The sequence below is a fragment of the Antechinus flavipes genome, chromosome 2, assembly GCF_016432865.1.
Source record: "Antechinus flavipes isolate AdamAnt ecotype Samford, QLD, Australia chromosome 2, AdamAnt_v2, whole genome shotgun sequence".
Lineage (NCBI taxonomy): Eukaryota > Metazoa > Chordata > Mammalia > Dasyuromorphia > Dasyuridae > Antechinus > Antechinus flavipes.
Genome location: NC_067399.1, coordinates 440680033 through 440804394, shown reverse-complemented (window position 1 = coordinate 440804394; position 124362 = coordinate 440680033). Strand labels below are relative to the sequence as shown.

General features: G+C 42.3%; 1 protein-coding gene across 16 annotated transcripts; it reads right to left on the bottom strand.

Annotated features, from left to right (window-relative positions):
* Positions 1-7870: 7870 nt before the first annotated feature.
* EPB41L1 (erythrocyte membrane protein band 4.1 like 1) lies at positions 7871-114958 on the bottom strand. Of its 16 annotated transcripts, none has more exons than XM_051979226.1 (25): positions 114840-114957; positions 68024-68232; positions 65775-65939; positions 64952-65056; positions 62836-62878; positions 58334-58409; positions 55272-55490; positions 51704-51791; positions 50461-50613; positions 49793-49890; positions 48795-48970; positions 46779-46930; positions 45418-45453; positions 43224-43427; positions 39973-40065; positions 33496-35535; positions 32872-32976; positions 31318-31728; positions 28419-28523; positions 28128-28205; positions 26679-26762; positions 25821-25904; positions 19149-19229; positions 17730-17846; positions 7871-11116 (listed from the first exon to the last, which is right to left on the bottom strand). In XM_051979226.1, exons 2-25 carry the CDS (start codon positions 68216-68218, stop codon positions 11108-11110), a joined length of 4917 nt encoding a protein of 1638 aa, XP_051835186.1. In that variant the 5' UTR covers positions 68219-68232; positions 114840-114957; the 3' UTR covers positions 7871-11107. The 16 variants fall into 16 exon arrangements, with proteins under 16 accessions (XP_051835186.1, XP_051835183.1, XP_051835188.1 ...); XM_051979223.1 differs by lacking the exon at positions 114840-114957 and adding an exon at positions 114446-114581; XM_051979228.1 differs by lacking the exon at positions 114840-114957 and adding an exon at positions 114446-114581 and having other exon boundaries at positions 46779-46927.
* Between the last annotated feature and the right edge of the window lie 9404 nt (positions 114959-124362).

Below are 124362 nucleotides of genomic sequence, written 5' to 3'. Positions count from 1 at the left end.
AAGAGGGTTAGATGGAGATGGCTAGTCCCTGTCCCTTTAAACCACACAAGGACAGTCCCCTTGATGGGGTGCAGCTTCTAAGGGAAATGTAGCAATAGCCCTAAGACCATCTGGCTTTGGGAGTGATGTAGTTAAAAATGATATATTTCTTCCCCTAGCTTTTAGGGTAGATGTAGTGATAACCCCGAAGTCCCCTGGCCTTGGGAGTGCTGTAGTTCCACAACTTTGTTAGATAACAATCTGTTGGTCAGTGATAACGAAGTTTCAGAGATAATAATAAGGTGCATACCAGCCCACTCCTTAATCCAGCTGCAAGCCATAAAATGAACATATCAATGATATGAAGCACCTGGTCTCTCAACTTTTTCCTGTACATTTATCTTCTTGCTCCTGGTTCTTTGCTAAATTCTTTTGGAACTTATCCCACTTTAACTGGCGTTACAATTATAATAAACTTTGTTCCTTGACTTGGAGATGGGTCCAAGCCTGCAGATTCTTTTGAGACACCTCATGACACTGGAACCCAACCTTTCTGGGTTTTCCTTTGAATCCCATCACCCTGCTACTGGCAGAAGTGGTGGTGGACAGCCCCTTGCCACAGTGAGCACTTGGCTTTGTGTGGGTTCGCTCTACCTCTGAGACCTCCTTATTACATATGTATTAAATTATACATGTTCACCTATATGTATGTGTATCTATTTGTATGAATATATATAAATGTATATGTGTGTTCAGCAAACATAACATTGGATTTAGAGTGAGGAAGACCTGAGTTTAAATACTGCCTCAAATGCTCATTAGTTGTATAAACCTGTTGTATAAACATCTCAGTCTCAGTTTTCTCCAATGGAAATTGGGGATAATATGAGAAACAAATAAGATAATACATTTTGTTGTTGTTTGTCTTTTGTTTTGGAAGAGGATCAATGTCATCATGATGTTGGGCCAGGGAACAGTTGACTGTGGCTGATCAGTCCAATACGAATTTGGAAGGCTCTACTTACCATAGGTCAGACATGAGTAATCTATTAGAGAGCACTTGGGATGGAAGTGTCTCTGGATTTGCATACCTCACATTTCTTTTGTGCTACTTCAAGTCTGCTTTGCTCATAGAGTACCTTGTTTAATGTAGACATGCCATGCTGAGTCATCCTGTGCCAATGTCTCCCATGAAATTTCTTCAGAGAGACCTCAAGAGTGTCCTTGTACTGCTTCTTCTGACCATCATGGGAGTGCTTGCCTTGTTCGAACTTTCCATTTAAAAAAAGGCAAATTTACCTTTGTCATTTAGAGTATGTGGCTAGTCCTTTGGAGTTATACTCTTTGCAGTAAAGTTCGAATGCTTGACAGTTCAGCTCAAGAAAGGACCTGAGTGTCTGGTACCTTAAGTTGCTAGGGGATCTTTGGAATCTCCCCAAGACAATTTATATGGAAGCGGTTCAGTTTCCTGGTATGGTGGTGGTAGACTGTTCCAATTTCACAAGCATGCAACAATGAGATCAGCACAATGGCCCTGTAGACCTTTAGTTTGAAAGTCACTCTAAGACCTCCTCTTTCCACACTTTTCCTTCAGAGCCTCAAACAGGGCTAGCTCTGGCAATGTTTGAATCAACCTCATTATCAATTCGTCTGTATACTGCCAAGGTAAGTGAACTTATCCACAGCATTCAAAACTTCTCCATTTGCTATAATTGAAGATACCATATATGGATGATGTCTTGCTAGCTGGTGAGGGACCTCTTAGTAAATTGCTTTGCAAACCTCAAAGTGCTAGATGAATGTGGGCTCTCTTTTGTTTTCACACCACTTATATTTCCCCATGTATCTTTCCCCATTTATCTCTAAGAGAGCCATCCCTTATGACAGAAAGGGGTGTGGTTGAATAAAAAGTCCAGCCAAATGAACCAATCACATCTAGTGTTCCACCCCAGAATACCTCACCAATTCTAAGAAGTTGGGGAGATACCTTCTTGTTGGGGTTCAAAGGAGACCCCAAAAGTTTGGGGTCACAGACCGGTATTATGAGGTATCTCAAAAGAATTTGCAGGCTTGAACCCATCTCCAAGTCCAGAGACAAAGTTTATTGTTATCATAATGCCAATTGAAGCAGGCTCAGTTCCAAAAGGATTTAGCAAAGAACCAGGAGAAAAAAGATAACTTTATAGAACAAAGTTAGAGAGACCAAAGCTTCATGTTACTTATTTGCTAATTTTGTGGCTTACAGGACTTTGAGATGTTGTCTATTCAGTATTCTCAGGAATACTGAGCCATCACTGACCAACAGATTATTGATCTCTCAGCACTGTTTGTAGGGCTGTCCTAAGGCCAGAAGACTAAAATCATTGACAGATTGTTAGAACAATAACACGAGGGAACCTCAGGATCCCTGCTATATTTCCCCTAAAAGCTGTATCCCATAATTCTCATCCCATCTTTGAGGCCCTGCTTGATCCCTATAACTTCACAATATTCATTTTGATTGTTTTGTTCATGTTGTTCTTTGCCTTCACATTATTATCACTGTGTGCTTTCTACACTTGTCTGTTTTCATATTTATCATGTCTTACAAAGCGATGGTAATATTCCATTATATTTATGAACCATAACTTGCTTGGCAGCTCCCTAGTCTCTGAGCATTTGTTTCTAGTTCTTTGCTCGTATGAAAAGTGCTGCCATGAATATTTTGGTGGATATAGAACTTTTCTTTTTTATAATTTACTCTTTGGAGCACTTGCCTAACTGTGGAATATCCAGGGCAAAAGAAATGGATGTTTAATCTCTTTCTAAGCATAATTCTGAATCTTTTTTTTTTCAGAGTAGGTGAAACACAACTCCACCAATAATGTATAAGTGTCTCCATTTTTCCAAAACCCTTCCAAAATTGATTATGACTTTATCCACATTTTACATATGAGGAAACCAAGGTTCAGAGCAGGTGAAGTGATTTGCTAAGGGTTGTATACAGCTGATGAGTGTTAAAGATGGTGGGGTGGACCCAGGTCTTTTGATTTCAAGTCCTATATTCTTTGCATTAGAAAGAACATTTGTTACCCCCTTCTGCCCCACCCCTCTCCAACTTCTTTTTTCTTACATTTATTGTTTATGGATTCTCTGAGTTACTTAGATTTAGAACTTCCAAGTGATTTTTGACTTCAGTCTTCCTCATCCTCTTAAGTCAGGAAGAAGCCCAAATGAGTGTTATCAGATATAACCAATTCCCAAATTAACTTGTTCCTATGGAATAATGTGAAGTTAAGAGTCTATTGTTCAGTCCATGCTGTCTCCAATCTAGTTAGCATCTTTAAAGTCAGTCATAACAACCTTTAAGACAACCTACATGGGAATTTAGCTTTCTCAGACTGTTTTATTACCATAAATTTAGACAGTCATAATGTAAACTCGATCAACCATAATTGCATACAAAAAAGAAGTGAGCTTTCCCAGGTTATCTTGATTGGCATATTTTAGACAGGTCTCGGACCTGGTCTGCTAGGTGAATCCCATCTGGCTCTTTGACCCTTCCAGTTGAGATTTTGCCTTTACATCTGAGAAATCCCAAAAGCTATATTTCCCTGATAAAATATCTGAATATGATGATGAAGATCTTTGCTGAGTTCTTTTCAGGACTAAACCCACTAAGAGGTTTCTCTCTCTCTCCTCCTCCTCCTCCTCATAATGTCTTCCCTCTAATGGCACTTACCTTTCTGGTTAGTCTGTTAAGGCAAAAGACACCCCAACAAGATTAGGATCCTCTGGTCAGTGTTGCAGGTTTGGTGAAAGAATCACATACTCAGTCTCCAAGTTAAGGGGTAACAATTTATTATAATTGTAATGTCAAGTGAAGGGGGCTAAAGTTCTAAGGAAATCTAGCAAAGAGCAGAAAGTAAGAAGATAACTTTATAGGGAAGAGAAACAGATTAGGTTAATCTGCTAATTTTATGGTTTAGAGGTACAGTTGAAGAGTGGTAGGGGTGAGATAATTCCCATCATTGGATTCTATGGCTTACTGACCAATAGATTGTTCTCGTCCAGCCAGTATTGTTTATGATACTCCCAAAGCCCCATAGCCTTAGAGTTTCTCAGAAATCACTACATTCTCATACCTCATCATAACTATATGCTCTCCCAATTCTATTTCATATTTGCCACTGCTGGTGTCTATTGTATCCCTTCATTTTGTCTATAACTATTCTCCTAAATAAATCTGTCTTTTGCTAAAGAGAATGGCCATTGTGAATTTGTCATATGTTTATTTAGAACTAGGAATTGCACCCCAATCCCATCATTCTAATATCTAGTCGGGGGTGAAGTCTCATGGATTCTTCATCTCTAAGTGCCAAAAACATTGGAGTCATGTACTCTTTGTTATTCCCACTTCTTCTATCATTTCTCTCTTTTTTCAATTTCATTAAAAAAAAATCGGAACTGAACACACATCAAAGTTAACATTTCCATATACACAAGAACAGATAAACAGGATTATATCTGAAACCCCCAGATCTGTATTGTATACAGTTTGCTTTTCCTTTATGGAAGCATATTAAAAGCATCATTTTTAGTTTCTCTGTAAAGATTTCTCTAGTCTAAAAACCCTTTTCAGATTTCAGATCTCTATTGGAAAATGTGTAGAAGAACAATAGCCTTTTTTTAGGGATATGGATTAACTGTGGCAAGACAGGCTTTAAACAAAGTACTTCTAGTCTTCTTAAAATCATTGCCTTCCGGTCTCTCCCACCCACCATCCACCCCAAAGGAAAGTCTCTTTTTTCTCATTCAGAATGAATATTACTATATTGATTGCAAGGAAAGAGATCCTTTCAATATTTGAGGGGAATTCAGTCAAGAAAGGAACTTAGTGATTATTAAGTTAGTCCTTTTTGAGGCTTGAAATAGAATGTTAACACAAATTGTATTTTAACATATTATGACATTTTCTTTGACCAAGATTCTTATAAATGCTACCTCAAATTGTCTTGGGGCATAGAGATATATGAAGGCATAATGGGACTATGCCATTTTGAATATTTCTCTCTCTGAGATGGAATGTGCTTAGCTTTAGAATAATGTTAAATTCTTTAAAAAACTGTTTCTGAAGCCTGGGAAAATTTACATAAACTGATGCTGAGTGAAGTGAGTAGAACCAGGAGAACATTGTACACAATAACAAGAAGATTATGTGATGATCAATTATGATAGCATTAGCTCTTCTCAGAAATACTGTGTTCTAAAACAATTCCAATAGATGAGTTAGAAAATGGCATTTGCATCCAGAAAGAGAACTATGGAGACTGAATGCAGATTGAAGCATACTAGTTTCACCTTTTTTTTTTCATGGTTTTTCCCTTTTGTTATGATTTTTCTTTAACTACATGACTAATATGGAAATGTCTTAAATGTATAACCTGTAATAATCAGATTGCTTGATGTCTTGGGAAAGGGGGAAAGAAAGGAGGAAGGGGAAAAAAATTGTGTGAGAAATGGATGGGTATTTGATGAGGTCTTCAAAGTTCGGTGTAATTAGCAGAGGAATTGATAAAAATTAATCCCTGAGGCAAGCAGGATGAAGGAATTGAGAGTTTAGCTCCATGGTCCTACCTTCTAGGGATGTGGTCCAGAATGAAATCCAAGTTATGGCAAACCCCTGAAAATGAAGAATGTGAGCTTCTTGGGAGCAGGGACTAGGTATGTGATAAGGAGGGGGAATTTCCCTCTTGGACCAGGAAGGATTGGGTGAGTGTAGACATGAACAACAGTATGAACTCAAAGTGCTATTATCAAAGGACTACATGAAGCTCAGAAGGATTGGGAAATCGGGAAATCGGAAGAGCTGCCACTGCCCACTGCTTCCTCAGTTGCAAGGTGGTCCAAGAATAGTGTTATAACCAATGCTCTTTATTGTGAGAGAAAAAAATCCTTAATTCTGTGATTTTCTTAAATAAAAGAATGGGGAGAAAGGGGGGAGAGTGAAGGGAGGGTGTACCCACAGATGAGACACATAGTATTTAGAGGGAGCAAACTTTACCCCTCCCTTTAAGGTTTAGATTGGTCAGATTTACAAGCCAGTTGGATACAATTGATCCGATTTACTATCCAAATAGTAGTTAGATTGTATACAATCAAAGTTGCAATTGGTCGGATTTACCACCTAAATAACAATTAGGTTGGATTACAACCCCCTCAAAAAGTCTTATGTTTTGGCACTGAACATAATTGGTTTGCCTCAGTTTAACCCTAAATTCCCTTTGTTAGGAATTTAGTTATCTAACCAGTTCCTCAACTCACAAGTGATTGGTGATATCCCAAAAGATATTTCACCTCTCTCTCCCCTTACCTGCTTCTGACAATATTTGTGTAAACCCAACTTCTTATCCTTCTTTCAGAGCCAAAGAATTGCTCTGGTCACATTTTGCTCAAAATATATATATACTATATAAGTAAGAATGGTAACTTGGAAAGAATCCTGACCAATCAGGAGAAGTAGGGCTAATTAAACTCCATAACCAAAGCTTGACCTGGCTTCTGTAGGTGTATTCTCATTCTTTGGAATTATCCATTCTTGCAAGAATGTAAAATAAGTTTTTCCCGAATTCATCGGTGAGTCAGTAGAGTTCTTGGTAAAATATTTTGTTTCTTACATTTGCAACTCAAAATCTTACAAAAATGAATATTAAAAACTGAGCTGGATTCTACCCTCTAAGAACTGCCACAGCATAAGATTTCAGGGGCCCAGGATCCTTTCTTTGCCAGGAAGAAGCATAATAATATTTTAGATTTAGAGTTAGAAGGGATCTTCAAGGTCATTTAGTACTTAACGGATGAGAGGTTACATGACTTGCTTAGACTCATATGAGTAATGTGATTTAGCCATAATTTAAACACAGATCTTTTGCCTCTAAATTCAGAACGCTTCCCCCTATGCTATACTACTTTGAAAGGCCTATTTGGACACCAAAATATTTTCTTGTTTTTGCCATTTTTGATAAAAATCTTTTTAAGATGCATCACATGACCTGCCATCCAGGGGGTGGGATTGGGGGGAAGGAGGGAAAAATTTGGAACAGAAAGTCTTGCAAGGGTCAATATTGAAAAATTACCCATGCATGTTTTGTAAATCAAAAGCTTTAATTAAAAAAAAAAGAGAGACAATCGTGACAGGTAACTGACACAGTAAAAAAAGTATATAAGATATAGGAAGAACTAAGAGAACTTCTTAGTTGAGATTGAATAAAGTTTGATCTTTAAAAGAAAAAAAAATGCATCACATGCCTTTTTGTACAGAGGACCACAATCACAATTCAGGCTTTTGCTTTTTGATTCGGGTTCATCATGATCTATGACTGGAGCTGTTTGCACGCATATTTATTGGTATCAAATGTGGGGCTCAGAGTGGGATTTTTGTTTCCCTTGCAGAGTTTTTGCTCCTCTCTTGGTAGCAGCTCACCTCTCACTTCTGGCAGTGCCTAAGTGAAAAATTAGGCTTTATAGAATCACGTGAAAATAAGAATAGGGATCAAGGGAGGTGGATGTGTCTGTTCATTCCCTCCCTTCTCCCAACTCAAATGCCTCCACTGAGAATAAGCCTTACTTAGTTCATGGATTTTAGGACATAGAGCTGGAAAGTTTAGGGGCCTTTCCCCTCCTGCTCCAATGTTCTGAATAGGGAAAGGTGCCTCCAGAGAAGTGAGCCCGTCCTTTAAATCCTGCCGATAATCTCACACTGGCTGCCAGTGTGTTTGGGGAGTTAGTTAAACCTCACCACAAAGGGTTTCTGATCTCCTGCCAGGCTGCTGGAAATACAACTGCTTGCTAATTTAGATGCCTGCTCTGCTCGCATCCTTGGAGTCACAGACAGAGGCGGTGGGGTCACATCTGGTTCAGAATCAAACACATTTATTTCACTTTTATTGAGTACAAGAACAGAGAGCACACACGCATACAGCACGGAGCACTGGGGGAAGGGGGTAGGGAGGGGCACAAGGGAGTGGGGGTTAGTGAGGGAACAAGAAGGAGGCTGTCGCAGTTGGTTGGTCAAAGGTGCTTCTGAAAAAATAATTTATTTATAGTGTCGTTGTTCATGCAATTGCAGGCCAGTCTTGGAATGTGCTTGCAGGATTCGGTATTTTTAACAGGCACTGACACTTCCCGCACCCTCAACCTGAAGGGATCCAGAGAAATAAAAGAGAAGGCTTCACAGAATCTTAGAACTGGAGGCGTCTAGGGGATTACCAGATCTATCCCCCTGCCAATTTTCGTGGCTCAAAGAGGAAGAAGTCTTTTGCCCAGTGTGACAGAGTGATGGACAAGACTGGGATCTTATTCTCTTCCCCGGCTTCTGAGATTAGAGGAGCAAAAAAAAAAAAAACGTGGATGGAAGAGGGAGGAAATAGAGGTGAAGTCTGTGCCTAACATTTCCATGGGAGTCATGGGGGGCTAAGAGCCGATGGCTTTATTTTGCAGCTTCACTGCCTCAAAAAGTCCTGATCCCTTGGTTCCCACCTCTTTGGGGAAGAAAAAGGTGGGACTGTCTGGATTTTGCCAATGAATGGACTCACCCAGTGATCACATGTACCCAGAGCCCTCCAGAAAGGTAATCACAGAACATGGGGGTATAGAGCGGGTAGCAATCATTAGCACATGAGATAGGTAGCTTGGGCAGGGGTAGTTTCTTGGGAAGGAAGCCCAGACAAAGGGCTCTTTCACACCTCCTCTCTGTGGGATCCAAAGGATCCCTGTAGCACTCTGACCTCTTGCCATACCTAGAGCGTTGGGGATAGGGTACTGAAGTCAAGACCTGATTATCTAAAGTGAGCTAAGAAAGGAAGCACATCTATCCCTCCTGGCTAGTATTGGGATTGGAGGGAATCTACTCACACCTGGATAATCCTACAGCGAAGTTGCCATGGCACCACCCTATGTATCACACCACTCCTGTTTGTCAGGGATGATGAAGGGATTCCTGTTCAGATAAGGATTACAACTGGATCGCCTGAGATTTTGTCCAGCTCGGAGATTCTGTGAAGGTGGATCAGTAGAACTTAAATATGTTTGGGGAGTGGAGTGAGAGATGTTTAAAGTGCAGTGGGGGCATTTCTCCCCTAATGCCCTACCCTGTGGCAGCCCACTTGGAGGGGGTCCCATAACCCTAGCCATGACTCCACTGAGCCCTAGCCAGCAGCCAATGGAAAACCTTGACACCAGATGTGGTGATGGCTCCGGCCCAGGAAGAACCTCCACTGTTCTTGGGCTTGGGAGTTCAGATGCAGAGAGAAGAGGATAGGGGAACCAGAATTTTTTCCAGGAAACCAATGATCTAGGTCTCTTGATTTTCAGCTTAGATTTAGAGGTTGGAGGGTAGTTAAAGATTTAGTCCAACTGCCTCATTTTACAGATCAGAAAACCGAGAGAAAGATTAAATAAATTGTCCAAGGTCACCGGTCATACTTGGGGTTTGGGAACAAGAATCTGAGATTGAGCTTTAAAGTCCTCTGTGATCCATGATAATTCTTGTCCTGGGTCTGGGCCCCCCCAGACCTTGCTGCCACTCTGGCTCATCCTTTGGCACATGAAGAGAGGGGAGACTGTGAATTTTAGGAAGACTTGGAGGTAGGGTCAGAGCAAGCCCTACTGAGCTCTTAGAATCAGGGCCAATGGCCTGCCACAAATATGGCCAGGAAGGAAAAGGCAGGTGGCCATCAAAAGGGGTTCCAGATCCCAAACTATACCCTAGGGAAGGAGTCTGAGGTCCCAGGGTAGGCGAGTTAGCCCCACGTCCACTTCCTTCATTCTCAAAGCAAAAAACAGGCCTCTCTAGAATTCAGCTATGCCAGGAGTGAGGGTGGGGTGGGGATGGGGACACAGAATAGTGAGGCCCCTTTGACTGGCACATTCTGGACAATGGCTCTGCTGCCTTCTTGCCAAACCCCTGCCCTCCACCCCAGGATCTGCCCCTCACTACCCCCCAACCCACCAAAGACAAACACCACACATTGTTTCACGACACCGATCCCTTCAGCCACCAAGACAGAACCTGCACACAGACTCTAGGCCTCTTGGGGAGGGGGATTTCAGTGTGATCTAAGAACCTCAGAATACATCAACCAAAGAATTATAATTTAAAAACTTCGGCATCATACTTACCAGCACTGTTTATTTTAATATTTTTCCCTGTTATATATAATATACATAACTTAAAAGAACATCCGTATGAATCCCCCCGATGGGCTGCACCATTGTAGTGAGAAGCCACAGACACGCAGCATCCACTTTTCCTCTCTTCGGGTTCATCTCTCCAGTATTCTTTTATTTCCAATGATGAGTCACCCGCAATTCCCTGGGCAGCCCTGGGTGGAACACAGGAGGTGAGGGGGCGACAAGGAGAAGAGAGAGGAAACTTGTGGAGCGATGGTAGTGAGAGAGTACGTCAAGACTAGCATGAGTTTGGAGGAGAGCGGAGAGAGGGGTCTGGATACTAGCCACGGAGCCCAGGGTCGGGCCCAGAAAGAAAGAACTCCTTCCTTTGGTCAGTGGGGAACTTCTTTCCTTCTTTCAGACATTTTTCTTGCGGGAGCTTCTTTGTTGCAAAGCATTTCCCCTCATACACGTGGGTGACAAATGTTGGAAAAGAAGGAGTGGATCACACATGAGTCCTCGCGAGATAGAATATGCAGAGCCTGTGGCTTGCTGTGCAGCTGCGATGTCACGAGGGGTCTGGCTTTTATTTCTGTTAATCGTGGTAGCATTTTTTCCCCTTTTTTTATTTTTTTTTTCTTAAAAATCCCATCAATTTTTTTTGTCTGCAAAGGCGAACGTAGGAGGTTGGTTGGTTTGCTTTAGCCGTTGGTTTGATTTCTTTCCCCCCAACTTCTGTAGCAGTGCAAGGCTGTGTTCTGTTTGCTGTGTGTGTGTGTGTATGTGTGTGTGTATATATATATATATATGCCTATATATATCTATACATATATATGCTCTTCCTTTGTAGTCTCTCAGCAGGGACGGAACATTGCAGCTGGGTTGTCTGTGTCTAGTCGCGGAATCCAGTGTGAAGGCCCTCTCCTCAACTGCTCTCCAAGTTGGTCTGAATAGAGATGCCAACTTCTTTGCACAGGGGTCAAGATTCCTGATAGTTCAGTGTGAGGGGAAAGAGAAGACAGAGATCAGAAGGAAAAGAAGTTTAAAAAAAAATGAAAGGAACAAAAAGACAAAGTTAGTTAACCATTTCTGGTTATTTTCTTGCCACCTTCCCAACTGAGGCCTTCTATTTCTTGGTTGAGTAACAAGGTTCAGGTGGCTCACGTTCCCCCAGGATCTATGTGACTTCATACAAATCACTTCATCCCTCTTGACCTCTGTATGCTGACCTGTAAAATGGGGGTCTTGGACTCTGATGTCTCTCTTCTTCCAAATCTTCTGGTCAAGAACCTAAGCCACCATAAAATCACTCATATCCTTTGACTTAACAACTCCACAACTAGGCATGAATCCCAAAAGAGATTTTTGAAAAAGGAAAAGGTCTTCTATGTACAAAAATAGTTATAGAACTCTTTTTTCAGGGCAAAGATTGAAAATTGAGGGAATGTCCATCAATTGTGGAATGGCTGGATTAATTGTGGGATGTGATTATGATGGAACACTATTGTTCTATGAATGAGTGAAATAAATTTCTAGGAGAAGATATTTTGAAAGAACTTCAGGAAAGGTCCGTCTCAATTGGTCAGTGGGGGAGATGGCCCAGTACAGCCCAGGGATCCAGGGCAGAGAAGCCGCCACATGACAGTGTAATCTACTGGGAGGCTCTCAGCCAAAATAAAAGCAGTATTGGCTACTCTGCCCTGATTCAGAAACCAGTGTATCAGGAGGCTAGCTGTGAGACCACCAACATAAGTACAGCTGAACCCCAGCATAATAACCAAGACCTGGACATGCCACACCCAGCATGGGAAGGAAGATGGAAGTACCAGCTTCAAGGCAGTGTGAAGCCATGTCACCTGTGAAGAAGCTTGGAACAATATCCCCTTTGCCCTAAGAGCAGACCTCAACCTTTAAAAAATGAGCAAAAAACCAAAAAGAGCTCTGGCCATAAATAGCTTTTATGGAAACAGGGAAGAACAGACTTCAAACCTTGAGAATACTAAAGGACCTCCAGATGAATCCTCAAAGGGTGAGATAAGTTGGTCTTCATCTCTTGGATTCTCTTACAAGAATTCAAAAAGAATTTTAAAAGAGAATTAGAAGAAAAATGGGGAAAGGCAATGAGAACTCTGGAAAAGGAAACACAGAAACTGTCTGAAGAATATCACTCCTTAAAGGACAGTTTTGGTGAAATGGAAAAAGAAAACAACTTGAAAAACAAAATTTCTGAAAAAATCCAATGAACGAAACAACTTATTTAAAAGTTCAACTGGCCAAATACAAAAGGAGATAAAAAAAGCTAACTGAGGAAAATAATTCATTAAAAATTAGAATTGAACAAATGAAGTAAATAACTCAAAGAGGCATCAACTACCAGTCAAACAAAACCCCCCAAAAAAGAAAATAAAGAAAGAAAAAAATACAAGAAAATGTAAAATACCTCAACAGAATTACAACTGATCTAGAAAACAAATCCAGGAGAAACTCTTTTATTGGACAACCTGAAAACCATGATAAAAAAACAGACTAAACAGCATCTTTCAAGAAATCATCAATGAAAACTGCCCTGGTGTCCTACAACCAAAGAGCAAAATAGCCATTGAAAGAATTCACTGATCACCTCCTGAAAGAGACCCCAAAATGAAAAGGTAAATTCCAGAATTATCAAATCAAGGAGAAAACACTGCAAGCAGGCAGAAAGAAACAATTAGAATATTGAGGAGCTATAATCAGGATTATCCAGGATCTAGCAGCTTCCAGTTTAAAGGATTGAAGGGCCCGGAATGTTATTTTGAAGGATAAGGAGCTTGGATTGTAGCCAAGAATCAATTATCCAGTAAAATTAAGTATTATCTTGTAGGGGAAAAGATGGCCATTCAATGAAATTGGGGAACTTCATTTATTTTTGATGAAAACCAGAGCTGAATAGAAAACCTGATCTTCAAATACAAAATTTGATTTGGCTCAAAGAGAGAATATCAGACAATTTAGTTTGATAGAGAAACTTTTCTCATCTTATAGAGAAGGAGAAAAGGAAAAGGGAGAGGGAGAAGAGAAGTAGAAGGGGAAAGGATAAGAAAGGGAGAAGAGGCTATAAAAGGGGAGCGCTGATTGAGGGAGGTAGGAAAGAAAAAAGGAAAGAGAAAAGTATATTTGGGAAAAATAAGATGGCGGGAAATACAGAATTAGTAATTTTCACTGTGAATGTGAATGGGATAAACTCTCCAATAAAACAGAAGCAGATAGCTGACTTGATTAAAAGCCAGAATCCTACAATATGTTGTTTATAAGCAACACATTTAAAGCAGAGAGATACAGTAAAGGTAAAAGGCTGGAGGAGAATCTATTATACTTCAGCTAAAGTAAAAAAAGCAGAGGTAGAATCATGATCTCAGATCAAGCAAAAACAAATGTAAAAAATCATTTTACATGTAACTGGGGAAAATATTAAAACATAAAGAACTCAAGCCACTTTGTGCTCCTGCACAAATCATTTTACTTGAGATGCTTCAGAAAGAGCCTCATTTGTAAAACTGGAATAATTATACTTTTGCTACCTCCATAAAGGATTATAGATCCTATGGAAAAGACCTAGAAGGGAATTACAGAGCAGCCTCCTCACTCCACACATTAGGAAACTGATTAAGTGACTTGCCAAGAACTCATGAGCAGTGGGCAGGATTTGAAGTTAGGTTCTCAAACTACAGAGGAAATGCTCTTGAGGAAGATGATTTGCTAACCTTCAGGCATCATAGAGATGTGAATTGTATTATTAATATAAATCATGTCATCATTATTATCATCAATGTCATAATCCCAAAAATGTCAGCACCAGTAGAGATTTCAAAGATCAATTATAATCAATTAGCCATAGGATTTGGAGCCTGATCCTTCCTTCTCACAGTAGACACCTGAGGCCCCCATCATGTCAACTTTGCCTAAGTTCACACACAAAGTGTATGGGCAGAGGTGAGACTTTAAAAAAAAAAAGGTGACTTCTAGTTCAAATCTTTCTCCATTGCCTCACCCTCCTCCTAATGTCTAGTTTCTCATTGTGGAAAGGTTCACCTCTTGTAGAATGTTCAGGAGAACATGGTATTCTGATTCTAGATAATCTGATCACTGCCCCTGGCTTGTTGCTAACTAGGTGTGTCCATAGTAACAGATACCTCCAATGGAAGAGGTGTCTGGCAACCATTCCCTCTACCTTAATATGCCCAAAGAAAAAAGGAGTAGAAACATCAGGAGTACTTTTGAAAGACTTCAAAACCTGAGTTTGGAAGAAACAGGAACTATTTGTAGGAACCTTAATCCCAATTCTGCCAGTGGTGTTTGGAGTAGGGTAGAATCTGAATGCTCATTCAAAGACACGATGACCTCCAAAGTCAATAAAGAAATAAAAGGGGGTAGAAAAAAAAGGGGTGGGGTGGGATGGGAGTATGGGGAAGCAAAGGAGGAGGGAAGAAGACAAGGGAGGGATCCTTGGAGGGGGGGGATTAATTAATAACTAGGCAAGTTATAGAGTAGAATTTAAAGACAGCAGGAATAGTTAAGATGTGTGTGTGCGTGCACGTGTGAGCGCATGCACGCATGTGTGTGAGTGTATGTGAGAGAGAGTGTGTGTATATATGTATATATCTACATATGTATACATAGATATATCTTTTCTTAACTGTAGCTTGCTTGGGGAGGGAGGTGGGGATGAAAGGGAAAAAAAGAATAAAATAATAAGGTCCAAAGCAGAGAACCAAAGAACAATTTACAAGAAAGTAAAGAAAAAATAGACATTCATGAATTTCCTCTATTAATATATGTACTTTCTTGATCTGGTAATTCATTGTCATATGTTTTGAATCATCCCTGATATTCTGTTGGGCACATGACAATGTTCTCTTTTGTTTTGTATTTCTTTTGCTTTTTTTTTTTTTTTTTTATTTGTTTGTTTCTTAGTCTGTTTTTTCAAATAAAATAAACTAAAAAAAAGTTGGGAGGAGAAGAGAAAGCCACACTTTCTCCCAGCATTAACAGAACCAATTAGGACAATGCATAGGATTTAGAGCTAAGAAGGCTGTTCTTAGAGATCTTCTTAAAGATCATAGATTTAAAGATGGAAGGGAAAAGTAGAAGTCATTTAGTTGAATCCCATCATTTGACAGGTGAGAAACAAGAGGGATCAATTGGCCCTTCCAGAGTCATACATCAAATAAATTCCAGAGGCAGGATTTGAAGGCAGATGTTCCTTCCTCCAAGTCCAAGGCTATATCTAATCTACCAGAGGCATCAAATCCATATTCCTGATTTCCCATTTAATTTCCACATTCCCATCTAATGAAATAAATAAAAAATATATATCATAATGTTAACTTATGGCTTCTACGTTAATTTGCAGCTCAATCGAATCTATTTCTATTTGTTTAATACTACTAGGTATCATTTGTTAGATGACCAGTAGGTCATCCGATTCACATTCTTCCCCCATTTTATAGAGGAGAAAAATGAAATCACACAGGTATTAAGTAGTGAGTCCCAGCTTTTCTGATGACGACTGACCCAATGTTCTTTCTACTATTCTTTGATCTTTCTCTAATGATGACTTATGAGAGGTCATAAAAAAGAGAAAAGGACCCACATGTGCAAAACTATTTGTAGCAGTCCTTTTTGTAGGCAAGGAACTGGAAACTGAATGGTTGCTCATCAGCTAGACAATGGCTAAATAAGTTATGACTATATAAATGCTATGAAATATCATTATTCTATAAGAAATGATCAGCAGGATGATTTTAGAAAGGCCTGGAGAGATTTGCATGAATTGATGCTAAGTGAAGTGAGTATAACCAAGAAAATAATGTACACAGCAACAACAAGATTATGTGATGATCAATTCTGATGGACGTGACTCTTCTCTCATCTCTCATCATTGTCTCATCAATCTTTGAGATGATTAAGGCCAATTCTAATAGACTTTCAATGGAGAAAGCCATCTACCTCCAGAAAGAGAACTGTACGGACTAAATGTGTATCACAACATAGTTTTTGCACTTTTTTTGTTATTGTTTGCTTACTTTTTCTTTTCTTTCTCATTTTTTTCCTTTTTGATCTGACTTTTCTTGCATAACATGATAATTGTAGAAATATATATTTAAAAACTGCAATATTTAACATATATTGGATTGCATGCTGTCTAGGGTAGGGGAAAGAGGAGAAAAAATTTGGAACATAAGATTTTGCAAGGGTGAATGTTGAAAAATATCTTTGCATATATTTTGAAAATAAAAAGTTATTATTAAAAAAAAAAATTCTCAAAAAAAAAAACAAAAAGAAGAAAATTAACTCATGATTCTGACCTTCCCCAACTTGTTTTGTCCAGTCATGGAGTGCTATGAACAAAAAACAACAACCACCCCTCTTTAGGCTGGGAAATGATTCTTGGGAGGTGGAGAGAGAAGTGTCAGAGGCTGGAATAAGGAGTAAAGGGAAGAAAGCTACTCCTAAAGGGCAACACTGCTAGAAAATGAGATCTAAAAGAGAAAGGTGGCACTGCGTGGGCAGACAGCATAAAAGAATTAAAGAAGGTAGATGACACAGCCTAAGGAGGAGGGAAAGAAGACAGGTTTGGATGCCAAAGAAGGAACAGAGGCAGCTAGAAGTAAAATCAATTTGTCACAAATCTACAGGTGGGAGCAGCATCAGTGGGAGGATGCCAGAATGGGAAGTCTTGTTGGAAAGAACTTGTACACGTGTTTGTTGGGAGAGGGGGGCAATAAATGGGAGATGGGTGGAATCTAAGACATGCTGTGAATGGAACAGAAAAAAGAAAGCAACAACAGTGGGGGGATGTTAGATGAAGAAGAGCAAAAAATATATTTCATAGAGGTGATAGAATAATCTCAGTATCAGGATTTAAAACTGAAAGGGATCTTTGAGGCTATCAAGATCAGTTCTTTCATTTTACAGATGAAGAAACTGAGGCACAGAACTTGTCTAGATGAGTTAGTAGCAGAAGTAGGAGTAGAACCAAGGAGACTACTTCTAGCCTTTCCTTTCCTTTTCTTACTCTGTTTTATTTTTTCTTCTTCCCTTTCCCTTTCCTTTTTGTGTCTGAAAATATATCTTTAATTCTATTCCTATAAAAACTACAAAACCATGTAGACATCCCATATGTTGCTCCCCAGTTCAGGAAGCCTATCTAAGGGGAAGAAACCTCGAGTGAGGTTGTAAAGATTGAAAGGATTAACAGAAGGCAATTCTCCTAGGGCTGAGATCATCCATGCATACCTGGATATAGGATACCTGTGATTTTCTCTGAATTGAGGAATACTACCTGTACATGGGGCAGCCAAGTGATACAATAGACTATAGGGCCAGAAAACAGGAAAACTCATCTTCTGGCCTCAGACACTTGGACCAGTCACTTTGCCTCAACTTCCTCATCTACAAAATGAGATGGAGAAGGAAATGGCAAACCACTCTACTTTCTCTGCCAAGAAAATCCCAAAATGGGGTTACAGAGAGTGAGATGCCTAACAACAACAAAGCTGAACATGAGTGATCAGGAGTCAAAGGAAGAGCCTCTTCTAGGGCCTCTAGAGGGTATTCATTACCTGTGGCTTCTTGTCCCTTTCTTCAGGAGATGGGTCTGTTTCTCTGTATACAACGGCTTTGGTTACCAGCATGTCGGGGTGTTGCAGTTTGGCCTCCTTGATGGCCAAAGCCAATGCCTGTAACACAAGGATAGGACAGCTCCTAATCTGAACACAGAGACCCAGACTTCAGGATGCACCAGGAAAGGGGGAGGAGAGAAGAAGGAAATGAATCCCATCACTGAAGCTAGGGCTAAGATTTAGGAATTGGGGCTCATGTCTCTGAGGTAGAAACCAGATCATCAACCAAACCCAAAGACTTCAGAGCCCCCAGAAACCTTTCTATGTTAATCAGATTGGGACCACCACATCCTCTTCCCACAATCAAGCCAAAGCTCAACACAGGACTGTGCCCTGTAAGTACTATCAAATGACAGTTCTGTATCTTACTAAATGAATGTCTTTTTTCCCCGGGGGATCAAAGAACTTTGGGAGAAAAAAGAGAGATGCTGGAGCCACCTTGAACTGGCTTAAATTTTCAGTGTGTTAACACATCAGAAATTGACAAATGCTATAAAAAAAAAAAGAAGTGATGTATTATTTTGCTGATTGTCTAGATGTCAAAAAGAGGTGGAAAAAAATGTTAATAATGCAGATTAAACTTTAAAAGCATATTGTGAATATTTTCTTTCTTCCCTACAAGAACTGGTTGTTAAACATTTACCAGCACACCTTTAGAAAAGGCCAAGGATTGGTAATACTTTTTAGTTTTGCCTAAAGGACTTCGACCCATTTCTAATCATCTAATGAATTCCATATACAAAGACTGAATGAATGAAGTGGAAACTGCTTGGTGAGTTTTCTCTTCATGATCTGAGATTTGCTTTAAAGGAAGTTTAGAGTACCTTGTCAGTTCTTTTAATGAGGAAAATAGCTTAGTGTTTTTGTTCACATTCCAGATAAGTTACTTCCTGAGACTGGAAGGGGATCTTAGGAACCTCAAATTTAGAACTTGAAAGGACAAAAGACCCCTCTTTTTACAGAGGAAGGAAATTAGCTCAGAGAGGGAAAATAATTTATTTTAGGTCACATATAAAGTCAGGATAAAAGCTAAGTTCTGAATCCAGTTTGCTGACCTCTTAGGTCAGTTTCTGGTCATTGCTTTTGAGGGCCAGGTCAGTGCATAAAGGGCAGGCATGAGGGATGAGCAGGGTAGAAAATGAGTGATGAATTCCACTAATACTATTAGTCACAGTGGTAACAATCCATGGCAGGTGAAAGGCAGACCTCAACTATGTACTGACATTCACCATTCTGACTTCCTACTCCCAAATCAGAGCTTAGAACAGTAGAAAAGGGGTTCATTCACCAGCCCACAACCAGTATGGCCATATGTCCTGTGATCAAGGGGCAGGGTTCTAGTCAAAACAGACAACATACCTGGTCTTGATCTACATCTTCATCTCCTGTGATGATGATGCGTTTCTCTATCCTAGTCTCAGAAAATCCTCCTTTCACAGTCTGAAGGAAGACACAGAAAAAGTTAGAAATAGTCTTGTCCAATTAATATCTTCATTCACAGGTCAGAACAGTAAGCCCCACACTGGTTAAAGTATTTAGCTAAAATAACAAAAAGAACAAGTGGAAAAGATGAGATTTGACTCCAGAGATATTTCTAAATTTTAATTTACTAATATCACCATGGGAAGCCTGTCCATAACTACCTCAAAACTATCTATGGCCCCAAACGCTCTCCCCTTCCATGCCCGTGGCAGGCAGAGGTATATTCTCCTAACTAGAAAACACATTTGAGTCTTCTTTTTTCTCATTCATTAAATCTGATCAGATACTGAATCCTGACAATTCTTTCTTCCCTTGTTCATCCCCTGGCAAAATGCTCTGCTATGTCTAATATCCTTTAATATACCAATCAGACTAGTCCTTCTCTTTGTTCAGTCATTTAAATCCTGCCTATTTGTGACCCCATTTGGGGTTTTCTTGGCAAAGATGCTAGAGTACCCATTTCCTTAGCTTTTCCTTCTCATGGCAAAGAAGCTGGAGTATCCATTTCCTTCGCATTTCCTCCTCATGGCAAAGATGCTGGAATATCCATTTCCTTAGCATTTCCTCCTCATGGCAAAGAAGCTGGAGTACCTATTTCCTTAGCTTTTCCTTCTCATGGCAAAGAAGCTGGAGTATCCATTTCCTTCGCATTTCCTCCTCATGGCAAAGATGCTGGAGTATCCATTTCCTTAGCATTTCCTCCTCGTGGAAAAGATGCTGGAGTACCCATTTCCTTAGCATTTCTTCCTCATGGCAAAGATGCTGGAGTATCTATTTCCTTAGCTTTTCCTCCTCATGGCAAAGAAGCTGGAGTACCCATTTCCTTAGCATTTCCTTCTCATGGTAAAGAAGCTGGAGTACCCATTTCCTTAGCATTTCCTTCTCACGGCAAAGATGCTGGAGTACCCATTTCCTTAGCATTTCCTCCTCATGGCAAAGATGCTGGAGTATCCATTTCCTTAGCATTTCCTCCTCATGGCAAAGATGCTAGAGTACCCATTTCCTTAGCATTTCCTCCTCGTGGAAAAGATGCTGGAGTACCCATTTCCTTAGCATTTCTTCCTCATGGCAAAGATGCTGGAGTATCCATTTCCTTAGCATTTCCTCCTCATGGCAAAGAGGCTTGAGTATCCATTTCCTTAGCATTTCCTTCTCACGACAAAGATGCTAGAATACTTATTTCCTTAGCTTTTCTTCTCATGGCAAAGATGCTGGAGTACCCATTTCCTTAGCATTTCTTCCTCATGGCAAAGATGCTGGAGTATCTATTTCCTTAGCTTTTCCTCCTCATGGCAAAGAAGCTGGAGTACCCATTTCCTTAGCATTTCCTTCTCATGGTAAAGAAGCTGGAGTACCCATTTCCTTAGCATTTCCTTCTCACGGCAAAGATGCTGAAGTACCCATTTCCTTAGCATTTCCTCCTCATGGCAAAGATGCTGGAGTACCCATTTCCTTAGCATTTCCTCCTCATGGCAAAGATGCTAGAGTACCCATTTCCTTAGCATTTCCTCCTCGTGGAAAAGATGCTGGAGTACCCATTTCCTTAGCATTTCTTCCTCATGGCAAAGATGCTGGAGTATCCATTTCCTTAGCATTTCCTCCTCATGGCAAAGAGGCTTGAGTATCCATTTCCTTAGCATTTCCTTCTCACGACAAAGATGCTAGAATACTTATTTCCTTAGCTTCTTCTTCCCATGGTAAAGATGCTAGAGTACCCATTTCCTTAGCATTTCTTCCTCATGGCAAAGATGCTGGAGTATCTATTTCCTTAGCTTTTCCTCCTCATGGCAAAGAAGCTGGAGTACCCATTTCCTTAGCATTTCCTTCTCATGGTAAAGAAGCTGGAGTACCCATTTCCTTAGCATTTCCTTCTCACGGCAAAGATGCTGGAGTACCCATTTCCTTAGCATTTCCTCCTCATGGCAAAGATGCTGGAGTACCCATTTCCTTAGCATTTCCTCCTCATGGCAAAGATGCTAGAGTACCCATTTCCTTAGCCTTTCCTCCTCGTGGAAAAGATGCTGGAGTATCCCTTTCCTTAGCTTTTCCTCCTCATGGCAAAGAAACTGGAGTACCCATTTCCTTAGCTTTCCTCCTCATGGCAAAGATGCTGGAGTACCCATTTCCTTAGCTTTTCTTTCTCGTGGCAAAGAGGCTGGAGTATCCATTTCCTTAGCATTTCCTCCTCATGGCAAAGAGGCTTGAGTATCCATTTCCTTAGCATTTCCTTCTCACGACAAAGATGCTAGAATACTTATTTCCTTAGCTTCTTCTTCTCATGGTAAAGATGCTAAAGTACCCATTCCTTAGCATTTCCTCCTCATGGCAAAGACTCTAGAGTACCAATTATTTAGCATTTCCTCCTCATGGCAAAGATGCTGTAATATCCATTTCCTTAGCATTTCCTTCTCACGACAAAGACGCTAGAGTACCTATTTCCTTAGCTTTTCCTTCTCATGGCAAAGATACTAGAGTACCCATTTCTTAGCATTTCCTCCTCACAGCAAAAATGCTAGAGTACCCATTTCTTAGCATTTCCTCCTCACGGCAAAGATGCTAGAGTACCCATTTCTTAGCATTTCCTCCTCACGGCAAAGATGCTAGAGTACCCATTTCTTAGCATTTCCTCCTCATGGCAAAGATGCTAGAGTACCATTATTTAGCATTTCCTCTCATGGCAAAGACACTGGAGTACCCATTTCCTTAGCTTTTCCTTCTCGTGGCAAAGAGGCTGGAGTATCCATTTCCTTAGCATTTCCTCCTCATGGCAAAGAGGCTTGAGTATCCATTTCCTTAGCATTTCCTTCTCACGACAAAGATGCTAGAATACTTATTTCCTTAGCTTCTTCTTCTCATGGTAAAGATGCTAGAGTACCCATTCCTTAGCATTTCCTCCTCATGGCAAAGACTCTACAGTACCAATTATTTAGCATTTCCTCCTCATGGCAAAGATGCTGTAATATCCATTTCCTTAGCATTTCCTTCTCACGACAAAGACGCTAGAGTACCTATTTCCTTAGCTTTTCCTTCTCATGGCAAAGATACTAGAGTACCCATTTCTTAGCATTTCCTCCTCACAGCAAAAATGCTAGAGTACCCATTTCTTAGCATTTCCTCCTCACGGCAAAGATGCTAGAGTACCCATTTCTTAGCATTTCCTCCTCACGGCAAAGATGCTAGAGTACCCATTTCTTAGCATTTCCTCCTCATGGCAAAGATGCTGGAGTACCCATTTCCTTAGCTTTTCCTTCTCGTGGCAAAGAGGCTGGAGTATCCATTTCCTTAGCATTTCCTCCTCATGGCAAAGAGGCTTGAGTATCCATTTCCTTAACATTTCCTTCTCACGACAAAGAGGCTAGAATACTTATTTCCTTAGCTTCTTCTTCTCATGGTAAAGATGCTAAAGTACCCATTCCTTAGCATTTCCTCCTCATGGCAAAGACTCTAGAGTACCAATTATTTAGCATTTCCTCCTCATGGCAAAGATGCTGTAATATCCATTTCCTTAGCATTTCCTTCTCACGACAAAGACGCTAGAGTACCTATTTCCTTAGCTTTTCCTTCTCATGGCAAAGATACTAGAGTACCCATTTCTTAGCATTTCCTCCTCACAGCAAAGATGCTAGAGTACCCATTTCTTAGCATTTCCTCCTCACGGCAAAGATGCTAGAGTACCCATTTCTTAGCATTTCCTCCTCACGGCAAAGATGCTAGAGTACCCATTTCTTAGCATTTCCTCCTCATGGCAAAGATGCTGGAGTACCCATTTCCTTAGCTTTTCCTTCTCGTGGCAAAGAGGCTGGAGTATCCATTTCCTTAGCATTTCCTCCTCATGGCAAAGAGGCTTGAGTATCCATTTCCTTAGCATTTCCTTCTCACGACAAAGATGCTAGAATACTTATTTCCTTAGCTTCTTCTTCTCATGGTAAAGATGCTAGAGTACCCATTTCTTAGCATTTCCTCCTCATGGCAAAGAGGCTGGAGTACCCATTCCTTAGCATTTCCTCCTCATGGCAAAGACTCTACAGTACCCATTATTTAGCATTTCCTCCTCATGGCAAAGAGGCTTGAGTATCCATTTCCTTAGCATTTCCTTCTCACGACAAAGATGCTAGAGTACCCATTCCTTAGCATTTCCTCCTCATGGCAAAGATTCTAGAGTACCCATTTCTTAGCATTTCCTCCTCACGGCAAAGATGCTAGAGTACCCATTTCTTAGCATTTCCTCCTCACGGCAAAGATGCTAGAGTACCCATTTCTTAGCATTTCCTCCTCACGGCAAAGATGCTAGAGTACCCATTTCTTAGCATTTCTTTCTCAACCTCATTTTACAGATAAAGGAAAACAAGGGTAAGTGATTTGCTCAGCTCACACAGCTAAAAAGCACCTGAGGCTACATTTGAACTCAAGTCTTCTTAATGCCAGGCTCATAGCCTGCTCATGGTGCTTCTATCATGAAACTCATAACGAGATGAGGCCCTCTCATCTGGCCTTAGCCTTCCTAGCCAACCTTCTTTCCCAAAGCACCCCAGCATAACCCTTTTGTTCTAGTCTGGCTGGGGCCTTTGTTACTCTACACTATGTACATTTGTTCCTGCTTCTATAACCTGACTCAACTCAAGCTGGTTCTCCTCTCCGCCTCCCAGAATGTTTTCCCAGTCCTATGCCTACCATCTATGTAAATACTACTCATATTTCAAGACCAGTTGAAGTCCAACCTCCTGCTCAAAACCTCCCACTGATCTCCTTGTCTTCTAAACTCCCAGCAAAGGGAACAAGAGCAAACACATCCACAGCAATTAGAGTTTGTAGCTTTCCTCCCAGACCTAATGAATAGATTAAGTGCACAAGGATCATTACCAAAGAATTTGCAGCCAGAAAAGATCACCCTGCCTTTTTATTTGGGGGCTTGATAGTTGTGGCCTTCTATGGTGAAAAAATTAATATAGGGAACAGGATTTGAATTCAGGTTTCCTGACTCTTAGTTACCTCTTTCCATTATCCCAAACTGCCTCTCACCAAATCTTTCTAGCCCTCAGAGTCAGTATTCAATTATACCTCTACATACACAAAATTTTGCAGTTTGTTCTCATTTCAGATGATTCTTAACCTTCTTTGCTAAAATGTGAATACTTTAGAAAGGACCATGCATATTACAATTCTTTTTATCTTATTTTTCGAACTGTTTCCTTCCTTCTGTCCCTACCCCACCCCAAATGAGAGAAGGTTCCCACTTGATATAAACACACAAAATACTGCAAAATTAAATTAAAAAATAAAGAAATAAGACATGCATGGTCCTTATTTCTAAGATATTTACTATATATATATGACCATACTATACAGTCTTCTATTTATTAATCCTTTCTCTGGAGATAAATAGTATCTTCCTTCCTAAGTCCTTTGTAGTTGATCTGAGTATCTTTAATACTCAGAGTAACTTAGTCATTCACAGTTATTCTTCAAACAATATTGCTGCTTGTCTTTATTTCTTTAGTCTTCCCTAACACAGTTAGCATAAAGCTGAGCTCATAGCAGGAGCTCAAAAAATATTTCTTTTTGATTGGTAATAATCCTGAGAAAAAGGCAAGTCTAGGATTATTTTCTCTACTGTAGAGTTGAAGAAACTGAACAAAGTCCACATCCTCCCACATGGCCCTCTTGTTCCCTCTAGCTCAATCTAGTCTAGAACCTCTCATTTGGCCTCTTGTGCCCTTCAGCTCAATCTGGTCTAGAACCTCCCATTTCTTTTTTTTTTTAATTGAAGCTTTTTAATTTTCAAAACATATGTAAGGATAATTTTTCACCACTGACCCTTGAAAAACCTTGTGTTCCAATTTTTCCCTCCCTTAACCCTACCTCCTCCCCTAAATGGCAAGTTATCCAATATATGTTAAATATGGTTAAAAACATATGTTAAATCCAACACAGGCATACATATTTATACAATTATCTTGCTGCACAAGAAAAATCTCATCAAAAAGGAAGAAAACTGAGAAAGAAAATAAAATTCAAGTGAACAACAGTTCCCACAGTTCTCTCTCTGGGTGTAGATGGCTTTCTTCATCCCAAGATCATTGGAACTTGTCTGAATCATCTCATTGTTGCAAGGAGCCACGTCCATCAGAATTGATCATCGTATAATCTTGCTCTTGCCATGTACAATGATCTCCTGGTAGAACCTCCCATTTTTAATTGTGCCCAATTTGTCACTGAGTAGAAGGAATTCTCCTAGTTCATAAGGAGAGCTTGGAGCAAATCTTGGATTAAGTTGAGCTCTTTTGTGGCTTTTCCCCAGGATGACAAATCTGGAGCTGGGAGCTTTCTTAGAGAAAGTCTAGATTAATGTCCTCATTTTGTAAATGAGGAAAATGAGACTGAGGAGATGAAGCAACTACTTAAGTTTACACAGGTAGTAAGTAGCAGAGCCAGGATTCAAACATAGGTCTCCAGTTTCTAACCAAGCACTCTCTCCACTGCACCACACTGCCTCAAGACCTGTAGAGAGCCTCTGCATGCCATGGACCCCAGCTCCCAAATAATACTCACTTTGGTAACATGGGTAGTAGTGGAAGTGGACAGGGTTTCTGCAGTGGCCCCATAGGCCCCGGCAAGGACATCTTTCCCGATGATCTGCAGGAGACACAAGCCCCACCCCATCCCCTGGTATCAAGGAGAGGAGACATGGCCTCCCAAAAGGTTGTTGGGAAAGAATATGGGGGTCAAGGCTGGGGGACATCCTCTGGGGCAAGTGATCTTTGCAAGTCGAGGTTGGTACTATGGCACTTGCTTTGAGAGCCATTGGATGTCTCTCTCCTTCCCCCAAACCCAAGCAGGGGTAAGGACAAAGAGAGAAGAATGAAGTAGATGATGGCTTCTTTCCGTTGGAGTTGGCCACCGGTCTGCTCGTAGGAACAGGCCCTGGACACTACCCTAGAGCCACGAAGGCAGCGGCAGCCCTGATCTGGACGGCTGGGCTTAGAGCTGGGGCCCAGTGTCAGGAAGGATCCTGTCGACAGGAGGACAGCTGGAATAGTCAAAGTATCTGAGACTATGCCATCAGGTGAATGGTTGGAGGCACTGGGAATGTTTAGCTTGGAACAGGGAAGAACAGGGGTGGGAATGGGGAACAGAGAGTGAGAAGAACCATTGTCTTCAAGTATGTGAAAGCCAACTGGAGGAGAAATTGAATTGATTCACTTGGTCTCAGAGGCCAGAACTAGGAGCAATGGAAGGAAACTATACAGAGGTAGAAATGTCTCCTTAATATAAAGAAAAAACTCCTAATGAAGGATGCATAGGGAACTTGGAATACTCCCAACTCTAGGAATGCATCTGGAATCACCAGGTCTATCCCATTCCCCAGGCCTGGGGCTTTTGGAACTTGATGGAAGATGGATCACTCACCGGAGAAAGGGAACGGATCTCTGTCCCCATTGTCTGTGGGCCTGGAATCATGGCTGCACCCTTCCCAGACTTCAGACTGTTCTCCTGGAAAAACAACACTTGGCTCTCAAGGGCTTGCAAGGCCCAAGGGGAGAGTGGGCAGGCACCCAAGCACTCCCCCATGGGCACCAGTGTACTTTAGTGTAGAAACACTCCCACAGCCACATTTCTTATTAATTTCTAACTAACCAACAATTAATGAGTGGTAGTGATAGTACAGAATCTTGTTATCCAAAAAGCATTTATTAATCACTGATGATGTGCCAGGCACTGTGCGAAATGCTGGGGATAAAAGGAGAAACATTTAAAAGGATGGAGAATACCCAGTACGTTCTACTGGAGGAACTAAATGGAAAATAATTCAGAATAGGGCTCCGAGTTTTAAGATCCTGACTATGTTACTAACTCGTGAAGTGAGCCTATCTAGCAGATTACTTCTCCCTTCTGGATCCTCCCAGTCTATTAAAAGAAAGGACTAGGAAGCAGCTAGGTGGCACAGTAGCTAGAGCACCAGCCCTGAAGTCAGGAGGACCCGAGTTCAAATCTGGCCTCAGACACTTAACACTTCTTGGCTGTGTGACCCTGGGCAACTCACTTAACCCCAATTGCCTCAGCAAAAAAAAAAAAGTGAAAAAGTTAAGATTAAATAAGAAATCCTCTGTTTGGCATTTAAAGTCCTTTATATCCTGGCCCTCCTCTGACCTTTCCAGTCTCTTTATATCTTACACCTTCCTACCTAGTCCTGCTACATATTTTGCAAACTGGTGACACTGGCCTCCTCTATTTCTTAAACAAAACATCCCAATTCCCAGCTCCAGGAATTTTCAACGATTGTTCCCCAAACCTGGAATTCTCACCTTCTTCAGTTCTGCTTTCTATTTCCTTTCAAATCCCAGCTAAAAACCCCACATGAAGCTTTTTCTAATATCCTTTAATTCTAACGCCTTCCCTTTAGCCTGTAATCTAGTTTGTTTGTCCATAGTGGCTTGCATGTATCTCCCCCATTAGTTCGAGGGTTTCTTCTGTGGATCCCCAGGATTTAGCACAAAGCCTAGGACATAGTAGGCTGTTTACTGACTGCCTGACTGTGTACAGGATGAGACTCCAACAGGTGTTGCAGATTAAGCTTTAGTTGCACAGAAAAATCGCTCTGTCAGAAGTGCCCAATCTCCGGGCAGCTTGGCTCAGAGTCCACCTCCTCCCTGCACTCAAGGACACAGGCTCTTGGGATACCTGAGACCCAGAGTCATACATCTGCTAAAGTTCAACCCACTTCAGAGCTCAAGGGCTGAATAATGTCCGTACTTAGTGCTGTGAGAGGGAAGCGGAGGAGAGGGGACTGAGAGGCCCGCGTCCCTCGCTGCTGGTCCCCTCCCTCCCCGACCGGGGGCAGTGGGAGGCGGGGCTTACCACGGTAGTGCAGGTGGTTTCCGTGGTGACAGAGTGCGAAGCTGTTATCTCTTTCCCCCCAGCTGCAGCCCCATCCACCTGTTGCAAGAGGAAAGTTTAGGGACTAGCGTGAGCTGACTAGTCACAAACTCGTGATGAAATCACCCAAGCTCAGGAGCTGGAAGGGACTCCCCCGCTCCCTGGATGTTACTGGCAGTGGGGCTGGCCAGTTTTACTAGCATTACTCGAGACTCCCCTTGAGAGACTTCCCAAGAGCAGGCCCAGGACGGGGAGCAGGGGAAGGGCAGTCACCTGGGCGGTGTCCATCGTACTGATCCTAGCCTGCAAGGCGGCCTCAGGCTCAATCTTCTTCCTGATGGCCATGCTGCTCACCGTCACAGTCTCGGTCTTCACAGTCTAGGGGAAGAAGGGCATGCTTTAGCAGCCGGCCCAGCGTGGGGAGCCCCAGCCAGTCGGCGGCTCTGGGACACGGGCCGAGCTGCGCTGGCTTCCGGGACGGGACCACAGCTCGGGTGCGGTCTGGAACGCCAGTCTGGAGACAACCTGCTGCTCCTTCCTCACCCGGAGAGGGCATGAATCTGGGCAGGAGGGCACCATCCAGGGCGTGCTTGGGTGCATGGAGTCATGCTTGTCATAACACTGGGAATCAGAATGGGTCACACACAAAGGGGGGAAAGGAGGCTGGCATGGCAGGAACAGCAAATAAAAACATCGCATTCACATCCTGGCATTCCGTCATGCACGGGAATGCACACGAAAGGGCGCGGAGTGAACTAGAAAACGATGCATACAATGACATAAATGGAAAGCACACAACAATACGATCAAAACAGAATGCTACGAAATCATCAAGACCCAGCCTGGCTCTGCAGAGGACAATGTGCCTCCCACCCTTCTTTGCAGGGGTGGGGGGCTAACTTGGTTCATGTGCTGATTAGTTTTCAGGTAATCCTTACACCCTTAAAAAAGGGGGAGAGAAGACTCAAGGAGGGACACAGTAGTAGGTAATAAAAATAAGAGATAGCAATTAAGTTTGTTGGGGTTTTTTAAAGTTTGTTTACTAGGTGTTTCCTTTACAACAACTCCATGAATGAAGGGTAGGCATTGTTTCAAGTTAATAGATGCACAAACTGAGGTTCAAAAAAGTTATCTCAGTCCCATTGCTCAGGTCAGAACTTGAAACCAAATCTCCTAACCTCACACTGTTTCCCAAAGAGGTTGGTGGGAAACAATAAAACCAGGGCTCAGAGACAAAGCTGTCCTGGAACGTAGACTGTGGATCGGAAAGTCTCAGTCTCGGAGCTGAGGGTTCGGAGAAGCCCTTTGGCCCAGGGGTGTCATTCCCACGGAGGCCCACGGCAGTCAGGGCAGCTTGGAATCTTGTGGAAAACACAAGGGCGTCAAAGGTCTTAGACCCGACCCTCAGCTCTGCTACCTACTATTTGTGTGATCCTCTCTGGATTCTCCATAAAATGAAGAGTTTGGACTAGATTTCCTCCTCTACAATCTACGATGCTGCCCAAGGGAACCAATGGCAAAGCCAGGGCTGGAAGCCAAACCCTCTCGACTCTTCATCTGGGGCTCTGTCTGTACTGTATAATCTACTTTTTGTCTAAGATCAGTTGTAAACTACTGGGACTCAGAAGGAGCTTGAGATCAATTATTCCAGCTCTCCCTTTTGGACAGATCATGAGAGCACAGACTTAATGTTGCAAGAGACCTTAGATAATAATGACCATAATAATCTTAATAATATTGACACGTCCCATTTATAGAATGCCCCGAGTTTTTCAAAGTGTTTTGCAAATATTGCCTCATTTTATTTCACAATAGCCCTGGGAGGTAGGTACTGTTTTATTCCCATTTTATAGATGAAACTGAGACAGAGGTTAAGTGCCCAGGATCATACAGTTAGTAAGTATCAAAGCAAGACTTGAAATCAAATCTGGACTTCAGGTTTAATGCTCTATCCATTGTAGGCCAACTTGTCTAATCAAGTTATCCATTTTATGATGGGGAAAACCAAGACCCCCTGGAAGGAAAAGGATTTGTCCACTATCTCCCCGGCCAGTGCTTTCCCCCGTTTCACTCCCACCTCTTCCAGGAAGCCTACCCTGACTAATTCTGCCTCCACAAGCCCATTCCTATACTTCCTATGCTTCATTTGTATCAAGTCAAATCATTTTCAGTGACCTTGAAACCCCTCCAAGCTGTTTGCTGGCTTATCTCCGTGTTCTCCCCTCTATTGCCCTTCAGGACCCAGGTCAATAATGAGCCCAAGGTGCTACCCACCTGCACTAGCGGCAGAGAAACAATTACAGACAGTGCAACCCAGGAGAGAAATCAAAGGCCGGCCCGCTCAGATCCTTCCCAGCACCTTTCCCCACCCCCAGCCCCTCACCTACTCGCCTCCTCTTGTCTAAAAATAATGGCATCTAACCCCTTGGCTCTGGGCTTGACGGTCACAAAGCACCTTTGTCCCGGAACCCTCAGAGGCCAGACCTCCGATCCACACGTAGAGAATCGTCCCCAAGGGCACGGCCAGCAGCTCTTGGACGGACACTCTCAGAGGCAGCCTGGGGCAGCTCGTGGCTCTCCCACGGCCTCACAGCCACCGTGCTGGGGGGGCTCTGATCCGAGTCTTCTCGACCACCCAGCGGGCCTTCTCCCCGCGATGCCGGCTCCCTCCCATTTACAGAGAAGCGCTAAGTGATCCGCCCAACGTCACATTGCTTCCGAGGGCCAGGACGGAGCTGGCCGGACCCAGACCCCCGACTGCCCGCCGGGGCTTTTCTCACTACTCTGCGCCTCCCGTCCCTTCCCCAGGCGGTTATCCTGAGCTGGAAACCAAGTCCGTTCCCCAGCAGCCGCCCCGAGGCCCGCTCTCTCAGCCGGGAGCACAGGCCTCCCGGACACCGGCTAGGAAGTGGCCCCCAGGCCCGGCACCGAGCGCAGTCCCGGAGGGAAATCTCTACCCCCCCTCCCCAGCCATGCTGTGGGGCCAGGACGGAAGCAACAGGGTGGCACAGTCAGGAGTTAGTGCGGCATTCTCGACAAGTCTGACGCAACACACATGCTAAGACAGACCCAGGCAGCGGAGGTGCCCAGGGAACATGCAATACCAGACAGGGGTCACGCGGAGACAACGGAGACTCGGGAGGGACACGGGCGCTCGCGGCTCCCACCATACCTCAAAGTGGGGCATGTCAGGGGCGGGACAGGTCCCTCGTTCTGGGCCTTCACTTGCCGCCTTGGACTCCTCCTCCCGGCCGGGGGCCGCCTTGTCGAGGTCCCGAGGGAACACCGGCCCCTCGGCCTCCGAGTCGCTCCGATCTCGGTCAAGCTCGGGCAGACTGCGGGAGAAGTCCTCAAAAGCAGTGCCGTGATAGTCCCCGATCACGGTGAAATCCACCTCTGCCTCCAGGCTGGACGTGGAGCTGACCGTGATGCTGGAGCACTTGCGCTCGATGGCCAGGTGGTTGTCCTTCAGGAAGACCGAGTCCCGCTCCTGGTCCTGGTCCTCGTCTCCCGGGTCGCTCTCCGGGGCCCTGGGACGGGGGGGTTTGACCTTCTCTTCCGAGCCCTCCCTCAGCCCCGCTCTCTAAACACCAATGAAAGTCAAGGAACACAGAGGAGAGAGACAAAAATCAAGAGGGTGAATGTCAGGCACAGGTCACTGTCCAAGAGAGGGAGGTCGGCAGTAGGGAGCGAGCCCCCCCAGAGCGTCACCAAAACCACAATGCAAGGCCAGAAACCCAAACCTTCCCGAGGGCTCCGGGGGCTGCAGCGTCCCGCTCAGGCACCGAAGGCAGAAGCGAATAAAAAGCACACAGCCCGGCCTGGCGCCCACCCCGGACGCGAGGCGCCCACCCCGGGCACGAGCCCCCTCCCCCCCGGGCGCGAGGCCCCCAGGGTGTGGCTCTTGGAGCTCGTCAGAAGCAGCTTTGTGCAAGGGGCACGGGTGCAGCTCAGACGCCCGGCCCTGAAATGAAGTGAGTCCGGCGTTGCGAAACGGCAAAGGAGTCCGCGGGAGGGAGGAGGCAAGGAGGCTGGAGCCAGCTCTGAATTACGGAGAGGAAGCGGGTTCGGCTTGTCAATTCCACCGGGCCCGGTGGGGAGCAGGGGTGCCGGCACCCCCAGGCCCCAGGACACAACTTCTTTAACCTCCTCCTCCTCCCCGGGGCAGGGACCCTTGTTTTCTACTCTAGGCATGAAGCAAAATGAAGCTGGGCCCCTTTGTTGGGAGCCCCGAGGAGGATGGAGGGCATGGCCAGGCTGGACCCTCAGCCCCCGGGGGGCCGGAGGCCAGGGGCCATCAGTGTGATTGACAAGCACAGGGGGCTGTAGGCCCCTCCTGCCTATCATACATACCTCTCAACTGGCCCCCCCACCAGAGGCTAACGCCCACAGACAGAGCTCCCTGCTTGGTTTGTTCCTTCCATTCCAAGCATGCTTTTAGAGAATAAATATTAGCCACAAAGCTTTTCTGGTTGATTTGGTCTCGGACATTTGGAAGTTTCAAATTCAACTCAAAGAAACCGTCTCTGCAGAGGTTAAGGTTGTCAAGCCCACCCTGTAAGTGGGGCTGCGAGGAGCCCCCGAGCCCCCGTCTATGAAGCTTCTGTGAGGTTGAGAGGTATGGGGGACCTGCTTCCAAGCCGGAGACAGGCAGCAGGAGTGGAAGAGCCTAGGCTAAAGCATGTACGGTCGTGGCCCCGAAAAGGGGCGGGTGAATGGCAGAGACCTGGGCAGCTCGGAGCCCAGCCGCTCGACTCTCCTCCTCCAGAGCACCCTTAGCTGCTGAGCCTGACAAGGCCTTCTCTTCCCGAGCGGGCTCCTGAGTCTTACTCTGGATCAGAGAGAAGGATTAGTCTTAGGGAGGTAGAAAGGGAAGCTGACGCTGAGCTGGAGCAGCAACTGAACGGGTAGAGGCTGCAGGACAGAAAGATTGTCCCAGTGGGGAGCAGGAGAGGAGAGGGGACAATCTTTAAAGAAGCCAGGCGGGACGGGGGGACATGATAAGGCAATGGGCCCCGGGAGGACAGTGCGTCATGGCTGGCGGCGAGACCACCCTGCTTCTGCTTCAGATCGTGCCACGTCAATCGCTGGTGGTATTTCTGACCCAACCAAGGGAGAATGTCACTGGGGCAACTGTCTGGAGTCAGGTATAAGCTCAGGTTACTTATGAAAAACCAAGAAACGAAAAAAAAAAAACGGAGATGGCCAAGCCCCCTCTGCTCTTGGTGATGGAGGTGAAGCTGTAGGAACATGCTCCAGGAAGAAGCACAAAAACATGCAGTCAGTTCCAAAGGGAGGGAGGGAGGAGAGCAGGGAGTTGGAGGAGAGAGGGATTCATGTGGCTGGTTACCCTGGCTTCTGCCAAGATGGCCTTGGAGCCAGAATCCACGGATGCAGGTTTCAGCACTTCATCCCTCTCCTGGGGCAATTCGGGGGCAATGAACACAGTTCTGAAAGGATCTGCGGCTGTTCCGGGCTTAGTTATGAAGTGACCAGTATCTGGTGCTGACCCAGGAGGCTCTGTGGCTTTGGGGCTAGAGATATGGCTGGGGGGGTGAAGCTGGACCAAACCCAGCTCCAAGAGTTTGTTACGCTGCTGCTCCACCTGCCCCGGGAAGGGTTCGGATGCTTGCTCACCTGGCTGGGCCTTGGAATCACCTACATTTGCCCAGAAGTTATCTGCACCATGAGTGTCACCTCGCTCAAATATCTTGATTTTATTGGCCACCGAGGTCTTGCTAATGTCTTCCTGGGAGCCCTCGTGACCACTAGCTTGGAAAGCTATCCCCTGCTTGGGTTCCCTTTCCAAGGCAGTGAGCACTAGGCCTCCTGCTTTGGTCTGCTTGGCTCCATCTTTTGGTTGCCCGTTGGTAGTAGGCAAATCCTTTGTCTTAGCTACATCAGGGACTACCGCGTCGTGGGTCCCCAGACTTTCCTTTGGAAAACGGACAGTCTTTGGAAAGACAGTGGGATGGTGGGTGTGAGAGAGCCCATTGCTGGGCTGCTGCTCTCCTGGAGGGGGGGGCTCTGTACAGCCTTCCCAAGCTGCCAGGGCCTCAGAATTTCCTGGGGAAGCCAGGGCAGAGTCTTTCATCATAATTCCTTCCATCTGAAGAAATATTGTAGAGGCTTTATTTTCATTCAGCTCAGTGTCTCCTTCTAGAGAATGAAATGACCTCTCTTGGAATAGAAAATGGTTCTCCCTAAGTCTGTCCGGTCCTTCCACGTCTCTTTGTGGAACCCTTGGATGGTTAGCAGCACCTCGATCTGCATCAGTGTTTGGGGACCCACTTTCTTCTTGGCTTGGTAAGTGGTTCTCAAGTCCATCTGGGAGGTTCTTCTGAGCCTTTTCTATGGAACTTCCTGTCTTGAGCATTTCTTCCTCTGTGAATTTGCCACCTGTTTGGTCAAGAAACTCTCCTTCTTTTCTCTCACAAGGGCTCTTCTCGTTGCCAGTTGGTTTATAACTTAGAGATGTTTTTTTACTCAGTTGTTCTAAAAGCACTTTGAGTTCATCTAATCCTACATCTATGGCGGGGGGCTCATCTCCTTCTGAGGATACACCCATATTACTGCCAAGACTTGAGACCACTTGGTCTCTGGAATTAAGCTCAGGAGCCACTGTCGGCCCACCTTCCAATGCTACTTGGCCTTTCTGGTCTTCCTGGATGGTGCCCATTTTTGCTACCTTCTCATCTTCAGGGACAAAGGATGCCAGTTCCTCTTGTTCTTTGTCTGCAAAACTTAAGTAGAAGCTCCTTTCTGCTGGGGAGGACTCTGTCTCGTCACTGGAATCTGCTCTGGTTGACTCCTCTGGAGACGCTTTCATATCTTCCTTCTCCAAAGCAGGATTTTCAGAGCAGGAGTCCCAACGTTTCATCCCACGTACTTCCTGTTGAGCCCCGGATCCTGTTGCTGAAGGCTGTCTGCAGGCACGGAACTGTTCAAGCTCCCTTTTGAGCTCCATTTGCCCCTCAAATTGGTTAGCTCTGCTTTCCCCAAGGCCTGCCTCCCTGCTGTTAATTCTGGGCTGGGAGATATCTGGAACTTTCTCCACTAATGCCTGACTAGCCAAGAGTGAAGTCCTTTCTGGGCCTTCCTGAGTCCACACATTATCTTCCCACACAGATTCAAAGTCCTCGGGACTTGCAATCATCTTTCCTCTTTGGCAGGTCTCTCCTTGCCCCTTCGTTCTGACTAATTCTTCAGTGGCCACCTCCACTCTGAACTTATCCACACAAACATCCACCTTGGAGATCCCCGGGCTGGAGAGACCGTCTGGTGGGACTGTGGCTGGGGGCTCCTCTGGTTGTGGGGCGCTCAGGTTTCTGAGAACAAGTTCTTCAGGCTGAGAGCACTCTCTTTCTATAAACACCCAGTGCTCCGAACCCTGCATTTCAATTGGAGCAAGAAAAGTTAGCATGAGGCTGAAATCAGAAGGCTGTTTCTTCCATCAGTGAAAGAAAAGATGTAAATGACCAAAGGGTAGATATCATGGCACTGCCCTCATGATACCAAGAGGAGGGGCATTGGAAAGGAAGAAAAATACCAGTGGCCTTCTTATGTCTTCTACTGAGGGCTTTCTTTTATTACTACCCCACCCCCCAATTCTATGAAATGGGACAGGGTATTAGTATAAAAACTATAAATTGTTTTTATAAGTAGGGAAACCAAATAGATTGTTGGAAAGGATTTTAGTTCAACTCCTTGATTTTAGAAGATGAAAAAAATACCATGACTCAGAAAGGACAAGTAATTTTCTTAAAGTGATATAGTTTTTTAGGACTAGAATCCCTTATTTCCTGATTCTTGGGCTTAAGGGGTTCTTCAATAATAACAGTAATAATAGCTAACATTTACATAACACCTAATTGCTTCCAGGCATGATGCTTTACAAATAAAATCTCATTTTCTGCTCACCATAACCCTGGAAAGTAGATGCTATTATTATTCCAATTTTACAAATGAGGAAACTGAGGAAAAGTGATTTGCCCAAGCAAAGTCCCACAGATATTAAGTACTAGATTTGAAGCCAGGTCTTTATGACTCCAGGACCACTCCTTTCCTCACCTCCTCATCTGGCTGCCCCTGTCTTTATTACTCTGAGAAGTATTGAGATGTCCAGGTCCCAAAGAAAGTCAGCATAAGAATTATGAGAAATAGTTCTAATTGTTACCAGAATACACCTTTGTGGACTGATATAACTAGTTGTCCAGACACAACTAGATTTTGAGGAAAACTAGCTCAAGGACAGCAGCTTTTTGATGAATCAGATTGTTCTCCTCCTTAATCTAAAACCTTAACTCTCACTTCGTTTTGGTCTTGGTTTACCTTCTCTCTTTACTTTTTTCCTTGGGATAACTTGGCTCGTTCTTGCCTATAATCTCCTACCTGTCCCAAAGCACCTAAACCACAACTGCTCTATTAAGAGGAAAGAGACCTAATGGATCCTGTGTGTGTGAAGCAGAGGGAAGGATGTGCTAGAGCCTTCAATGTGTTCTCTCTAACAGGAGGGAGAATAGTCATGCCCTCCTACAGCAGATCAAAATGCCTTTCTTCACACCTGGTGGCTCTTGGTTTGAATCTTCAAGCTGTCAAGGATAGAGTACAGATGCGTCTGAAGAGGAAATAGTATTTTTAAAACAATATCATCCTTATTGAAAAGCTTGATTTTCAAAAGAGCTTAAACATAGTCCTGCAGAAAGGGTAAAAAAAATTGAAATTAAGTTTTAGATTATATGTACTCCTTACTCCCTGAGATGATACTACCCAGCCTGAATAGCCCATATGCTCTAAGTTGTCAGAATCCAAGATCCTAGGATCAAAGGAGAGCATTTATCTAGAGGAATGCCAGTATCTTCTGAAGCCATAAAAGAAGTCTTTTTTCCCACAAAGTCATTGGCTGGGTCCCTCTTCAGCCTTGTCAGCTGATATCACTGATGAGGCCCAACGGGCCCACCAGCTAATTGTACCTTTGACGAAAGCTACCTACAAACAGCATGAAAATGTCAGAGCTAATGACAAGGTCATACCCCAAGACAAGTAATTACCTAGCCACAGACAAACAAGAAGCCCTAACCTAGTGGAGAATGGTCTCCATGCTCCAAGGAGAATTGATCCCCTTTGGTTTGGAGGGCTTTTCCCTTGGGCCACACAGCATGGAAAGGACAAAGACAGGAACAAGAAGGGGTGAATTTAATAAGGACTTGGATTCCTTATCAAGACACTTATCCTGGTAAGAGAAACCCTAGGGAAAAATGGTAGAATAAATTAGTGAAGTAGCTGGATGATCAGCTTTAAAGTTAAAAGTCAAGTTGGGAGAAAGGAATCCTAGGCCTGTTGTTAAATGATTTTTTAGTCACGTCCAACTCTGTGTGACCCATTTAGAGTTTTCTTGGCAGAGATTCTGGAGTGGTTCGCCATTTCCTTCTCCAGCTCATTTTACAGGTGAGGAAACTGAGGCAAACAAGATTGTGTGACTTGCCCAGGATCACACAGCTAGCAGGTGTCTGAGGTCAGACTTGAACGCAAGATGAGTCATTCTGACTCTCGGCCTGGTACTCTATCTCTGTACCACCTAGCTGCCCTGCATCCTACTCTATAATCAGTCATTTTCATAAGACCCCTTGAACAAGGGGATTAGAAAGTTCCCCCAAGGGACACAACTGGAAACCATGATGAACTGAGCAATTTTGTTTTGGACAAGGTGCTACTGGGCTCCCCATCCTTGGGGAGAAACAGTGCAGACTCACAGATCTACTCCGGTAAAGAAGAAAGAAAGGGTCCTGCTGTGGGGGGCAAGGTGTATCCAGGAGAATTTAGCCAGAAATGCTTACATCTCAGTCAGCTTCATGGGGGCCCAAGAGATGGCCCCATTCTCCAACCCCTTCTCACTCTGGTGTAAGTCTGCCCTTGTCCATAGCATCAAAACTGTGACGGTGGCTAGGGACCGGGTTTTAAGAGCATATCCTATAGGGGAGGAATGCCGATGAGAGAAGGGAACTGCACTGGGGATAGATGAGCCTCAGTCAGTACCCAAGCATCAGGAGTCAGCAGAGACATGTGGAACATGCTGTCCTTTACCATGGAAGAATCTATGGTTTGGATCCAAGGACTGGTTTATAGGAATCATCCAATCAAAATAAGTTGAGCCTCTAAGCTCATCCATGTTCTGCTAAGGAAATAACCCCCTTTAAACAGAAGATTCGCTAAGGCCCTCCTGGACTCTTCCCAGTGCAGACATGATTGGAAACAGACTCAGAGAAAAGATGGAGATGTTTGATCCAGAGGTCAATGGAAGCAAATGCAAAAGAGGAAGAGTCAAGAAAATCTGAGTTCAAGTCCTGACTCATGTCCTTATTAGCTGTATGGATGAGCCATTTAATTTCTCATTTACCTTGTTTCAATTGTTGGACTTGATGGATTCCAAGGTTCCTTCTAGCTCAAAAATGTCTAGTCTAACCCTTATCTAAGCAGGAATACTCCCCGTAAAATTCTCAAAAGTGGTCTTCCTACTTGTACACAAAGACCTCTACTGAAAGAGAATTCACTACTTCCCCATTTTAACTACTGACACCATCAGTTTTTTTGTTTGTTTGTTTGTTTGTTTGGTGGTGGGGGAGAGATCAGGGTTAAGTTGACCTGCTCAGGGTCACACACCTACTTAAGTGTCTGGGGTCAAATTTGAACTCAGTCCTCCTGATTCCAGGTCCAGTGCTCTATGCACCGCAACACTGAGCTGCCCCAAACATTGATTTTTACTGTTAGAAGCATTTTTCTTAAATTGAGCTTAAAAGCACAACTCTTATCCATTACTCCTAATTCTTCCTGCAGGGCCAAGTAAAACAAAAGTCTAATTCCTTCTCCCCATGACACACAGCCTTTCAGCACTTGAAGGAAGGAACTTATCTCCCCTCAGTCATCTCTTCTCTACACTAAATAGACCAGTCAAGAGGAAGAATGAAACTAACTAGAAAATGGATAAGGATCAAGCAAAATGCTGAAGGCAACAAAGGGAAGACACCCCAAGAGGTCCCTGGGACACAAGGAAGAACGGATATCTATGCCAGAGTAGTCTGTGCCTGACTCCCTGCTTCTCGAGGATTTCTTTGGGGAAGAGCCCCTCCTTTTGTCTGCTAGGAGTGGGGGAGGAGGGCATTGCTTGCCTGTTCCTGACAATGGCCAGGGCTCTCAAAGCTGGCCCCCCATCTCTCCCTGGTGCAGGATTTGGACACTAGGCTGCTTACAAATCCTGTAAGGAAGCAGCTTGCTGCTCTTCATTCCGTAGGGAGAAGGTTATCCTCTGGGGAGCCCTGTAGCCCAGCCCAGGGATGAGTCTTTAGACAGCAAAGGAGGAGGAAAGGGCAGTCAGGCCTTCTGGTCATCCTAGCCCTCAGATACAGAGCCCAACAGGTTCCCTATCTGACTAGGTAGGAGGATGCTGGGGAGAGCTCGGTTCTAGCAGGGAATCTGACAGGCCCTAAAGGAACCAGAGGAGGAAGGAGGGGGCTACACGAGGAGCTTCCTGGAACCATTTAAAGACAAGTCTCTGAGGAGACCCTGATGCCCTCAGTCAACATAGAATTCAGCTTTGAGCAAATTCTGTCTGTTTGACCAGACACTGGGAAAGAAAGACTATTTCCTCAGCCCTTCCCCAGGAGACAATCTGCTCTCTAAGGAGGGGGACATTTAGGCTGCCCTTTCTGGAGGCTGGAAGGCCTGGACTATGGCTAAGGAACCCCCCCACACCCATCACGCCTGAGAAGGGGACGGATGAATCCCCAGGGGAAATGGAAAGTTCCCCAGGTGACAGAGGATGGACAGTAACCTCAGGAGACGACGCAAGACTTTTCTGGATGAATGACTCCAGGGCTAAGGCAATTCCCGGCTCCAGCTGGGAGGCGTCCTCTGTTCTCTGGCTCTGCAGGGGAGGAAGGTCCAGGGCCCAGGCAGAGGGAGAGCAGGGGCATAGGGAAAGGGAAGGGGGAAGGAGAGATGAGAGGGAGAGATAGAGAGAAAGAAAGACGGACATACGTTCCATGAACACTCAGCCCTTCCTCACAAGACCCTGGTTCAAACCCAGCAGTATAAAGCATCTGGTTTGGAAGTACCAGGGAAGCATATTCATAGCTAACATTTATACAACACTTTAAGGTTCACAACAAAATATTTTAAATCTTTATCTCATTTAACACCTTGTGAAGTAGGAACCATGTAGGTATGATTATATTCATTTTACAAATGAAGAAACTTAGGTTCAGAGAGGTAGAATAATATCTATATATACATACACACATAATACATATACATATATAATACATATCTACACACACTCACACATATAAGGCTTTAGGTTTACAAACATGCTATCCATATATTATAGTTTATTCTCACATCATTCCTGGGAGGTAGATACTACTATTATACCCATTTTATAGATAAGGAACTGGAGTTAAATGATTTGTTCACTGTCACAACAGCTAGTGTTGAAGGCAGATTCACTGAACCCAAATCTTTGCTGACTCCAAGTCCAGCATTCTATCATACTATTCTCTATCATTCTTTGTCATACAACTGCTTTAGATGTAGCAGGAAAAGACTCTGAGCAGTATGGAGCTTTGGAGGGAGGAAGTCAGAGCTCCTAGTTTATTTCTAGAAGTGATCCATAGGATTAGGTTAGTTGGAATGGAAACCCTGTGTCTGATAGCTATTAGGTTCAAATGTGTTATATGAATATTCCAGCCAGCTTTATTCTTAAGTATTAGAAAAAGGATAGATTTAGGCCTCTTTCAAATAGCTTTCCTTGGTGGGAACAAAACTGGATTCATGGCATAGTTCAGTGAAAATGCCATTATCTGAGTTCAGGGAATAAAGCTCAGCTTTTTGATTTGCTATCCTTCCTTCATGGATCACAAGAGTTGGGAAGCATAAGATCATAATTGTGGGTAGGATTCAGGCTCCTAAAAATCCTAGGACACACTCTTTCTAAACTCACCCTCTGAATTCTTCAATTCAAATGCTAGCAGTGCCCCTGGGTCCACTCTAGCAGTGCCCCTGCGTCCACTCTGCAGGCTCTGCCCACTGCCATCTGAGATGCTTCCTCCCTGTGACTCAGCTATAGTACCTTTCCTTCCCCCAAACATCACGTTTAGCAACTTACGCACCTCTCAGGTACTCCCCTGCACCCCTCAGTGAGGGTAAGGAAGCAGATTTCCTCCCTTTTTCTCAAAGGATATTTGGCTCTCAGGGGATGGCCAAGGCTGAGGTCATCCTTCACTCCTTGCTCCAGGATTATCATACATATCCAAGCTGCTCCGGGAGTCTGGCTGGTACTATCACAGCCTCAGCCCCACTCTCACAATCCCTGAAGGGACAGGGCTGCTGACAGGCTATCTCAAGGGTGGAGCCAGAACCAAGCCCTGCTCCAGCACCAAGAACCAGCATCACAGCTGACTGAAACAACTGTCACTGAAAGCAGGGTAAACACAGATGTGACAACCAGTCCAGCTGCCAGTTTGCCATTCACACCTTTAGGAACAGACTTCTATTCATATTAATCATGAGCGCTTTCACAGAATTAACTCCCATACCATCTCCCAGTCAGTCCCTTTGTCCAAAAAGCCTGTCTCTGACAGAGATGGCTTAGAAGGGCTCGGTGCTACCTACCTCTGGCAATGCTGGATCGAAACATTAGGTTTTACCTCTAGGGTTGGGGATACCTAAGGACATTTCAAGTAAATTAAATAGAGTTTTGAAATTACCTTCAGCTTATATTACTCCTTGTGGAAGAAATCTTACTTCCTGATGTTCAAATAAAGACAGTAAACTCTGTAATCTGATATATTAATATTAACTCACATTTCTCTAGTTCTTTACAGTTTTAAAAATTTTTTCACAACCACCCTGTAAAGTAGGTTGTCCAAATTGCTACTATATTACAAATGGGGAAATCAAGTCCCAGAGAGAGGAAGAGTCTTTCCCAAGGTCAGATTGATAATAAGTATTAGAGGTGGAACTCAATTTCAGGTATTGTAATTTCTAGTCCAGTATTCTTTAAGGATGGGGAATGCTGAATTAATTAAAAATTCTGATTAACATAGAAATACCATATATCCCATATGGAGATCAATAATCTTTAAGGAATTAAAACATATATTAACTTCATACTATATCTAGATACAGCATAATTTAGTCTTCTTTTAGTTATTTAGAAATCTTCATGTGTAAGAGAAATTCATGAGCTTTGAAATATCACAAAGGAATTTAAAATATCATGTCCTTTGGACATGGAATTGGAAAACTAAGATTCAAGGCTACAAGACTTATCAGTTGACGATGGGCAAGTCCCTTCATCTGAGCCTCAATTTTAAAATGAGTATAAAAATATTTGTACTATCTACTTCCAAGAACTGTTGTGACGATGGCTAGAAAGAGCTGTGCAAATGTAGGTTATTATTTATGATTACTGAATGTCAACAATAGTTAAACAATGGTACTTAATAATCCTGCCAGATTTTAGGGAGAAAATGTCTTTTGCACAACAAATATAGGTAAATATTTTTTTACAATTTATTATAGAAAGTACTTAGAACAGTACCTTAGAATTATAAGAATGGAATATAAAATTCTATCTTTTTCACCTTTTCGATAGAGAAATTTATACCTGTGCTCTGAAGAATTAGGATATAAAGATAACATCGCACCTCATAGACATGTAATACATTCTTACTGGCGATTTTTGTCATTAATTAAAAAAAAAAACAATAAACATTAGAATTTATTGGCTATGTTAGTTAATAAGAGTTTCCCTATCAGTAGAATGCTGAATAGTAGAGAATATATTCTTCTTTTTCTTGGCTCTAAAATTCCTTTTTTCAGGCTTCAACAATTCTCCCTCACCCCAATTCCAACATCTCATGTTCCAACATCGAGTAAATGAATCTATGATACCTGGCTCCACCCTTTTCTCCCACCAAAAATGGCTATTATGGGGCTGCAGATAAACACAATAAAACCTAAGTAAAATTCCAATTCCCACAGCCCATCTTTCTTTGTAGAGCCCAAGGCCACAGGACCCACCTCATTAGCTTTTTCAGGAGTCCCTTTAGGGGTTCCTTCTTCATGTTTGGGAGAGGATGAGGCTGGTGAGGAAGGAAGCCTCCGTTCACGTTCCCAGTCACGATCCCTATGGATCAATTTGCTATTGGGCTCCTTCAATGTCCTCTTGAGTTCATTGATGCTGGCCTGATGTTTCAATAGTACGTCCTCTGGTTTATCTAAGAACTTGGGATGGAGAAAGCAAGTGAGTTAAAAAAGGAAAGCATCTCTGAACTACAATAGTTTTTTCATTCCAAAAGCAAGGACTGAAGGACTAGAAAAGTCAGAAGCTGCAAGTTTCTATTCCTATCCCCTTAGGTATGCATGCTCTCTGGGTATGAGTGGGGAGGAGACTGGGAAGGATTCATATAAACTGTCCCCCATGCTTGGAATATTATCTATTTCCATCCCTACATAGTGAATTAATCTTCCTTTCCATTAAGTCTCAGCTCAGATGCTATTTCCTCTATGAACCAAAAGGGAATTTTCTGTAATTATGATTTCCCTTGATCACATTTTACTTTATAACAGAGACTTGTATAGTCATCTTATTCCCTCAACTAGACTGTAAGCTCCTTGAAGAAATGCTCGATGCCATTTTTCAAATATGCATCCTCTGTGCTTTGTCCATAACAAGTGCTTTTAAGGGTCTTTTAAACTGAGATGTCAGAAGTAGGGGACATTAATTCTAGCATTGTGGCATGAGACCATTAGTTAGGGGAACAAAATGCCAAGGCTTCTCACCACAAGCTGACTTCAATGAGGCTAGGAGTCACCTGTCTGCTATCGAGTGGAACATGGGGAAGAGCAGCAATTTACATTTATTTTCCATATCCTCAGGAGGTCTCATCTATGAGGCTATTTAAAAATGCTCAGTTCATCACAATCCCATTCCACTTATCCAAAAAAGAAAAAAGAAAAGTCAGCAGATTCCTTTGAGAAGCAATCACAAGATCACAGACCTAGGGAGCTGGCCTGAAAATACAACTAGAAGCCTCTAGAGTTACTCTCTGGAGGCATGGAAATATCCTACCAAGAATGATAACAGTAATTAGTCTACATTTAGGTGGCACTTCATAATTTTTTTAAAAGTGCTTTATATAGGTTACTGAATTTTATCCAAAAAACAATCTTGTGAGAGTAGTTATTACTATTATTATCATCATTTCCAATTTACAGATGAAAGAACAGAATCGAAAAGTAAAATGACTTGACCAGTCACATAGTTAGTTAAGTGATAGAAATGAAAGTCAAACATAGATATTCTGACTCCAAGTTCAGACCATAATCTGTTAACACTGATTCTTCAAGTACTAGAAGGGGAAAAGTGGGCTCCCCAAAAGTAAATATGACCTGCCTCATTGCTTCTGTCTTTTTGTGGTGAGCCTACTGCCTCAATCCCAGAGTTAGCATACCCCCATGATGATAAATGTTTGGGAAGACTTGGAAAATCAAATGCTTTGTTCATACTTATCTAAATATCTCCTATCTCCTCCCTCTACCATGGGACAGGAATCCCAAAGCAGGCAGGGTAATGTCCACTAGGGTTATGGTAACTAACTGAACCCATGGGGCTTTAGAGTATCTGAGGCCTCTGCAGGAGAGTGAGGATTATATTCCTTCCCCAACTAGTATCCTCAAATTTAACCTTTTCCAAGATAGCCAAAAAACAAACCTATTTTGGCAATGAACATATTATGAAGGGACTGGATTTGGATGACAAACAAGAAAGGAGCTAGTTTTGGTTGGAGAAAAACAATCAATAGAAAAAGGAAGAAGAGGAGAAAATGAAGGAAGAAAAAAGGAAGAAAATAAAAAAGAAAAAGGAAGATGAAAAGAGAAGACAAAAATAAGAGAAATGAAGAGGAAAAAAGGAAAGAAGGAAGAGGAAGAAATGGATAAGAAAAAGGAAAAAGAAAGAAGAGGGGGATAATTTTATGAGTAATAAACTTATGAGGGCAGAAAGCAGGCGGGCAGCACAACAATGGGCCCATTTCCCAGGAATATGAATGACTTCCCCAACTTAAGGACAAAGAAGATGAAGACCAGCGATGGCATAGGAGATGTCCTGAAATGAGAGGGCATGGACCTGAGATGAAGGCAGAATGGCACATGACAGATGATAGATGGCAAATAATGGACCAGAAGGAGCAGGGGAAAATGATGCAGTCAGTACCTCCTGCTTGTGCCTCGGCGTGGTTTCCTGCTCCGGCTAGCAGTACATGGTGAGGGAGGAACCAGCAGGGTCAGTAGTGGGATTACATTAGACACATTAAGATTCGGGTCAGGGAGGGCGGTGAGGTAAGGAGGGGAGGGAACTCGATCGAGAAAGAACATTAATTGGAGCTACCAACATCTAATTGGGTGGAGGGAATGGGAAGCTGTTAGCTTACTTATGAATGCTATGTCTATATAGACATGCAGGAGGGCTTGAAGGGTAGGTCGTTTCACATGTGAGTACATAATGTGGACACACTGTTCTAAAACAGGTATACGTGTATGCTGGTGAAGTCTCCCTATAAAGTCACAGACTGGCTTTGGGCACTCACAAGCCTCTCCCTGAGTCAGCCACAGAGAGCCCGCATCCTTAAGCCACCGAGGAAGGGCTTGCTTATAAGTAACAGAAGAATGCAGCTCTCCTGCCCGGACAGTCTGGCTTCATGGCGCCCCAAAAGGGGCCTTCTTCTTAGCGACCAGCTAAGCTTGTGGGGCTTTGGGAAAGTGCCCTTATTGGAAAAAACAGATCTTTCCTGAAAGGCTGTGCCCATGTGGGGTAGAAAAGTCTCTCTCAGTGCCAGGCAAAGCCTCCTCAGGAATGAGAAACTCATGTGTATGGCCTCCTTTTCCAACTATGAGCATCAGGCAATAGTGATATAATCTGCGAAGGCAGCTCAGGGTTGCATGATAAGCTGCCATTATTAATTTAATCTTTATATCTGAAATATGTAAATCGTGCTAATTACATGGGTTTATTTCAAGTTTTAGTTCCTATTAGTATATTTTTATTAAATCTGAAATTAAAGTTCAGAACAAAAAATAGCAACTTTTTCAAAACATATCACAGGTATGAGTTCTTGTAAGCACATACATATAATAGTTTAGCCAATAGCGTTTTCTTGGCAGAAATGTCAATGTGTTAGGGCCATGGATGTTAATATCTGCAAGTGCAGACATACACAGAATATGCCCAGGAAAATGAGGACTTATGGGTTTCATGAGCTTCCCAGCCCTTCTCCCATCTCAGGGGCTTAGCCTTGAGCAGGTACAATCACATACAGAACTCACCCACAGGCAGAGATGTACTTTGGGGGAGGAGAGGGAATCAGTTCATTTGCTTTTCATGAGAAAATAGAAAGGACAGGGCTAGGGGTGCATATATATCACATCCCAGATATGCAGCTAAGACTCAGCCTCCACAAACCAAAGCTGAGCCATCCAGACACCTGGTCTGTATTTCAGGTACTTGTATCTATAGGGACAGGGAAGCCCAAGGTTCTATTGCACTCAGGGGTAGAAAAAGGCTCGAAAGCCTCATACCTTTAACTCTTTAATCTTGGTTGGGGTCCGGAGCTCTCCTTCCTCTGTCTCCGACTTTCTCCTTCCACCATAGTCTCTGTCTTCTTCAGATTTCTCAGCTTCTGACCCCACATCATGATTCTCACTGACAGAGGCTGGTCGAGAAAATTCTGCTGGAAGATGATGGCAGGGAGATAAAGAAGGAAGTGCAAAAGGGCAAAAGGTAAGTATTCTTAAAGCTCCTACACAAGGGAACTAAACACATCTAAAAGAGACCCTCCCCACTGCCCACCCAATTAATCCACTCAATTCTGGAACTCAACCTTGCTCTTGTTTTGAACTGGAGAGTAAAAACCTTACCCCAGGCAGAATAGATATGTTGTCAATTGCTCTGCCATCCCTTCCTGCCTCGTTCTCAAGGAATAGTAATCAATTCAACCTTAGCACTGCTTTTGGGAAGGACATAACTAATTGCCTCATGACCCCATTCAGAATGCACATGATTTTGAGTTGTAGACTTTCTAGACTCAGCAATCTTTACTTGAGATCCATGAATTTTCTGAAGATTTTTTTAAATTTATAATTATATTTCAATAAAATCAGTTTCCTCTGAAATCCCATTTTTTTCCATATTTTTTATTCCATATATTTTAAACATTATTTTAAGAAGGGGTCCAAGCATGGTAGCATACATCTTTAATCTCTGCCACTGGGTAAATGGGCTGAGGCCGGACTTAGTTAAGCTCAGGAGGCCTAATTGAACTAGAGCTAAATTCATTTGGGTGCTCTCCTCTGAGCACCAGTACAGTGAGCCCCCAGCATGAAGGTGCCTGGGGAGGGGACCAACTCCCTGAGGAGGGATGAACCAGCCCAGTTTAGAAAAGGAGCAGGTCAAAGCTTCCAGGCCAATCAGCAGTAGGAACAGGCCTGTGAATAGCTGCTGAATTTCCAGGTAGACAAAATAGTAACAAGTAACAAGAAAGAAAGAGAGGGGCAGGGAGGGAGGGAGGAAGAAAGGAAGGTAGAGAAGGAGGGAAGGAGAGAAGGGTGGGTGGAAGGAAGGAAGGAAGGAAGGAAGGAAGGAAGGAAGGAAGGAAGGAAAGAAAGAAGGAAGGAAGGAAAGGAAAGAGGGAAGGAAAGAAGGAAGGAAAAGAAAAAGAAAAGAGAAAAGAAAAGAAAAGAAAAAGGGAGGGGGTCATAGGTTTCACCAGATTGCCATGACCCATGACCCAAGGTGACTCAAGAACCCCTTTGTTATTATTGCTGTAGTTGCTCATTTGCTTCAGTCCCATCCAACACTTTGTGACCCCATTTGGGATTTTCTTGGTAAAGACACTGGACTGGTTTGCCATTTCCTTTTCCAGCGCATTTTACAGATGAGGAAACAATTTGCCCAGAGTCACACAACTGGTAAGTGCTTGAGGCTGAGTCAGAACTCAGGTTCTCCGACTCCAGAGCTATCCACTGTATCATCTAGCTGCCCCAAGAACCCCTAGCCTATATCAAAGTTCCTTTCTTTGGTCACTACACCCATCTCCCTCAAATCCACCCACATCATTCCTGTCCAACTCTACCCTCCCTATTGTGCCAGCCTATATCTTTTCAAGTTGGTCATATTTGCTCCCTGTGACACACTTTATGTTCCAGCCAAATTAGCCTATTTGTTATAAAAAAGATTTCCATCTTCTACCTTCATGCTTCTGTTCAGGCTGTCCCCCATACCAGAAACACACTCTTTTCTTACTTTTGCCTCTTAGAACCACTAGATCCCTTCAAAAATCAGTATCAGACCTTTGATGGGCCCTGACCTTAGGTGTCAATCATGTGATAACCTATACCAGGGACATTTACTTTTTAACAAAGGCCCCCAAATGTCCAAAGAACTCTCCATCCCTAAAAGGCAATATGATTTAAGCAAGAGAAGGTTTCATGCAAAAATGAGGCTCAATGGGATCATTCTTGGGCTAGACTGGTACCACTGACTAACCACCCATCCCTCATTCAGATGCCCAAGTGCCTACCAAATTTGGGGCATACCTCCATCGAGGCTTCGGGACATGGTGTACCGTTTGCTGGAGGAACGCTCAAAGAAGGGTGCAGGCCTGTCAATGAGGGCACTGGCCTGCCGGGTCTGTGCTTGTGTCCTCCCACTGTAGCGGAACTTGGAGCCCATCACCAGGAAGCCCTTGGGTGGGGGCTCAGGAGACACTAGCCTGCATTTGGGGCATGGGTTAAGGTTGGGAGGGTACAAGGGTCACAAAAAGAGCCCAGAGTTACAAGGAGGCAAAGTATTTGTTATCTTTTTATAGTCTAGTTATCTATAAGATCCCAAAAAAAACCTGAGGAAAAGAAGGCTCATATCTTATCTAAATTTTGCCTTCCATGCACCCAACAGACATTAATTCTAAGTCACTGAAGGAAACTTTAGCGGAATTCTTTAGCTCAGCTTTTCCTAAACCCATTTAAGGAAAATGGTGCTCCCACAAAATGATTTTAATGCTAACAACAATTTCCTCTGTCGAATGTTAAACATGAAATTATGTGAATACCCAAAAATATAACTTGAAAAAATGAAACTAGGTCAAATTTTTTGTTTTAGCCCAGAATTTTTCTGATTCTTCCAACTCTTCCATAAGGGCTTCCTTAGCCCCTATGAACCAACTTGTAAAGGTATATGAATATACATCTTTATTCAGTGTTCTACAGACAAATGAGTCTGTTAAACATGGATCCAATCTTGCCTTTTAATTTAGAAGAAAGGAAATTGAAGATCCAAATAGGGAAAAGGAATGAACCCAAGGTCAATGGAAATGAACCAGATCTCCCAATTCCCAGGTTCAGCTGGCTGTGTTAAGGGACACTTGCATTTGGCTTGTAGATTCTTCCTCAAGGTAAAAAGAAGGACTTTTAAGCATTCTAGGTGAACAGGGATGTCTGGGCAACAAAAGACTCTTTTCTGGACCCATCAAAATCCTGGTTTCATCTGTCCTCATTTTGACCCTGCCCCTACCCCTACCCAGTTATGTCCTGCTCACCTGAAAAATGTGTGATGCTCAATGCAGACCTTCCAAAGTCTCTTAGCTGACCGGTGATTGGGGAGCTTAAAGCCGATGGTACTCTCAAACTGCTCATACTAAAACACCGGGGAAGGGAGGATGAGTGACATGGCCCTGACTCACTCTCCCCACCCTTTTCTCCCCTTCTCAGACCTTCCTTCTCCCAAGTCTCCTCTCTCCACTTAGCCAAATTCTGGCCCCATGCTTCTAAACCTACTTTCTCTAGGGAATCTACTCTATTATTTCTTTCAGGGAAAAGAACTGGGGAAGTTTACCTGGAGAAGAAAAGGGGAGATTGGGAACCCAATCATTATCTTCAAGTGTCTGAAGGGCCATTTTGGCAAGGTGGGGTTATACTTCTGCTTGGTCCCAAAGGGAAAAATTCAGCACAAAATGCACAAGTTGCAGAAAGGGAGATTTCAGGTGGACTTAAGCAAAAACTCTAACAATTAGAGGGGGGTCAAAAGTGAAAAGGGCTTAGGAATAGTGAGTTTCCTAGCAACAGAGATCTTCAAGAGGAGGCCAGGTGGCCACTTAGTTAAATGTGAGGCTGTGGAAGAGGTTCTAGCTCAGATAAGAAATATCTGCCTTTTGAGGCCCCTCCCAAGTCATATTTCATGAAGTATAGTCAAGGGTAAAGGGCTCACCTCCCCTGGACGTATCTTAATGTAGAAATTACTCCTTTTATAGGAAATCTTAAGGATCTTGGGCCATGCAAATCGGTTGATCCGAAGACGGTCTCTGTAGATCAGCAGGCCATTAGCACAGACTCCGAGCATGATGTCAATACCTTCTGAGTCCTAGAAGAGAAGAGAAGAGAAGAGAAGAAAGGGAAAGGGAGAAGAAAAGGGGAGGGGAAGGGAGGGGAAGAAAGGGGAGAAGAAGGGAGGGGAGGGAAAAGAGAAGACAAATAAGGGAGGCAAGAGAGGTACCACCCATCCATCATCTCCAGAGATAGTGACAGTGGAGCCAGCTTGCTGGGGACTCTCTTAGCCTAAATCCTATTGGGGGAGGCCCAAGGTACAATTAGAAGGTGCCTCTGGCTCTAAAGGAAGAAGGCCAAAGTTCACAGGTCACTTCATGTGGCAGGAATATGGTCTATAAGGAGTGCCTGAAAAGGTGTTTCTCTGCAGAGGAACCACTGTACTTCAGAATATGAAGGTTTATCATCCACTCAGGGTATAAAGGTCAAGCAAGAAGAAACCGTAAGCCAATTCCAGCAGAAGATGGCTGAGAACAGCTCTCTAAGAGGTCTAGTCTAACCTCCCTGGGTCAAGTAGCTAAATCCTGTTTCCTTCTCATCTAATCTATCATACCAACCTCCTCAACGGTCTTCCTGATTCTGGCCGCTTACCCATCCTGCTCATGCCGTCTAAGGGAGCTTTCTGAAGCTCTTGTCACATCATCCCTTGCTCAAAATCTTTCAATTGTTTCCAACTGCTTACAGAATCAAGTCTAAATTCCTTGGCTTGGCATTCTAGCTGCAATCTAGAGTTTCAGTCACATCTCCCACTAACTTCCTTTCATGGTTCCCGAATTCCAGGTGGGTTCCCTCTGAAGCAAATTCTCCATGTTTCAGCCTCAGTGCCTTTGCTCAAGCTATTTTCCTCATCCTCTCCCTCTATGCTTATCTAAATCCTACTCATATATTCAGGCTCAACTCAAAGGGCATCCCTTCTAGGAAACCTCCTCTGGTCCCATGAAGCTCTTTGGTCTTCCTGAAATTCTGCAGCCTTGACTGTCTGAACCACTCCCATGTATCACAGAGTTTTCTGTCTGTGAATAGCACCCATCACAGGGCAAGGAGTAACTCCTTTCTGATATCTGGATTGGTCAAGTGAGTTCTGGGGGGCCACTTCCCAAGCCCAAGTGCCAGCCTTCAGTGAGTACCTTAGCATGATGAAGGTCCACGCCATACATGGACAACTTCTTAGCATTCTCAAGGAAGTGGATCTCAGCTTCTCCAGGAGTCATGCCCCTGTGGGGGAAGAGGGCGTTCAGTGAGCAGGAAAGGTCCAGAGCCTGAAAGGAGTGACAATCTGCCATGTCAGTCCACGGCTGGACTGTCGTGCTCAGCTCTGGGGCCACAGTTCTCCGAGTATACTGACAATCCGAAGCATTTCCAGGAGAAGGTAACCAAGAAGAGCAGTAGCCTGGAGCCCATGTCAGATGAGGAATGGTTGAAGGAACTAAAGGAAGTTTATTTTGGAAAAGAAAAATCCTCAGGGACCTCAGAGAGCTGTCTTCAAGTATTTGAAGGGCTATCATACATAAGAAGCATCACATTTGTACTTCCTGGCCACAGGGGACAGGACTAAGAACAAGGTGTATACCTTAAAAGGAGTACAATTCACCCAAATGGATGGAATTAAGCCTATAACAATTAGAACTGCTTATACAACCACTGCAATAATCTAAGTGGAAAGGATGATAACAACAACAACAACAAAAACCCAAGCTGAATGATGTGTAATTATGACAATCAGGCTGAGCCCTAAAGAAGAGGAATATGTTGGGAAATAAGAGTGATAGGAAAACAAAAGATATTGATAATTATTTTTCTTTATAAAAAAATTTTCAATGGTATTTTATTTTTCGAATACATGTAAAGATAGTTCCTTTTCTATAAGACTTTGAGTTCCTCTCTCTCCCTTACTTACCTCCCCCTCCCCAAGACAGCAAGTAATCTGATATAGCTTAAATATTCTTTTAAATATATTTCCATGTTCTGCACATATATATTGTATCTAGGATATATTGCGACATATTTAACATATATAGGACTGTTTGCCATCTGGGGGAGGGGGTGGAGGGAGGGAGGGGAAAAATTGGAACAGAAGCAAGTGCAAGGGATAATGTTGTAAAAAATTACCCTGGCATGGGTTCTGTCAATAAAAAGTTATAAAAATATATATATATATATATAAATAATAATTTTTTTCAAAGAAAAAAGCGATATGCTGCCTATTTTTCTTTCATTATTTTTGTTATCACAAATAACATTACTACGAATGTCTTGGTATATATAGGTCTTTTCTTGTTATCATTAATCTTGTTATTTTAATAATAAAGTCCTAGAAATGGAGGCTCTGGGTGAGAGGGTAAGAACAATTTATTAATGTTCTCAAATCATTCCAAACTGTTTTTTAGAACTAATTTACAGATGCTTCAGCATCTGCATACCTGCATATTTGCATTCCCATATCTTCTTCAAAAATGAATTTTCATATTTGTTTTTAGCATAATTATAAGCTTGGTAATTATGAGGGGACATTTTAGGATTTCATTTTCAAGTTTATTTGGAATTTTGAAAAAAAATTTTGAGAGGGTAACTGATAGTTTCTTTTAAAATCTGCTCCTATCCTTGGAATATTTGTCTACTGAGGAATGTTGTTTTTGAATTTAGGTATCAGATTTTCATCAATTATGATTTCTTTTAATGAATCTAATGAATGAATAAGTGAAAGATTTCTTTTAATCAATCTGTTTCTCCTCCTCTGCCTGTGACCATAGACAATTTGTTTAAATTTTTGTGGCTTTTTATTTTTTAGAATCTCTTCTATTCCATATGTAGTTACTAATTTTGCTCCTATCCACAACTGTGAAAGATTTATCTTTCCATTCTCCCCTAATTTTTGAATGGTTTGACTTTTTATATTTACTTTTATCCATTTGAATTCTTGGTGGTACAGATATAAGATGCTGATCAAAATGGTGTAAGGTTTTTTGTTTGTTTTGGTTTGGTTTTTTTTAACCAGGCTGCTTTCTCTTTTTTCCAGAAGTTGGTACCTTCACCAATGTTTATCAGATATTACACTACTTATTACAGGCATTTGCTTCTAGATCTTGCTATTTCAATCTGCTCCATCTATTAAATTTTCTGCTTTTGAAATCTAGCATGAGAGAGCTATTATAATTACTGGTTTCTCATAAGAACTAATAGCACTAAACTTCCCTTACTCATTCCTTTTTGTAAATCTATGGTTAGAGACCTAGGACTTCATTGGTATAGGAAACTCCCAGATTAGGAAGTTTCTTTGCAATTTACATACTTAAGAGTTAGTTGCCTAGAGCACTTAGTCAATTTGACTGCTATAAATATACAAATTAAAAATAAAGGACAAATGAAGAAGGACACTATCATCCAGATAAAGTATGTATATACTAACTTTACATAGATATGCCTCTTTGTATCTAATGATAGGCATCTCTAGGGCTGGGAAGAGGGAAAGAAAAAAAAGGAAAAAAAGAAATTTACATGATCCCTTATTATACACTTAAAAGGGAATAGCAAGTTGTACATAATAGATTTATTTTTTAGCTTCATGAGCATTTATCATTTTTATTATACTAAGTAATAGAAATTTTATTTTATTTCATTAATTAAAAATAAAATAAAAACTTTTTTTTTTAAACAGGGGGGGAAAACAGTTCAATGACCTGCCCAATATCACATAATCAATGTGTCAAAGATAAGTCTTGAATCCAAGTCATCCTGTTTTTTAAAATTATTTCTCTGTCCACTAACATCGCAAAGCCTCTCTTCTCTTGTCATTATATTCCTTGAAATTCTTGACCTTATATTCAGCCAAACGAATTTTAGTATTTTATTTCCATCAAGTATCTTTTTTTGTATTTTGTTTGGAATAGCACTAAACATTTAATTTGAGACATCTCATTACTTTTACTGTATTGGTAATCAACATACAGATCTAGAATCATTCCCTAATTATTTTGGTCTCTTTTACTTATGTAAAAATTGCCCTATAATTTCATACATATAAGTTTTTATGCATGCCCAGTGATTGAAGAAAGACTGAATAAATTATGATATATGAATGTAATGGAATATTCTATACCATAAGAAGTGATGAGTATAAAGAATTCAGTGAAAGAGGCAAGAAAAGAAGACATGTTTGAAACATTTCCTTTTTTTGATCTGATTTTTCTTGTGCAGCAAGAGAGTAGTATATGTTTATTTATATTGGAATTAACATATATTTTAACATGTTATCATATATTGGATTGTTTGCCATCTCGGGGAGGGGATGGGGGAAGGAGGGGAAAATCTGAAACACAAGGGTCAATGTTGTCAAATTATTCATGCATATGTTTTGAAAATAAAAAGCTTAAAAAAAAAAGAAATTAGATTGGCACAGGCTCAGAGTATGATGTCAGTATCTTCCTAGTCCTATGAGAAGAAAGGAAAAATGGGAAAGGAAATAAGGGAAATAAAGGAGGTAAGTAATTAGCTAGAACTAATTAGAGAAAAGCAGCATAACAAAGTACAGAGAGCATTGAACTTGGGAGGGCTTGATTTGAATACCAGGGGCCTGTCTTTTGCCCTCCCCAGGTCTCACTGCTGAGACAAGACTTGCTAGGTCACAGAGAAGGTAAGTAATGGGGTAAGAGCAGAGAGCCTGGCTCCCCGGGCTCCCGACTGGGAGCAGGTACTTACCTGTAAGTCTTGTGCAGTTCCATGATTCTCTCCTCCAGCTCTTTGGTCTGGTTGGGGGCAAAGCGGAGCTCACTGACATAGTTCCCCACGTGCTCCTCAGCATCAAAGTCTCCCAGCTCAGCCTGAACCGCATAGGAGCCCAGCAGCGCATGTGTGACAAAGGAGCAGGGCAGCCGGCCGGTGATGATGTCGGCCCTCAGCTGTAGGCACAGGTAGTATCTGTGGGCAGCAGGGAGAACAAGCTGTAGGGGGGACGGCGTCCTTGCGCAGAGATTCACAACAGGGAGAGCTCTAAGGACCAGGTCCATGGCCAGGGGTTTTCTGGGGTGAGAGGAACCTTCTGGGTGCCTCCCAGGATAATCCTGGGCACGGCCAGATGGACCATCAGGGCCAAGGAAGGTCAAGTCTATTTAAGTGCAGCCAGAAGGACATGGCTTCCCTTACCATGCAGGGCCTCCTAACTATCTCAGGGACTCAGAAGAATATTCTAGCTGGAAGAGATAAGAGAGAATATCTTCTCTGAATCTTTCATTTATAGGTGAGACCCAAAGAAGAAATGAGATTTATTTACTCCAGGTCTGAGAGCAGATTAGTGACAGAACTGAGATTGCAACATCACTCTTGATACCCGTTCAGAACACTTCCCACCACAGCACATTTCTATGCTCTCTCAGTCACCTCCAATCATTCGTCTCCCATTCCTCACATTAGCTAGTTTATACGAGGACCTTACTGATTTCCTCTGGCCTTCTGGTCTCTGAGGGTTTCTTCCCCAGAAGGGCGTGGACCCAGGAAGACGGCGATCAATCGAAATTCTTAAGTGGATTAAATGGGAAAATGGACGCCAAATGATGTGCAAACCTTCAAGTACTATATAGATGTTAACATCACAGCTTCTAAAGCAGTGGACTGGGAATCAGGATGGTATGAATTCAAATTCTACCTTTGTACTGAAACAAATCACTTAACCTTGATTTCTTTCTTCATTTGCAAATTGAGGATAACAGCACCTGCCTTTCATAGAGTTGTTTTGAGGATCAAATAAGATAATATTTCTAAATTACTCAGCAAAACTTAGTGTTATATCAATGTCATCTATCCAAGCTCTATATGTGATAATAATAATAATAATAATAATAGTAAATAAATAGCTAATAATAGTAAAAATAACAAGCATTTACATAGTCCTTTAAGACTTGCAAAATGCTTCACACAATTTATTTCATTTGATCATCCCCACAATCCTGGGAGGTCAGTGCTATCATTATTCCCATTTTCAGATGAAGAATATGAGATTGAGAACGGTTATAGATTTGGCCTGAATCATTCAGCTAGCAAGTATCTGTATTCAAACTCAGGTCTTCCGTTTCTCCACCATGTCAACTAGCTGTCCCCAGGACACAGGATTCACAGTCTCAGTGCCCAAGCTCCACTGCTGGGATCTTCAGCTTGCCGCAAGTGACTGAGCATTGTGCCTGAGGTCGGTTACCTTCATTGGGGATAATGAGCTGACACAGAACGACCAATCTCATAGTGACTGCTGTCAGGCCAACAGGTGACCCTGTGGGTGCCAAGGACCCAGATGGGAATGTGGATGGCTCCATATAGCCCCTCTGCTCCAAATGACTCAGAGCTGACATCTCACTGAAATAGCCTCCTGACTCTATTATAGAATCAGTAAATGAACCTGAGAGCTAGCCAGCAGCACGGCTGGAACGTTAGATGGGTACTGGAGGCTGGATCCGTGTCTCTAAAACATAAAGTTCAGGGTCAGATGCTTATTTAGCTGTGTGACTCTGGCAAATCAATTAGCCTCTGAGTCTTATCCTTCTCCATGAGGAGAATTTGGACTCAAGGACTGCCGATGTCCCTTCTAGTTCTAAATGGATGATCCTGAGGGTCCAGGTGGTCCTCTGAGGCCTGGAGGGGCTAAGGACAAGCTTAGGCTCAAGTCTGGCTATGGTTTGGAACTCACAGGAGATGGAGTCAGTCTGGCTGAGATAATCCAGTACAATTCTCACTTTAAAATGAGGAAACTACAATAGATTAATGATGGACAGAAGCAGCTACACCCAAAGAAAGAACACTGGGAAATGAATATAAACTGCTTGCATTTTTGTTTTTTTCCCCAGGTTATTTCTACCTTCTGAATCCAATTCTCCCTGTGCAACAAGAGAACTGTTCAGTCCTGCACACATATATTGTATCTAGGATATATTGTAACCTATTCAACATGTAAAGGACTGCTTGTCATCTGGGGGAGGGAGTGGAGGGAGGGAGGGGAAAAAATCGGAACAGAAGTGAATGCAAGGGATAATGCTGTAAAAAATTACCCTGGCATGGGTTCTGTCAATAAAAAGTTATTTAAAAAATAAATAAATAAATAAATAAAATGAGGAAACTAAAACCTAGGGAATCAAGGAGTAAATGGGCTGCGGTCAGATGATTTTATTCCCCAGGAATCCTCTTATTTCGATTTCCCTGGTGTCCCTCTCATCCCATCTCCAACCAAGGTAAATGTGTTGTCATGTAGAGACATACGACAGCACCAGGCTGGGAATTAGAACTGGGTCCTGACTTGGATGCTTAGGAGCTGTGTAACTTTGGACAAGTCCCTTCTCTCCCTGAAGAATATGTTTTCTCCCCTATAAAATCAGGCAGTTAAACAAAATCTTCTCTAACGTCCTTTCTAGCTTTGCCATTCTGAGACTGTGAACTGTGCTGTGATGAGCATGCCCCATATAAAGTCTGCCCTCTGCCCACCTTGTTCTCATCCAGTCATTTTCCTCTGACTCTGAAAGTATCCACATTGCTCCCTGTTAGCACATACACACTCTCCCTCTCTCTCCCTCTCTTTCTCTCTCTCTCCTTCCTTCTTTCTCTCTTTCCCTCCCTCTCTCTCTCTGTGTCTCTTTCCGCCTTCCCTCTCCCCCACTCCCACCCCCATCCTTCATGGTTACAAGATCACTGGACCACATGCCCTTCCCTACCCACTCACAACAAAGATTCGTTCACACCCAGTTGTCTCTGGGATGCCCAAGAAAGACTACTTGACCTCTCACCTGGTGATGTCTTCTGTAAGCTGCGCTGGATCTGGAGGATAGAATTTGACTGTAAAGGCAAAATTCCAGGGGCCACCTGAAGGGAGAAGACAGGCAGGGATCAGAAATGTCCCTATTACTGTGGATGGCTCAGTCACACTTAGATCACCTCATGGGCGACACCGGCTTCAATGTGCCTTCTCATATACATCACAACGAAACGATTAAGAAAGCAGGGCAGGATTTTGTTATTCCCACCTTATAGATGTGAGAACTGAGACCAAGAGTATTTGCTCACCATCACACAGAGATAAGTTGGAGTGTATCAATAAAAGGGAGACCAGGATGGGGAAGAGATTAAAAATCAAATTATAGGAAGACCAGCTGAAGGAACCAAGGATGTTCCTCCCCGGAAATCACAAGCCTAAAGTGAGATGGAATTGCTGTCAGGCTGAGAAACAACGTGAGGAAGGTACATGGAAGCATATTTTAGTCCAATGATGAAACAGATTACTTTGGGAGGTAGAGAGTTTCACATCACTAGACATGTATAATCAGAGTGATATGAGTACCTATTAATAGTGTTCTAGAACAGTCTTACACTTGCAGTTAAGAGATCTGGATTTGAATCCCAGATTTGATATCTACTTGCTATGTGACACTGGGCAAATCAGTTCCCCTCCTGGCCCCAGTTTCCTCACTTGTAAAAATACCCCTTGCATTATATACCTCATTAAGTTATTTATAGTGAAAATGCTTCGTAACTCTTTAAAGTACTATAGAAATATGAATGATTATCATTGTTAGGAATCGTGGTAGAAGGCATTTTGAGGACGGAGTAGATAATTTTTAAGATGCCTTTCAATTGAATCCTGAATTGAATCCTGCCTTTTCCAAGAAAGCATTTCTGATAGCTACATCTCACTTTGGTAATTCCCTCCTTCAAATCAGTTTCAGAAGCTGATTCTCTGCTGTTGTATGACTTGTACTCTAGCCCAGACATTTCTGAACTGCTGTGTTTTCTTAGATAGAATGGGAATATCTCCAAAGTAGCTAGTAGCCCCAGGTGGGGTCTACAGGTCCTAATAAATCTCTTCAGATCATAGAAACCAAAAAGAGCAATCCTCCCAAACTTCCCCAACCCCCATTCATAAGTGATAGCTAACATCTCCTGCCTGTCTGTCAGTTGTCATGGAAACAGGCTCAGCTACAGCCTCCCAGCCAAAGAGTGGGGGAGCTAGGGGACTTATTTCTCCATAGACTAAGAAGCAGGAGGTGGGGAGAACAGAGGGCACAGGCGTTTTGCCACCAAGCCCACCCATCCCCTCTCACCCAGAAGGGCCTCCCTCGCCCCATCTGTCCCAAAACAGCCTGGCCTAGCCCCCACAACATGGCAACTCCCCCTGGGCTGAGGGGGTTCTGGCTCCTGGTACTTTCTGAGACTATAGATTCATAGAATATTAGAGTCAGTAGCTCCCATAGAGATCATCTAGACCAATAATTACAGAGAAATCAATGCCCAGAGAGAAATTATTTGTCCAGAATCACACAGAAAAATAGCTGAGATGGGAATGGAATACATATCTTCTGACATTAAATTTGGGGCTCTTTTCCCTATCGGCTTTTATCTCATGCCACATAATGGCATAGCTCTAGACTGAGAACAAGGAGACCTGAGCTTTAATCACAATTTCTCCCCTTACCATGCGACCTTGAGCAAATGTCATACTGTCTTTGGGCTTTCTTCTTCTCTAAAAGAAGAAGCTAGGCTAGATGATGATGATGATGTCTAAGGCCCTGACAGTCTGTGCTTTGAGGATGACTTTGATTTCTTCCTGATGGAACCAGTATCTCTCCTGCCTTCATGCATAATAAAGATAATAATGAGAGCTCCCACTTCTGTAGTGTTTTAAAATCTGCAAAGCACTTTCCTCACCATAATCCAGTGAGGCAGCAAGCAAATATGGTTATCTGAATTTTATAGGTTAGGGAGCAGAGCCTCTGGAAAGGTAATTGATTTGCCCAAGATCATTCACTTTAGGAGAAGTGATATGACTAGGATCTGAACTCAGGACCGACCTCCAGACCAGTGCTTTTTTTCCCATGTGGCCTCTGAAGCTGAATCATCAGCTTGATTAACCAGAATCCCGGTGTAAAAGTCCTTTCAATTAACCAGGAATGTTTCCTTGCACTCCTTTATGTGGAATTGAGGGAAATAACAAGAAAACAGGCACGAAAGAGTGACCTTTGAAGTAAACTATGAGTCATAGGATAACAAAGCTAGGAGCATAGTTCTGGAGCTGGAAGTGACTGTAGAGGTCATCTTGTTAAACCTTCTCATTTTATGACAAAGGAAACTGAGACCAAAAGAGTCACCAAAATGACCCAGGCAGTAAGTGCCCAGAGCCATAATTTGAATCCAAGTCCTGATTTCAAAATCAATGCTCTTTCCAGCTAGAAAGAGGCTGGTCAAGTCTGAGTGTCCTATTTTACCAAGGAGGAAGCTAAAGAAAAGACTTGCCTAGAGTCTCACAGTCAGTGGGATGGTCAGAAGTTGAATATTCAATTGCCTAGCTTCAGGGCCAAGGTTCCATCAAGATTTCTAAGTGGGGGGAAGGTAAGGAGGAAAATAAATGAAGGGGAACAGGTCCTGGCTATGGCAACTATTAGTCCCTTCTTCTACACAGGGTCAGACAAGGAGACTTCCCACTCAGAATGATCCCAAAGCCTTGCTAGATTCTCTAGTTCCAGAGACCAGTCTGGGCCTCTCTAGCTCCCTGCTGACTGTAAGGATCAGCAAGAGGGACATATCTCTTCTTTCCTGAATTCTCTGCTCCCTTGGCTTCCACAACTTGGATTCCAAGATATCCCATTGGCATCTTAAATTCAACATATTCAAAACAAAACTCCTCATTTCCCCCCAACAACCTCCTCCAAAAAATCTGCTCCTCTCCCAAATTTTCCTATTTCTGTGAAAGGTTCCAAGATCCTCTTAGTCACATAGATGGAACAACCTTGGAATCATTCTTCACAGTTCCCTCTTCCTAACCTTACCCATACTACTACCCATGTCCAATTGATTGATCACCAAGTAAATTATCAATTCTACCTTCACAGCCATTTTCTTTCATAGTATCTTTCTACTTATACTACTACACTCTTAAGTCCTCATTGCCTCTCCTTGGTATCACAGTACCATTAGTAATTAGTACAAATGATGAACACACTATCTGAAGTTAAAATTGCAATATAATGGAAAGGTGCAGTGCAAATTATTATTATAGTATGTAAAATGTTATAACGATTTGCTCATTAGCTTCTCTGTTTTCAGTTGTTCTCCTTTGTACTCCATTCTCTACACAACTGCCAAAAGGCCAAGGTATGACCATATCATTCCCCTGCTTAAAAATCTTCAATGGCTCCCTATTGCCTCTATGATAAATTGCAAACTGCTCAGCCTGGCTTTTAAAGCTCTCTATAATCTGGCTCTACCCACCATTCCACTTCACATTATTTTCTTTAAGGCAGATTGCAGTCCAACTGAATAACTAGTTGCACCCCAGTCTTAACAGCACTCTGTCATATTCTGCCTCTGGACCTTAGCACTCTTTCCTCATCTCTACCTTTCAAAATTGTTATTGTCCTCCAAAGTTCAGTTTGGGTGTTATTTCTCTAAAAAGCCTTCCCTGATACCCTCCAGTTGTTAATTCTTGCTCTTCCCTTAAGAGCACCTAGATTTATCTTTCATTTATTTATCTGGGTCTATATCTTATCTCTGAAATGGAAGGTAGGCTCCTTTCCAAGTCAGAGACTATTGTATTTATTATCCTCAGCACCTAAGATAATTTAGGCACTTGGTAAATGTTGTTTAAATTCAATAATATGCTGAAATGACATTATTCTGGGCAGCTTTCATTTTTCACAAAGTTTTTCATTACAATGAGTCTAATCCCATCTTTCTACAATTTCAACCAAAGGTCTAGCTCTGCCATTAAATGGGTCCCTTCCCCTCTCTAGCACTTACTCCTCCTGGTCTCCATCTTAGGACCTATTGCTTTGGGGGAATGGTGCAATAACCAGTCAAGATAATGGATGCGAAGATCCTTTAATTACCTAGGTTGGCAGGGAGTAGCCAAAGACAAACTCTGCCCTATCTTTGAGCCTCTTCATATATTTGCCACTAGATTTTAGTGGATAGGGAATCAAGAGAATTTGAGTTCAGATCCTGAAGTTTCAGATCTGAAATTTAGCAACTGTATGACTATAGGCAAGTCACTTATAACCTCTTTGGGCCTCACTTTCCTCATCTTTAAAATGGGGATATTGATACTTATAGTTATCTTAGAAGATGGTTGTTAGAATCAAAAGTATATGACATGACAAAGTACCAAGCTTTGCGAATTTTAAAGGGCTATGTCAGTGTCATTAATCATCATCATCATCATCATCATCATCATCATCACTCCCACCATCACCAACACTCCACCTACCCCACCACAATCTTTGGTCTTTGTTATACTCACTGCGTATCTGCTTCTTGATTTCCTTGGAAGGGTCCAGCCAGTTCTAAGAGAAGAAAAGAGAGATGCTAAATGAAAGAGTTAGAGCTGGAATGGAAAGGAAAAAGTAGAATTAAAAAGAGACCAGATCAAGAAAAAGAAAGGCAGCTATCACTTGTAGATCATAAAACTGGACCCATTGGTACTATGAGACCTTTTTCTTAAGGTGCTATAAAGTTTTTTAACTGATCATAGCCTCCTACCATTCATTCTTTCCTTTTGTCTTATTCTTCCTGAATCAGTTCACCTTCATTATAACCTTCATTATAACCTTTCATTCCTCAGGCCAATATTCCTGTTTTGACTTCCATTTACATTCCTTCCCAATCTCAATCTTGGAATTAACCAGTTTAACTTATCCTGTTCTCTACTTAGATCCTTGGTCCCGCTGCTCTGTTACTACTCAGCCAAAATTCAACCCTGGATTACTTCCACCTTCCACTTCCTTCCTCCCTACTCATATGATCCTGAACAAAGCTGACTGTTGCTTGCAGATTGAGTTCATGGGCCTTTATTCCACGTATCGTGCCCCAACTGATTCTCTTTCTCAACCTCCAGTAGCTGTTCCAAACCATCTCCTCTTTCAAGCTTCCCACAGTACCCCTTCCTTTGCAACTGAGGATCTTACTTTGTCTCTAATGAGAAAATAGAGACCATTTGCTGTTCATTTCCCTTTTTTTCCTTTCAACATTTCAAAATATCTTTGACATCATCCCTCATTCCATCCACCTTTACTCTAGGCTGTGCCCAGTAAATCCTAACCTTTCCCATTTTATTAGACACTAGCATCCCCTCAAGTTATCATCCATCTCTCCTCCCTGCCTGGAATTCACTTTCTCCTCCACTCTATCATTTGGAATCCCTTGTTCTCAAGGGCTACCATTGGAGGCCTTTCTCAATTCCTCCAGTTTCTGGTACCTTCTCACCCTCCCCTATTGTATTCATTATGTATACATCTTATATATATTCATGTTGTTCTCCTGTATAAAATGTATATCCCTCAAGGCAAGGATCATTTCATTTTTGTCTCTATTTCCTAAGCACTTGGCATAGTGCCTAGCACATAGTAAGCACTTAATAAATGTTTATTGATTGATTCTTGGAAAAGATATCATTTGAGTTAGACTTTAAAGGGTGGGTAAGAAACAATCTGAGCAAAGGCAGAGATTTTAAAAAAAATATATAGTCATTGTGTATTTATTTTCCAGTTCTCCTTCAATTTACCTTATACATCTTTCCCTGTCTCTTTATATTCTTAATATCTATTACTTTTTAATGGAATAATAATTTTACAGTACACTGGTGCACCACAATTTTTTTGACCATTCCCCAGTCATTGGACATATAGACTGTTGACTTTTTTTTCTCCACAATGATAGACAAAATCATTAAGGAATGACTGATATGTGTGATGCTGTGACAATATACATTGTGTGTAAGGAACAGCATGAAGTCCAATTTGGCTAGAACAGAGTCTGTGAAAGAGAATCATGTGTGATAAGCTAGAAAAACCTTTTTATTAACTGAGCTGGGCAGGAACCTGAAGGAGAAAACTTATCTCCTTCAGCTCCACTTTCCATACCCCACCCTACAGCAATGAACAACATTCCAGTGCCTGAAAGCATCCCTTACTTTCTCCTTTCAGTCCCTTAGAGCCCTGTTCCTCCCTATTATCAAATGACTACCCCTTCTCCAGACTATTGAGATCGCCCCCTCCCCCCAAAGTAATCTCCCTCCTTTTTTACTCCAGAGTTCCTTAGGCCTCCTTTATCAACTCAATTGTGTATAATAGATCTCTTTGTTTGCCTTATCTCCCTCTGGTTGCTACCCTGCCCCCAGCCCCTTCCCAAGAGTTCTGGGAGCTCAGAGAATCAGTCAGCTCCATCGCAGGCCTGATCAGAACAAAACACTGCACCCTGTATATAGTGGGCACCCCAGATACATTTGCTGAGGAATTGGGGGAATGGAAATGAAGGGGAAAGGGAAAGGGAGGAAGGGGCTCGCAGATAGAAGAGGGAGAAGATGGGGGAGACCCGGAGGAGTCAGGAAGCTCCCTAGACCTGGGCCTTAATTCCAGTACCTTCTGGCTGTCTGGGTCACAGAAGGTCAGCCCAAAGTAGTCCTTCTCCAGGAGGTTGAGGTGTTCACAGACCAAGTCGAAAAGGACCTGTCCTCGGCCATGTTTCTGTGGGCAGAGACACACGGCGTCAGGGAGGCGGTGAAGTGGTGGGTGGGGGCAGCTATTTCCAGAGTTCCCCGGGCGTGGGCTGCTGCCAGCCAGCTCAAGCCAGCTCAAGGCCAGCGGCGGGATGACCCTGAAGGCCCCGTCCACTTCAGCCCAAGTCCTGAGGGGCCCCAAGGGCACCCAGTAGTGCTAGAGGGACTTCCTCCTTCTCATGATCGTCACCCAGCCCTTGGACCGGTCCCCTAGCACCCACAAAGTCCCTTGGAGCTCATCCAGTTGGCAGCTGAGATAGTTCTAGAAAAGGCAAAGTTTGACCTGCCATTGGGACAGATAGGAAAAGAGGAAAATGGACTGACTCAATCTCCTTCTCTAGGATAAAGTGCTAGGTCTGGAATCAGGAAAGACCCGCGTTCAAATCCAGCCTGAAACACTAGCAGCATGATCCTGAGCAGATCACTTAAGCTTTGTCTCAGTTTCTACAAACTATAAAATAAGGATCTCTGATAACATCTGAGGATCAGCTCTCAAAACAAAATTTGCAAAGCGCTTAGCACAGTGCCTGGGGAGCTCAATAATGTGAATTCCTTCTTTTCCCCTCTCGTCTCAGCTTCCCCATCTGTACAGTGAGGAGGCTGGTCCCTTCCAGAGGGGGTACTGAATCTGCAGCACGATTCCCCTTTCCATGGGTCCCGGCCCGCCTAATATCTTCTGGCCCTACCTCCACCTCGCACTCATATTCTGAGGCGTCCAGTAGGGTCACACGGCAAATGGCACTCTTGAACTTCTTGGCGATCTTCTGAGGAGATTTCTGGGTCTTGCTGGGCGTGGTCCTGTCGGAGAGGCCGTCAGTCTCCACATAATCCTTTTCCTCCATGTCTGGGCCCTGCATATCAGCAGCAACACAAAGGGTGGTTAAGCCAGTCTCCCAAGGCCTTGGGGGAAAGAGGCTTTACCATCTCCCAGAGAGAAAGAAGGGCAGGAACTCTTATCAGCACCTTAGCACAGGAATGCTTAATAACTGATTGATGGGGAAATAAGCCATAGACTGGGGGTCAGATGCCCACTCCTGATGTAACTCAGGATCCACTAAAAGACCCGGAGCAAATCTATCACCCTCCCAGGCGTCTATCACTATCTTTGTAAAGTGGGGATAATGACAGCAGTTCATTGTCCCCCTCCCAGGACTAGTAAAGTGCTTGGCAAGTAGAGCCTCAGAGAAATGGGAGCCAGCGTGAATTTAGGGCTGGGAGCTCTGGGAGAGCAGGGGCTATTGTTCTTATCTCTTTCTCTACTCACAACACAAAACCCGGCAGGCAAGTCTTGGAGTAGGAAGAGCAAGTTGGTCCTGGGCAATAAATAAGTAACCTTTGGGATCCAAAGCAAGCCTTGTACCACTCCCTTCCACCAGTGGTCTTCAGCCACCTTCGGAAGCTCAGGTTCCCAACATTTCTGGAGGCTGGACATCTTTCTTGTATGAGGCAAAAAACACGGGCCCGAGCATTCCCTTTGCTTCTAACTCTGCCCTCTGGAGTTATACTGAATTCCCGATTCCTCTTCCACATTCCTTGTGCTAAAAGCCAATTAGCATGCCCCCCATTTCCCCAAGCTATCTCTTCTCCAGACTTATCCTGCTTAGCCTCAGAAGGCAGAACCAGAAGTCTTGGGGAGGAACTGAGGCAGGTCCAAAGAACCTGGATTTCAGCTCACCACAAGGAAATGTTTCAAACCTAAACAGTCGAATGATAGGACCAAGTGATCTCAGGAGATAATGAATTTCCTATCCCAGAACATCTTCAAGTCCAGCCTGAGGAATGATGCAAAGGGGCTTTCTGCGGATATCCTTCCCCCCTCAGAGATTTCAGCCTCAAATTTAAGGATTCTTCTGAGTTATGGTTTTTGTAAAGGAAAACATGCAGAACCAAAACATGTGCTAAAGCTACATTCTCTCGGTTGTTCACACCTTGGGTGGGAAACCCTGCCTTTGGGATGTTTTTGGTCAAAGCCTGACACCATTTTGTACCAGGTGGCAGGTAAGACCTCAACTGTCTTATTATTTGACTTTAAATGTAACTGATACCATTTTGTTTCTTTAGCCGAGGGATTCTCAACCTTCTTTGCTGACATGAATCTTTTGGCATTCTGCGGAGGCCTATGGACTTCCTATCAGAATAATGTTTATAAATTATAAAATACAACACCTAGGATTACAAAGGAAATCAATTAGACTGAGACCTAGTTATCAAACTATCTTTCTAAAAGCTTTTGGATCTCAGACTCAGAACCCTGTTCTTAAGCAAATGTGAGCACTGAAATGGCAGAGACCCATGAGTTCTCCTTTCTCACCCTTGTTGACATTAAACTGGACAATACAAGGGCCTGAAGAACTGAACTGGGCAGAAATTCTTCTAGGTGCAGGGAGGGACAATGGCCCTGGGGAAAGGAAACTCAGACTCTCAGTCTCCAAGACCTTTCCTCTTCTGAACCTCAGTTTCATTTTCTGTAAAATGAGATAGTTGGACTTAAACTAAAATAGAACTCTAAGCTTCCTTCATATTCTGACATCTGATTCTTTTGTAGTGAGGTATAAATGGTGATGCATGTAAAGTGCTTTAGAAAACCTTAAACTTTTCTATAAATGAGATATTATTACTAGTCCTCACCAATGACACTCTGTGACCTTGGACTAAATATCCCTTCTACTCTCCGGGTCTCAGTTTCCTTATTTGGGAAAATGATGACCTCTAGGGCCCCTCCCACCTCTGATCTTCTAGGAATTTAGTTTATTTTCATTGAATCAGACTGATTTGAATTGTTTCCAGTGACTAGTTCAGTAAGCCAAGGTAGACAGGCTTGAGGAGAACTGGTACACAGAGCAGGAAATTTGTATTTTCAGCCATGGGGTTTGGAAGGAGGACCTATGGCCAGTCCAGCACACAGTAAGACCCTTTGGCAACTCAGGACACTCACCTGCTCCGAGTGCCTGGGATCAGGCTGGGTGCCCTGCTTCTCGTTGGAGTTAGCCTCAGGATGGCCAGCAGGGCCTGTGGGGGCTGCGGTGGCGGGGGCCTGAGAGGCTGAGGCTTCAAGCTGCTGTGGGGGCTGGGGTGGAGGGTCTTCCTGTGCTTTCTTCACCTCAGCATCAGGGCCTGTCTCCATTGTCATGGTGACCAGCAAGCCTGGGCAGGCATAAGTGAGGGCACAAGATGGGAGCAAGAGGCATGGGAATGATGGCAATAGAGGGACGGGAGGGGCAGGAGCCACAGATGGAGGGAGGGAAAGAGACAGATGGAGGCAGATGGAAAGTCACAGGGAGGGACAGAAAAGACACAGAAACAGGTTAGCAAAGGACAGACCCTTAAGCCGACAGGCAGGACTCCTAGCCTAAGGCCTCTGGGACAGAATGAATGCTTTTCTAGTTCATGATGACAAGTTCTCCCAGAGGAAGGATAAGGAACCTCATCCTGACAATCAGAGGACTTGGGTTCTATCAATCCCAGCCCAGTTACTGACTTACTGAGTGACCTTGGCCAAGTTATTTTTCTCCTCAGGGCCTCAGGATTCTCTCTCTAACTGGAGAATAAAGATTTTCCTTATGAACTAGCTGTGTAAAAGGTCAGGAATAGTAATAGTAAAGTCAGCAATTACTATCCTTAGCCCGAGAGGACTAAAATTTAGAGGGCTTGAAAGCACTAGCATTCCTTCAGTCAGTCGACAAGTATTTATTGAGTCCTTATAACTTGGTCAAGCACTGAGGACACAGTGACAGACAAATGCTGTAATGTCCCTGCCCTCAAGGAGCTTACATTCTGATGGGAGAAATAACATGTAAATACTCAGATATATACAAGATACACAGGGACTAGCACCAGGGACTAGGAAAGGCTTCTAGCTAAAGGTAGGATTTGGGCTGGGTCTTGTTATTTATAACTGATTAAGTCACCGTTAATAGCAGCCTGTCCTGTACCTCACAGTCTTCCCAGTCGGGCCTCAATATCCACAGCACAAGCACCCCTCCTTTTTCACCAGTCCAGGGGCACAGCCCCCCTCTCCCAGGGCTCATTTTCACACTTCTACCTTTCCCAGCTAGGCAACTGGGGCACTAGAGACTAAACTCTCCGAGTGTGATTGCACCCTACAAGAGCTGGTCTTATTACACAGACAAGTCCTTCTCCCCAGCCCCATTCAACTCAATATAGCCACAGTGGCTAGTTACAGCTCTGTGCCTGGTGGGTAGGGGTGGGGAGAGGGGGTCAGAAATATGTTAATATTAAGTAAAGTGACAGATTTTCCCAACAGTCCTATTTGGTCCTATCTACTGACCCTCACAGACTCTACGTGGCATTCTCCATGGCAACTTAGAAAGAATATAGCAGCTCTTTACTACCAAGTTTGGCTCTTTCTATTCATGGCTGGACTCTCTAATTTCTAAGTTTGTACCCACCAGCCAAAATAAAAGGTCCATCTCTCAGTCTCATCCAAAAATAGCCTTCACACTTCACACTTCAGACTAAAGTCTGGTTTCAGGTTCATTCTCATTCTGTGGCCAGTCTGTTTTTTCCACAGGGACAGAACTAACACTCCTGCTTCTCTTTGACCCTCACTTTTCCTAAAGCCTGTGGCTGGGCACATATATCACTCCAACAGCATTTTCCACCATCTTGCTATGGGTGCCCTCAGTGAGAGAAGGATAAGTTCTTTGAAACAACCGTCCCTCCTTACATCCCCATCCATACATGCCTTAAATGGCACATTAATTACAACTGTACACCCTTTAGACTAGCATATAAGTGAATATGAAATGTTGGTTCAACTGGATAGAAGTCAAACTTTCATACAACCTCATAACAGGGAACTCTTGTCAACAACAACCCCAAGACCTAGAATCTTCAGTGAAAGATAAGTTTGAACCTAGGACTCATGGTTAACCCCGAAACATTTCTTTGTACTTCAGTGTGAGCAGAGAGAACCCAATTAGCAAAGAACTGGAGAACCCCCAAATTTATTTTGTAAAGATCTAGCATTATATCATTAAATGAATAACTCTGAGTCTCAGGCTACCCAATCCTGTACAATTTCCACTCTAGACAGGATGGGAAAAATTCATATACATTCATTCAATAAACATTTACTAAGCTATCACTTTCTAGGAACCAAAAATACAAACGCATCTATCCTTTCCCTCAAACAGTTTGCATTCTATACTTCACAAAAATAACCTTGATGTCCTAAATAACCTAAAGTCTCTCTGTTCTACAACTTAGGATGCAAAAGTAGCCTCGATCATTAAAGACATATTTTCTAGACTGTAAGCTCCCTGAAGACAGGGTTCAAATGTTCTTCACCTTTGCCTGGAAGCACTTAACCTTACAGAAAATTGCTCTTGTTCAGTTGCTTTTCAGTTGTGTCTGATCCTTTGTGACTCCATTTGAGCTTTTCTTGGCAAAGATACTGCAGCAGTTTGCCATGTCTTTCTTCAGCTCATTTTACAGATGAGGAAACTGAGGCAGACATGATTAATGACTTGCCCAAGGTCACACAGCTAGGACTTGTCTGAGGCCTGATTTGAAATCAGAAAGATAAGTCCTCCTGGCTCCAGGGCCAGAATTCTACCCACTACTTCGTTTAGCTGCCCCTGGAGAGAGTAGGTGATTAGAACAAATTATGAGACATTTCAAATCAAAACAAATCTGAAATTTCCCCTAGAACCCAGAAAATTGTCCAACAGGACAAGAGAATAATCAATGTTGAACCAGCCAAGGAAGACCAGCTTAGTAAAGCTGTGAATTGGTCCAACTATTCAGGAAAGCAATTTGGAAATATTCTCAGAAAATGATTAATATGTCCATACCCTTTAACCCAGATATTCTACTGCTGGACATATGCCTCAAGGCAGTAATTTCTTTTTTACTTTTACTTCCTCAAGGGAGTAAAAGGTAAAATAAAAAGGTCTCATATTCACCAAAATACTGATAGTAGCAAAGAAATGGGAGGAAAGTATATGTCCAATTTCTAGGTAAACCAATTGTGGTATATGAATGTAATGGAATATTACTGAGAAATGGCAACCATAGAGGAGGAACGCAGGAAGACTTGTAAGAACTGATGCAGAGTGAAGCAAGCAGAGCCGGGACAACAATGTACACAATGACTATAAGATAAATGGAAAGCACAATAAAGCCACACTTGAAACTTAAAGCTGTGAAATTATTACCATGCTGGCCTCCAAAAAAGAGATTAAAAAGGTCCTTTCCTCTCTGCCTGGTAGGGGGATGGGGCAGCAGAGAACTATAATGTGGAACACAGTAGATAATGTCAGTCTCTTTCAATGTACTGGTTAATTGTGCTAAACTGTTGTGTTTTTTTTTTTTTCTCATTTGTATTCTTTATTTTAAGGAAGAGCTGTCTGGGAAAGAGAGGTGCTGTATACTGAGAAATTAGGGTAATGCAAAAAAAAGAGAGAGAGAAAGAGAGAGAGATACCAAAACCAACGTTTATTTAAAAAATAACGGTTCCTATTTATATTGTGTTTTACATATGTAAATCTTCTTTGCTTCTCTTGACAACTTTGTGATGTTAGGTGGCGAAATCATTATTCCTTTTTTAAGATGAGGAAAATGTAACACAGGTAAAAGAAAAGATTTGCTTAGGGTGGAAGAGCTAAACTGAGACAGAAGCTCAGAGCTGCTAACTCCAAGGTCACTGCTCTCATGACAAGATGCTGCACTGGCCATGTGGTATGGCACAGAGAAGCAGCAGAGGCTGATGGAGGAGCTCTGGACGTAAAGCCGGCACACCAGAGTTCAAGCCTGCCTCCTCCAAGCACTCACGGGGTCAGTCTGGACAAGTCATTCCTCTCATTCTAAATACAGCGTGCTTTTCTCTAGGTCCACAAACAAAAGAAGCAGCTGTTATAGGTGATAAGGGCTGCCTCATCTGCTGAGACAGAAAGCAAGCCAGAGCTTAGTACCTCTCCCCCAAACCCTTGCCCCTTCTGAAACCCCACCAACCTCCCAAGTCTCCATCTTCCAGCCTCACCTGGGCCATTCCAAAGCCCCTCTACTGTTCTTCCCTGCCTCAAGTCTTTCTCTACTACACTCCATCTCACATAGAGTTGACAAAATGCTTTACTTGAAGTATGTGTCAGACCATGTCACTCCCCTACTCAATAAACTGCTCTGTCTCCCTATTGCCTCCAGGATAATATTATCTCTTCAGTATCTCTTTAAATCCTTCACAATCTACCTCTAACCAAAGAAGGTCAAATAGGCTTTCTTGCTCTTCTTCATCCACAGCATCCCACCTCCTCTTTCTATGTCTTTGCACCAACTGTTTCCCATCCCTAAAATGCACTCCCTCCGCCTCCACCTCACAGAATCCTCTTCTTTCTTCCTTCAGGTCCTATCTCAAGCTTTATCTTCTATGGCAAGTCTCCCCCAACCCCCCTCCTTCCCTAATTTATTTTATTTTGTTTTTAAAATTAAATTACATTATTCATATGTGTTTATTGTGTAAATGCTTGTATACACACAAGAAAACATGTTGTCATCCCGGATAGAATGTGTTGGGAGCACAGGGATAATTTCATCTTTGTCTTTGTACCCTGAAATGCTAGCTAATTATAGCTAACATTTACATAGATAGCACTTGAAGGTTTGTAAAGAGCTTTCTACCCAAGTGTATAGATATATAATCTCCCAACTTCTCAGAGCACATTTATAAATGCTTATTGATTGAAAAGGAATGCACTCTCCCTACTTTCCTGAAAATGTTCCCCATTATTACCCAGGAGGGGACAAGGATGATAGATAGTATCTTATGCTATTCATCATCTTAAATCACATGAGATGTTACCCCCCACGTGCTGGCTCCTCTGCTCAGTACAGAAGCCCCCAGACACACATACATATTAGGCTTTGGTTAAGCACCAAATAACATAGATGGGTCTGGACAATATGCAGCTACATGTGATCAGATCATTTTGAGCTGGAAAAAAACCTTAGAAATTATCATCGACCTCTCTCATTTCATACATTTTCAGAGATCCAGAGAGAGGTGAGCTGTTCAAGGTCACATGAGGAATAGAAATAAGCAGAGCTGAGGGTGAAACACCTATCTGCTGCTGTGTTATCTCACATGTGTCTCAACAGTGACCATCATAAGAACTGTAATTAATACTATATTGTTACATTGCCAACCTCACATTTGTACATCTCCACCAAGCAATCAATAACACAATAAATCACATTTTAGACATAAATTACACATATTACCTTATTTGAGCCTTATGATAATCCTGTGATATACTGTTATTATTATCTTTATTTCATAAATGAGGAAATCCAGTTAGGCGATTTACTCAGGGTCACCCACTTAGTGTCTGAGAGAGAATTCAAACTCCGAGCCCTCTATACACAACATTGCTTAGATGACCATGCACATAACCCTCGAGACCTTTTTCTTCATCTGAGAAGAAAAAGCTTTGTAAACCTTAGAACTCTAAAGAAATGAGGCTTAATATTATTATTTAAGTTTTGTTATATGGAAAGACCACTAGGCTGGGAGTCTGGAGACCTAGAGTCTAAACCCAAGGTTTATCTGTTAACTCTGTGTACGTGGAGCACTTCTTTGGGCCTTGATTTCTTCTTCTGTAAAATGGGGACAAGCATTCTCACACTGGGTTGTCTGAGATGCTGAATGGGAAACTTGGAAAAATATAACAAGTTCTATCAATACCAGGGATGACACTTCAGCAGCTGGTGAGCTCAAGTCTGCCAGGCAAAGGGGCTCAGGGCTGGGCCCGGATACTGGGCAGCACCCATCTCTTCCCAGGGCCAACAGTCCCCATGGGGAGGAGGTTGGCACACACTGGCTCTAGTGCAGGCTCCATCTGGCCATGGGCACACAGCCTCCTCTGTTATCTTTGGTTCAGGGCTAAGGACACTGAACTCTCCCGCTGGACTTCTCTGGGGGGACTACCTTTGGCCTTTTAAGGCTCCAACCACTGACCCTTTTTTTTGGGGGGGGGGGGTCATTTCTGACTCCACCCAACATCCAAGAGACTGTAGGCGAATCTGCCTTTCCCAGAGGCCTTCATCTTTGAGAGAAAGAGGAGAGACAGAGAGAAGATTGGGGGGGAGGAGGGGCCGGAAGAGGGGAAGAAGGAGAAGGGGGGGAAGAAAGAGAGAAAGAGTGGAGGGAAGAAGGGGGGAGGAAGAGAAAGAGAGAGGGTAGAGAGTGAGAGAGAGGGAGACAGAGAGGAGATAGAGAAGAGACAGAAAAAGAGAAAAGAAGAGAGAAGAGACAGAGAAAGAAGACAGAAAAGAAGGAGAGAAGAGAAGAGAGAGAGAGAGAAAGAGAAAGAGTGGGGGAAAGGGAGGAAGAAGAGAAAGAGAGAGGGTAGAGAGACACAGAGAGTGAGAAAGAGAGGGAGACAGAGAGGAGATAGAGAAGAGATAGAAAAAGAGAAAAGTGAAAAAAGAAGAGAGAAGAGACAGAGAAAGAAGACAGAAAAGATGGAAAGAAGAGGAGAGAGAAAGAGAAAGAAAGAGAAAGAGAGAGACAGAGAGCACTCAATCAAGCAAACCTGAGATTGAACCCAAAGATGCCATATGGTGGGGGAGTGCTAAGGGCAGAGTCTGAGGTCCTTGCAGGAAAAACAGACTGGTTAGGAGAAGCGTGACTGACTGGCAAAGCCTGAATGGCAAAATTACAGCATGCCAGAGCTTAATGATTATTTCATCTAATCCCATCAGAACTAGCACTGAAATGCCAGGCTACCAATTCCAGCTCCAGTATTCTTTCCACAACCATATCAATGGCCTCTGCTGACTCCATCGGTCCTCCTTATTCTGTGCCCCTTGATAACCCATGTGGGGTCCCTGACCAACCACCTCCCCCACCAAGCACTGGGACCAAGATCCAGCCAAGGAGGAACATGGGAAGACCCAGTGTGAAATAGAAAGTAAAAGGGAAGGAAGGAAGATGATTGAAAAGGACTGACCCAGAGAAAGACGGGAAAGATAAAAGGGGAAGGGATCCTGGGAGGGCTTAGGCCTGCAGACCCACTGGGTTCAACATAAAATAAAATTCTTAGGACCCAAGAGCCAGATTACGCTTGAGTTTCTGAACCTTTAATATGAAGGACAAGACCTAAGGAGCACAGCACCTAGCCGGGCTTCGTTCCAACCCCCAGGCTCCATCAGGAGAGTAAGGACCCTGTCCAGTCTTCCCCACTTGCAGCAACTCTAACCCAGCGCACCCAAGAGATGGACAAGGGGCTTGGGAAAACAGAAAGTAAAGGGCAGAAAAATCTCCCTCCTCCCCCACAGCCAGCAAACTCCAACCTCCCCACAGGCTCCCTCCAGAGCCTTGCAGGCCCACTGGGGATCCCATTTGCTTACTCACAGCAAGTCACCTCCCCAGCTGGGCCACCATTCCTACCTGGGGCTGGGCCCTCCCCATCCTGGGAGGGGAGGGGAAAGACCTCTTGGCTCAGTTCTCCTCCAGGGCTGGGGGCTGCCCCCACTCGAGGGCGGGGGAGGAGGGGAGCTCCCTCTGCAGAGCAGGCTCAGCGCTCAGACACCCCCGCTTGCTCCCCGTTCACTGTTCCCCCACTGGCGGGGAGGGTGATTGATGCTGACTGCAGTCGCAGCAGCTCAGCCTGTTCAGGGAGCTGGGCGATGTGCCCGCAGCCCACAGCCCTGGGGGCCTGGTGCTGGACACGCTGCCAACCTTTCCCCTCCCTCCCACCTCCCCCCATCCCCGGCTCCGCAGGCACTTGACGGCCCAACCCAGCCCAGCCCAAAGGGAAGCTGGCCACGTGCAGGCTGCATCAGCTCCGCGATCTGACTTTCTACCCTCCTTCAGAGCTCTGACTCTATCTTCCTCCACAGCTCTCCTGTAATCTCATTCTGCCTCTCCCATCTCGGCATCTCTAGATCTCTCAGAATCATTTGGAACGGACTTCAGCAGCAGCGCGCCGGCTCCTTAAACGGCTCTCTGTCTCTCCCCTCCGTCTCTCTGCCTCCCACCCAGAAAATCCTACAGTAAGAATAAAAGTCACCTAGTACTTCACGCCCGTACTGTCTTTCTCTGCGGGTCTCCTTTTCTTTTCTCTCTCTTCTTCATTTCTGAAGTTCGGTCCCACTGAGTTCTGCAGGAGCCCTGCAGGAAGGGGTGGGAGAAGCTTTGAATCACTCTTAATGACTCACCCTCCTTGCTACTACAATCCCACCTGGGACTTGAGGCCCTGGGTACCCGATCACTCATCCCACTCCTCCAACTCCTTCCAACCTAAGCAAGCCGCACTTGGAGCCGTCAAATCCCCCAGACACCCAGGAAGGGACATAGCAGCTGAAGTAAAGCTGGGCCCAAGCCCTTACCAGCCATGCTCTCGCCTCTGGTGGCTTCTCTGAAAGGATCACGGCCCTCCTTCCTTCAGCCAACCCCTCTTTCAAAGCTTTGTCCAAGTTCTCAGAAGCCTTTCCCAACTAACTCTCCTTCCTGAGCTGTTAAGGCTCTAACTACACCCCCAAGGTAATACTGAGTGGCATTTGAGTCTCTCAACAGCCTTGTGAGGCTGACTAGGTAAGCACCATTCTCTCTATTTTACAGACATTATTTTTTCTTAAATTTACTTTATTTATTTATTCTATTTTATTTACACTGGGACTCAGAGAAAAGTGACTTGGCTAAGGTCATATAGCAAGGTAGTAATAATGGTCTCTTGACCATTATACTAGGCTGAGAGTATTAAGGGTGGTGGCCAGGTTCTCAACAATGCCTTGGGTTCCTTTTCTGGGTTCAACAACAAACCTAACAGAAGGCACTGAATGAAGGGAGGGGAGGATGAGGATATGTGGTATACAAGCCAGGTGGGTGTTCAAGGTGTGTTTACAATGAAGACAGAAGTGTTTTCATGAATAAACAGAGAAACAAGGCTGGGTTGGGCTTCTCCCTACCCCCTCCCAATATGCTTTCAAGCTTTTGCTTGTTTTATTCCCTTTCTTTCATCTTCTGTGTCTCTCCAGCTCCTTTCATGACCCAGAGCCCCACTTCCTTCTTTTTCTCATTCACTCTCAGAATCATGACTGAGCACTCAATTGGTCTGTCTCATTTCTTGAAGGGAAATAAGGTGCAGAAACACAGATTCAGAGACTGAAGCTCTGATTCATCTTCCTGATGAATCCATGATTGTCCCTAATCACCCATGTTTCATGTCCTCAAAGTTACCCATGTCTCCTCCCTTTCCCTCATTTCATCATATCCAGTCAGTTATCTCCATCTTTGTTCAGGCCCTCATCAATGAAACTTCTGTCAGCCTCCATTCTCTCCCCTCTCCAATCTTTCACAGAGACCAGAGAACCACAGATTGATTCAACTCAGCAAGAAATCTTGGAGGTTGGTTAGTACAAGTCCTTCTTTTTTAATTGACAGACTAAAGCTTAGAAAAATCAAGTGCCTGTATAAGGTGGAAGCTGAACCCAGCTCATGTGAATTCATTCAAATCCAGTACTTTGGCCAGTACATCTGCCCCTAAAAAGTCTATCTTCCTAAGGCACAAATCTGACCAGGTTCCTTTCTTATTAAACAATCCCTCAGAGACTTCCCATTCTGACAGGATAGAATATAAACTCCTTGGTCTAGAGTTTAAGCCCTTTCACAATATGGTTCTCACTCACTGCCTTATCCAACAGTCTTCCCTCCTTCACAGACTTCTATTCCAGCCAAGATGAACTACTAGCAAGTCTTCAAATTCTATCTCCTGCCTGTCACTTTTGTGCACTCTTTCACAGAATTTTTCAGAGTTGGAAAAGGTCTCAGTGGCCATCGAATCTGACACACTCAAGAGAAATCCTCACTATTGTCACTGGTTAGTCTTGACTGACTCTTTGTGATCCCATTTGGGATTTTCTTGGCAAAGATACTGGAGAGGTTTGCCATTTCCTTCTCCAGCTCCTTTGACAGATAAAGAAACAGAGACAAATAGGGTTAAGTGACTTGCCCAAGATTACAGAGCTAATGAGTGTCTGAGGCGAGATTTTAACTCAGAAAGATGAGTCTTCCTGACCCCAAAGTCGGAGTTTGTGCACTATGGTCACCTAACTGCCCACCCCAACCACACATCCAACAAGTGGTCATTATTTAGACATTGTTTGAAGATCTCCAAGGATGACAGATCCATTACTCTCTGAAGCAATCCATATCCCTTCTTAAGAGTTCTAATCTTTAGTTAAGTTGAAAAAAACCTCAAAACTATAGTTACTCTCAATTTATGGGATCCCTCCTGTATAAAGCATTCTCTGGGCCCTCTTTACCCTCAATTTTTCTTATATTATACTTATTTGCATATGTTTATGGACAGCTCAGCTAGGCGGCCCAATGGACAGATAGAATTCCTGGCCTGGAGTCAGGAATACTGGATTTAAAATCTAGTCTCAGACACTGTGTGACCATGGACAAATCACTCTTTGCCTCAATTTCTGTTATGCCACAGTTCTCTTTAACTGTCCTGACTCAGTTTCCCTGTCCCAGTTTCATTTACTGTTCTGTCTCTTCCGCTCTCAGGTTATAAATTAGCAAGATAAAAGAGTAGATCTCCTGATTCTTTTATGGATTTACAATATTCCTTTAGAATATTCCAAGATTAACCCATGATATCTTTACTTCTTTGTCTCTGGAATTTTTAGGTTTTATGGCTTCCCCTCCCTGATAAAAACTTTCCCTCCCTTTCTCTTCTTTGTCTCCAAAAAGGTATTTAAGAAGTTGGGTTCCTTCATTCATTGCTGGAGAATGGCGTCTGGCAGCTGTATGCTGGACGCTGGATTCTTTGGGTCCTCCAGCCCTGGGACCAATATGGATTCCTTGGTCCCTGTATACTTATCTCTGTCTGACTGGATAATCTGAGACGAGAGTCCTGTCCAGTCAATCTTACTCTCCCATTGATAAAATATTAAAACTCTCTAATCTCTCTCCTGCCTCAGTTTCTCCGGCATTACATTTCCTCATGTAAAAATGAGCTGGAGAAGGAAATGGCAAATCACTCTGGTATCACTGCCAAGAAAACCCCAAATGGGGTCACAGAGTCACACACAACTGAAATGGCTGAATAACCAAAATACTTATTTCTGGACATGTTGTAATGTCACAACATAATAGAAACTTCTGGTGGTCAGGGGATGGTTTGTTTTAATCCTTGAATCCACAGTCCTTTGCAAACAGGGAGAAGAAGGGAAAAGAGGAACTGGATGTGTCATTTCATTGGCATGGGAATTCCCCTTTGAGGAAATCTCCTTTACTAGTAAAGGTTGGCCTTCCTGAGACCAGAACCCAGGTCTTCTTGTCACCATCCAATATTCCACACTACTCCTTTGTCTAAGGAGCAGACATGAAGAAAATGTTTGGAGAATGCTGTTGAAGTGGACTTAGGTAAATCCCTTTGTTTCTCTGGAAACCTGTAAATTAAAGGTTTTGACCTAGATAATAGTTAAAATACTTTCACAAATTTATGAATAAGAAGGGTCCCCCAAGCATTCCTCTAACCCTACCTATTCCCTAAAAAACACCACTAACAAGTCATCCAACCTGTCCTTGAAAACCTCCAACCAGGGGGAATTTGTCTTTGTAGTTCAATTGTGTCCAATGCTTTATGATCCCATTTGGGGTTTGCTTGGCAGAGACTGGGGTGATTTGCCATTTTCTTCTCCAGTTCATTTTACAGATGAGGAAACTGAGGCAAACACGGTTACCTAGATTTGAACTCAGGAAAATGAATCTTCCTGATTCTAAGTCTAGTGTCTGGGGAGCCATCTAGCTCCCCAAAGTGGGAACTTACTACCTCCCAAAACAAACCAGTCCAATTTTGAATAGTTTTAATTGGATTTTGCTTCTTACTCTGCCCTCCGAGATTATACACAGCAAGGAGAATCCCTCTCGCACAGCCCTTCAAATACTTGAAGATGATTTCCTGTTCCCCTGAATCTTCTTTTCTATAGGGTAAATATCCCCATTTTTTGCAAAAGATCCTCACATGATAAAAGATTGAAGGTCTTTTTACATTCTGGTCACTTCTTAACTTCTCTGGGCCTTCTGAGACAGGCAGACCTAAACACTATATCCCAAATGTGGTTAGACTAGAGTAAAGAATGACTATTATCTCCTGATAGCTGGAAGCTATATCTTTCTCAACCCAGCCCAAGAATGCAGTGACTTTTTTGGCTCCTATATTACATTGCTGACTCATTGAGATAGCACTCTATTAAGAATTCCAGATCCCTTTCAGATCAGCCACAAAGTGCTGTCTAACCAATCTTCCCTTAAATTATACTTGTAAAGTTGAGTTTTTTAATTCAAATGTAAACTTTATACTTATCTCCATTGATGTTCATCTCATTCAATTCAACTCAGTGCTCTAGTCTCTCAAGATCCTTTTGGATCTTTATTAACCAGTATGTTAGCTAATTCTCCCAGCAAATTGAACATGGTATCCATGCCTTTATCCAGCATTCTCCGGCAGCTCTGGGAAATTACCTAATGTTTACTTTGCAAGTGTTCTGCATTTGCTTATAAGTGTACATGTTGTTCTCCCTCTCTCCCACTCAATAGATGTAAGCTACTTGATGACAGGAACAATTTTGATTTGGTCTTTATATGTCCTGCACCTAACCACTTAAAAAAATGCTTGTTGGATGAATGAATGATGATAATTTTTTTTAACAGATGTCACCATATTGAATACTCTAATCTCCAAACTCAGTGGAATGAATAAATTTCAAAATATAGAGACCTAGTGATAGACACAAAGCCATGTGGGAAAAAGATGGAAGTACATATCATCTCCATGGTCCCATCTGGTACTGGAGCTGTCCCTACTGACATGTTCTGAACTTAGAGAATAGGAATTTACATCACAACTGTTTCATTTGATTACAAGAAGCAATTACTTTATTCACCTACTCTATAGTCCACAGAACATTAATTATAAAAAAGTAATAGGATAGTAACGTGTTCCATAATTATTTTTCTCTGAATCTCATCAAATAAGATAAAAATGAAATAATAATAGATGAAAGATTTGTGATTACTCTGGGGAAAACACTGTTTATTCAAGGTAGATCACTTCTTCAACACACCTTAGCTTAGCCCATTGACTGGCATACTGGAAGCACTTAGTAAATAATTATTGAATTTAACTGATTGATTGACCTTAGTAAAAGTTTCACGCACTGTTCTGGTAGAAAAATTCACAATCTTGTGCTCAACCTGGGACAGCTAGGTGGCCCAGAGAACAGTGTTGGACCTGGAGTCAGTAAGATTCATCTTCTTGAATTCAAATCTAGCCTCAGACTCTAGCTGTGTGACCCTGGACAAGTCACTTAACCATGTTCACCTCAGCTTCCTCATTTGTAAAATGATTTGAAGAAAGAAATAGCCTTTGCTATTTGCCAAGAAAACTCCAAATGGGGTCACAAAGACTAGACACAACTAGAAAAGCAACTTACTAACAAAGTGGCCAATCTTCTGCTGGTATGCCGCTCTGTTTTAGACTAGAAGCATCCCAGCTAGACATAATGTTCTAAAGACTGTATTCTACAGATATTATACTCAGGAATCCAGGGTCACCTCACATTACTACCTTGCTTGATATTACAAAGTAATATCTCACAATAGTACTGGGAAGGAAAGCAGAGACCATGACCCTTGTTTTTAAGGAAGCACTGGAGGCATCTTACTTAGCCTTAGAGTAAAAAAAAAATTGCCTACAATCACACAGCTAAGAACTGGGATTGGGATTCAATACTCTCAAGTCCCCTCTTTGTCCTAACCAAATTATTGAGCCAGTTATAGCCTAGTGTTTCACTTTAGGAACCTTAATATTTTTCTTTCTACCTATTGCTCATCTGATCATGATAATTTGTATAGACTCCCTATGTACTAGGCAGTTTTGAAGAATTTTTTAATCTTTTTATTTTATTTTTTTCTTATAGTAGCTTTTTAAATTTTTGAGATACCTGCAAAGAGTTTTCAACAATCACTCTTGCAAAACCTTGTGTTCCATATTTTTCTACCTCCTTCCTCTAGACAGCAAGTAATTCAATATAGTTAAACAAGTGCAATTCTTCTAAATCTATCTCCACAGTTAACATACTGCCCAAGAAAAATCAGATCAAAAAAGGGAAAAAAAAATGAAAGAAAAAAAAACAAGCTAGCAAGCAACAACAACAACAAAAAGTGAAAATCACTAGACAGTTTTGAAGCCAACTCCGTAAGTGAAGGCTAATTTCCAAAGCAGGGCAGACCCTGTATACAAATGGAGGCTGTGGCTCCTGCCAGAACTGATCTTTCCTTTTCCCTATTTGATGGATGCATCCATCTTTAAGCTGCTGCCCCAGCCCTGCCTGACTAAGCAATGTATTGATTTCCAGATGCTTTCCACGTGGGCTGTGCATGGCCTTCAATATAATTTTTTTCATTTAAATCTTCACTAGAAGAGTTCTGTCTTTTCTGTGTTTATATGGGGAGAGAGGAAGTAGACCACAGGTGCTGGATGAGCTATCGCTTATGATGAGATACTGGTAATTTCAAAAGATCACAGGATCCTTTATCTAAAGTAGGTGAATTACATTTTTACTTCAATATAATTGCTTTCCTTTGCAATCCCAAATATTTTATTTTATGCATTTGAAAATGTTATTCTGAGAAATGGTCCATATGCTTCACCAGACTATCAAAGGGGACCCAAGGTCTAATCAGAAGTGATTCAGTCTACCTAGTCTAAGATCAACTCATTTTACAGATGAGGAAACTGAAGTCCACCGAAGCTAAGTGACTTATTCAAGATCATACAAACTCAACTGCACAAGCCTGAGGTCCAAGCATCAGAAGCTATGATCTGACTCAAGACCCCTGACTTCAGAGCCAGTAGTCTTTCTATCATACCACAGTGACTCCCTGTGTGAGACTTATTTTGTTTCATTGCATTTTTAAATTTCTTTGTTACAAAGGAAGATTGGAGGAAAGATATTTTTTTGGGAAATTGATCTTCCTCTCTCTGGGCTTCAGTTTCCTCCTGTGTAAAATGAGAGTGTTAGAAAGGGCTAGTATGGACAAGGCTACAGGATCTCAAAGTCTTTTTGCTCTGAATGTTGTGATTCTCAGTGAGCGAACAAGGGTTTGAAATAAAGGTCTCAATACCGGGCCCAGGGGTTTTTTCCATAATGTTATCCAGATCCTTAAGGGGTAGTTTCATCTCTCTAATACTGGTGGTGGTAGTCAGAGGGGGAAGAAGACAAGAGAAGGAAGGGGGAAGTTAGCAAAAGGGCCCCAGGAGTCTGTATTCCAAGGAAATTATAAAAGAGGGAAAAGGACCCACATGTGCAAAAATGTTTGTAGCAGCTCTTTTTGTGGTAGCAAAGAACTGAAAAAGGAGTGGATTGTTAGGTAATGGAATATTATTGTTCTATAAAAAAAGATGAACAAGATGATTTTAGAAATCTAGAAAGATTTACATGAACTGATGCTGAGTAAAACAAGCAGAACCAGGAATACATTGTATACAATAGTAACAAGAATGTTCGATGATCAACTATGAAAGGCTTGTTTCTTCTCAGTGTTTCAATGAGCGGAAGCAATCCCAATAGATTTTGGACAGAAAATGCCATCTGCATCCAGAAAAAAGACCTAAGGAGACTGAATGTAAATCAACACAAAGTATATTCACTTCTTTTTTTATCTCTCCCCTGGTTTTTCCCTTTTGTTCTGATTTTTCTCTTCCAACATGATTCATAAAGCAATATATATTAAATTTTTTTTTAATTTTAAATTACTACCAAAAAAAAGGGGGGGGGGAGGAGGGGGAAGACCCAGGAATGGGGTTTTACTCCTGGCTTAGCCACTAACTCATTATCAGGGAAATATCTTTTCTGGATCTCTGTTTCCTCTTCTCTAAAATGGGGAAGTTGAACTGGATAGTTGGCTAGAGATTTTTCTGCTTTGAGGGTTGCTAACCAACCATGAATCCCCAATGGGCAGCCCAGGGACCAGGCTGGGGTCTCCTGATTAAACCTAACACATTCAAAAGAAGTTTTGCCTAAAGTCAAAGACCCATTGGGCTTAGACAGGAACTATTTTTAGCAAATAAATAGTGGGACCAATGGCCTGAGTACCTCCTATTCTTTGCTCTTCCATCTTTGATGAGTCACAACCCAAACTCTGAGCTGAAATGGCACAAGTCCAGGGTTATTCGAATTAAATGAAAGGGGCTGGGACCTGTCCCAGGAGCTGACTGTGGCCTGGGCACAGATACCTGAGAATTTGTGGTTTGGATTGGAGATGGCATTGCTTATTACTGGACAGATTAAAATTTTAGCTAATCCTCAAAGAGCTGAGCCCAGCCTAGGCTAGAAACCAGCCAGACCCAAAGTCATATAGTATATCCTAAAACAAAGCAAGCCAGAATTTGGCCTGCCCCAAATAGGCTGGTCCAAATCACCTCAGTGCCTAGCATAGAACCAGTACAAGGCTTCAAACATAGTAAATACTCAGAGAACATGGGTTGATAGTATGAGTCACAAAATTAGGTCCTGCACCTTCCCTTCCTCCTCCCCCACCTTTCTTTTCTCTTGGTCCACTCCTTTGCCACACCCACTAGATTCTGGAAGAAAAAACATCTCAGTCATTCTGAGGCCAGAGGCAGAATTGCAGCTTCCAACCAGCCTTCCTGTCTCCTAGCAACAGGGCATCCCCTAGGGGCTTTGGGGGAGTGCTTGCTTGGGGATGTGTCCTCCTCCTGTCCTCCTCCTTTCCCCCGTTCTCCTCCTTTCCCCCACCCTCCTCATAGCTTCCATCTGGGAAGGGGGAGTTCTTGGAAGGGACCACCTTGTTCTGCTCCCTCCTGACTTGTTACCAGTGACCTTCTGATCCTCAACTAACTGGACAGAAAGAGACAAGTGATTGAATCATGGGGGAAAACTCAGTATAATTCCCATCTGTCCTTGCAATCAATTATCCTATCAACAAACACCAAGCACCTGCTATGTACTGGGACTTGTAAAGAAGACAGAGACACCATAGAACTATAGGACCTTGAGCTGGAAGGAACCTTAGACATGCTTTAATCCAGCCTTTCATTTAAAATAAGGGGAAACTTGCTTGTTGTAATGGAAATGCCCAGACACTTTTGGTTTAAATTGTATCAGGGAGTCTTAGACTGAAGTCCAAAAGTAGATGCATTTTAAGGGGTGGGGAGGGTCCCTATGAATTTAATTTTTTAGTATTTTGATAACTCCATTTCAATATAACTGGTTTCTTCTATAATTCTGTTTATTTTACATGCACTTAATAAATTACTCTGAGATGCAGTCCATGGGATTTATTAAAGGAGACCATGATTCAAACAAAGTTAAAAATATAAGTAATTTAGCACAAGTAATCCATGAGAAAGAAAACTACGGGGCTGTAAAGCAAGAAAAGACAGCTTATCCAGAAGCTCAGAGATCTTGAGTGGGAAGATCCAGCCCCATCAGTATCTATACAAGGAAACTACTTAGGCTCAGAGAAGTTGTGATTTGCTGAAGGTTACACAGCTTAATAGATATTAAGGTTTTAAAAAGATATTAACATATATTATCTCATTTGCTCTTCACAACAACCCTGTGAGGTAGCTGCAAATATTATCTCTGTTTTATAGATAAGAAAACTGAGGAGACCCAGAGGTTAAATGACTTGCTCAGGTTCTCCCAGCTTATAAATCAGAACTCTGACTTGCACCCAGGTACCAGCTCCAAAACCAATCATTTTTCCATTGCCCTGCCTGTTTATTTCCATTGCCCTGCCTGTTTATTTTATTTGGCTCAGGTCAGAGCTCATATATATATCATGGCATCTATAGCTCCTCTTAGTAAACTCCATGTAGGCAAGGCCCAAAGAGCCCTTTGTAGAGAGGCTCCCTGTCCATTCATCTGACCATCTTCCTTTCAACCCTTATGACCCCATCACTCCCCTTCATATACTCTGCTTTCAAGAAATTGGATCACCAATCCCTACATCCAATCTTGACCCTTTACCTGAACTCAGTCACCTTTTTCCACCTCTGCTTGTTATTATGTTTTTTTCTTAAGACTTGGCTTCCTTCCCTTACCTCCTCAGCCAGAAGTCATCTTTTCCTACCTCCCCGTCTCCCCATCCACCCTGGGTTTCTCAGGTCGTCTATGCCTGGTCCCCTTTCTTCACTTAATTATGTTCTAACTTGCCTAATATTGGGCACATATGTCCCATCCCCTAAATCTCACTAAACAGTGAGCTTCTCAAGACTAGCTCAATATATAGCACATAGTAGGTGCAGTTCAAATTGAATCAGACTGAATGGAAGGGAACTGGTGAGTTGAATTGCCAAGCATTTACTGACACCCTGTGGGCACAGGCTGACTAAGCTGTGGTTACCCTTGGGAAGCTCATGGTCTGTCTGGTAGGAGGAGAAGGATCTGCATGAGGTTGGTCCCACAATGGGTACCACTCACAGATGAATGAGATCATGTCTGAGTCCATGGAGACTCTGAGAAAGATGGACTACAAACTCAGAGTACTGTGATTAGGGGTAAATTATAGGCCTTCCTCCCTCCCTCATGATGCCCAGCTCATAAAATTTCAAGTTGGTCTTGGGCCCTATGCTCAGGATGATTGAAATTCCTTAGCAGAGGGATAGAAACTGAGGAGAAGAGCTAAAGGAGAGGGGAGAGAGACTGAGAAGAAGAGATAGAAAGGAAGGGAAAGATGGGCAGAGATGGGAGCGGGGAGAGTATTGAGGGGATAAAATGGGAGGAGCGGGGAAGAGACTAAGGGGAAGGGATAGGAGGAAAGAAAGGGATAAAAGGACAAAGACAAAAATGAATGGAAAGATAAGGAGAGAGAACAAGACAGATAGCCATGAAAAAGAGATAAAAAACACAGACAAAGAAACAGGCAATTCTAGGGCAAAGGTATGGAGAAGCAGCAGTGAGGAAGACCACCCCAATGAATTAAAGGGACAGAAGAACAGATGGATTTCAGAATAAATGCTGTTTCTTAGGGGAAGCTGCAGAACCAGACTGACCAGTCAGTCTGAAGAAGGAAAGAAATTGCTCTGGTTGTTTAGTTAGGCCATCTCCCCTCACCCTGAACTTATGGACTGGAAACCCCTTCTCAGTCCTGGAAGTCTTCAGATCACAGGCACAGAAAAGGGGGAAGAGACCCTAGACAGTGTCATCTTGCATCTAGACTTCTCAGCAGGGATCCAGCTAGAGAATCTCAATCATATATGGAATGACCCTAAAAACTGTCCATCCCCTCACCTTACAGAGAGAAATTCAGGTCCAGAGGAGGGCAGTGACTTGTTAAAGTGAGTTAGCAGAGCCCACACCACAAGAACTAGATCCCCTGATCCTAGCCCATCATTCTTCCTGTGAAGGAGGCTGAGGTGTGGTGTGAGCCAGTGAGCACATTTATACTGGGGAGGCGGGCACAGTGTAATGAAAAGAACAAAGAATTTCAAGCAAGACCAGGACCAAGGCCAGGCTTCAGCTTCCTGGTCAGTATAGAACAGGTAGATAATGGTGGCTCAAGGAGGAGAGACCATCATCAGAACTAACATTAATCTAGTGCTTTGTAAAGCGATTTCCATATTTTCTCATTTGATAGTCTCCCCATGACACTAGCTCTCCTTCAAACTCCCCCCACATTACTCCTTTAGCCAGGGAGGGGCTGGCTAGAGTTCACAGGAGGCCCTGGCTCAGCCCCACCTGGCAAGGCACAAGTCATTTGCCTTGCAAACCTGGTCAGGCTGTCAGGAGACAACAGGGAGCAGAAGCCCTGGTCCAGAAGTTAAGAAGAAGCCGGAAGCAAGGGATATTACAGGGCAGAACTTCCATCTGCCCTTCACACACTATCCCAAACAATATGCCTTCGTATGTATGTATGTATCCATACATACAATACACAGGTAGGTAAATATAAAATTCAGATTATTATATATACATGCGTGAGTACAATAGGCGTCACTGTCAGAACTGTTTATGATTCTAGATACTTTTAAGCATTTCCACAATCATAATCCAGTGAGGTGGATAATACGGGGATTACTAAATACATTTTACAACTGGGAAACTAAGGCAACATCACAGAATTTTAGAGTTGGAAGAGATCTCACTGGCCATTTAATCCAACTCAAACTACAAGAGAAAAAAAAAAGAGCACAGCTAAACAAGTGTATCTCTTGTGCAGAGCAAACTGCTTGGAATATAGTAGGTGCTTAATGAATGTTTGGTGAATGGGTAATATAGAAATGTCTTATATATAATGGGGATTGTATTGTTTGCCTTTTTAATGGGTAGAGGAAGGGCTGAGGGAGGGAGAGAGAATTTGGAATCCAAAAAGGTAAAAAAATGAATATCCAATTATTTAAAAATAAATAAATAAAAATGTTGATATTAAAAAAAAAAAAAAAACACTCAAATAGCTTCTACCGTGTTTTTTTTTTGTTTGTTTGTTTGTTTTTTTTTTTGGGGGGGGGTGCTCTTCTACTTTAGACAGCTCTAATTGATAGGAAATTCTTCCAGACACAGGAGCTTAAACAATTTCCTCTCTCCTCTTCCTGGTTCTGCCCTCATCGGTTTTTCAGAATAAAACTCATGCCCCTTCCCCCGAGGTACCATCCCACCATATCAGGAACATCACAGAATTTTAGAGTTGGAAGAGATCTCACTGGCCATTTAATCCAACTCAAACTACAAGAGAAAAAAAAAAAAGAGCACAGCTAAACAAGTGTATCTCTTGTGCAGAGCAAACTGCTTGGAATATAGTAGGTGCTTAATGAATGTTTGGTGAATGGGTAATATAGAAATGTCTTATATATAATGGGGATTGTATTGTCTGCCTTTTTAATGGGTAGAGGAAGGGCTGAGGGAGGGAGAGAGAATTTGGAATCCAAAAAGGTAAAAAAATGAATATCCAATTATTTAAAAATAAATAAATAAAAATGTTGATTAAAAAAAAAAACACTCAAATAGCTTCTACCGTGTTTTTTTTTGTTTTTGTTTTTTTTTTTTTTTTTGGGGGGGGGGGGGTGCTGTTCTACTTTAGACAGCTCTAATTGATAGGAAATTCTTCCAGACACAGGAGCTTAAACAATTTCCCTCTCTCCTCTTCCTGGTTCTGCCCTCATCGGTTTTTCAGAATAAAACTCATGCCCCTTCCCCCCAGGTACCATCCCACCATATCAGAGGCAGGCCCTGAACCCTGTGCTCTTGCTGCTGAATTCCACAAAGGCCCCGATACACATACATATGGGAGCATCCACAGAAAGAAAGGATGACTCCAGGGCTGAAAAAGCCCTGAAAGGGGAGTGCAGCCCTACTTCTACCCGCTGCCCCAGAACATGCATCTCTTCTACTACACCCCTGACAAGGTCAGGTCAGTCTCCTCTTAAAGAAGACCTCTAAGTGAAAGTAAGCTCACTATCTCCTGAGGCCCCATTCTACTGTGATTACATTACAGCTCATTACAGTTAAAATCTGTTCTTCCTGACATAGAGCTGAAACGGGCTTCCTTGTACCTTCTCTCTTTGCCTCATTCTGCCCCCAGGAGCCAAGAGAACAAGGCTATTCTCTCTTCTATAAGAGAGCCCTTCAAATAGTCAATAAGAGCTGTCATGTCAGCTCTGAGCCTTCTCTTCCTCGGGCCAGACATCCCTAGTTCCTTTAACTGGTCTTTATATAACTCTGGTTCTCTCATCATTACTTCTGAGATAAGCCTGTCTCAAGATATTTCATATACCCCTCTCTGAATCATTTCCCCACTATATGGGTGGGGAGGAAGGGGGGAATGTGATTTTTGTTTCTGGGTCCAAAAGAATCCCAAAGCATCTTTCTCAGGTGAGCTCACAAATGCTCCCCCTCCCCAATCAAGTCAAAAGCTACAAAATCTTTCCCTCTTTGCCAAGTTGGGAAAGAGGCTCCAAAGGCAATAATTCTTAGAATTATTAAAACGGGTCAATAAGCTTCCCCAAACAATAATAGTATTAATGCAAATTTATATGGGCTTTAAAATTCTCATGGGGAAGGGGTCAATGAGAACTCCCACCAGCTTCTCCAAAACAATAATAAAACTGATGCATATTTATATGAGCTTTAAAATCATACGGCAGGAATTAATCATCCAGGTTTTACAGAGGCCCAAAAAAGGGTGAGTACCTGAGTTCATGTTGAAAGAGCCCGGGTCTCTCCCCACCCTCACCTTCCCCAGTTCAATCCAGCTCTCAGCGCCCTGCTTTGCTCACCCTGAGGTCCAAATGGGACAAGAGAGGCAATGAAGGTTGGAAGTTATTCGAAGGACCAACTTAAGAGGAGGCTTTCCCCCCAAGAAAAAGATCAATCCAACACTGCCTCAGCCAGTATGGGGACACAAGCCCCTGGGCTGAGCAGAAAGGGAAGACATACAACACTGGTCCAGTTCTTGTTCTCCTGATGGGGAAATCATGTGGAAAAGGGAGGGGTCAGAGCAGAGAGAGTCCTAGGCTTGGCAGAATGAGAATTCAAGTTTTTGCTCTGTTGTTAGCCCCATACTTTCTCTGAGCCTCGGCTTCCTCCTTTGTAGAATGAGGGATTTGGAGTAGAGAACAGTTTGACCCTAACTTAAAGATTTGCAAAAGTGTTTTCCTCACAACAATCCTGTAAGAAAGGCATTATTGTTAAGTATTATTATAATCAGTAATAGAGAGAGGAAGGCCTCCTGAATTCAAATACAAACTCTGTTTGGATTCTTATTAGTCACTGGGCAAATCATCTAACCCTTTGAGCTTCACCATTCTCATCTGGAACATGGGGACAGAACCTGTAGTACCCTCCCTTGCAGGATGGTTGTGAGGCTCAAATGAAATAGTTTGTAAAAAACATTTTGATGGTGCAGTAAGTAGAGTACTGGCCCTAGTAAGGAGGACCTGCATTCAAATCTAACCTCTGACACTTACTACTGTGTGATCCTGAGAAAGTCACATAACCCCAAATGCCTTCAAAAAAAAAAAATCACTTTGCATCCTACCTATAGAATTTGGTCAAGTTATTTAACCCCTAAAGTCTTATCTAACATGAGGCAATTGGACTAAATCTCTAATGTTCCCTCCAGCTCTATGACTATAATCTCTAATGAGTTAAATGTTAATTATAATTATTATTATCATCTCCATTTTACAGACAGGGAAATTGAGGCTCACATTGATTAGAGGATTTACCCAGGGTCTCACAACAAAGTGAGTATGAGAACTGGGAGCTTAACCTAAATCTTTCCTTACTAAATTCAGGGTTCTTTCCATTTTACCATTTTAAAGTATGTGATGGCATAATTCTACTGTGAATGGAAGAAGATATTTTCATGTGGAAAGCTATCTAGAGTCAAAAGTCCTGGATTTGAATTCTGCTCATCTTTGATATCTTGCGTAGTCTTGGATAAGTCACATTTATTCAGACCTCAGTTTTTTCATGTGTTAAAATGAGGTCACCAAAAAAAGTCAAATAATAATAGTAAATATTTATATATTACTTTAAGATCTGCAAAGCTCTTTATAAACATTACTTGAATCTTACAACAACCGGGCAAGGAAGTTCAGTAGATTGGGAAAGTGCTAAAAATTTTTAAGTTTATAAATGTAAGAGAATATTTATTACTCTGTTAAATGATTAATAGAGAGAATCTGGAGAAAGATGAGAAGACTTCTATGAACTGACAAAGTTAAAATAGGAGAACCAAAAAAGAAAGAGAAACAGAAATGGAAAGAACATTTTCAAAGAAACCACGTGCTGCATAATTATAATGACCAATCTTGGCCAAAGAACAGAAGTGAGGGAATGAACTCTCTCCTTTCCATAGAGAAGTGGGGATCTATGAGTTTGGGGTGCTGCCTACACTGTTATAGACACATGCTAAGTCCATCAGTTTTGCTTAACTTTCTTGTAGTTACAAGAGAAGGCTAGAAATGACAGATTTTTAAAAAAGGGTATCAATAGAACCCTTTGTTAAATATTATCATAGCATTGTTCTAGCTAAGTAGGTTTTTATTTTTACTTTTCTAATAATAAGTACCATTTGAAAGTTTGCCATTGTATAATTGTCTCTTAATTTAAGAAATGGTTGGTGGCTACATTTCTGTCATGGAGCCAAATTATCTTTTTTCCTCTTCTTCCCCCAATTCATTTTGTGGGTAAAATTCATCCTCTTCTTCATGCTTCCCCACTCCTCAACTTCCAAGTAAATAAAAGATAGCTTTGCAGATATAGAAGCAAATTGTACAGGACTCTGAAAAATGGACTTCATGAACAATACTTTTGATGTGAGAAAACTACCTAATCCGGCTATGCAGGAAATTAAACCAGGATGAAGAAAGCTTAAGAACCACTACCTTGACCTCTTGAGGGGGTTGGAATAGATAATTCACACTAACCTGAAATTCTATTGAGGAAGAGAAGAGGAAGACAATTCTACTAGAGAAGTCTAGAAAGGCTTCCTCCAAGAGGAGGAGGTCGTGAATATGGCTTTAAAAGTTGGAAAGATTTTAAGTACCTTAATTTAAGCCTGATGAGTATTTATTAATGAGTGTATGAATGAATTCTTTGAAGGGAGGTTAAGTTTTGACCTGTATATTTGGGAAACCAAATTTAATCCTTCCCTCCCTCCTCTCATATCCTCTTATCCCCTCCCCCCACACCCCACCAGCAGGCATCTTCTCAGCCTCAGGAAAATTCAGGCAATAGGAAGGGCCTTCCACTCATTAAAGTCAATTCCCCACCAGAAGCCAATCAGAATTATAGGAACAGGCAGGAACCCCGGTTCCCCTAGCAACGCAGACAATGGCACCTTCTCAGTACAGGCTCCTGCTAAAAGCATTAGAGGAAGGCATTAGAGCCTGGGTTGCCTTCTCTCTGCTCTAGGGGCCCTTCCCCCGGCTCATCCCAGAATGGTATTGCAGCTTCCAGACCCATACTGAGAAGATGGGTTTTCTTGGAAGGAGGAGGAGAGAGGGGGGATGAGATAGGGATGAAGCCTTATAAAGATGGAGCCATTCTTGATTCTCCAATTTCCCCAAAGTAAAAGAAAAATGGGGAGAGGCAGGCATTCTTCCTGGACAGGGTAGCCACATCTCCACGTCAGGGATGGCACCTTAAACATCAGAGACCTAGTATGGTAATTGGGAGATGTATATTCCAGTCTCAGCTCTAATAATTACTAGCTGAATGGATTACTAGCCTTCTTTCCTGGACCTGTTTCCCTATCCTCTTATAAAATACTGTTGTTCTGTCATGTCCAATTTTTTGTGACCCCATGGACCATACAGTCCATAGAGTTTTTTTTCGGCAGAGATACTGGAGAGGTTTGCCATTTCCTTCTCCAGCTCGTTTTTATAGATAAGGAAACTGAGGCAAGAGTTAAGTGGCTTGCCCAAGGTCACTCAGCTAGTGTCTGAGGCCAAATTTTAACTCAGGTAAATGAGTATTCCTGATTCCAGAACTCTTTCCATTTTGCCAAACCAAGATGTCTTAAAATAATGGTTTCCAAGGGTTTCTGATACAATGTTTCAGCCCTACCAGGGCTAGTCATTGGGAATACTTCATAGTAGTTAAAAAAAAAAAAAAAAAAACTTCTGAAAGACCTTTGCTCCTATCTTATACCTTTAATCAGAGACAAAACTCAAAGAGCTGTCTCCCTTGGATCTCCAGGGCCCAGATGAGCTCAGACTACATCAGTTCTAACTCTAGGCTGGAAAGGGAGGGAGGATTCTTACCATGAACATGTCTAGGATACTTTATCAACCAAAAGCCTTTCCCAGGGAGAGCCATTACTAGTTTTTATACCTAGGACAAAAACCACAAATTGCCTCCAGTTTATAACGGGTCCATGAAGGGAAGGATCAGAGACAAGAGAGGGAGGATCATCTCAGCTAGCCAACTGGTGACTTCCTATTTTAACTAAGGATTCTCAATAAATAAATAAATACTAAGCTTCGTTGTTTCAACCTGATGAAGGATTTCAAGTATTATCCAATAGATGTCCTAGAAATCTGATGACTCAATTACCCTGCCCTAAATTAAGGATTTGCCCCAGTAACTTTACCAGTTGGAAAAAGGTAGGAAAATTTCAGATATTTGACAAGGATTATTATCCATGTGAGTGGGGAATCAAACGGTTTTATCCTAACTCTCAATTCCTCGGAAAGTTTAATCTCCCAGAATCTTTTCCCAACAAGTATTTGAGCTGATCTGACTTTCCATCCTATTTTGCCTCCCAAAATCAGGGTTCTCCCAGTCAGTATAAACCTGATTCTGAATCAGGAAGTAGTATAAGCTCCTCTCCAATGATGTATGAGTCTCTAAAGTCTAAGATCCCTGTAGCTCCAACTTGTTCTGAAGAACAATTCAGACACCCCCCTAAAAGTTCCCTTGGAATGCCACAGACATGCTTGTCCCTTTGAACTCTGGTCTGACCTGGCTTTGCTAGTTAATTCCTACTTATTTCCCTAATTGGTCCCATGTCTGCAATTTATCCAGAAACCAAGAACTAGAACTAGGTGACCCATCATTTTTTTCCTCTGGAATTTTCTGCTCTGTTCTCACCCCCTCCTAGCCCCACCCTTACCAGAGGGCGGGTCTGTCACCACCAGCTACCACAGTCCTCCCAGGAGGAAGTACCCAGAAACAGAGGGACAGACATGTCTCAACCTGCTGTGTAGGTATTCTGGGGTGACTGTAAAGACAAGATCCACTACCACCACCACCACAGAGGTTCAAAACGAGTTTCTCCAAAGAGAAAAAAGGCTTCCCTTTCTAGCCACAGGGTATCAGGTTCTCCTAAGCCAGAATTAATTTTCTTCCTTTTCCTTGTCCTTGCTAAGATCTGGCATAATGTCCAAGATCTGGAATACTATGTTACTATCACTGAGAAAAAATGCTTAATATTATAGTCTGAAGATCTGGATTTGAATTATGGCTCTGCTATATACCACTTACATGTGATCTTTGATAATAAGCCCCTCTCTGGACCTCAGTTTCCACCTCTTTATAAAATGAAAAGTTGGAGTAGTCAGTCTACTCTCATATAGCTTTGCTCTTTTGTAATCCCATGATTTTAATCTGTGACCTTTCAATTGTTTGGAAGAAGTGACTAAGATTGACTGTATTCAGGAGTCCCTGGAAGAAGAGAATAAATTGGTCCTCAGAAAAATGAGTTCTGAGCTCAAAACCACCTAGCCTTTGTAGCCTGACAATGCCAAACAACTCAAATTAAAATGCACACATCTAATTTTGTTAAATGTCCTATCCACTTCATTTAATCCTTGCAAACACCTTTGTGAGAAAAAATGGGGTCTATCAACCAAGGCCCTCAGTTTCTCCATTAAAAAAAATAAGAGTTGGAATAAATGAGCCTTTTGAATTAGCTGTTCAGTGTACTAACATCCCTTCAGATAATAGGTTGTGATTCTATCCTCATCTGACAGATGAAGAAAAGATCCTTAGAGATGAAAAATGGCATTCCCAATGTCACAGTTAATCAATAACAGACCTTATAACTCCAAGTGCAGGGCTCTTTACCTTATACCCACATTGCCAGAGATTCAAAATCATTGATCAGGAAAACTAATAAGAAATGAGATAAGGAAAGTAATTGAGCCTATTAGGTCTTGCCTCAGTCTCTCCAATATTTGCAGAGTGCCATGGAACCCTGTGGGCATGTGTGGATTCACTGAGTCCTGGAAGTGCCCCAAGGCAGGGCAGAGGAAGGGAGCCTAGCTATGAGGTTGTCAAACCAGTCTTGACAAAATAGGACAGCAGCCAACAGACCTGAGAGGTTGCCTGCCCATTGAGCTGTACAGAGGAGACAGAGTGGAGAAGAAGGGAGGGGAGAGGGCAGGGGACCTAATGAAAAACTCTCCTTGGCCACCCACAGTCCAGTCCAAACAAGTCAGGCACAGGAAGAAAAGACAGAGAAGCCTACCCAAACACAGGTTCCACCATTTCTTCAGTCAGTCCCTTGTATTGCTGCCCAGGAAAAATCCCAGAATCTGAGGTCTGAAAGACTCAATCACTTGACTCCACTTGTTCTCAAATCTAAGCTCCCTTAATTTACCCGTATTTTGGTCTCTGAATCTTAGAGCCATAGAGTGGGAAAAAAAACCCAGGAGATCAAAGTCAACCCATCATTGTAGAGGAACAAACTAAGGCCCAGAAAAATCAAGAGATTTATTCAGCATCATACAGTGAGACAGAAGCAGAGACAAGACTCCAGGAGCCATCTCCTAATACCTTTATCTGGTATTATGCTACTGCATCACCAAGCCTCTCTCCTATCCCATACAAGCTATCAGATTCATCTTCCACAAGCAATGCTCTGAATCTATTTAACTTGTTCAAAAACTTTCAGTGACTTCCCAGGAACCAAAAATCTAACCCTGGGATTCCAAGTAACAGATAGCAATACTAAAATCTTCTAGAAAGAGCAGATCCCTTCCTGCTTTGGGATTGCAAAGGCAATTTGCTGCTGTCACTGGAAGAGATCAAACAGATGGGGATGGGAAAAAGGGAAGAAATAATCCTTTACTTAGGGCCTATTATGAGCTACACACTTTTTACACTTATATTCTGACTTGAGCCTGCAAAAACTGTTCAAAGTAGGTGATATTATTCAAGGAAATAGAGGTTGGAAGAAATTAAATGATTTGCTTAGGATCAAACAGCTATTGTTTGTGGGTGAATTTGAACTCAGGTCTTCCAGCTAGGTACCTCTGGGAGTTAATCAATGATGGAAACAGGTCTTCATTTCAAACAGCAGGAGTAGGAATGTTCCCAAGCCTCCTCAGACTATCCTGATCTCTTCTGATGATCAGGGCCTTTCCCAAAGGGAAACTTTGTATCCCTAGGAAGAACATAGTGTCCATCATTTTGTTACATGCTACACCTCCTGCCCAGTAACTGGACAACTTTCCCAGGGCAATTTTGTGTTTAGTTAAGATCAGGAAACAACAGACTTACTACAATCTATCTATGAAATCAACTCAGTGTTAGTTTCCCTACTAATAATAGCTCACATTTCTCTTGTAACTTTAAAACACTTTTCTTTCAAACCATCTTATACAGTAAATAGTAATAGTAACTACAATAATACAAATATTTACATGCTACTTTGAGATCTGCATAGCATATTACATATATTTTCATTTAACACCCTGCAAGGGAAATTCTATCATTCCCATTTTATAGATAAGAAAACTGAAATTTTTCTAGAAAAGTTGCTAAATTGCTCAGGGTCATACAACTTGTAAGTGTATGAGATTACACTTGAACCCAGAACTTTCTGATTCCTAGTCCAGTGTTCTTTCTACTACAAACATGCCCATCTTCATGTTGTGGATGATGATATTAGCCACAATAAAAGAGATTAGCTCAATCTCATACAACTAATATCAAATTAAAGCTCTGACTTAAACCTAAGCTTCATCATTTCAGGAATAAGCCCTTGTCATTGTATCACATGATCACATAACCCTTATTGCCTCAGTTTTCTTATCTGTAAAATGGGGACAATTATGTAAACCATAATTGGACTTTTGGGACATTTAAAAAAAAAAAACCTCCACTTAAACACAGCTTTGGTGACAGATTTAGAGGAAACAGAAAACCCAGAGTAGTAAGGAGCTCAGGAAAGGCTGCCTAAGACCTCTGTGAGCTGGAAAAGACCCCGGAGATTAGGGAGCACTGGGTCAGACCAGAAAAACCCAGAAAAGAGAAGACGTCCACTCTCAACAGTATGGACATCTCAAAGTGGGGCATTGGCTCAAATACACCTTTGTCTTCCCTTAAAACATTTCCACACCTTGTTTTCAAAAGACCTTATCTCTAAGTTGTTTCCGTGAGACCTGGGCAGCTATCTACCACACTTCATTGGGAAGGAAGGAAGAAGGTCCAAAGCCCTTGTCAGTGGTACTTATGACCACAGGAGAGATCATCTGCCTGACTGTAGTGAAAAGCATCCTCCCCATTTGAAGGAGGAGAAACTAAGGCCCAGACCAGAAAAAATATTTTATTACCGAGAAAGAAGGGGCAGGTAGGTGGCTTAGCGGATAGAGCAGTAGTTCTGGAGTTACATTTAGTGTCAAATACTTTCAAGCTGTGTCACCCTGGGCCTGCCTGCCTCAGTTTCCTCATCTGTCAAATGAGCTAGAGAAAGAAATGGCAAACCATTCTCATATGTATCTTTGCCAAGAAAAACGCACATGGGGTCATAAAGAGTTGGACATGACTGAAAAAAAATGACTGAACAGTACCACCAAGAAAGAATCAGTTTGGAATGTTAGAAAAATGCTTTAGGATCAGGGAGGTCAGGGCTTGTGCATGTGTACACACAGACAGACACAGACACACAGTGTTATACATAAACAAAAAAGTAGAACCAGAAGAACCAAGTAAGAGTTAAAAGGGTATAGAGGGTTAAGGGTATAGAGGGTACCATATCCATCCAGATATTTGACAAATGAAAAAACAGGCTGAGAGGGGAAATAATTGTCTTGGGATCTACAAGTCAGAGACAGACAATACAAGAAGCTGAGGTCTCTTGGCTCCCAGCATGATCTCCACTGAGAAGAGGAGGAAAGCAATCTCAGAGGAAGGCTGGAGTTTACTGGAAAGGGGTATAACACAGACCTTCCTTCAGGGAAAATCATTTTGGCAACACAAAAGGATGGATTAGAAAGGGGAGGCAAGGAGATCAGTAGAGGCTATTACAATAGACTGATAGCCAGAATTAGGGAGGCCACTATATGACTAGAGATAAGATGTATTCAAGGGGTATTGTGGACTAGAAGCAAGATTAGACAACTGATTGGATATATAGATAAAAAAGAGAGGAATTGAGAGGACACTGGGGTTTTGAACCTGGGTAACCAGGTGGTACTTATGATAAAAGGGAAGAGAGATGAAATCTCACAGGAAAAGGGCACTGTCAAAGCCCAGTTTTGCCAGCTTCTCAACAATGCAGGACTGAGAGACCTCAAAGAGATCTAGTTTTGTGTCTACCACACATGCAGAGCTGTTAGACATGGGCTTGCCCCTGGATAACAAGGCTGTTCTCAGCTTCAGAGCTCTCTCTCACACAGGCCTGACAACTTCCCAAGCAGCATGAGATCTAGATTCTAGTTAAATGCTCCCCTAGCCTCAAGTCCTTAAAATCACAGATTACAGAGATTAGAGGCTCCTGGAAATCACCTAACCCAATGCTTTGATGGAAGAAGAGAATGAAGCCCCCATCAGGGAAAGAATTTCCCGAGATCACATAGGGAGTCAGTGTCATAGTGAAAAGTGTTAGAGAACTAGAAACAGAAGTAGATGACCACTGACTCGGGAACAACTGAACAAACTGACAGACCTATGAATGTGGTGACATATTACTGTGCTGTAGGAAATGAAGAACAGGATGAGCACAGAGAAGCATGGAAAGACTTATATGGACTGATGCAAAGAAAAGGAAATAAGAGTCAGGGATACAATAGACACAAAGACCATCATGCAGATAGAACAACCACAAAACAACCAAAACAAAAAAATAACTAAATAAATAAGTTAACTTAGATTATAAAGAACAATCTTTACTTCGAAGAAAGCATGAAACCATAAAACCTTGTTCAATTTTTTAAGATGTATTGATTGGGGCAGTTAGATAGTACATTGGATAGAGCATTAGATCTGAAGTATGTGCCTCAAAGTTCAAATTGGGCTGGGGCACTTGATGATGCAGTAGATGCTGAAGTCAGGAAGTCCTGAGTTCAAATTTGACCTCAAATATTTAACACTTCCTAGCTATGTGACCTTAGGCAAGTCACTTAACACCAACTGCCTCAGACAAAAAAAAAAATCAAATTGGGCCTTAGTTATGTAATCCTGGACATGTCACTTAACCCCAATTGCCTCAGCCCAAAAAAAATTCAAATTGGGCCTCAGCTATGTAATCCTGGATATGTCGCTTAACCCCAGTTGCCTAAAAAACAAAAAAAAAGAAAGAAAGAAAAGGGAAAAAAGAAAAGAAAAGAAAAACAAGATGTGTTGATCAATTTTGCTTAACTTTTCTCCCTTTCTCTTTATTAAAATAAGGTAATGTAAAAACAAAAGATATCACTAAAAATCTTTTTTTTAAGAGCTAAATTCAGAGGAAAGAAACTTTGGGTATTAGCTCTATCCACTTATTCTGTGTGGCCCTGAGCAAATAGCTAAATCTTTCTATATCTATTTCTCATTTGAGTCTGAGTCTCCGTTCTATCACTTCCTTACTGAATGACCTAATTATTTCTCTTCCCTGAGCCTCAGTTTCATCTGTAAAGTGGAGCTAGTACCACTTAACACTACTCATCTCACAAGCTCTGCTAAGGAAAGTGTATTAGCAGGGTCAATGCCAGATCTCAAACTGGGATCTCTTGATTTCCAGTCCTGGTTTCTTACAACCATAGTAATGTGCCTAGATGTCTGTTCCCAGGGACCAGATCCTCATGTGTCCCTATTTGGAACTTCAGAGCAGGTCTAAGGTCACAAAACCAGTTAGTGGCAAAAGCCAAGATGCAAACACCTGAAAATTTTGGTCTGGGAACTCACCAGAGGTGTGTCCTAGAACATTTTATATATGAGGAAACCAAGTTCCAGTGAGCAACTTGCCCCAGAAGCAAGTTAGTAAATTAGGAGCAGTCAGTCCTAGGACCCAGGTGTCCTGAAGAGAAGTCTCAGGTTCTCCCTACCTCCAGAGGCTTATTTTATGAATCTGAAGACAGGGAGTGGAATGGAATACACCCAGGATGGATCTCATAGACGGAGTAATTCTTATAATTTTATAGCTGGGAGAACTCTCAGAACACATTTAACTCAACTCGACCTGGTGGAGAAATCTCTATTACTCCTGACAAAGGGCTGTTCAGCTTCCACTTAAGGGAAGCACACATTAGCTTGGGAAGCAGCCTCTTCACATGACTTCTAGAATAATACTCAAGCCACTGCTTCTCTCCCAGGACTAATAGGATGAAATAAGCATTTATTAAATACCCATAATGTGCCAAGGGGAGCACTTTAATTTCACCTGATCCTCACAACAACCCTATATGGTAGGTGATATTGCCTTCATTTTAGATTTGGGGAAACTGAAGCAGAAAACAATTAAGTGACTTATCCAGGATCAGGTAGCTAATAAGGAATTGAGATTGGATTTGAGGTCAGGTTTTCTTGATTCTAGATCTAGATCTACTGTATCATTTAACTGCCTTTTCTGCAGATAAAAAAAAATGGATGAGCTGAATTTCCTTCTCCTTCCCCTCTCTCTTCTTCCCTCCCTCTGCTAGCCTAAATCCTCCCCTTCCTCCAAGATCCAGCTTAATTTCCAACCCTCCCAGTTCTCCTTTCCACAGTATTAAGAAGGTATCAGACACTATCTTTATAGGTCTGGCTCATCTTATTTTCCCAGCTATCAAACAAGGACAGTCTCCTTCTTATTCTCCAGGACCCAAAGTACAATTAAGACTAAGTGCTTACTGAATAAATTAGAATTTTAGGATAAGAAGTAACTAAGGACCTAAAGTCAATCAGTCTATCTCTCCAGTCTTTCCTAGAGCTCCACAAGTGCTCACACAATTCTACAGACTTCCTGAAACTATCTTGATTCTTTCCCTATTCCTTCCCAGTAGCAAATCCTGTCCCATTTCTTTAAAAAAAAAAATGGAATTTTAGTATGTCAACACCCTGAAATCTGGGTCCTGCTACTAGTTGACTATCTGTCTCTGGACTTTAGATTGCCTCTGAGCAAAATACAAAGGGTATTGTCAAGATTATCTCAGGGCCTTTTCACTTCTAACATGCCATAAGGCTATGATTTAATCCCTTCAGGACCAGTCATCAACTTCTGATGATATTCAGTGAAAGCACAATTCTGAATCATCAAAAGATAGCTACTCCATACTCAACAATCTTTGGATCCTGAAAGACAGAATGCCTGGGAGTCACTCTTTCTTCTCTACCATTTCCCTGACTTGGTCACTTCTGAAAGAGTCAACTACTATATTAGAGTTGCCTTGCTGAGGTTCTTTTAAAAATGTGAAAAAAATTTCCCTCACCTGGCTTGGACACACTGTGCCTATGGAAACATGAACTATAACAGTATTGACACTAATCTATCCTGCTGGATTAGTTCAACCTTCCCAGGTAACATGGCCCAGTTTAAGAATGGCCTTCTTGAGACAGTTCTTTGGTTCAAAAAAGTGACTCCTCTTCCAGGCACTGCATCGAACAGGTCAGCTACCTAGAGGAAGATAGGCCATGTAAAGTTAACTTCTTATAGCTAAAATCCCACAGAAAAAGACCCAGGCAACCAAGAAAATCCTTTTTTTTCCCCTGATAACTTTATTTCTCTCTTTACCTACTCTCTTCACCAAAAGCCCCTTATCAGCCAGAGTTCCAGGAGCTGACCTGCAATCTGGCAGGACAGGCTCAAGGGAAAGGAGAGGAATGGGAGTCAGCCAGAGAGGAATCAGCCCTACAGGAAGGCAGCGAGTCCAGACCAGACAATACTGGGAGGCTCAAACTCTTCCCCACCCCCAAAGCAATTTTCAATGTCAGCTTCTTTTCTTCAATGTACTACAGTGAGGAAAATGATAGATTTGCAATCAAGGAAGTTGGAGGACCTTAATTTGAATCCTACTCTTAGTCTTTAGGTTTCAGTTTGTTCAACTACCAAATAAGGAACTTGGACTCAGTGATTATGACAATGATAATAATAAAAATAGCCAGCATTTATATAGCCTTTCTAATGGTGGTAAAAAAATTAACACAATAAATATCTCTTTTATTTTCATAAATATCTTGAAGGGCAGGTGCTATTATTATCCTCATTTTACAAATGAGGAAAACTAAGGCACATGGATATTAAATGACTTATCCTGGACCATAGAACTGGTAAGTATCTAAGGCTGGATTGACCTGGGTTCTTCCTTAGTCCAAGTCCTGAGCATTTTTCATTGTGTCACTTGGATGACCTTTAAAGTCTCTTTTAGCTCTCTATCTATGATCCTTCTCCCAGTCTGTCCTTCACTCTCTTAGTCAAGCTTTGTTTGAGAGAAACTCTGCTCTAGCTTTGGATTAACAATTAACTCTGTTAACTCAAGAGTATTTTCTGTTCCAGGCATGGCCTGTCCCTGATCCTGCAGAATTTTAAGTCTGGGGGATAGGGGAAGGAGAAGCCAAGCCTTTCCCAACCCCTTTTCTCCAGAGGTGGTCTTATAGATCTGAGCCCCATTAGGCTGGCCTTTGGTTAGTCAAACCCTCCAACAGATAATAGCCTAGAGACCCCTTCTCAGATTGGTTTTTGAAACCTCCATCAACCAACCCCATTCTATTTGTCCCACCATCAGCACTATTACTTCCTACACATACACATACACATACACATACATACATACATACACACACACACACACACACACTTCTCCCTCTCTTCCAGCATTTTTGGATGTTCCTACTCTACCTCCCTGTTCCTCACCCTATTTTAATCATTCTCCTCTACAACTCTTCTAGGAAAACAGAGGAAATCCATTTTGGACTTCTCAGAACAATTCCAGTCCTTAGTCTGTATTAGCTCTTTGAAAGTCCCAGCCTCTCCAGGACAGCACACAGTATGAAGCCATGACATGGAAATTAAGAAACCTAAAGAATTATGAGACTCTTGGAAAAGTCCCATTTCTACCCATTTCTGCACTTCCAACTCTTACCCTTTGAAAGACTAGTGATTCCTTTGGAGTCCTTTTCAGAATAATGGTTTTAGGTGCAAAAAAAAAAAAGTAAATAAAATTACAAAGAAAACCAATTTTAATGAAATAAAGTTATCAAAATATTCTTTTTTGATTTCTTTGGAGTACTTTTCAGAATAATGGTTTTAGGTGCAAAAAATAAAATAAATAAGAATTACAAAGGAACCCAATTATAATGAAATACATTTATCAAAATATTCTTTTAAAAAACACAAGTCTGCTAATCCCTGGTTAAGAACCTCTACCTTAGGTGGTCCCTAAAGTCCCTTCCATAATATTCTCAAATGCCATAACATTTTCTTCTGCTTAGTCCCTCCTGTCTCCCTTGTAATTCTCTGGTCCTTTGTGCTAGATTGGGCCATATGAAAGAAGGTAGAAGCAAACATAATTTTTGTTTTTATATGTATAATAATTTAAAACATTTTCATGTTAGTTATGTTGTGAAAGCAAAATCAGAACAAAAGGGGAAAACATGAGAAAGAAAAAGCAAACCAAAAAAAAAGGTGAAAATTGTATGCTTAGATCCACATTCAGTCTCCATAGTTCTCTCTCTGAATGCAGATGGCATTTTCCATCCCAAATCTATTGGAATTATCTTGGAATAATGTATTTCTGGAAAAGCTAAGTCTTATCATAGTTGATCACATAATCTTGCTGTTACTGTATACAATGTTCTGGTTCTGCTCACTTCATCAGCATTAATTTATATAAGTTTTCCCAGACTTTTCTGAAATCAGCCTGCTCATCATTTCTTATAAAACAATAATATTCCATTATATTCATATACCATAACTTATCTGACCATTTCTCAACTGATGGGCATCCACTCAATTTACAATTTGTAAGCATATTTTTTTGGAATAGCAAAGAGCTCAAAGTATAAAGAAATGGATCAACCTAGAAAAACAGCTGCTGAAGGAAAGGATATCAAAAACCCTTCATTCCCCATGCCCAGTTCTGCTGGACTCTTTCCTTCTTCTACCCAGGCTCTCAGCTTCCCTGGACACTAAATTAGCCCAGATTCTTCCCAACTGCATAGCGATGTGTTCCCCACCATGAGAGTTACCACATTTTAACAGGACCCTTACTGAACTCAGGCTAGCAAAGCCAACAAGACATAAGCACAGAAGGAGGACACCCATAACCATGAATTTTAAGTGTACTACAGTGAAGCCAAACAAGATTTGATGTGAAAGCAAGGGAGCGAGACATAGGAAGTCTTCATCTTTTATCCCCTATATACAGCATAGGACCTGAGACATAAAAGGTACTTAAACATTTAGTATTTTATAGATCAAAACTCAAAAGATGCGGAGTTAGAAGGCAACTATCTAATCCAAACTCCTCATATTATAACTGGAAAAACTTGAGTCCCAGAGAGGAAAAGTAATTTGCAGAATCCAACTGAGAAGGTGAAAGTAGCATCTAAACTGGAATTTAAAAGATGGACAGAATGTCAATGGACAAATATTGAGAGGAGGGGATAACTCAGAAGGTATGGATCAGCTTATCCCAATCTCCCTCTACCCCCAATTCTTTGCTAATGCCTCTTTCCCAGGTACTTATTTTGTCTGAATTCTGTATGTTATCATCTGTTTTCATTCAGATAGTCTCTTCTCCTCCCCATTAATCTAAGTTCCTTGAGGGATCTTTTTTATCTTTGAATACATAGCACCTGAAATAGTGCATAGAAAGCATGTAATAAATGTTGAATTTAGGATAGTTGTGACTGTCAAGAATACTAGGGGAGATAAGGTCAGAAAGGGAAGTTGGGTCAAATTGTAGAGGGCTTTGGACACCAGTCTAATGAATGTGAACCTGATTGCAAAGATCAAAGGGAGGAATGAATAACAGCTCACATTCCCATAAGGCCTTTAAATCAATATAAAGTTATTTGCCTACAACAACTTTTATGTGATAAATAGAATGAGTGGCATTCTCCCCATTTTAAAGATGAGGAGAATGCATCTCAAGAGCCCAAACCTAGTTAGCTCTTTTGATGTAAAATCTCTTGAACTTTTCACTATGCTGGGTTTTCTCATTTCAAAAACTGAGGTTTTTGAGCAATGGAAACGATATGATCTCAGAACTCAACATAGCTTTCTTAAGGGTCCTTCTACACAGGGAGTAGCCACCACTTTGTGAGGGAGAAGAGAGCCAATTCAGATACGTCAGTGTCCTCTTCTTGCCTCATACTCCACGATGAAGAAAACTTATCTGAGCACTTCTCAGCCTGCTAGAAGATCTCAAAGCACTTGGCAGACTCCTCCCCTCCCCCAGCAATGGGACTTTTTTATTGGAGGTGGAGATCATTTGCTCAGGACTATGAGGGAAGGGAAGCCACTAGTGTTAGAGCTAAATGCCCAAATATTGGGGAGAATCCTAGGCTAGAGCCAGAAACCCAAACTTTCATCTGGAATCTGCTGCGGACTTCCTAAGTGACTTTGAACAACTCCCTTCCCTGCTTGGGTGTCCATTTCCTCATCATGAGGGGATTAGACTGAGAGGTATGATGTTGCATTGGAAAGAAGAATGAGTCCTGAAATCTAGTCACAGGACCTGGATTTGAATCCTGACACTATTTTTATTACATGAATAAGTTACTAAACTCCCTGGGCCTTAGTTTCCTCCTCTCAAAAATGAAGGGGTTGGACTAGGTGATCCATAAGGTCCCTTCCACCTCTAAAACTATGACTTGATAAGTGGATGATATCATTCAGCTCTATCTATTACATCACTTTGGTCTATTACTTTAAAATTTAAAAAAAAAAAAACAAACCAACCAGGATGTATTTAGGAAAGAAATACTTCTCATCCCCAACTCCTCTAAGTGCTTCTTACAGTAATACCAAAGGGCTTCCAATTCCTGCCTTGAGAAGCCCAACCTTAATCGACCCCACAACCAGCTCAGGCCTCCAGCCCAGGCTACTCACTACCCCTCCTGATTTCTAATCCCAAAGAAAGAATTGGAGAGTGGGGCAGTCACAAGCAGTTTTCTGTCATGAGGGGGAAGGATTAGGTACATTCTGGATGACACCAGAGGAAAAATTAGGCCAGTTTGTTTAAAAAAGAAAAAAAAAAAGGGGTGGGGGGGAAGGGGACCAACAAGGTAATGATAATTACAGAGAAGTGAATTTACTTACACATTTCTGTAGTTTTCCTCCCCATAGGTTGGTGTGTTAGAAAGAATATAGAATTTGGATTAAAAAAACCAAAACAAAACAACAACAAAAATACTTGCCATTTGAATTCAGGCTTCAGAATTAGATGCTGAGACTTTAGCAGAAGAGAGCTAACTTTGCTCCTAGCTATAAATTCTATAAAGCCACCAAAATCTACTATAGCAAAGGTATATTGCACAGACATCACATTCCCACACTATCTGAAAAGGAAAATAGAGATTTGGAAAGAGCCTGGAAGCCTTAAGTCATGTGATAATTATCCTATAAGTATGAGAAAGGTTTGGAACCCCAGTTGAGGGGATTTGGATTTAGAACTGCAATGGATCTTTAAAGATCTAGTCCAGCTCTCTCATTTGACTAAAGCAATGGATGCACTGAGGGAAAAGACTTGTTTAGTTATCCAGGTAGCTGAAGTAAAATTCAAACTCAGTACCTTTGAGGCCAAATCAAAGGTTCCTCTCCATCACCACCCAGTATTCTCGTTCCCTTAATTCAAAGAAGGAAAAGAATAATAATCAAATTTGTCCCCAACTCCCTCAAAAAACCCAGAATGAGCTACCCCAATAAATAATGAAGTCCCTATCACTTGAGGTCTCTAACTAAGAGATTCCCCGACCATTTTGTCAGGATTTTTACCTAGAGGCTACCTGCCTCAAACAGAATTCTGGATTCACTTTGGAGTATTGTGGAAAGAATTGCTAGTCAATGAAGCTGGGCTTATTTCCCTGATCTGATGCTCTCTGTGTGACCTTGGACAAGGCTTTTTAAGTCTTAGTTTTTTCATCTGTAAAGAATGGACTGGACTTGATGGCTTCTAATGTCCCTTTAAGCTCTGAGTCTACAACCATGTGGTTACCACGGAGGTCCCTTCTAGCCCTGAGATTCTATGATTCTAGGCAAAGGGGAGGGAACAGAGAAGGAAAAGAGGACTGTTTTCATTTGCGTAATAGAACAAGATGACTTGGCCCAAACACAGACAGGACAAAATGTCTCTTCTTTCTAATTCCTTCCTGAGGCCTTGAATATTCCTGGGGCCAGGGAAAGAAGGGAGGCTGGAAACAACCTTAACGAGATGCTCTCCTGTTTTAAATGAAGACATTCATGAAGAGAGTTACCTCAGCTCCAATCTCCTCCCCCTCACCCCTCCTCCATAGGCCTGGCAGAGGAGGCAACTGCAAGATTGATAACAGAACAACATCCCCATTCACCAGCCTGGGTGGGAGAGGGAAAGGACAGAGGGTTCCCTTTCACCAGAGGCCCAGTCCCTTCTCCTGGCCAGGGGACCTAAAGGACAAAGGCCAGGTACCCACACACCCAGCTCCCCCACAGGGCCCCACAACTATTCATAGGCATCCGCTAACACCTCCTGAAAGTAACACCAGACACTGGCTGTAAAGAGAGAGGGCCAAAAAAGCTATCTGTGACAGGGGACCAGTACCTCCCTGTCTGTGAAACTTTGGTTCCCTCTGCTGCTACATGAGAGGGACTCCATTTTTTGAGGTGTCTACCAGACCTAAAGCTCTATAATTCTTTAATGCTAAATTGTGGGGGCACAACCTCTGAGCATAGTGAGAAGGCGTGGAGAGAAATGAAAGCTCAGAGAGAGTATTCAGGGATGCCTTCCAGGAGGAAACTTGATTGGGGCCTTCTATCCTTCACAAAGGTTGGAACTCATCTTTGACAGAAGGCACCAAGGACAGCTCAGTTTGATTCCTCATGACTGACATCTCTTCCAAGCTTTGGGCTCAGTTCAAAGGCTAGGCAGACAGAGAAAACCCCAGGAGAGCCAAGCCCTGGGGAGGCTCAGTTTTGAATAATCAATCCATCAATAAGTGCTTAATGAGGCTTTTACTACTCTCTGTGTAAAGCCCCAGAGATAATAAGAAAAAGCAAAAACAGTCCCTGCCCTCAAGGAGTTTATATGTTAATGGGCAGGACAAAAGATATATAAATAGATATAAATAAGATACATACAAAGAATGTACATACCTTCATTCCAATTTGTGTTCAAAGTGGGGAATCAGGACAGGGGGTGAGGGGACTGGGAAAGGTCTCCAGCCTAAGAAGCTAAGAGATGAGGACAGTCCAGTCATGCAAACAGCCAGTGCAAATGCAAAGACTTGGGAGAGGGAGGATCTGTATGGCTGGAAAGAAGAATAGTAAAATAAAAGAATACTAGAAAGACAGGAAGGGGCCAGGTTGTAAACTGTTTTATATGCCAAAAAGAGGCGTTTATAGGGAGCACAAGTTCATGGAATAGTAGAGTGATATGGTCAGACCTGTACTTTAGGAAAATCAGTTTGGCAATGTGTGTAAGAGATAAACTGTAGAAGGTGGGGAGGTAGGAATCCAGCTCAGCTGGGAGGATATTTCAGTAGTCCAAGAGAGAGATGATGAGAGTGTGAACTCAGTAGAGGGGAATGATTCCCCCAGAGGGAACAAGGAAAACACACAGACCAGACAGTCATAGAAAAGCACCGACTGTAGGATCTAAAAAGTGAAACATCAAAGAAGTTCAGAGAAGGATTAAATGCTAGCTAGGTCCCATTTCCATATCACTTTGAGGTATACAAAGGACTTTCCTTCCCATGGCCCTAGGAGGAAGACAGTAAATTCTCCTCATTTCAAAGAGGAAAAGTGACTGGCCCCACCCAGTCAGATAGCTAACAAGCGTGTTGAAACCAGGACATAAATATACACATCTTCTAACTTCGAATTCAATGTCTGGGGGAACAGTTTCTGAAGACTTCCAGAAAAAAAGGCAAAGCTTAAATAGGCTTTGAAGGAAGGATAGGAATGAGGGAAAAGGAAATTGTTTTCACCTTTGTTGGAGTTTCCCATTACAGAAGAGATCTGGACTGAGCCCCCCCACACTCATTTCTTTTAGCAGACCTAACTAGAACCACTGGTCTCCCAGACATTCAGAAACATAAAATTATATATTTAGTGCTGGAACAAACCATAGAGCCACCTAGTCCAACTGCCTCATTTTATAGATGAGGAAGGCTTAGATGTTATTGATTTACCTAAAGTTTCAAGCTAGGAATATGAAAAGTGGGATTTCAAATTAGGTTTTTCGGACCCCCAAGTCTAGTACTCTGTTCATTAGACCATCTTGCTTACTTGATAGGAGCCTCTTACTCAGCACTGCTCCTCCCTCCTACCAAAGGGACAAAAAGGCTCTAGATGGAAGTAGATGGGTAATATATTACAGGGATTTCTGTACTACTCTTTCCTGGGGATTAATGGGGAGAAGGATGGCAAGCAGGCATGTCTTGAAAGAGAGGAAATGCTATTCCAGGGACCACAAACATAGCCTGAGGATCTGGCTCTCAGGCTTTGGGATCCAGGGCCAATCCACAAATGAATGAGAAGGGAATCTTAGGGTGTATGAGAGGGAGGAGAACAGCATAACCTGGACACTGGCTGAAGGCAGTCACTGAGAAGAAAGAGGGGGAGCTTCATCCTTAGCAAACAAAAGTTACTAAGGAAAGAATCCTAAAATCAGAATGTTACAGCTCTCAAAAGCCCTTAGTGATCAGTTAGTATAACCGTCATTTTAAAGGACCTGATGCAATGGAAAGTATACTTAATCTGAGGCCAAAGGGTCCAGGTATGAATCCTGGTTTCCATGTGACCTCAAAGTCTCTAGATCTCATTTTCATTTGTATACTACATACAGATAGATACTCTTCATGCACAAAAACACATGGTTACAAAGATTCACCATTCATCTCTTTCAACATGAAAAAGGGCAGGGAGGGGATTCTGGGGATGCCAGGAATGGGGACACCGATCCTTTAAGAGGGCAAGTCCCACTAAGACCAGGAAAGGTGACTGAAGCCCCACAGCTAAAACCCAGCCTGGGTCCAAGAGCTAGGGGCATCCTCCAATCCAAAATCCTAGTTCTTGCACTTTGCAGGGAGTGGGGAAGAAGGTGACTAGTAGTCTAAAGTTCCTTCATACTTTAGAAGTATGATCCTATGATCTTATCTCTTGGGTCTTGGTTTCTTCATTCGTAAAATTGGACCAGATATCCTCTAAGATCCCTTCCTACTTTAAATCTAGAATCAATTTCTTTGATTCTAGTCCAATGTCACTACACTACATGCGTCTTCCAATAAAATCAGCAGAAATGTCATAGAAACAGAGACTCCATTCTCAGAGTCACACTAGTCCAACCAGTTCCTAAGCATGAATCCTCTCTACAATATCCCCAATAAGTGGTCATCCAGTCTCCATTTAAAGACACCTAGTAATGAGGCATTCCTTGCCTCCTAAGCTCCGTATTTCTTGGACAGCATTGCCTTCTGATGAGCAGCTGTCTTCCTGTAATTTTTACCCAATGAATCTAATTTTGCCCTTCCTCCCCAAGACATCTCTTTAGATACTTGAAGACACCTATGTCCCTTCTAAGTCTCTTCTTCAAGCTAAATGGCCGCAGTTTCTTTAAAGTTCTCCATAATGACATAAGTTTAAGCCCCATTCACTATATTGGTTGCCTTCCTCTGGGCAAGTTCCAGAACTGAATGTTATACTTCAGATAAAATCTGACCAAAGTAGAGGACAAAAAGATCACAACCTCTTAATTCAGGAAACTTTTTCTATTAATGCAGAACAAGCTCTTTGAGCTCCTAGAAACTCCCCCTATCTCTTCAAACAGGAATTTTTGTCTAATCAGATTACCTTCACTCTGTATACTTGATTTTTTGAACCCAATTTAAAATTTTACATTTATCCCTATTTAATTCCATTTTATTAAATTATTTTAATCCAGAAGTTCTTATGTACTTATTTATTTATTTTGAACATGGGCCCTTTCAGCAATCTAGAATGTCTATGGGTATCATTCTCAGAATGCTTTTAGATATATAAAGTAAAACACAGGATTGTAAAAGAAGCCAATTATATTGAAATAGGGTTATGAATAAAAAAAAAAAGTTCACAGATCCTGCGTAAAGAACTCCTGGTCTAACTTGTCAATCTTTTTAAGACTGACTCCATTATGTTAACTCTCTATCCCAGCTTCTAATTGCCTGCTAATCTCCAAAATGTTATCTTTGCTCCAAGGTGCTCAGCTCTATGCTTGGGGCTAGTGAGGAGTCCAAGGGATGAACAAGCCTTCAGGAATTTCTCATCACACAACATATCACTTAAGTGCTAGTTAGCAAATGTAGTTTAACAGATGTTCTAGAGTGCTTACTTCTAAGTGGGATGGTCAAGAATTCAAGGAGCAGATTGAATTTGAGCAATAGAAAGTTTGCTTGAGACTCAGAAGGAAAAAACAGTTCTATTTAGAGCCCTATAAAGAGGTATTGGCCTAAGTCAAGCCACTAAGATCCTTAGTCTACAATAAATTTCAGGGGTCCAGGGAAAGTGAAAGCCCTAAAAGATTTCAGTAACTCTATTAGGTTGAGGTGACTGAACTATTCTAACATATACATGCCCTGATCACAACCTGGTCAAAGACCCCAACTAGAACCCTACAACATATACTCCTTTGGGAAACAAAGCATCTCAGTATTGGAACTAAGCCAATCTTTAGAGTCCACCAAGTCTAACTCTTTCATCTTACAGATGGGGAAAGTAAGATTCAGAAGGGAAAAACATTTTTTCAAGGTCAAAGACTTAGTAGCAAAGATAGGACTAGAGTCCAAGTCATGATCCCCTTAACCTTTTCATGCCTCATTTTCTTCAACTATAAAAGAGAGAAGCTGGACAAGATGGACTAAAGTCTCTTCTTGCTCTAAATCTAGGAACTTGCCATCCTAGGAAAGCCTAACATATAGGAAAGGTCACCAGGACCCGCTTAATATTCAACTATACTTAATATCATTCATTAAGTTTGTTGTCTTTCCTTCCTAAACCAACATTTAAATGGTTTGAGAAGCATACACACACACACACACACATGTGTGAGCCCGCACGCACCTCACATAGAAAAGAGAATTCTATTCTAAAAAGCCTCCAGGACCCCAATAATGTAGGGGAAAAAAAGCTTGAGTCCTGAATCCATCCCAGGCACCTTCCAGAGGTCAACCCAGTACAACTGTGGCCAACAAGGGGAAAAATGCTTCTCCTCACATAGATACCCACAGAGATGTCACCTCTCTCTTAACAGATACTGGCATTACATACACACAAAGATACACCATATACAGCTATGTACTCCTCATGCACAAAGACACATATGCATACAAAGATACACTACTCTCAACCTTTTCAACGTGAAAAAAACAAGCAGGAAAAGGTGGGGGTGGGATTTTGGAGATGAAAGGAATGGGAACACTGGCCCTTTAAGAGGGCGAGTCTTACTAGGACCAGGAAAGGTGACCGCAGTCCCAGAGCTAGAACCCGGCCTGAGGCCACAAGAGCTAGAGGAGTCCCCCAACCCAAAATCTCAGTTCTAGCCCCTTCCGAAGGGACCGGGTGACCAGTAGTCACCGGCTCTGGCCGAGAGGCGGGGCCCCTCCGTGGGCGGAGCCCCCGCAGGTGTAGAGTAGGAAAGGCCCCTCTCTTCTTCCACCCCACCCTACCCCACCCACATAAATGATTTCCCCCAGGCCAGGGAGCACCCGACCCTAAGGTAGTGTCTCTAATCCCCGCCCCCGGGCGTTTGCGGGGTCTCCCAGAGAGGGCTCTGCAACCACCTCCATCAGCCCCTCCCACACAACCCCCCAAATTCTCAAGCAGCCAAGCCCGCTAAGCTTTCCCATACAGCCCACCCCAAATCTCCAACGCCCACCCCTACCAAACACACGGGAACCGTCGGCTGGGTCTCCCAAAGGGGCCCTGCGGCTGTCTTCCCTAAAGCCTTCCCAAACCTCCCGGCACACACAATTCTCAATCTCTACCCACAGCCACCGCCCTCCCAATGCTTTCCCCGAAAGCCCCCCAATCTCTCAAATCTTCTACCAAATCCCAACCACCTCAGACAACCATTACGCTACTGAAACCTTCTAGACTCTCCCCCTTCCCTATAAGGTCCCTCATATACACAGCTCCATAGCCTCGGAGCCCCCCAACCTCTCACCGATCCCCCCTCGCAACACATACACCGCCCATCGGTGCGGAGACAAAGCCACACACATACAGAGAATCACACGGAAACACAGACACAAGCTGTCACACACACACACACACACACACACACACACACACACCGCTGGTTCCGAAAGAACGGAGTCCAGGTTTGGGAAGGGTAGCCCCCAATCCTAGGGTTTGGGTCCAGGCCTGTCACCCCCCATCTCTGCGGCGCGCACCGTCCCCTCCCCCCCAAGTGGAACCTGGGCCGCCCCTCGCGGTGTCTTAAGGAGGGTGCGGGGAGACGCCCCGGGGGAGGCGAAGGGTGGGGGTGGGGAAGCTGACCTGTCCGCGGTCCAGCCTCCGACTGTCCAGCGTCCGGGACAGCGACGTTCCCGCAGCGACTTCGGCCGGAGGGACCCAGGCTCCGGGGCTCCTAGCCTCGCCTGCGCTGCGCAGAAATGGCCCGCCCCGTCGGTGCGCAGCGGGCCCCCCCTCCCTCCCTCTGCCCCGCCCGCCGCGCACACCCCCGTCCCCCTCCCCCAGGGCCCCGCCCCGGACCCTCCCCCTCGAGAGCCGGGTAGGCGAGCGCAGGCGCCGAGGAACTGCGGCGGCGGGCCGGGCCCTAGCCATGAGTCAGGGCAAGGGGATGTGGCCCGAGGACCAGCTGGGGAGCTGCCTGTGTCCCTAGAGAGCTGAGAGTCTTAAGGCCGATCCCTAGGCGCTCCTCCTAGCTTACCTGGGCTGGAAGCGCAAGGCCGTTCTAGGCTTCCGGCTGCGAGATAAAGAGAGCCAGAGATTCGGCCCCAGTGGGCCCCTCCCTCCTCTGCCGCGCCCCCCTTTCTCGAGGAGGTGGGGAATCCTGCTAGAATTGCCCCGCCCCTTCTCGGGTAAAACCCGGGGGATCCCCAGCTCTGGCTTCTGGCCGGTACTAGGTAGCTCCTTGCCCCCACGAGTTCACAATTCCTCACCAGGCCTTCCACAAACCCACTGGAGTCTACACTGGTAGTGGCCTGGCTCCAGGCTGTGGACCTGTCTATGAGTTCTCAGGTCTTTCTTCTCTGGACTCCTCCCCACGTTCCCCCACCATCTTCACGAAGACTCCTTTCCCCTTCTTTTCCCTCCCCCCATCATACCCTTCTTATCAGTCACAGTCCTAGGAATTCCCCAAAGATGCGTAGCATTCCAGAGACCACTGTATCCAAGTCTCTCTTTTTACAACCGGACAAACTGAGGTGCAGAAAGGGAAAGGGATTTTTGTCATGGTCTTGGAGCAAAGTGATATTAGAGCCAGAATTAGAAAGCAGATCTCCCCACTCTCAGCCCAGGACTCTTTCCCCTGCATCTTATTATCTGTGTAATCTACCTGTGTCTACAGATCGTGCTTAGCAAGGTTTGGCTGAAGGAACTAGAGCTATTTATCCTTTAAAAAGGAAGACAGCATAGATGTCTTCAAATAGATGTCTGATAGTTTGCTGGATCTTTAGGTGAAAGAGGGATTAGACTTGTTCTGCTCGTTGGAGGGAAGAAGGGGAAGGAAGGTTAGAAATAAGAGGAATGAGTAGAAGCTGGAGGTAGGCAAATTTCAGCTTGATTTAAAGGAAATTTTCAAGTGACCCAAACTAGCCCAAAGTAGTATGGGGCTGCCTTAGAAGATATTGTACTCCTTCTTAGAGGAAGCCTTCCCTGTATGATGGACACTCACTGGGATGTTGTAATAGATTCTCAGGCAAGTACAAGTTAGACTAACCTCTGAGATTTTTTCCAACTCTGAGTTTCTTAGTGATTCTGGTTTATCCCACCTTGCCATGCCTTTCCATCTGTTTTCCATGCCTGGAACCAATAAAATGTAAATTCCTTGAGGGCAGGAACTATTTGTTTTACCATCATATGCCCAATTCAGGACTTGGCACATAGTAGATGTTTAGTAAAGGCTTATTGGTTTATATGCTCCCTCTTCATCTGACATCACTGAAAGCCTTCCTTTACTTCAAGGTCAAGTGAATATATAGATGCCATCTCTTCCATGAAGCCTGTCTTGAATGAACAGGTACCAAGATTTCCTCCGGCTCAGACTCTCCACAGCACTTCTCCTTTGCGCCTACCTCTCTCTCCTATGTACAGAATCCTATTATTAGCAAAAGTATTCTGGAAGATCTGGGTTCAAATGTTGCCTCTGAAACTACGTATATCACCTTGGATTAGTTACCCAACAATCTATGTTGGCCTTGGTTTCTTCAATCAGTAACTATGGGAGCTTTTTAAGGACCTTTTCAGCTCTAGAGCTATATCAATTAACAGTTATTTGGATCTATCTTTCCCCAATTAGGTTAGGTTAAAAGCTACTTGAGGTGAGAAACATCATTCTATCTATGTAATTATTCCTGCTCTGAAAATCATCCATACTTCCAGTCACACCTGGGAAAAGGAAGGAGGCATATTGCCTTCTCTTCCCCCTGCTCAAAATAATAGTATCTCACTTTGGAGACTGGTAGAGGTAGGACAAAGCTGTCCAGGAGACAAAAAGAAATAGTATTCAATGTCCCTTAATAAGGAAAAAGGCAAGGGAAACTGGTTCCTAGGAAACCTCACCCAAATTAATCCTTAACCCTGCCACCCATTATTTGTTTCTACTCTCTGCCCTAGTCCTGGTTCTTAAGGCACAATAGAAGGCACAAACTTGAGTTAATGGCATTGTTATCTCCCAGGTCTTACTAAACAGCCCAAAGCAGTGAGAAAAAAAGATTCAGAATTAGAACTAAGTGAGAGGGGCAAAGGGAGAGAAAGAGATTGGACCACAGAGCTTCCTTCTTCCCTCAAAGTGACAAAAGTTGAACAGCCATTTAAAGTCTAGTGTGGAACTTTGTGAACCCAGACTTTTGAGAACCCAGAACCCACTTTCTTTTCCTTCTCTGGGCCTTAGTTTCCCCATTTGTAAAATAAGACAACTAACATATAATTTAAAACTAGAAGTTCTTTTTTTTAAATAATAGCTTTTTATTTTTGAAATGCATGCAAAGATAGTTTTCAACATTTACCTTTGCAAAATCTTGTTTTCCAAATTTTACTCCCTTCCTTCCCCCCAAATCATGCTGCACAAGAAAAATTAGATCAGAAATTGAAAAAAAATAAGAAAGAAGGAAGGAAGGAAAGAATAAAGCAAGCAAACAACAACAACAAAAGGTGAAAACATTATATTGTGATCCACATTTAGTCCCCATAGTCTTCTTTTTGTATGCAGATGGCTTTCTCCATCAGGAGTCTATTAGAACTGGCCTGAATGACCTCACTGTTGAAAAGAACCATGTCTATCAGAATTGATCATCACATATTTCTATTATTACTATGTACAATGTTCTCTTGATTCTACTCATTTCACTCAGCATCAGTTCATGTAAGTCTTTCCAGGCCTTTTTGAAATCATCCTGCTGGTCATTTCTTACAGAACAGTAATATTCCATAACATTCATATGCCATAACTTATTCAGCCATTGTTAAAGACCATGCCTAAGTGAAGGAGCAGGTCAATTATCTGAGAGCCTCCACAGCTGTGAACTTGAAGGAGTTGCAAAGCAGCCTTTGCAGATGTTCCTTGTGGCTTGGGAATGAAATAAATTGGAGACAAGAGAGAAGAGGAGAGAGGTCAGAGAATGCAACTGCATCTCAGTCTCCTTGTATTATCATCATCCTCTCACATGAAGAGATCCATTCTACAGGTCTGAGTTAGACCTCCAGTAGCCACTGGCAGGTGGCTCCCATAGCTCTCTCTTTTTTTAAAATAACTTTTTATTGACAGAACCTGTGCCACGATAATTTTTTACAACATTATCCCTTGCACTTACTTCTGTTCTGATTTTTCCCCTCCCTCCCTCCACCCCTACCCCCAGATGGCAAGCAGTCCTTTACATGTTAAATAGGTTACAGTATATCCTAGATACAATATATGTGTGCAGAACTGAACAGTTCTCTTGTTGCACAAGGAGAATTGGATTCAGAAGGTACAAGTAACCTGGGAAGAAAAACAAAAATACAAGCAGTTTATATTCATTTCCCAGTGTTCTTTCTTTGGGAAATTTCTTTTGCTTCTGTCCATCTTTGATCAATTGAAACTGAGTTAGATCTCTTTATTGAAGAGATCCACTTCCATCAGAATACATCCTCAAACAGTATCGTTGTTGAGATATATAATGATCTCCTGGTTCTGCTCATTTCACTTAGCATCAGTTCATGTAAGTCTCTCCAAACCTCTCTGTATTCATTCTGCTGGTCATTTCTTACAGAACAATAATATTCCATAAATTCATATACCACAATTTACTCAACCATTCTCCAATTGATGGGCATCCATTCATTTTCCAGCTTCTAGCCACTACAAACAGGGCTGCCACAAACATTTTGGCACATACAGGTCCCTTTCCCTTCTTTAGTATCTCTTTGGGGTATAAGCCCAGTAGAAACACTATTGGATCAAAGGGTATGCACAGTTTGATAACTTTTTGAGCATAGTTCCAAATGCTCTCCAGAATGGCTGGATGTGTTCACAATTCCACCAACAATGCATCAGTGTCCCTGTTTTCCCACATTCCCTCCAACATTCCGCATTATCTTTCCCTGTCATTCTAGCCAATCTGACAGGTATGTAGTGGTATCTCAGAGTTGTCTTAATTTGCATTTCTCTGATTAATAATGATTTGGAGCATATTTTCACATGTCTATAAATAGTTTTAATTTCTTCGTCTGAGAATTGTCTGTTCATATCCTTTGACCATTTATCAATTGGAGAATGGCTTGATTTCTTATAAATTAGAGTCATTTCTCTATATATTTTGGAAATGAGGCCTTTATCAGAACCTTTGACTGTAAAAATGTTTTCCCAGCTTATTGTTTCCCTTCTAATCTTGTCTGCATTTGTTTTGTTTGTACAAAAATTTTCAATTTGATATAATCAAAATTTTCTATTTTGTGGTCAATAGTGATCTCTAGTTCTTCTTTGGTCATAAATTCCTCCCTCTTCCACAGGTCTGAGAGGTAAACTATCCTATGCTTTTCCAATTTATTTATAATCTCATTCTTTATGCCTAGGTCATGAACCCATTTTGACCTTATCTTAGTGTACAGTGTTAAATGTGGGTCAAGGCCTAGTTTCTGTGGCTCCCATATCTCAACAAGCCATTGCCCAACTGATGGACATCCACTTAATTTTAGTTCCTTGCCACTAAAAAAGGGTTGCTACAAATATTTTTGCATATGTGAGTCCTTTTCCTTTTTTTATGATGGCTTTGGAATACAGACTCATTAGAGACAGTGTTGAATTAAAGGTTACGGAGTTTGATAGCTCTTTGAGCATAGTTCCAAATTGCTCTTCAGAATGGCTGGATCAGCTCACAACTCCACCAACAATGTCTTAGTATCCCAGTTTTCCCACATCCTCTCCAACATTTATTATTCTCATTTGCTGTCATCTTAGCCAATCTGAGAGGTGTATGGTGGTACCTCAGAGTTGTCCTAATTTGCACTTCTCTGATCAATTGTGATCTAGAGCATTTTTTATATAACTAGAAATGGCTTTAATTTCTTTTTTTAAATTATACCTTTTTATTTACAAAACATACGCATGGATAATTTTTCAATATTGACCCTTGCAAAATCTTCTGTTCTAACTTTTCCCCTCCTTCTCCCCCCACCTCCCCTAGATGGCAGGTAGTCCAATACATGTTAAATATGTTAAAGTATATGTTAAATCCAATATATGTATACATATTTATACAGTTATCTTGCTATACAAGAAAAATCAGATCTAGAAAGAAGGAAAAAAAATCTGAGAAGGAAAACAAGAATGTAAGCAAACAATAACAGAAAAAGTGGAAATGCTATATTGTGGTTCACACTCATTTCCCATAGTTCTCTCTCTGGGTGTAACTTATTTTCTTCTTTACTGAACAATTGGAACTGGCTTGAATAATCTCACTGTTGAAGAAAGTCACATCCATCAAAGTTGATCATTGTATAATCTTGTTGTTGCTGTATATAATGATCTCCTGGTTCTGCTTATTTCAGTTAGCGTCAATTCATATAAGTCTCTCCAAGCCTCTCTGAAATCATCCTGATGGTTATTTCTTATAGAACAATAACATTCCATAATATTCATATGCCACAATTTATTGAGCCATTCTCCATTGATGGGCATCAATTCATTTTCCAGTTTCTAGCCACTACAAAAAGGAATGCCACAAACATTTTTGCACACGTGGGTCCCTTTTCCTTCTTTAAAATCTCTTTGGGATATAAGCCCAGTAGTAACACTACCAAATCAAAGGGTATGCACAGTTTGATAACTTTTTAAGCATATTTAATGGCTTTAATTTCTTTGAAAATTGTCTGTTCATATCTTTTGACCATTTATTAATTGGAGAATGGCTTGTATTCTTATAAATTTGAGTCAATTCTCTATATATCTTAGAAATTCGACCTTTATCAGAACCTTTAATGTAAAAGTTGTTTCCCAGTTTTCTACTTCCCTTCTAATTTTGGCTGCATTGATTTTGTTTGTACAAAAACTTTTCAATTTAATATAATCAAAATTTGTCCATTTTGCATTTTATAATATTTTCTAATTCTTCTCTTTTTTGTTTTTGTCTATGCATTTTTATGTTTTATTAAAGCTTTTTATTTTTAAAATATATGCATGGATAATTTTTCAACATTGACCCTTGCAAAAACTTGTGTTCCAAATTTTCCCCTCCTTTCCCTTACCCCCTCCTCTAGATGGCAGGTAATCTAGCATATGTTAGACATGGTAGAAATATATGTTAAAGCCAATATATGTGTACATATTTATACAATTACCTTATTGAACAAGGAAAATCCCATCAAAAAGGAAAAAATGAAAAAGAAAACAAAATGCAAGCAAACAACAACAACAAAAAAAAGTGAAAATGCTATGTTGCAATTCATGCTCAATTCCCACAGTCCTTTCTCTGGGTGTAGATGGTTCTCTTCATCACAAGATCATCGGAACTGGCCTCAATCATCTCATTGTTGGAAAAAATCACATCCATCAAAATTGATCATCATATGATCTTGTTGTTGCCATGTACAATCATCTCCTGGTTCTGCTCATTTCATTTAGCATCAGTTTATATAAGTCTCTCCAGACCACTCTAAAATCATCCTGCTGATCATTCCTTATAGAAAAATAATATTCCATTACATTCATAAACCATAACTTATTCAGCCATTCTCTAACTGATAGGCATCCACTCAGTTTCCAGTTTCTAGACACTACAAAAAGGACTGCTACAAACATTTTTGCACATGTGGGTCCCTTTCCCTCCTTTAAGATCTCTTTGGGATATAAGCCCAGTAGAAACATTGCTGGATCAAAGGGTATGTACAGTTTGATAACTTTTTGAACATGATTCCAAACTGCTCTCCAGAATGGCTACATCTGTTCACAATTCCACTAACAATGTATTAGTGTCCTCGTTTTCCCCCATCCCCTCCCACATTTGTCATTATCTTTTCCTGTCATTGTAGTCAATCTAGTAATGGTATCTCAGAGTCATCTTAATTTGCATTTCTCTGATATAGGGATTTAGAGCATCTTTTCATATGACTAGAAATGGTTTTAATTCTTTCATCTGAAAATTGTCTGTTCATATATTTTGATATGAATATCGATTGGAGAATGGCTTGTATTCTTATAAATTTAGTCAATTCTCTATATATTTTAGAAATGAGGCCTTTAACAGAACCTTTAGATGTAAAAAAATTTCCCCAGTTTTTTGCTTCCCTTCTAATCTTGGCTACATTGATTTTGTTTGTACAAAAACTTTTCAATTTGATATAATCAAAATTTATCCATTTTGCATTTCATAATGTTCTTTAGTTCTTCTTTGGTCATAAATTGCTTCCTTCTCCAAAGATTTGGGAGGTAGATTATTCCTTGTTCTCCTAATTTGCTTATAGTATCACCTTTTATGTTTAAAACATGAACCCATTTTAACCTTATTTTGGTATAGGGTGTCAGGTGTTGGTCAATACCTGGTTTCTTCCATACTATTTTCCAATTTTCTCAGAAATTTTTTTGAAATAGTGAGTTCTTATTCCATAAGCTGAGGTCTTTGGGTTTATCAAACCCTAGATTACTATAGTCATTACCTATTGTGTCTTGTGAACCTAACTTATTCCACTCATCAACTACTCTATTTCTTAGCCAGTAACAAATGGTTTTGATGACAGCTGCTTTATAATATAGTTTTAGATCTGGTACAGCTAGGCCACCTAGAAGAAGTTCTTAAAGATCAATTATTCCAAACAGTTTCCTCCTTCCCTCCCCCCAGTTTTTTTTTTTTTTAGTGGGGAATGAGATCCAGAGAAGTGAAATGAATTGTCTAAAGTCACAGAGGTAGCAAATGACAGAATGAAGATTTGAACCTATTGGCTTTCAATCCAGGATTTTTCTCACTGTAGAATCTAGGTTGTCAGATGGAAAAACTGAGACTCAGATTATCTAAAGTTACATAGCTAGGAAGTCAGTGTCAGAACTGAAAGGGATAGTAGGAAAGGCTTTGATAAGACTCAATAATAGAACTGCATGGGAGTCATATGAAAGGGTTTAGATGACTTTACAAGTATTTTACAGATGCAATATGGGGAGTTGGATGGTGAGGAGAAATTTGAGTGGGAATACTAAATGATTATGTGAGTAGCAGTTCTCGATAGACATCAGATAACTGTACCAAGGGGGAGAATTAAACAGCAGAGAGGGGAATTTAGAATTGACAGCAGAGAGAATTTCCTGACTGCTTAAAGTCTAAGAGAACCTTTATCTGTTTCCAAAGAAGGCTGCAGACTTTCTCTAGCAGCAAAGAACTGGAAACGATGTATTTGACCATCAGTTGGGAACTAAGGAAATTTTGTTACATGAGCATAAAGGAATATTTCTGTACTATGAGAAACAATGATTATGAAGAATATAGAGAAGTATTGGAGAATTTATATAAATGGGTGCAAAGTGAAGTAAGCAAATCAGAACAATATCTTCAACGATGTAAATGGAAAGAACAAGGGGAGAAAAAGCAAATCTGAGTAAATCTTTTGTGATTATGTTACGCAAGTTTTGCAATTCCAAAGAGGAAAATATATCTTTCTTTCTTCTTTAAAGAGGTGGGAAACTATGGTATAAAACTGTAGAGGGCTAGAACTTTGGAGAAGTATACTTGAAACAAGGTGTTAACAGTGGAATTGATGAGATAATGGTTCTCTAGTTCACATATAGCTAGTATGATATAATGATATAATCACTCTAGATTGGCTTATACCCAGTATACTGTAATGATGTAATTGTAATAGGGTATTTAAGAGCTGAGAGAACTGGGGACAAAGTCAGACTCATATTGAGACTGGTTGAGACTGGAAGGTTGTCAGACTGCTGGAGGAGACTGGTCAGCCTGAGACTGGGTCAGACTATGACAGACACAGACTGTGAAGGAGACAGTAAAGACTTTGGACTCTAATCTTGTCCATCCTCGTGGTGACTAGCCTACTGAGACCAAGGCTCTTCTGGAGGACCTCCAGAAAGCTAGGCCAAACATTACACAAAACGTTATATATACTATCTCTGTTATTAATGTTGATAATTTTCTATAATTACTCTTTCTCTTTAAGAAGCAAATGTTTTGAGAGACAGATCTCTGGGGAAGGAAGGAAGGAACCTTTCTTTCTTTTTTAAAATATCTTCAGAATCTCCTCTGGAGATGCTACAGAAAAGCACTGACATTGTCATGGTTTTAGGACTGGAACCAAGTCTTTCTTGCAGTGAGTGCAAACTGACTCAACTTCCCTCATACCCACAGCAAGGATATAATAAGTCTAGTTCACTCCTCCCTGTTCCACCAAGAACAGTACCTTTTTGGTCTTCTAAGGCCTTCTGTGAGAGCTCATTGACTCCTGTGAACAGATCTTATCTGTTCCATTATCAGCATGGAATCTTCGGTTACCAGTATGGACTAATTGAAGACCTTCATGTGAGATTAACCAGTAAGTAGCACAGTTGAGATGCAAAACCATATCATAGGAACATACATTTAGAACTAAAAGGGATCAAAGGTCACCTAGCCCATCATTGTTTGTGTTATCATTAACTCCAAAGCCAGTACTGTTTCCAAAATATCATACCACCTCTATCCTTGCAGAGATTGAAACCTAGTCCTAATATCTTCCAAGAGCTTGGATTTTCCAAGACCAAGGGTTTCTATAAA

What these genes read in the sequence shown, in the direction of transcription:
- EPB41L1 (XM_051979226.1), bottom strand. Translation starts at nt 68,218, where the DNA reads ATGACAATGGAGACAGGCCCTGATGCTGAGGTGAAGAAAGCACAGGAA. An exon ending in CGCCGAGGCACAAGCAGGAG is followed by an intron (nt 43,428 to 45,417) that starts GTACTGACTGCA and finishes CTCCATCCCAAG; the next exon opens with TTCTTAGATAAACCAGAGGA. An exon ending in CTACTACCCATGTTACCAAA is followed by an intron (nt 19,230 to 25,820) that starts GTGAGTATTATT and finishes GTCTTCCTTCAG; the next exon opens with ACTGTGAAAGGAGGATTTTC.